General features: G+C 42.2%; 2 protein-coding genes across 2 annotated transcripts; both read right to left on the bottom strand.

Moving 5' to 3' along the window:
* Positions 1-44,779: 44,779 nt before the first annotated feature.
* On the bottom strand, positions 44,780-94,334 carry LOC124606289 (trypsin alpha-3-like). Its single transcript, XM_047138272.1, has 2 exons — positions 93,873-94,334; positions 44,780-45,139 (listed from the first exon to the last, which is right to left on the bottom strand). Exons 1-2 carry the CDS (start codon positions 94,332-94,334, stop codon positions 44,780-44,782), a joined length of 822 nt encoding a protein of 273 aa, XP_046994228.1.
* A 40,417-nt stretch (positions 94,335-134,751) lies between these two features.
* LOC124606981 (trypsin delta-like) lies at positions 134,752-143,931 on the bottom strand. Its single transcript, XM_047139120.1, has 2 exons — positions 143,517-143,931; positions 134,752-135,156 (listed from the first exon to the last, which is right to left on the bottom strand). Exons 1-2 carry the CDS (start codon positions 143,919-143,921, stop codon positions 134,794-134,796), a joined length of 768 nt encoding a protein of 255 aa, XP_046995076.1. The 5' UTR covers positions 143,922-143,931; the 3' UTR covers positions 134,752-134,793.
* Between the last annotated feature and the right edge of the window lie 248 nt (positions 143,932-144,179).

Below are 144,179 nucleotides of genomic sequence, written 5' to 3' on the forward strand. Positions count from 1 at the left end.
TGTTTGCGACGTTTACAGGAAGCGCATTGCTGGCCGTAGCTCTCCACAAACTCTGACCACACCGAGGATAGGGTTACTGCAATGCTAATATTCGCTTCTTCTGGAATTCGTAGTTTTCTTTTCTACAAATTTAAGTGGTACTTACTCGGAATATTAGTTGCTATGGTTGTTGGCATTGGAAATCTAGAAAATGTCCTTTAATGAGGGACAGCAATGACAATATTTATTGTGCTACGAAGTTTTCCCCACTCAACACTTTTAGACCACACATATAAATCTCAAGAGGCAGTTTCCAAACCTTGTAAGCAGTGGAGAAGCTAATGGATCTCTATATTTTTTATACATGGGACCAATGCTTTCTCCTTGGTAGCAAAATTATCAATAACGTTATCTATAAATTTCTGATCACTTGTAACCTGGTTTCACAAGCTGCGACATCGTCGCGAAAAAACACAGTGACGCGTATACGTAATAAATTGCTTTAATTTACGTCTATGGTCACAATCCTAATGTACTGGACTTTGTTTTTCTGAAACAGATCTGATGATGGTCATTAAAGACCGAAACCGGTAATCTGTTAATCAAAAAACGATTGTGATCATAGACGTAAATTAAACAACTTGTAACCTGTTTAACCAGGTTTTTTCTATGGCAATCGCGCAGAGACAACTTACTCCTATCTCTTTCACAAGAAGCTGTAGTGAGAGGGAATGTGTGAATCAATTTGATATGCTTCTGTATAAATGTGTTGAAGATCATTTCCCGTTATGAATTTAAGGTTTGCAGTTGGTAAATGTTTGTTTGTGTCAATAAAAATGTCCCCTAACACATTTTCCAATCCTTCTTTGTTGTGAGAAGGTCGTTCAGCTTAATTTTTAGAAAATCTAACTTATAATTTCCGAACTTAGTATTCTTATCAAGCAAGTCTATAAAAAGAATATTCTGAAGATCTCTAAAACGCAGTTCCATTTGCACTATCATTTTATCCAAGATCTCAGAAGATAGTATCTTAAGGGACTGGAAGTCACACTCAGTGACACTTATTTCACTGTCAAAATCCTATTACAGCTTTCATTCGAATTGGTCACAGTTTTCTGATCTCATATCCTTTAATAAACTGATGGCGTTCTTGATTTCAGAATTACACATACCAATATGACATGGTATTTTGTGTTCAAGAAGTGCATAAAAGTGTTAAAATTTTAATTTTTAAAATTTTGTTTTTGTGGGGGTCCTCAGATTCAATGTGTTTTGAGAATGAAAACATGATCCACATAGGCTGTGTCATCTTTATCATCTGTGCGATCAGCCGGTTTAAAGTGTGGCACAATTTCAAGCACGTACATTAAACTTTCAGCTTCATTTTACATTGTAATATGTCGCTGGCACATATGGACAAGAATACGTCTTACTTTTGTGACACATACGCACAAACGTAAGACATATACTTGTCCACATGTACCAGCAATGTATTACAATGTAAAACGAAGCTGGAAGATTAAAAATAGTGCTTGAAAATGACCGAAGGTTGAAACTGGCTGATCACACAGATAATAAAAGGAATACAGCCTACCTATACCACCTTTTCATGGACAGAGATGGTCAACAGACACAATTTAAAGCAGGATAAGGAATTCCATTTTATTAGGAATGCTAAGCAAACCAGAAGCGCGTTTGAACGACTCAGCATCCTAATCTGTATCATCTGTAGTGACATTTCGTAAAAGTCTTTCAACTCATGGTATTTAAGATATATTGTCTGAACAGCTCGTGAGCTGAAATTCCAGTGAACCATACATGTCTGAGGCAATCTGAATCCTTCATTTTCTAATAGGTGTGTTCTCTTTGAGGACTTGCTAAAATGAGTGGAATGATAAAAGATTGTAAATTAAAAATCTATCTACTTTTAGAACCATGTAACAGCACTATATTAAGTTCATGAGCATAGCAGTGCAAAAATATAGTGCGTGGAATTTTCGTTTGGCAAAATTTTGGCAACCTCTATGTTTAAATGCCATGACAGAGGCTCCATCATGTATTTGGATATTTGGCTCACTATTTTTTTTTAGTAACTCCCCAGACATCAAGTTCATTGAGTTCGATTTCTGATAAACCCTGAACAGTTTTGTCACTAGGAACACTGTGAAAACCAATAAATCTTTCTATGGGACTATCATGTGTACAAGAGCTGAGAATAATAATAATTTGTGACTTACAAGAAACATCCAGGGTTTCATCTGCTTGCATTTCAACAAACTCACATGACTGTAACTCTTATGTAATGCGATCTTTAATGATATAGTAACCGAATCAATGAATTCGTTTGAATTGTATTTGATGTTCCTTTGAACCCTAAGTGCTCTGCAAGTGATCACGAGTAAACTTTCCCTGCCGAAATAAGAGTTACAATAATTCAAGGTAATTTATTTTGTTGTTGGAACTTTCAAAAGCTCCCTCTGAATGCAAGCTCCTGCTTTCCCAAAAAACAGACAACATCAATAAGTCTGTCGAATATGAATCTCTTTTGTTTCTCAATCGCTTCATGTTTTATAGCTAGAAGTTTTCGCTTCGTCACAAATGGTATGTTCTATTCGTTCATAGCCCAACAAACAAACACTATCTTTATTATGAACGTGCTTTCTTGGATTATGGTGTGAGAGCTTTTCAGTCATAATTTTTGTTACATGTTCTCCGAATAAAGCTGACATCCAGCCTGTTGCAAGCTCTGAGGCATCAAACAAAATACATGTGTAACAAAGCAATTTATTTTTTTGCAGAGAAACCCATAAACCAACTATAATTTTTATGCCAAGAACATCGAAGTCTTCTGTTTTGTTTCGCTTCAGCTATTTTAATGACAACGTGTGTTGTGAATCGCTATTTCTATAAGCGCAGTTTGTTTCGTAAATCCAGCTTGAAAATGGTTTTTCATCTAAATTGGGAAGTAATGACACTTCATTCCCTCTGTACAAGCCATGATGTAATCAGATAATCAAATGCTCTTACAAGTTATACTGGTAAAACAAGTTATATTTGTGCAGGACTGAACAGGGTGTGAAATAACACACAGTTTCACAGCACTCGCCCTGCCGGCTGCGCTGCCACGTGGGAACAAGAGACTGTTTCTATAAACTTCCATGGCAACAGCCTTGTTGCAGTGGATACTCTGGTTCCCGTCAGATCACCGAAGTTAAAGGCTGTTGGGTGTGGCCGGCTCTTGGATGGGTGACCATCCGGGAAGCTGTGCGCTGTTGCCATTTTTCGAGGTGTACACAGCCTCGTGATGCCAATTGAGGAGCTACTCGACCGAATAGTAGTGGCTCCGGTGAAAGAAAACCGTCATAACAACTGGGAGAGCAGTGTGCTGACCACACGCCCCTCCTATCTCCATACTCATCAAAGGATGACACGGCGGTCGGATGGTCCTGATGGGCCACCTGTGGACTGAAGATGGAGTGCTTCTTCTAGAAGCTTCCAGTGAACAGTTCGACATAGCATGCATAACGCATGAACACTTATCTCATGGATGGGCTGAATGAAAATTTAGTAACATACAAAACAAACTTACACTGTTTTCAGCACATTGATATTTTAACTCTTAAGTTATCTTCACGTTGCTGGGTAGGTGAAATCTCAAAAGCTTCTGAAGTGCTTCGCCACTGCTTGAAAGTATTTGTCATTTTATAGTACGTGGGAGAAATAAAAGATAAAATTTCCTAAGGGCACTTCCTACCTTAAATTTTCAGAAATCTGCCTAGCACTTCTTGCTATAAATTTAGAAGACTTAGCTATAGTAAAGACTGGATAGTCTACTTAATGAAACTGTGGGTTAAATATGGACAAAATAAGGAAAATGCACCAAATATGGAAACGATGATCAACTAAATCGGGGAGTCCTAGGAGTGGTAGATGACCCATGCTCTCTAGTTCAAATGTTTCTACTGTAATCAAAGCAATTAACGAGTCAATTCCACAGTCAGATAAGAAGATCGTTTGAATGGATATTTCACTTGGTTCGTTTAATACTACTTGTGTTATCTCATAAATTTATTGTAATTACCTTAAGTATCTGGTCATTACAAATTAATAAGGGATTCTGTCAATCAAAAACCTCATTACAACACTTCATTCCGGTATTTTCATGAAAAATGCCAACATTGACATACATTAATACCTAACAAGACTGTTAGCCTTTGGACACGATTCTTCAAGAGGCTGCTCAGGGGTGTAAGACAACCATATTTTATAGCTACGTCTTGTAGGCAAGTGATAAATTAAAAATAAACCATATCATTTCAAGCAATTACACAATAATTAGGTAACTTCGTTATGTATTTAGAAATTTTTCGTACATCCTCATCCAAAGTCAGCTGCTTGAAAAATAAAACCAAATGGAAAACAGTTTTCCTTATATGTCTACTTTGGGAACAGAGAATACAACATCTTGTGATATTTCTGTGCACTGTAACAGCAGTAGGAGTACAGTCAAGATTGTCACAGAGTAACTGAACATGGAAAAGTTCTGTAACGTGTGTGAGAACCATACTACCGTGCGTATTTTAGTAGAATCTGTCTCATAGTTTACCGACTAACAAGTGAGAAGTTTCTGTATGAGCTGTAACTGATTATCGTCTGTGGACTACTTGATGGGAACTGATATGGGAAACGCAGTAAGTTAGAAAATGTAGTCATGGTCACCACATTGCCTGCTATTTAATGTACATGTGTGTATCGTCGTGTAGATCTTATACTGCGGTTTCCGTGTCTGACAGATATTTATAAAAATGAGCGACTGTTGACGTTGGTTCGATTTTTCTGATTAACTGAAAGGATATAAGATGGTACAGCGTGTCGCTTTTTTCTTATCAGCAGATAAATGCACTCTCAACCGCTAATCTTCTGTTCCCTGGATCATGGAGACACCAGCGTTCGTGTCGTACAATATCTTCTTCGATTGCCTGGGTTAATACCTTAACCTTTTAAGTGGGCATGACGGATATATCCGTCCATGCTCTGCTATTGCACAGTGGGTTCGACGGATATATCCGTCCACTGCGTTCTGTAGCTAGCAGCTACTGGGAATGACGAGTTATCGGCCTGCCGTTGACACTGTGGCATTAGTTGAGCTTCGTCCACTAGATGGCAGCTCTTGTCACGCAACACAGCGTGCTCTAGGCTAGTTATAATATTGTCCACCCGAGCGCGCGTCGAGAAAATGCGTCCTGTGAAGCAGCCGCAAAAACGCGCCTTTGTCGTCTGTGTTTACCGCAGCGTTAGTGAGTGATCTTTTGCAATGACGAAAAGAAGTCGTTTATCAGATTCGGAGATTGAGAAGCTGCTTTTAGAAAGTGACGATAATTTCAGTGACAGTTCTGAAAGTTTTCAAGATACAGATGTTGAGGCTAGTGAAAGTGATTTCGATTCAGAAACATCTGACGACGAGACACTACTGCAGCAGATGGTACCTAGTGAATTTGTGCGTGTTAGTTCAGTTCGTATTCAATATTTGTTCAGTGGTAACAGTGGTACAGTTGTGCCTCTAAAACAAAACTATATGATGAGTTGTTTTATGTGTTTAGTGGATGATGCTTTGTGCACAATAGACTTGGCCACTGTTTCTGTGTTTCGATACAGTGTATCGATACGTGGAACTGTTTCAGTGCTCCGGAACGGCTACGGTTCACTGTTTCGAAACAGTGGTGTTTCATTCCACCACTGTCTCGGATAACTGGACCAGATTCGGTCTCGAGCCAGACACAGAAACTGTATCATTGTTTCAAAATAAGGCTGTTTCAGTCCACCAGTGCTTGGAACCGACTAATTGTATCGAAACAGTGATGTTTCATTCCCCTCTGTGTCGGACGAGATTCGGGCTTGGCACAGGTACTGAAACACATTTAACATACCACTTCATGAAACACTTTCAAGAGTGTCAAAATCTTTTTGACAAGCAATAGCATGAAGCTTAAGATATCCGAAAATAAAGCTTCGTTTCTAGCTGACTGTCATTCCGAAATGGCGCAACATCTGCTTTACAAACACTAACCAAGCAATAAAACAACGCATACTATTCACATTCAAAATAATAAATATGTGAAAATCATTCAGTTAAATTACACTTTTTGATAACATACGCTTCTCTGTTCATGTACAGTAATTATATTAAGAAACGTAAGTAAGCCTACAACATTTTGAATAAAAAAAGGCGCAGAGTGACAGTTATTAGACATATACACAAATTTGATGTAGGTATAATTGCAAGCAATCTGTTTGACATATCACTGATAGTGTAATGGTGAACGGGAAGGACTAGGAAGCATGGTGAATTTATAGTAATGGTTCGAAACACCTTGAAAGACAAAATTTTTTTCTGTTATATTTTGTTATTTATTCGAATTATTTGGCGTTATTTGTGAGTCTATAGTCACTGTGCCTATTACCCACAATGATTCCCTTTGTGTGCATGGAAATTAGCAGGATGGGTATATTACCCATACTAACGGAATGTGGGAATCCCAGTAGCATATCCGTTGTTTCTGCAGTTTGCTCCCACCTACAGTTCCGTTCGTGGTGGTTCTTCTGTCTTCAGCTGTGGCTGTCCTCAGCCAATTGAAAAGTATGAAAGTCACACGACACGAAAGCAGCGCATTTGCTGCAGAAATACAAAACTGCCAAGACGCCTAAGTGATAATTTCATACTTTCTGCGATATGATTAGCGCTCTCGCAACTCATTTGTGTTTATGTGGACATAGTTATACAGTAGACAGTCAAGATGATAAAATGTGTAGGTTTATTAGATTACAAAACACAAACTGTTTCACTGTTTCGAAACAGCGTATCGAAACGTTACATTGTACTGTTTCATTTGTTTTGAAACAGTTACGTGTTTCAGTTTGCCCATCTCTAGTGCACAATGATAGCTGAACAGACGAACTTATATGCAGAACAGTTCATAGCTTCTCATCCCAATTTAGCACCACGCTCCAGGGTTCACAGTTGGCAGAATACTAAATGCGATGAAGTAAAAACACATATTCGAATGCTTGTACTTCAAGGAATTCTTCACAAACCAGACCACGAAATGTGTTTTTCAAAGAGAGAATCAGTTGACACACTTCTCTTCAGGAAAGTGATGAGTGAAAAGCGGTTTCATCTTCTATTGAAATTCCTCCACTTTGCTGACAATACCTCATATGATCCACTTGGCACTATCAGCAGAAAACTATTCAAAATTCACCCCATTATGGAGCATCTGCGGCGTAAATTCAGATCAGTGTACATGCCAGAAAGGAACATCACCGTTGACGAATCGTTGTTGGTCTGGAAAGGACAGCTTGGGTGGAAGCAATATATTCCATCAAAGCATAGCAGAATTGGCATCAAATTGTACGAACTCTGTGAAAGCAGTTCTGGGTATGTATAGGACTTTATTGTTTACACTGGAAAGGATACTAATTATGGTATCCACTATCCAGACAAAAAAATAACCTCTCGAATTGTTTTGGAGCTTGCACACAATCTACTCGGGAAAAGCCACTGTATTTATCTTGACAACTGGTACACCAGTACAGATTTGGTAGACAAACTAACCAGCAATAACACCGATGTTGTCGCCACAATGCGGCAAGACAAGAAGGAGTTCCCTGACTTCGTAAAAAAGGAAAAACTGAAGAAAGTGGAGTACATAACAGGGTACAAAGGCAAGCAGATGGTAATGAAATTGAAAGACTGAAGAGACATTGTTATAGTCAGCACCTTCCTTGACGATACATTTGTAAATGTAAACTCGAAGAAGGGAAGCGTTCAAAAGCCACAAGTTGTCATTGACTACAACAAGAATTTTGGGGGTGGGGTGGGGGGGGGGGGGGCGTGGATAGGAGCGATTCTCAGTTACAAAGCTACCAGATGGCCAGAAGCAGTCTGACAAAATACTATCAGAAGCTTTTCCGCCACTTGTTGAACATTGTATGCTACAATGCACACATTCTGTACAAGAAGCATGGTGGCAATTCCTGACTAGTCTTAGTGAACAGTTGACCAAACCTTCACCACATCAAGGGACATCAGTAGGACGCCCACCTCGACACCAAAAGCAACACGCCTTACGCCCAGGCATCTTCCAGACCTTCTGCCACCCACAACAAAGAAAAACCGCCGGCCGAAGTGGCCGTGTGGTTCTAGGCGCTGCAGTCTGTAACCGCGAGACCGCTACGGTCGCAGGTTCGAATCCTGCCTTGGGCATAGATGTGTGTGATGTCCTTACGTTAGTTAGGTTTAACTCGTTGTAAGTTCTAGGGGACTGATGACCTCAGAAGTTGAGTCCCATAGTGCTCAGAGCCATTTTGAACAAAGAAAAGACCAACAAGGTGGTGTGTGGTGTGTACTAGAAAAGGCATTCGCAAAGACACTTCATACTGGTGCACAGAATGCGAAGTTTCCCTGTGTGCAGCACCTTGTTTTAAAATGTTTCACACTGAAAACGATATGTAATATTGTGAAAATACAGTTTCGTTAACTTCTGCAATATGTTTTATTCATTTCTGCCCAATATCAATTGAAATTTAACATTGAAAACGTGAAGGAAAACGTGAGAACAGTGCGCAGCACCACAGCGCACAGGCATGCTGGCGTATATTACCCACTGTGAAAGAGTCGTGCGCGCGCGCAAACTACCCACTTAAGAGGTTAATTGAAGGAGACAGGAAGAAAACTGCAGAACAGTAACAGTCAGTTAACTGAAAATAAATCAAACATATTGACGGTAAAAAAATGATAAATTCGAGGCAATCTTGTCACAAAGATTGGAATTTAGCCGAACCACAATTCAGGGTTATACAGTGGCCTGCAGTCTTCCCGTAGGACAAGAAAAATACATGGAAAATCTTTGAGAAACGTATGAGACGTTACAGTGCTTCGTCTAGGTCCTAATGAGAGTGATAATCGAAAGGATACAGGACAGCACATCCAGAAGCTGTCACAGTGCTGTGACACTTTTTGCCTTAGTAAATCAGCATTGAACATCCGCCAAGGTTCACTGTCTTTTGACAGTGGTCAAACCGGGATGCACAAGACATACAATGATTACGTCCCTCTGTTTCCTAGATCAAAGGAGGGAAACCAGTTTGTGCCAGTGTGGGTAGACACGTGTACACATTTTCTCTGGCTACTCTACATGAGTAACGTTAACGCACGACCACAACGAAATCTGTCAAGAGTGTTTTGGGAATGGACTCTAGTGTCGGATACTGCAACTGGTTTGGCGCCAGTGTGTTTAGAAACTTCTGTGCTAAGATGGAAATGACACATACTGCTAGAACACGTTACTACAGGAATCCCTCAATTTCAGAGAGTATTTACCAAAATTTAACTACAGCACTCGTCTCTTTGCAACAATGTGCCCACACCAAGTGGAATACGTCTTTGTGGTGGTTGAACTACCGTTTTATCGCCACTGCCCATGAAGCACACAAGAATACCCCAGCCTGATGCTTCGTTTCAAACCTAATTAACACCTCTTCAACTATAATCCTTGAATGATTTACTTACCGTGAAAGTAGACTCTGTGTAAATCGGAGACATCTGGAAAAAATCATGAATGAATCATGAAAGAGCTTCTCAGTGCTACAACGTGGGAAGACGGCGCCCGTCATTGAAGACAGGGGATCAAATTTTTGTTAATAATTTTGGTGCGACGAATGAAGGTCACGGACAAGATTTTGCCACGTTTCAATAGTGTGGTCAAAATTGTATGGTTCATCACTCTAGTTACGTGACTGATATGCAGCACAAGGGAACAGTCTTATTGTTCCTAGACTAAGTCATGTATGAGGGAGACCATTTCCTAATGACACTAAGACGGAACCATATAATTAGTTTTGTACATTTACTTTTGCAAACATGTTCTACTATGACAGTGAATGTTTAATGGTACTGTTTTGTTAAGACCCTTAATGTGGCAGTTTGTCAGTTCTCTGTACTGTAAATCTTGTGTAAACCTTCATGTTATTAAATGGTGGTGGGAGTTTTCCAGTCTCATTCCTACACACGGTCCTTGAAGACTGAAGGGAAGAAGACGCTCCATCGCAAGACGTCTCTCTGACAATGCAGTTTGAAAAGCTGTGTGAGCATGGTTGTGGCTGTGGCATCGTGACTGCATGAGGCGGACTGGCAGCGAGAGCGCCACGACATTGGTGCTGGCGCGAGTCGGTGGGCGGCACCACATGGGCACCAGGGCGGCACTTAGCTGTATTTAAGTTTTTGAGAGTTAGAATTTTGCTTCTTGCACCAACCACTTTTGTTCCAACTAACAAAAAAGCAGTCTGTGAAAAGTTCCATCTCAGTTCAACAAGTTCTAGGCAACTCTCAAAGGCCTCAAAGATGAAACATAGCATTAGCAAGACCTGTTTCCGTTAAAGCACACTGTATTCGTCCTTACCTCCATGAACACGTCTTTCATGAGGGTGGTGTCTGTTACACATTCATGCAAACTCGGCAACTGTTTAAAATAATTTTTGACTCATTACTGAAAAGGTCATCCAAGGAACTCAAACAACAACACGAAGAATTTAAGGAATATTAAGTTTACTTTCTATAGCGCCCATATTTTCAGTTTGTAACTCTTATTTATTTACAATAATATTTTGTAACATTCCTTTCTCTAGAATCAAAAGATAATATGATCTAATGAACACTGAACATTACATATTCCCAAGAGAAGATTTTGCACAACAGTCTGTAAAACGAATTGTTTCTCAGTTTCGTCTTTTGTGAGAATGTTATTGTAGTCCTGAATGAGTCTCGACATCTCTATCTGCAACATCATTTACGACAACCATCTCTTCGACCTTCTGAATTGCACATTTGTAACCTCTTCATGTTGAAAATCCTTTGTGGAGAAAATCGATATTGATGGAAAACCTCCTGCAGAAGGTTTTTGTAACATATGTTACAAAAGATGAAAGTCAATATGCGTAAAAGCAGGAAGATAATTTCGGTGTACAATGTAACTTTCCACTTGGTTTCTTCCTTCTTCCTCTACATATTTCTTTAATTACAAGATAACTGTACCTATATTTGCTTTGACCTCTGTTGGAGCATTGTCATCAAACAAAGCTATAGCCACAGTTTGTGCAATTAAGTACCAAGAGTGATTGGAACATTTTTTGGATCCATATCCATATAATTTATGACTTGACTCATGAATAGAAAATTATGGTAACATAACTAAATTGCCTCCGTTGACTGAAACCAGGCTCTGACATACAGGCGTCGAAGAAAAATACATATTCTTGTTAATGAGTTCTTCTCCATATCGAATAAATGGAAATGATCTTGAGACATGTCTAACTTGAATGCATATACGCCCTTTACGATCCACCATGAATGACTTACAGTCCTTGTTATGCGAAACAATATCCCATTCTTTAAAATACCTCTGAGGAATCTCATTTCGCAGTTGTTTCTGCGAAGAAACTTGGTTACCTAGAAATTCGAGAACAAGAGAGGGTAAGTCATCAGATACTTAACTGCTACAGGTTATGTAAATGTTGTTGTTGACTTTCGACCAAGTTACTCTATATTTCTTAAAAGTGTTCATGTCTGGACCAGAAGTAACCTCCATCAGTAAATTGAAAAGAGTCCTCAAGAGCAATTGAAAGATGTCATGATGACAAGGGAGGTACACCAAGTGATGGCTGAACGATTTCGAGTTTGTAGAGTTGCCAATTACTCATCCTGTATGGCTTGCTGTCGTATCACAGCAAAGTACCTGAATTTTTTTCAGCTACGCCGCACATCCCTGATGTCTACTACACATGGTTTTATTAAATTCTCTGTGATAGCATGCGTTTCTCCTGCTTGTGCAGAGCAATAGCTGACCAAATACAATGCTTCTGGGGCTTTACATTCACACCTTAGATCTCAAATTTCACAGTTATTTCACAGCCTAATACTTGTCCTTTCTTACATCAAAAAGAAAAATTCTTCATTTTCATCTTTGCGATTAGGACGTATTGTATCTCAATGTCAGCACATCTTAGCCGGTACCACATAACTATTATAAAGTAGCTTCCTATGTAACATTCAGAGAGATGAGCCATTAGAATCAGCAAATCCGACATTGATACGAGACTCGTTATAACTGCTTCTTTTGTCACCTTTAGTGAATCGTCCGATATCTTACTGTTTGAAGGCATGAAAGCATTACACTTGAAGTCTTTACGTTACCTTCATGAATCTCACAGCTTAGACCAGTAATTTTTGAGGTTGTTGCCGCATCTTCCTGATGAACCCACCATTGTACTTTTAATGCAGGATTTTGTAGGAACACATTTAAGTCAGCGTTCCATTATTTTAAAATCAACAGATTAATTGTAGACTATGACAGAATAATATTGCCACAATACACTGAATTTCACAACGGTATTCAACGACAAACACAAATCGAATATACTGCGGCCCGAAAGTGCTGCGTCGATATGCACGTTGCAGTCGCAAACTCCAGAAGGGACTGTACCCTCTGATGTGCGGCCTATGTCTATGTAGCGCTTTGTGGTGAACCAGAGCTAGCGAGGCAACAAAATCCTTTGATCGGGTTCGAGGTTGTTCGTGGATAAGAGAGACATGGAGAGAGCATAGTGAACTGTTAGCAGTATGTCTACATGACGTAGTGTGCTGGGAAAGAGATAGAGAACGAGTGAGGCGGGGTAGGGAGGGGCAGAATTTTTATAGATTTATCATGCTGCTTGTTGCCTCATTTTCAGTTCTTACGCACTGAGAGAGAAGAGAAAACACTTATAGAAACAACGTTGATATGATATTTATAGGAGTTGTTTTTGTCAGTGTGTGACAAGACTTGATGTGCTTAATGCTTTCAGTTTGTATTGTTTCTGCAGAGCCCCGGCTTAGGCCTTCGGAACCCCAGCGCTTTGTGGAGCACACTCTGAGTATCGCTGTTATAGAGCAGTTAGCTCCTGGTGGTTCACGGGCTGGCGCAGCGTCTTGAGCTGTGTGTGTTTTGGTGTGCGTACATACGTTCTTAGCCTGTGCAAGGTGAACTATTTATTATTGTAATACATTACCCATAATTCTTGTTACTGTGATCATATCGGCCAGTTGTGTAGTAGTGCTCAGTGAATCACCGGGTTATGTTATTGCCCAATTTGCCAGAAGATGAAAGTACGTCTAGGCAAAGTAATCCCTTGGCATATGTTGGTATGTCCGATCTCGCATTGCTCTAATTACCAGTCGAGCTCATTTTGTAACGAGTGAGTTTAGAGCTTTGCATATTCTTGTTAATGTTGTAGCCCATAATGCAGGTTTTGAGTAGAAGACCTAACGCTAATTTGGGAAGATACTTGGAAATGTTAAAAGTACTGTTGTAATTCTGAACTGTAATGACATTTCTTATTCCTTGTTATATATTCTTATTACTCGTCACGGTGTTCTTTGCATAGATTGTCGCCACGATTTTTCAAAGCAAACATTTATATGTATGTTCTTACTGTAATAATAAGATTGTCTCTGATGCTCTAGCCCATGTGCAGCCAATTCGTTTTCGAATCTGGCATGTGCTTTTAAATTGTTCTCATTGCGTCGATTGCCCCAGTGTAATTTTATTAAGTTATTTATTTTTGATATAACGGTTAGAATTTTTGGGGCCTGTCGCTTGGTTTAGGATTTTAATGAGTTTAATGTTGGCGAAGAGTTTCTTCCATTCTGTCTTGATTTAGAGGACATTAACCTACAATTGAATATTTGTTGTTTTTCAGCCATTTGGTGTTCGACGCCAACTTATTGCTCTTGTAACTTTTTAAACATTGGTTGTAATATAAATCCTCGGCTATGTTGTTAAATAAAAGTTTTAAAAACTACGACTATTCACCGCTCAGCCTACTCCTACCACATCCTGTTACGTCAAACTAACTTTGTTTTCTTATCAGATACATAAAGTTATTGCGGCGAATGGTTTAAATTCTGCCAGCGACTCACCTTGGAAATGACGTAACATTATCAGTCAAAATATCGGTAGAAGGCTCTGCACTTGCTTTGTTTTATTCTTAGACACATATAGTTAGTGTGTCAAGTGGTTTAAATTCAGGAAACCACTCACCTTGAGGATAAATGTAAGGTTATCAATTGAAATATCGGAAACAGATTGCGCTTGCTTTGTATTACTCTTGATTTGCTTTACTTTATCTACAACTGACATTCTTGCTGCCGACATTGTTATCTCTGACGCACGGCCATTTACTCCCCGGTATTGTGTAAGTGGTTGAAATAACGTCAAGAGACTCAGCTTCAAGACGGCTGTAATATTATCGGGTGAAGTTTGGGAAGAACAAATAATTCTGTGCTGGATGCACGCCAGAAAGGTGATGGAATATTCTATCCGCTGGGAAAACTGAAAGAGACACATCGCGCACACATTAGAAGATAGTTTTACATATGCGAAGATTGAAACATGTTAAGGAATCTCAGACCGAGATTATTACATTCACCGGTTCTTTGACGGTTCTATACCTCAACTAGTGAAAACGGAACTCTTATAGAATCACTTTTTTGCCCGTCCATTTGTCTGTCTACCTGTCTGAGCCGTGGCTGGCTCGTGTTAGGCTTTGCATTAAACCTTGGTTGCTATTCTGTGATTAGTCTCCCGTGGTTATCGTGATTATGCTGTTATCCTCTCTCTCAGAGATTCGCAGCAGTAGCGTGTATCAATATTCGCATCCTTGTACTATCTTTGGCGTCGCGCTTATGGTTTCCGGCTGTGCCATGTGCGGGCAGTTGGTCGGTTGGAGCAGCGAGGAAGTTTCCGTGGCGCGTGTCTGGCCGGAGCCACTGGCGGCGTCCACACGAGGTCGGAGTGTGAGGGGCTGTTCCCATTGCGACGAGGTCCGTGGCTCACCGATCCCGGACACGAAAGTTGAGTCTTTACTTAATCTACCAGCCAGCCCCAACTGTTCACACTATGTCGTTTGAATTTCGTTGTGGGCTTTGTTGGGGCATTCCCGCGAGCAACAACGTGTGTTTTCAAGTTGGCGAAATTCTAGCCCTCCTATGGAGTTTAACTTAACTTGATCATTTGTGAATTGAAGTGCACAAGCGGAATCTTCTGCCTTGTGGCCGTTAACGTTCCGGGTACCTGCCCTGACCGTTGACGTAAATTCAGGCAGTGTACTTTCCTCGTCGTGTTGTGGTTGTCCAGCATGGCACGTAGTTTGACAGCTGAATGTGTACTTCGTCGTGGGCGCCGATACCTTCTGTACTGTTCCATTGAACTCCCTGTCGTGTACTGGTTGGGTGGAGCCGAAACTATCCTGACGCTTGGTCCGTTGACTGTCAGTTGGGTTGCCGTCGGATTGAGAATTGCTGGGCCGACTGCCTGTCTCACTTTAGCGAGTGTTGGTGTTTGAATTCCTGGCCAACCCTTGGAATCTTCTGAGCGCCGATTGATGTGCTGCCTTTTCTTATTTGTCCTTGTTTATTTATGGCTTCTAGCCGATTTTAAAGTTCTTTTGCCCTTAGGGCGTAAGATTGTTTGGGCCTTAAGCCTATTTTGGAGAAATGTTTAAGATAAGGCCTTATCCCATTAAAATTCAAATTTCTGTTTTGAGTCTTTAGTTACTGGCTTTCAGCCGATTTTAAATTAAAGTGGTTTTGCCCTTAAGGCATCAGATTGTTTAGGCCTTCAGCCTAGTTTAGAGAAATGTTTTAAAATGAGGCCTTCTGCCTTTTAAAATTCAAATTATTGTTTTTGAGTCTTAAGTGATTGGGCTTCAGCCGGTTTTAAATGAAAGTTGTTTTGCCCTTGAGGCGTGATATTGAATGGTGCATTTAGCCGGGATTTAGTTCTAAAATTAATGTTGGGCTTGCTGTGTTTTTAATTTTTTCTTTACTGTTGTAATGTTTGTCAAATGAATAAAGTAGTATGCGTGAGTGCAACTGTCAGCCACTCATTTTGGCCCCTTTCCACAAATTAAACTATCTGCACTGTTCCACGGGTATAGCAGGGGATCTCACTGTCTAACAGTTAAAATCCCTTTTTCTCAAGAATGAGTAAATGTATAAGTTGAAATTTGTCATGTATTTGGGTCTATAGTCCCTTGATGTTGAAATAAATATGAACTTCTAAGTCAATGCAGTGAAAAAACACGGCCATTTGTCTCACATAGTTTGATACTCGCAAAATCGCTCAACACCTATTGGGTACTTGCCGTTGACGTAAAATCACAAAATTTGCGAAAAACAAAGTATCGTAGTACAACTAAAACAAATCTGAAAATTACTAATTTTTAATGTCACAACGGTTTTTTTTTATAATTTGTTTTCCGACTGTCTGTCCATCTGTCACACTCATTCCTGTTAGAAGCAGTTGGACTGTGATGTTCAAACTCATGTCACATACTAAGGTGTACGATCACTTGGCACTGTAAGAAATTTAACCTAAGTTAACATAATCGAAAATGTGTCCATTTTTGTCACGTTTTTGGCACTCGCAGACCAACTCATCAAAACCTATATCGTACTTCCCATTGACCTAGAATCATGAAATTAGGCAAGAAGCAATGTTTCATAGCACAAGTATAAGAAAAATTCAGAAATTAATTCGTGATTATGTAACAAGAGAAAACTATTGTTTTAAAGTATTTGTTATCAGACTGCGTGTCTGTCAGACTGTTCCATCACTTTTTCTCTGGAAGGCTTAGAGCTATCAAGTTGAAATCAGTCTCAAACTAAGTTCTATGGTCCCTTGACGGTGTACAAAATTCAAGCTTATCAGTGAATACAATCAAAAGATATGACCATTTATATGACATTTTATACTTGCAAACTGACTGATCAGAACCAAAAGTTTATTTTCCGTTGACCAGGAGTCATGATATTTGAAAAGAAGCAACATTTCACAGTACATCCAAAGGAAAAATCCGAAAATCTGTTAGTAATATTTCCTGATTTTTTCTTTACCTGTACTGTGAAATCCTAAGCACTATGGGACTTAAAATTTGATGTCATCAGTCCCATAGACTTAGAACTACTTAAACCTAACCAACCTAAGGACATCACACACATCCATGCTCGAGGAAGGATTCGATATTGCGACCGTAGCAGCAGCGGGGTCCTGGACTGAAGCGACTATAGCCGCTCAGCCACAGCGGCCGGCTATACTTTAAAAAAACGTTTTACACTTATGGGTAGACGTATACCTTGCCTGTATCGACAAGAGGCAAAAATAGTCGACCTTTTCTATTCCTAGAATGGATGAATTATCTGCGTACGTAATTCAGTCTGTACAGAACTCTCGGTGATGGTCCTGCTCGCACGTATCGGGATTTTTTCTAAGATGTCGAAGCATTGACATTACACGCTTATCAGTCAACATGATTAGCCTACATGTCATTAAAGGTGCCGCTGCTAATAAGGTCACTTTTGAAGCAAGCTTGCCACTGGTGAAACAGAATTAGGTATACTTGTCGAAGTTTGGATATCGGAAGATCTGCGTGCTACTTATATTTCAAGAGAGCAGTTAATCTGCGTCCTCTTTCGTAGGAGCGGGCTGCGGGCGTCAACTGGCCAAAATAGGACTGGATCCATCAAAGTTCCACCCCATGGGAAGATCGACGGTCTGGATACTCTGCCACAGCAATAATATCTTTTCATGTTCTCTGTTTAATTTAAGAAATGAGAATTTTTGGGAAGGTGATCGAATTTCGCTCCTACACCGATGCCCGCACCATTAACAACTTTATTCGGAGGAATTGAAGAAGGTGTCAGATAAAAAACCTAATGACGCTGATGAAGAAATAACGCATGAAACCGAACACTAACAATAGCCCTTCTGTGAAAAAGTTACATATCCTCGTCGGAATGAGCAGCACTTCGTAACCTCCGTAACAATTTCCAAGCAGACAAAGGTAATGCCGCTATTTTAGTGCCGAGATACTTCTGCTTAGAAACGCTGCACGAATTATTTTAGGACACACCATATCATAATATTGACAAAGACACTACTTCCCGTGTTCAGACAAAAACTGCATCGCTTCTGAACTCCAGCTCTCTACCGAAGAAGGTTCTCTGCTCCTTCCACATTATACGGCCTTCCCAACGTCCACAAATACATTAAAAAATACGTGTTTCAGAAGAAAATGAGTCATATACGTTTCGTGCAGACACTTCAATCGTTAACATTTAGCCCTGTACTGAGTGACGTAGATGGCGCTGACTGTTGGTTGTCTAAATAAGTAGTCTCTTTGATGATACCTTGTGTAGGTAAATGTGAACATCAATTCTGTGACTCAGCAACATTTTGTTATTAGGTTGAAACTTTGAAACTTCAGTCCTGATTTGTTTAATGTCTTATTGATTACCAAAATATCTATTTGTCACACAGATTATCATCAAATTTGAGAAAAACATTAAAATTATTTAAGCGTGCTCTAACCTCCACTTACTTTTTATTTGATACACAGTAGTTTGATCGGATAATATACCGAAGATCTGTCGAATAAAAAACTGTGCCCCATGTATGCAATAAAGCACAAACCACTTCCATCTAGTAGAAGGGTAGCAGAAATGATCCACAAAATTACTGTCCAATATCCTCAACATCTGTGTTGCAGAATCTTAGAATATAGCCTGAGATCAATGTAGTGAAGTATGGGAAGAATGATCTCCTCCATGCCAACCAGCATCGATTCCGAAACTACCGATCAAGTGAAATCCAACTAGCGCTTTTCTCAAATGACATCCTGAAAACAATGGATCAAAGCAGTCGGATACATGCAGTGATTCTCGGCTTCCGAAAGGCATTAGACTCAGTACCACATATATGCTTATTGTCATATGGAGTAAGAAACTAGATATGTGACTGCGCTGAGGACATGTTGGTGGGGAGGACACAGCATGAAATCTTGGATGTAGAGTCATCTACAGACGTACAAGTCCTCGTAGCTTCATGTCTGCCCTGCTGAAGTGTGTTAGGACCCTCACTGTTCATGCTGCACATTACTAGCGTTGTAGACTATATCAATGATTCTCTCATACTTCAGTCAGATAATGCAGTTACCTATAATGAATTAACTACTGAAAAAAGCTGCATAGATATTCTATCGAATAGTGCAAAGATTAGCAACTAGCTTTAAAGGTTTTGAAATGTAAAATTGTGCGCTTCATAAAACGACAGGCGTAGTAGCACATGGCTACAACGTGAATGAATCACAGTTGAAATTGGCCAACTCATGCCGATACTATCTGCAGTGTCTGTGTTTTGACTGTGTACTATGGAACATCTTACTGATGTCCAGGTATGTTTTGAGAAACAGACACTGCTACAATTTATAACCACATGAAATGGCAGAAATGTTCCCGTAAGTGCAAATACGTTATACCTCAGATGCACACTTTATCAGCGACAAATGAAAATTTGTCTCGGATCAGGTCTCACTAACGATGTGTAGCTGCAGCCTAATCCTATTCGAAGCTGTATTTCTTCCATTTCATATAACTGTCGGTCGTAGCAGTGTGCTTAGTACACAAAAACACACACACTGCAGATAGTATTACATGCCTAGACACGTCGCAACAATAACAATAAAATTGCTCTCTGAGCGGGAATGAAGGCAATTGTGCAACAAGTGCAGGACGAGGGCATGGACTTTTGGATCAGTCCTAGAGCGTACTCGGATATCCAAAGTGAGTGACGTGACCGTTCACATAAAGCGGGAAATCCGGGTCAGAAATTTTCATTTCTCGCTGCAAAATTGTGCAGCACAGGCCTAGTCGTATACCCAACTCCGATTACATCCCTTTCATTTCATACAAATGCCTTGGAGTAACAATTTGCAGAAATATGAATTGGAACTATCACACAGTTTCACCCAAAGGTAAATCATGTGGAAGACTTCCGTTCATTGGTAAAATAAAAGTGAACTGCACTGAGACTACAAAGGAGATTACATACTAAACACTCGTGTGACCCATCCTGGAAAACTGCTAAAATGTGTGGTTCCGTACTAAACACGATTAACTATTACACGGATAAAAAGTGCAGCACGAATGGTCACAGGTTTGTTTGACCCACAGAAAAATGCCCAGAGGATGCTGAATGATCTGAACTGATGATAGACAGTAGTATAGGGGGCGTTTTCCACATCTTTTTCACTTACAATTTTAAACATTATGCGCAAAAGTGGTCGCCTCTTTGAACTCGCATCTTTTGGGCAAAAAGATGGCAGCCACTTTTTTACGAGGACCTCTTTGCGAAATTTCGGCGACTTTAAGCAAGGGCGGAGCTTCAGGTCAAACTCTCAACATTTTGGACAAAAGATGGCGATCACTCTATGGCAAGCGCTTTATAGCGACTTTATAGGAAAAGTTGTCGATTCCTTGAACCTCATCTCTTTGAGCAAAAGATGGCCTGCACTTTTTGGTGACCACTTTGCTGGGGCCACATTTTTGCGAGCACAAGTTTGAAATTTTATAGGCCTTGACCTATAAAATTATCTATGGCAGTACTTATGTCGCCTCTATTATTTGTTCGTTCATGAACGAAGTGGTAATTATTTCTATATTGTTATCGAGTATGAGCTCGTAGCAACAAGCAGAATCATCGATTTATTCTGCAATCACTGTTCCCATTTATATATAAAATAGTTTTTCTTTAATAACCTCACGGAAGTGTATCAATTATACCGTCTTTTTCCTCTAGAAGAGTACGTTAATCGTAGTTAAATTTAAACTCTTTTGCTATAAATTTATTCATCAGATTTTTCGTCGTCTTATGTCTCATAATCATGTTATTGCTTATGATAACCTTATCTTCGGAAGTCTGTATTAATTCGGCCATCACTTTCATGTTGAGTTTTACGGGATCTTCTTAATTTAGAGTGAAGCCTTTAATTTTGGTAGTCTGTTTACCTTTATATGTTCGATAAGCATAGCTTTTTGGACCTGTAGTTATCCATTCAATGCCAAAATCGTCTTTGCCAAATTCATCTTTCCATTCGCCGAGCATGTAACCTGTTTTCACTGTGTTTGTGCCATCATCAGTGTAAACAACAGAATCTGTGTCGTAGTATACAACTTAAATTTGGTTAAATCTCTATAAATTTGTTTAAATTTGATTCAATTTGCTTAAATTTATTACCTACCTAAAGCAATAGTTTCAAGTTACCGCCACAAGAGGCTGAGATGTAGGTGGTCCGTGTTTTAATAGCTGTATTAGATGCTCTCATTCAGCTCTGGACATAAATCTTTATTTAAGCAATTAGAACCACTAACACCATCAAGTGTGTTAACCATCCTCTTGGAAAACGTGCACGAATTTTGCTCTAATAGTTTACTCCTACAGCTGAGGGCAGTTAGTACTGTGTTGCCTCCACAAGACCCTGCTCATTCAGTTCGAATATAATTTGTTTAAATTTTTATAAATTTATTATCTACATCATCACTTTCATGTTACCACCACAAGAGGTTGAGATAACGATATCTGTATTACAGGCACTCATTCAACTGAGAGTTATGCTTGAACATATGAATAGGAAGAGTATGGTCCTGCAAATAAATGCTTTCCACAAGAGGCAACTGCCTCCGACCGAAGAACTGACCAAGTTCGCCGCTACTAAAGCGCTTCGCGATATGCTATATATGTGTCGCGCGCGTTATGTCCATTAATAATAAGAACGACATCCGATTAGCCTACTATCAGACCCACTGACGTCTGCCGGACACAAACATCAGTTTTTCTCTAAGAACACTCAGGTCCGCCTGTGCTAGCCTTCCGCGCGGCCGAAGTCCCACAAAGGGGTCTGCTACGCTTTCAACTACCCAGTTTCAACAACTTTTCAAAGTCATCCAACCACTCACTTCCACATTTCCTATATATATATATATATATATATATATATATATATATATATATATATATATATATATATATCATGGGACGTATGTCACCTAGTTTATTTATTACGCTGATACAAAACACTCACCCTGACGGTGGTCTGGAGGGGGGAAAATTGGTGTGGAAAATGATTCAGCCTGTTCTGGGCTGCTGGGGAGAGGAAGGAGTGTACTTAATTTATTTTTGAACAATTTATATAGCTACGGATTTCACCTAATGTATTTATTACATTGATGGAAAACACTCACCATAACATACTTGGAGTCAATTTACAGTTTACAGACCTCGAAACTACTCCTAAGTAATGCATTATGCTGATGTGCAGAGATGCAAACAACTCGTAAATTACGGGGTCTTGCGGTGGCTAGCACAGTGGACTTGCATTCAGGAGACCGACGGTTCAATCCCGCGTCCGGCCATCCTGATTTAGGTTTTCCGTGATTTCAATAATCGCTCCAGACAAATGCCTGGATGGTTCCTTTGAAAGGGCACAGCCCCGTCCTTCCCTAATCCGATGAGACTGATGACCTCACTGTCTAGTCTCCTACCCCAAGCAACCCAACTCCTAAATTACCGAAATAATCCAGTACACACCATGCAGACGTGCAAACTACTCGCAGATCACCGAAATAATAATGAAAACACGCTCACAACGCATAAACACCCAAAAATGATTCAATACACACACTCAAAGCAAGTAAAAAAAAACCAACTTATCAACCACTCGCACCCTGGTTGTACTGGATGAAAAGCCCAAGTGCACCTCCTAACACATGTAAACTCTCCAGATGTGGGAGAGGAAGGTGTGGTTAGTGTACTTTATTTATTTTTCTTGGGAAACTGACCCAAATATCCATCATAACTACATAATTAATCACAAAGATCGGTCCCAATTACACAACTATATGCACAGTCCTGCACAAGGACGGCTTAAAATAGCAAAAACTAACTATGACATACAACTCCTGTTTTTCTGCTGGGAGAATATTATACTACTCCAAACTTACGTAAATATCGATCCTAATCACAAAGATCGGTCCTAATTACACAACTATATGCATTGCACTGGACAAGAACGGTTTCAGATATAAAACAGACAACTGGTGTTATCCTATTGGGGGGGGGGGGGGGGGGGGGAAATTACACCACTCGAAACCAGCGACAGAAGCACTCATACTCTGCCCTACACCTACAAGCTAGGGGTGAAAAACGTTCAACTGACCACATGCCAGTGTTAGACAGACAGGAGTTAAAAAAGAAGTTTATTACCTGCAAGCATAGACGATCTTTCGCTGTTTGACGTCGGAGTTCACAACACACACATACTAAAAAAATCCTAACTGAAGCCAATACATGCTATCACAGCTGATGGAAATACAAAAAAATTCATCATACTACTGGGGAAATTTTTGTCCTAATACTGAGTTCTCATCCATCTACAGTCACAAACTATGGAATAGAGCTATTGCGCCATCACTTTCCCGACTCTTGCAGCCCCGTTCTGGCACCATGGTGATGGTTCCCAGCCGGCCGGAGTGGCCGTGCGGTTCTAGGCGCTACAGTCTGGAACCGCGTGCCCGCTACAGTCGCAGGTTAGAATCCTGTCTCGGGCACGGATGTGTGTGATGTCCTTAAGTTAGTTAGGTTTAAGTAGTTCTAAGTTCTAGGGGACTGATGACCACAGCAGTTAAGTCCCGTAGTGCTCAGAGCCATTTGAACAATTTTTGATAGTCCCCACTGGCTGCATCATGCACATTTATAGATATAACAGGACAGGCCTCCAATTCCTCTATTTATTAGACTCTGTTTCATGTCATGTAGGACGCTCCGGCAGCGATCTTGTATGGGTCTGGTCCACTCGATTTAACATCATCTAGACTGCTATAATAAAGCAAAATATTCCAGACCATAATAAATGTCGTCTTTCCATGATAAAAGACAATGTACAGTTTTATAAGCAAAATCGGTATAGTAGGCACAAGGCAAACCTATCGGACATCTCCTACTACTGAGTATAATGCATCATCAATAACTGATTGCCTGCAATACGAATACACTAACTCAGGTCTATTGTGGGTCCTGGGAGCCTTCTGTGAGGCATACATGTACACAGACATACAGAAAACAGAACAATCTTTCTCCAAATGTGGAAGTGACTGGATACAATCGAGTACAGTGCTATACTACACCTCCCGATCCGTGCATTTGGTGTAGTTGTTGGCAGCTGTACTACGTTTACAAGCAATTTTGGAACACGGAACGACAGGTTATGTCATGATAGCATAGGCAGAACTGACATTAAATCGATAGAACTGCGAAAAATGAAAAAGTATAAATTGAGCGAATATACACTAAAATGGGGGGGGGGGGGGGAGATTGAGGAAGTACTTGCGTATCTTCTGGTTGGCGCAGAACAATCTGTACATGGGAGCACATATGTGAAAGCAAGATGAATCTGAGAAAACTTCGACATGGAAGCGAAGGGAACCAGGGAAGCAGTTACTTTTTTCCATCGAGGCAGCATTATATTGTATGTCCATTGAGATACGAGTGATACACGTGAATTGCCTACTGTATTTGACACTTTTCAGGAAGACAGAGAACCATTGGCCTCTAAACTTACATGCATCTGCATTAAAGGATAACAGAGTGGACGGGGTGAACGATTGAGATGGAGCTGTAAGGAGGTATGATTTAAGGGTAGACTGATGATGCATTCTAGAGAGGGGGAAGTTGCTGCACGTCAATTTTTCCACTATTCTGTCAGAATGCATCAGTCGTATGACATGGCCTGCATTTTCCTCGTATACAGCCATGTATTCTGTATGTGATTTAAAGCATTGTCTACTTGCAACCGTTAACAGTAAACCTATCGGTCATCAGAGGACTTCCATCTCATGTGTGTGATCAATCGTGACACATTCCTCTAAACGAACTGTGATTTATGTGGTGTACTCCATCCCCGCCTATCGCATCTTGGGTGTAAAATCCAGACTTCTGCTTAATAACTACGTTAGTGGTAGGTATTTGTGAGGTAGTGCAATCCCTGTGTATACATTTGCCTGACATATGTGCTGTTTACAGAGTTAGTGGCGGAATGACTTGTAATTTTCACATGTTGGACGCTGCTGCTATGTGTTTATCTGTTTCCTTGTAATAGGTGTTACCTGTTACTAAGGATCATTTTTATAGGGCTGATGCAGGTATAGTATAATTTCTGAACCATTATCGGATGTGAACAGTGGACACTATCATCTCTGAAACACTATATTGTGCTGGTATCTCATAGTCAATGTTTTAAAGTAGCTTTTTCGTTTTACAGTTCGATAACACATTTTATCTTAAAGAAACTGGGAAGAAGAATGTATGCACCCGAAATATATTTCTGACATTGGAATATTAACAGCGCTTTGTTCCATATGACTATTAGGTCTGAAACTCAAGCGATCTAACATTATAGCCCGTTTTAAGTGCGGAACATTGTAGACTTAGGAGCGCGTGTGTTTATGTTCTGGAATAATACTTTAAAATTGAAAGCTTGGTTGATTTACGTAAAAATACTTCGAACTCCACCTGTCTCGACCTTCATCACAAGTAAAATCCGCCCGTTACTTGTTCTTCTTAACCGTCTGCTATTACATCACAACACTTTCTATACATCGATAAGGAGAGTTAGTCTCGACATGGGCGCATCTCGAGACTTCTTGTGCACTTGGATAGGCGAGGACTCAGTAAACTCCATCCATTCACGAAACTTGAAATTTAGCGGTCTACTTCTGGAAGGTTGCAGATAAAATAGGTAGCAGTGCTGCAGGGCGGGTTGGTCAATGATAGTGTGAGGGGGTCTTTCACTCTCTGATTTAACCTAAGGCTGCAGGCATTCTCTGACTCCCATCAGCCTGGAGATAGAGCGTAAATTAAGCACTATGCTCGAGGTGTTAGAAATGTGTAGAGCGCTGTCTGATATACTTTGATCATGTATGTGTTCAAGAATTAGCAATGAATGGACGTACTGCACAGTCATCTATCCACATTCGCAACGATACTCATAAAGTGGAGGAGGGGCGGTTTAGCTGTGATACTGAAATTGGGAAACAAGCTGTCACATCATTGATCTGTGTTGAATTACAGTAAAAATTGTACACACAGTCAACTGTAATGCTTATTATCTACATCTACATCTACATCTACATACACACTCCGCAATCCACCATACGGTGCGTAGCGGAAGGTACCTCGTAACACAACTAGCATCTTCTCTCCCTGTTCCACTCCCAAACAGAACGAGGGAAAAATGACTGCCTATATGCCTCTGTACGAGTCCTAATCTCTCTTATCTTATCGTTGTGGTCATTCCGCGAAATGTAAGTTGGTGGCAGTAAAATTGTACTGCAGTCAGCCTCAAATGCTGGTTCTCTAGATTTCCTCAGTAGCGATTTACGAAAAGAACGCCTCCTTTCCTCTAGAGACTCCCACCCGAATTCCTGAAGCATTTCCGTGCTGATTAAACCTACCAGTAACAAATCTAGCAGCCCGCCTCTGAATTGCTGAATTGCTGAATTGCTGAATTGCTTCTATGTCCTCCCTCAATCCGATCTGATAGGGATCCCAAACGCTCGTGCAGTACTCAAGAAATGGTCGTATGTGTTTTATAAGCGGTCTCCTTTACGGATGAAACACATCTTCCCAAAATTCTACCAATGAACCGAAGACGACTATCTGCCTTCCCCACAACTACCATTACATGCTTGTCCCACTTCATATCGCTCTGCAATGTTACGCCCAAATATTTAACCGACGTGACTGTGTCAAGCGCTACACTACTAATGGAGTATTCACACATTACAGGATTATTTTTCCCATTCATAAGCATTAATTTACATTTATCTATATTTAGAGCTAGCTGCCATTCTTTACACCAATCACAAATCCTGTCCAAGTCATCTTGTCTCCTCCTACAGTCACTCAACAACGACACCTTCCCGTACACCACAGCATCATCAGCAAACAGCCGCACATTGCTATCCACCCTATCCAAAAGATCATTTATGTAGATAGAAAACAACAGCGGACCTACCACACTTCCCTGGGGCACTCCAGATGATACCCTCACCTCCGATGAACACTCACCATCGAGGACAACGTACTGGGTTCTATTACTTAAGAAGTCTTCAAGCCACTCACATACTTGGGAACCAATCCCAAACGCTTTGCCGGACGGTGTGGCCGTGCAGTTCTAGGCACTTCAGTCTGGGACCGCGTGACCGCTACAGTTACAGGTTCGAATCCTGCCTCGGGCATCGATGTGTGTGATGTCCTTAGGTTAGTTAGGTTTAAGTAGTTCTAAGTTCTAGGGGACTGATGACCACAGATGTTAAGTACCATAGTGCTCAGAGCCATTTGAACCATTTGAACCCAAACTCTTTCCGGAAGTCAAGGAATATGGCATCTGTCTGATACCCTTCATCGCAAGGTGTCATGTGAAAAAAGGGCGAGTTGCGTTTCGCAGGAGCGATGCTTTCTAAAGCTGTGCTGATGCATGGACAGCAACTTCTCTGTCTCAAGGAAATTCATTATATTCGAACTGAGAATATGTTCGAGAATCCTACAACAAACCGATGTTAAGGATATTGGTCTGTAATTTTGAGGATCCATCCTCCTACCCTTCTTATATGCAGACGTATTATTGTTATTTACAGGCGTATTATTATTATTATTATTTCAGCATGGCAGCGGTGTCTTTTCCATCCCATCCGTCCTCTGGCATGTTGTTGGTTACCACATAATGATTGAATGACAACGCTTGTTTGAGTTGGACAAGGAGTTTTGTTGATAAGTGACACCTCTTGGGGGTGGCTAGCACCGAAACAGTGATAGTGTGCACGACTACAACATGAGGAATCAGTCGAAACAGAACGCAGAGCCATCAGCTATTCTGTCACTGCGACATATGAGTTTAAATGTAGAACTCGTGAATCATTATCGGATTGTAGTTTGGAAATCGACGCCAGCGCGAAAAAACTATTCCAATTTAATTGTGTTGTGAATGATTTTTATTTAAAATCATCGATTGTCTGTGGTATGTTATGGTAATAGCGGATACAACATGATATACACCTTGCTAAGTCTAGAGGTAGCCCAATTGACCTATCTTCTCATCAAAATTGAAACTTCCCGCCAGGGGGCCTTGGCAGGGGGAGGCGTGGCACTTTCTCACTATCTTGAATGACGTCAGTCACGTCATCAGCTGATGTAAGTCGCATCACTGTGCGACGTCTAGTTTTCTGTGAGACATCGTGGATCAGAACTTGTTAATGTCAGTTTAGAGCCTGACACAGACCTGGAAGTCATGGCAGAAATACAAAATGTTTTGTTGGGTACAAAGTGTGTTAGAGCAGAAAAAAAACAATGTTTCAAACAACGAGACAGGGTTACAGGGTGCGTCTCTTGCGACTTACAGTATACTCCTCGGGATACGATCATCCTCCTAGCGTACAGGTGATGAAACTTTAAACTGGTCTGCATAGATGATTAAAACCTCTATATTTAGTAGGATTGATTCCTGCACGCATGCGGTATTTGTTTTCGATATATGAGGAGGAGGAGGAGGAGAGAGATGTGGTAAAAACCTTATTGAGTTCTTTATCGTATGGAGGTAGTGGAGCTTTTATAGTTACTAATTTTTCTATATTGGATGGTGTAGAATGACAAAGATAGATGTGAATGGATGGGGATCTGTAGTACTTGGATGAAGTTTGGGAATGAACGACAGTGCATTAGCAAAAAATCCTTGTCTTATGGCAGTTTCCGTTTCCATCGAATGGTCAAAGCACAGTCCTCTCTCAGTAACCCAGCTTAGCCAGTTTCTACATGGGTTGCAGAAGGTCGTAGATATATTTTCCCCCAACTCCTACTCAGTTATCACTTAAATTGGAACGATCACATGCATAAAGCTGGAGAAATGACAGCAGTAGCACGATGCATGGAAGCTACGTAAAATGAGGTTCGAATTTTACCATCCTACATCCTTCTAAATTTGCTTAGTGTATTCATCTATTGGTCTCCCTCTACGACTTTTACCCTCCACGCTGCCCTCCAATACTAAACTGGTGATCCCTAGATGCCTCAGAACATGTCCTACCAACCGATCCCTTCTAATAGTTAAGTTGTGCCACAAATTTCTCTTCTTCCCAATTCTATTAAATACCTCCTCATTAGTCACGTGATCTACCCATCTAATCTTCAACCTTCTTCAGTAGCACCACATTTCGAAAGCTTCTCTTCTCTTCTATCGCGTAACAGTAAAGAAAGATAATTTTTTTACCCATCGTGAGTAAGACGGATGTCTTCACGTTGTAATACGCATAATGTTTTTGGCCATAGCGCCCTGAGAAAATTAAGCTGTGGGTTTTAATGAAGGTAAAAGAGATTTTCTTTAATCAAACATTTTCATTCCAAATTAACGGAACATTTTTTTCTCTCTTTTCACAAAAAAGTTAAGTTACGCGACACATGGACTCAACAAGTCGTTGGAAGTCACCTACAGTTGTTCTGAGCCATGCTGCCTCATTACGAAAGTGTTGACGATCAGAAATTTGTGCATGAAACGACCTCCCCACTATGTCCCACAAATTTTCGATAGGATTCACGTTGGGCGATATAGGTGGCCAAATCGTTGGTTCGAATTATCCAGAACGTGAATGACATGGCGCTTTGAGGAGGGATGCGAATTTTTTTATGTAGGTAGAAGGTGTGGGTGTGGTTGAGTAAGCGAAATTTGAAAGGCTAGATGGAGTGCATGGCGTCCGAGTATCTGTAGAGTGTGATAAAAGGAAAGAGGAGCAGAAGCCAATGCCACATCCGATCACATTGTTGCCCGCTGGCAAAGGAGATCACTGTTATTCTGCCAACAACCTTGTCAAAGAGGGCTGAGGAGCAAAGAAGAGGTTCAGGGCCCTCTCTTGCCTTTGGAGTTGGAGAGGTAGAAGAATCATAATGTTCAACGACATGAGGATGCAGAAGGCAGTGGAAACAACTGCATTAAAGCCACATAACGAGTATCCACAGGACATGTGGCCTCTAAGTGAAAAAGTGTCGTGATTATCTCCTGTTATCAAAAGAGTGAGTTACTGTGAACAGTTCAGTGATAGTGTTGTTCTCATCAGAATCGACAGTGAACCAACACTGACAACAACAGTCCAGGTCGCAAGCAGAAGATAAAGAGACAGAGAGAGTGCACTAAGATCGTGAATGGGAAATATAGTACTTAAAAAGAGATGAAAATCTAATAGTCATGGGGAACTTGAATGTCGTTGTAGGGGAAGGAGTGGATGAAAGTATTGTGGGAGAAAATGGACTTGGTAGTAGGAATGAGAAAGACTAACTGATCTCTGCAATAAATTCAGCTAGTAATAGCGAATATTACCTTGAAGAAACAGAAGAGGAGGAGGTTCTCTTGGAAAAGGTTGAGAGACTAGTCAGGAAGAATCAATGCGAGAATAAGTGAGCTACAGAAATACTAAGGAATGAAGAGAAACACTTGAAGTTCTCTGGGGCTATAGCCACTGCGATAATGAATAGCTCAGTAGGCAGTACAGTTGAAGAGGAACGGATATCTCCAAAGAGGACAGTCACAGAAGTTGTAAAGAGAACCGTAGGAGAAAAGAAGCAAACTTCAAAGAAATCATGGATAACAGATAAAATACTTCAACTGATCGATGAAAGGAGGAAATACAAAAATGTCCAGGGATATCCAGAAATGCAGAAATACAAATCAGTTGGGAAACAAATAAATAGGAAGTCCAGGGAAGCTAAGACAAAATGGTTCCATGAAAAATATTAGGAAATCGAAAAACAAATGTTTGTCGGAAAGACGGATTCGTCACATAGAAAAGTAATAACAACCTTCGGTGAAATTATAAACAAGGATGATAATATCAAGAGTTCAATGGGAATTCCACTGTTAAATGCAGAAGAGAGAGCAGATAGATGAAAAGAGTACGTCAAAGGCCTTTACAAAGGGGAAGGCTTGTTTGATAACGTGATAACAGAAAAAACAAGAATCGGTTGGGAAGGGATAGGGGATCCAGTATTATAATTAGAATTTAAAAGTTCTGTGAAAGACTTAATCAAATAAGACAGAAGAGATAGATAACATTCCATTGGGATTTCTAAAATCATAGGGGGAAGTGGCAACAAAGTGATTATTCAAGTTGGTCTGCAGAACGTATTCTATATTAATTCTATATCGTAACTTTGAAGCACTACCGCCCACCTTGTAAGTCTAGCATATAATAATTTACAGGACAATAGAAAGCTTATCATTGGTAGTCGATATACACTTTAATGTTTACCATAAATGAAATAATTGAACTTTTCCAATGACCATTTTACAGCCAGCACTTCCAGTTCTGTTACAGTACAACTGTGTTCGCTGGAGGATAAAACTCGACTCGCAATTCCAATTACTCTCACTTTATTTTCATCCCCTATTACCTGGAATAAACATGCATCTAACCCAGTTACAGATGCGTTAGTGGATAAACAAAAGTCTTCATTCATGTTAGGGTGGTACAAAATACAAGGGTTAGCCAAAACGTTTTTGATCAGTTCATATAATTCTGCAGAATTAGTTGACCAATACCAAGAAGTATTTTACCGTAACGAGTTTAATAAATGATCGTTATTCAGTTGATGGTTGGGTACGAATTTTCTAAAAAACGAGGCCAATCCTAGAAATGATTTTAATTGCCATTCATTTGTTGGACGTGGCATATTTCTTAATGTGTCCAGTTTCTTCAGATCTGGTTTGATACCCATAGGTGATATGTGACCTAAATATATAAAATGATTCTTACCAAAATTCGACTTTTTTAAATTATCTGTTACACCATAATTATTGAATTTCTTAAATACATTTTCTAAGACTTCGATATGTTCTTCTCAAGTTTCTGTAGCGACTAGAATATTGTCTACATATGGTATAAGTGTATCTAGTAATTCAGGTCCTAGCACTGTATTCAAGGCTGCTATGAACACTTCACCATTTATGTTTAGCCCAAAAAGTGTTACTTGAAACTGGTAGCTTATTCCAGAAAATATAGAAGCTGTATATTTTCTGGATTCTTGGTCAGCCTTTATCTGCCAGAACGATGATGTTGAGTCTATGGCTGTTAAACATTTTAAACCATAAAATTTTTGTAGCAATTCTTCTACGTTCTCTGGTCACGTTCTAACAGACACAATTATTTTATTTATATCTCGAGCATTGAACAAGAGTGTAATGCTACCATCTGGTTTGCTAACAACTGCCAAAGGACTGCTATAGGAGGAATTTGGAGGTTCTGTAATACTCTATTTCGACATCTTACTTCTTTCTTCTTTTTTAGACCAAGGTATTGAATATGATGACCTACAATAAGTTTAAGAGGAATATTTCTATATATGACAAACATAGCCTTTTATTACAGCTGGTTTACTATCAAAAAACTGATAAATGTTTAATAAGTGACTTAACTCAATCTGTTGGCTTTCCACAAAATGACAGCTACTTTTTCGTTAATAAGATCACTGAGCTCTAAGTCCATTGGATTTATGTATTGAGTATGCATTTCATCGTACCAGTCTACAGTTTTAGGTAGGATATTTCTTATATTTATACCATTGCCATACTTAAAAAGCTGATCCACATTGCTCACCAGATTTAATGTAATCACATTACCACAGTTATTTAATGTAATAGTACCTACGTCAACGTCTATCACCGCTTTCATTTTACATGAAAATCCCCATCCCCAGATACATGGTACTGATAACTTACTCACGACTAAGAAGTTGCACTATATTTCATTCTTCTGCACTTTAACATCGACCGTGATCTGGAACTTAATTAATTGAATCTGCCCCTCAAATGCATTGGTAACATTACATTTCTGAACAGGCAATTCGAATCTTTCTTAGCATATTCAGATGCTTGTGTAGCTTGTAATCTATCATGGATGTAGTGACACCATTAGCAACAGTAATGTCAACAGGTATATCATATACATAAGCTTTAACTACAGCTTGGATTATCTCATTATTAGATTTATCCTCAGCATACCCTTTACCTAATTCATCTCCAACCTTCTCGCCATGATTATATTTGAGCATTAGCAACATGTTTTGTGAATTGCCTCCTTCCTTCAGTGTGAGCAATCTGGAAGGCTAAGATTGGTCATTATAAGTTTTCTGACTTGTTTGTCCCATTATGTGGTTCATCAGTACTGTCTGTTATCCTAATACAATGATTTTGTCCCGATCACGCCTTTGATGTGCTAGGTTGGTCATATCTGGTTGAATCACCCTGATTATTAATGGGATTGGACATCTGCAGATGATGTTCACTATTAATAACTGTTGCAGAAGGCTGCCAAGCACCCTGGCTATTATTCTGCTAATTATTTGCGTTATTCTTTGGTTAATTTGGGATTGTCAGTTACCTTGAGAATTATTGTCAGATCCCTATTGGTTATTCTTATATTTTCTTTTACGCCTGCTATATCGTTATGTGGCACATCATTAGGTTGATGTTGATCTTTATCATTGTTCATGCTGTCAACAAAGTTTTCAGGATTAGTTGACTTGCTGGAATAACTATTACTCCTATTCCCATTACCATGATCGTTCCCATTTCTAATTCTTTTTGCTTTGTTGCCGTTAAATCCATGATAGGCATTCCCATTAGTATGATTCCCAATTCTATACTGATTCCCTTTTGAGCCATTACCATTCTCATTTTGGCTAAACTGTTTTATATCTAATAAATGAAAAGCACCAGTTTGCAGTTCTTCTACAATATTACTTCCATTGTTAACCGGTTTTCTGCTTTCAAGGCCATCTTCAGACCTTTGAAGATGGCCTTGTAAGCCGAAAACCGGTTAACGGCAATATTGTAGAACAAATGCAAACTGGGGATTTTTATGTATTATAATGTTGTTCTACCAAGAATCGACGGAAGATTCTGTTAATGTTTTATATCTTCCTGTATAACATCAATAGAATCTATTACAGGGAGAAAGTATTCCAAATAAGTATCTCGTATATAAATTAACTTATCTCTAACATCTATGGGTAATTTTGCTTTTAAAATATGAATGACCTCTCTAGGTGCTATGGGTTCATCCCAATATATAGTTTTAGTAACATATTCCTCAAAGTATGTTCTTGAATTAGTCTTTTTAGGATCATAGTATTCTTGATTATAAACTTCTTTCTGTAATTTCTCTCGTCTGCTAAACGACCAAAAGTTATTAATGAATTTACACTCAAATTCCTCATAAGAACTACAGAAATCAACAGTGTCATTTGACCACAAAGCTGCCTCTCCTACAATGTGAGAAATCACAAATTTAATTATGTGCCTTTCGTTCCATGTTCTTGGAAATATAGTCCTAAAGCTTTTAATAAAGACTACCGGGTGGGAAAAATCTTTTTGCGAAGAGTACGTTTGAAACTGTCGCTTCTTAATAATTCTTTGTTCTATTTTTAGAACAGATAATGCCGGACAACTATGTCTTGAATCATTTTCTGCTTAATGTCTGTTACTTTTCCCTTGAACTGATTCACGAGACTCCACTGAATCATTAACATTTTTCTTTCTATTTCTAAACCTAACACTTCTTTCACTTTTAATAGAAGCTTCGTTTACCAACGAGTCTAATTTTTGATTGATTTCCTTCTGCCACTTAAGTAGTTCTCAAATTACTTTGTCTTTAACCATATAAAATTCCTCTTTAAATTCATTGACGTTGTCTGAGGGTTTAGTACTGGACACTTTATTTACTGATTCTGAAACTATAGACTCTACTTTTTCCCTCGAACGAATGAGAAACCTCTTCTTCCCATTTCGTCAGTCATCTTTTTTTGTTCTGAAAGGCCAGTGTCGGTTGATCACAGCCAGTGAGCTCCCTGCCGCCGTTGGATAAGCAGCAGCCAGCAGCAAGTCGCACTCTTAGCTCAGTTATTTGTTTTATAGTTTAATTCTTAATTTCTTTGCGTGTTTTTGGGTACTTGCATAGTTTAATTCACGAATTTCGGGCGTATTATAGTATTTGAGAGTTGTAGCATCGCGTTTTAGTACCCGTATAGTGTAAATTCGCGTAGTCGTCAGTCATCTGTTTGTTTTGAACGGCTTGTAAGATAAGAGAGAGGAAAAAAAATTGTTAGGGCTGTATAGGGTCTGAGACTGTTGTGTACGGATTCAGGAGCAATTGGCCACCGTCTGTAAACAGCTGGAAGCTGTGTTGGGCGTTGTCGACAGGCTCCAGGCTGTTGCCCTGGGCCACGGTGACATTGGGACTCCCGAGGCGAGCGCTTTGGCGCCTCTGGAACCTGTAGCATCGCCTGGGATCTCTGATGCCACTTCGCCCTCGGATTCGGACGTATCTGCCGATCGACACTTGCCTGACGGTGATTGGCAAACCGTGGCAGCATCGCCAATCCCTGGGCGGAAGGCGAAAGTTGGTGCTGGCCGCAAGGCTGTACCGTTACACCTCCGTAACAGGTTTGAGGTACTACCCACTGCTAAAAGTACTTCTGCGTCAACAAGGGCGGCTTCGCCTATTGCGGCTGTGGCCGGTCTTCCTGAGAGGTCCGGACAAGCGCAGTGGGTGAGATTGCTTGTCATTGGGAGCTCCAATGTTAGGCGCGTGATGGAGCCCCTTAGGGATATGGTAGCTAAGGACGGGAAGAAAGCCAATGTGCACTCCGTGTGGATACCGGTGGGAGTCATCCAAGATGTGGAAAGGGTCCTTCCGGATGGCATGAAGGGTATAGGGTGCAGCCAACTCCAGGTGCTGGCTCATATCGGCACTAATGACATGTGTCGCTAAGGATCGGAAGAGATTCTCTCTGGTTTCCGGCGGCTGTCTGAGTTGGTGAAGTCTGCCAGTCTTGCTAGTGAGATGAAGGCAGAGCTCACCATCTGCAGCATCGTCGACAGAACCGATTACGGACCTTTCGTACAGAGCCGAGTGGAGGGTCTGAATCAGAGGCTCAGACGGTTCTGTGACCGTGTAGGCTGCAGATTCCTCGACTTGCGCCGTAGGGTGGTGGGGTTTCGGGTTCCGCTAAATAGGTCAGGTGTCTACTACACACAGGAGGCGCAGGGGCTGTGTGGCGTGGACTGGGCGGTTTTTTAGGTTAGACAGTCTCGGGAAAGATCAAAAAGGGCTCCAGTCTCAAAGGTTACAAGGCAAAGAAACGACGAGAATCGACCAAGCAACAGTCGGTATTCTAGTTGTAAATCGGCGTATCTGTGTTGGAAAAGTACCAGAGCCTCAAGCGCTGATAGAAAGCTCTGAAGCTGAAATCGTTATAGAAACAGAAAGCTGGCTAAAGCCGGAGATAAATTCTGCCGAAATTTTTACAGAGGCGCAAACCGTGTTCAGAAAGGATAGATTAAATAAAGTAGGTGGTAGTGTGTTTGTGTCTGTTGGTAGTAGTTTATCTTGTAGTGAAGTTGAAATAGATAGTTCCTGCGAATTACTATGGGTAGATGTTATAAACAGCCGTACCAAAATAATAATTGGCTCCTTCTACCGACCCCCCGCCTCAGACGATATAATAGCTGAACGGTTCAAAGAAAACTTGAATCTTATTACAAAAAATGGCTCTGAGCACTATGCGACTTAACTTCAGGCTCCTAGAACTTAGAACTAATTAAACCTAACTAACCTAAGGACATCACACACATCCATGCCCGAGGCAGGATTCGAAGCTGCGATCATAACGGGCGCTCGGTTCCAGACTGTAGCGCCTAGAACCGCACAGCCACTCCGGCCAGCTCTTATTACAAATAAGCACCCCACTCACACAGTCATAATTGGTGGAGAATTCAATATACCCTCGATTTCTTGGCGAAAATACATGTTCAAAGCCGGTGGTAGACAGAAAACATCTTCCGAAATTGTACTAAATGCCTTCTCTGGGTATTACTTTGAACAATTAGTTCATGAGCCAACACGAATTGTAAGTGGTTGCGAAAACACACTTGACCTCTTAACCACAAATAATCCTGATCTAATAGAGGGCGTCATGACGGACACAGGGATTAGTGAACACAAGGTCATTGTAGCGAGGCTCAAAATCATATCAACCAAAACCACTAAAAATAAACTCAAAATATATCTATTTAAAACAGCAGATAAAAATTCGCTTAGTGCCTTCCTAAGAGAGAGTCTCCATTCCTTCCAAGCTAATTATGTAAGTGTAGACCAGATATGGCTCAAATTCAAAGATACAGTATCGACAGCAATAGATAGATTCGTACCGCATAAGTTAATAAGAGACGGGACTGATCCACCATGATACACAAAACACGTCAGAACACTGTTGCAGAAGCAACGAAAAAAGCATGCCAAATTCAGAAGAACGCAAAATCCGAAGACTGACTAAGTTTCACAGAAGTTCGAAATTTAGTGCGGACGTCAATGCGAGATGCTTTTAATAGTTTCCACAGTGAAACATTGTCTCAAAATATGGTAGAAAACCCAAAGAGATTCTGGTCGTATGTAATGTACACCAGTGGAAAAAAAAAACAATCAATATCGTCAGGCGACTGATGACCTCAGCAGTTGAGTCGCATAGTGCTCAGAGCCATTTGAACCAATCAATATCGTCAGTGCGTGACAGCGATGGAAGTGTTACCGGTGATGGTACCACTAAAGCGGAGTTACTGAATACAGTATACCGTAATTCCTTCACGAAAGAAGACGAAGTAAATACTCCAGAATTCGAAACCAGAACAGCTGTTAGCATGAGTGACATAAAAGTAGATATCGTAAGTGTTGCGAAACAACTCAAATCACTTAAGAAAGGCAAGTCTTCCGGTCCCAGATGGTATACCAGTCAGGTTCCTTTCAGAGTATGCAGACACAACAGCGCCTTTCTTAGCAATCATATATAACCGCTAACTTGACGAAAGGTATGTTTCTAAAGACTGGAAAGTAGCACAGGTCACACGGATGTTCAAGACAAGAAAGTAACCCACTGAATTATAGACCCATATCACCGACCTCTATTTGCAGTAGGATTTTGGAGTATATATTGTACTCGAACATTAAGAATCACCTTGAAGAAAATGGGTTACTGATACATAGCCACACGGATTCAGAAAATATCGTTCTTGTGCAACGCAGCTAGCTTTTTATTTCCATAAAGTAATGAGTGCTGTCGACAAGGGATCTCAGATCGATTCCATATTCCTAGACTTCCAGAAGGCTTTTGATACTGTTTCTTACAAGCGACTATTAATCAAATTGTGAGCGTATGGAGTATCGTCTCAGTTGTGTGACTCGATTCGTGATTTCCTCTCAGAGAGGTCACAGTTTGTAGTGGTGGACGGTAAATCATCGAGTAGAACAGAAGTGATATCTGTAGTTCCGCAAGGTAGTGTCATAGGCCCTCTGCTGTTCCTGATTTACATAAATGATCGAGGTGATAATCTGAGCAGCGCCCTTAGATTGTTTGCAGTTGACGCTGTAATTTACCGTCTAGTAAAATCATCAGACGATCAATTCCAATTACAAAATGATCTAGAGACAATTTCTGTATGGTGCGAATAGTGGCAATTGGCACTTGACAAAGAAAAGTGCAAGGTCATCCACATGGGCACTAAAAGAAATCCGATAAATTTTGGGTATACGATAAATCGCACAAATCTAAGGGCTGTAAATTCGACTAAATACCTAGGAATTACAATTACGAGCAACTTAAATTGGAAAGACCACATAGATAATATTGTGGGGAAGGTGAAGCAAATACTGCGCTTTATTGGCAGAACACTTAGAAGATGCGACAAACCCACAAAAGAGACAGCCTACATTACACTTGTCCGTCCTCTGCTGGAATATTGCTGCGCGGTGTGGGATTCTTACCAGGTAGGATTGGCGGAGGACATCGAAAAAGTGGAAAGAAGGGCAGCTCGTTTCGTGTTATGGCGCAATAGGGGTGAGAGTGCCACTGATGTGACACGCGAGCTGTGGTGGCAGTCACTGAAACACCCACCTACGTAGGGAGAAATGATCATCATAATAAAATAAGAGAAATCAGAGTTCGAATGGAAAGATTTAGGTGTTCCTTTTCCCCACGCTCCATTCGAGAGTGGTATGAAAATTATTCGATAAATCCTCTGCCAGGAACTTAAGTGTGAACTGCAGAGTAACCATGTAGATGTAGATGTAGATGTTTGAGCTTGCTTAGTTAAGCACTGCGCATTCTGGCTCCAATTAGTTAACACTGTATTGTCGATTCTTTCCGTCAATGGCACTACAGTTTTACTTAGACTAGATTATTTCATTGTTACCTCGTCTACTGATATAGTTAGCTGAATTACTAGATTAGGCAAGTTTTCATATTTTTTTATTGACGTCATTTAACCTTTAGTTCACATGTGTGAGATAGTCAAAGATTTTCTTACCGCTCTCTTCCCTTTCCTTATCTTTCTGTTTTCTCCATTCTTCCTTCCTTTGTCCTTCTGTTTTCTCCGTTATCCCTTTTCTCATTCTTTCTGTCTTTCCCATTCTTTCCTTTCCTTATCTTTCTGTTTTCCATTCCCTGCTAACTTCATTAAACTTAATGTTAATGTATCAAGGTTAGTTTGATGATTACTGATAACCCCCGAATTATTTGCATTATCAGTTCATTTAGGAAACATATCATCACCTACACGAAAAAACCTGGCAATCAGCTACTTCAGAATTCATATTGGATTGTTCTAAACACATTTGATCATTAGTTAAATTATGCAGCTCAATATTATCTACAGGCATTGTTAAGGATGTCGGAATTTGTTTCCATTTCTGCCTCATTATTGTCAGGAATACTCCTAACTCAATCCATTTCAGCTGTCTTATCATCTATCACACTCTTACGTGTCTTAACCATGTCCTAAATAATCTCGCTATTCACAGTTACCGGGTAAAATCAATCGCCATACGTTATAGGTACACATACATTACTATTATGAGTTGGCAAATTACTGTCAATCTACAAAAAACCCTCGCCTTTTTTACACCAACTATGCTACAGATATGCTGATCCAATAAACATCAAGAGGAAAAAACAGTAATATGATGGCACATTTATCAGTAATTATCTTTTTGTTGATGGTAGATCATTTGTCATACGTTAACCATCAGCACGTGACGTGTATGGATAATCTTCTCACAGGCTTATTTACGTCACAAATTTTTATCAGCAAACATGGTAGGATCATGTATTATAACAGAACATAATATCAGTTATAGGTCACAGAATAGTCACACACATTGTAAATATTTCACAGTTAATAGTAAGTCTAACAACTGATAATTACCATTTATATTGTCTTCATTATGTAAAATCTCGTTTTGAAATTTGACTAATAGTTGATTTCTTAATAATTACTTAATCTTGATGTTTCTCTTGTCCTTTTAATCGTTATGTCTTAATTATCTTCGTGCCCCACGTTGGGCGCCAATTGTGCCTCCTCCGCCTTTTTGTAGTCTTTCGTGGCTGCTAAACTTTAGTTTATTATGTTGGCGGTTGGTGATGTCTTCGATCCCAGGGTTGTGTTCAGCTTAGTTTCATTGAAAGCTGAGAGGAAGAGTCACAAAATTCATTAAAATCTCATGAAACAGTAATAGCGGACGTAACGTAGCTTGACATCGTCGCAAATGTTTTATTCACAAGCCCTATTACTAAGAAAGCTCAGTCTAATTCGGTCAACAGCAACTATTTGTTTGTAATTAGAATTAATTTCAAGCTCTCAGAATTGAAAATAAATATCTTGACACCTTATGCTCGTTGAAATAAAGTATTCACGTCAGATTACACACTGAACGTCAGAGAGGTTGCTGGATTATAGTCGGTGAAATTCTTCAAATAAATGACAGCAGATCGCTTTGTGCTCCGATCGGAAGTTAACTTTTTCATGAAAATTGTTCAACTGCTGTTGAACTGAGACTAACTTCAGAATTATAATAAATGTGGTGTAGTATTATTAAAGCAGCCTCCGAACTTAACTCGTAACACTTCAATAACTGCAAATATTAAAATCCATAAATAACGAAGCTGAACTAGATAATACTTTTGATTCTGGTTTATTCGTAACTTGTACGAAACGGAACTTTCACAAATAACACTTTTCAGTAACAAACGTAAATGTAACGGAGATTCAAACTGTGAGAGAGCTAACAGAACAGAAGATATCGCTACCGTCTGAAACATTTACTACTAAAAACAAAACGTTGTACAATGTAACATCTACTTGTTATTCTGAAACCTTTAGCTTCCTCAAAAACCTAAATTATTTTGTTTTCTTAATAAACTTAGAAATTTCAAACAAAAATTGACATAATAACTCATCGAAAAACTGAAATTAAATAAAAATAAATATTTCAATTGCTATACTTCGAAAGAGTGGCTTCACAGGGTAATATTAAAGAACTGAAGGAAGAAATGAAGCAAATAAACGCCATGTACTGAAAAGCAAGAATAAAAGATGAGTAAGATAGATAAGGCCATGGTTTTTGTTCAGCAAAAGTACTAGTACTCCAAACTGAGGTTACAGAAATAAACAAATGGTTTCATACTGAGAAACAGAAAATAGAAGATTATATTGAACATGTGACTGAACCGAAAATTATGTGCAGGTGGGACTATGTGAAGTCATAAGGGAGGTATAGATTTGACATGCAAAATTGCGATATCAATTAATAGATAGCCATAATAGATAAGTAAGATTTTGCGTGGACTCTTACGTCCAGTCGTAAAAAGGATATAGATTTACGAGGGAAATTTGAATTTCCAGAGCATAGGTGGTCAGGAGAAGGTAATTCCGATGCTTTGCTCATTCCGAAATACCTCCAGATTGGCGCTTTGCTAGTAATTGTTAATTGTAATTACACTGATAAATATGTGGTCGGATTGCTACAACTCTGCCTGGCATCTGGGTGCTTGGGTTAGATAGCCGGTGATTGGAATGAAGGGACACTTCTGACTAACAGAGCGAGTCGTCTCTGAGCCTCCCAAACTGGACAGGTGGGGTAGGAGTGTTTAGTTGACCTAACCACGCCGCCCTCTAGGAGCGTGAATAATGAACTAATAGAATGTGTTGGGCAGAGTACACTGTTGCATGTGATCAGAGAATTCTCTGAATTTATGTGCAAATTTGAGAAGCAGTTGTAACAGTGTCTCCGGCCTCTCGGCATCTGGTATGGCTGGAGCACGGAAGTGCCAGCAGGGCTGATGCAGTGCTGGTCTATCTCGACTGGTGCACGAACGAAGACTCAACGTCCTGGGCGGTGTGGCTGTGGCTCTCTGACACTCAGCAGATTGTACGTGCTTCACAATTGCGATTGTGTGTGATACGAGGGTTTTTTTCCGCCAGATATGTCTAGTGCAAACGTATTGGTTAAGTAGGGTGCATGTGTTCTCAAACGTCGATGAGTACAAGACATTGGATATATTTAGCGCTACGATCTACTTATGGCGGAAGTTTAATTACTTGATTTGAATAATGTTTGTGTATGATTCTCACATTTAAAATGTATTTTATTATGGAGAAGGAACGTTGTAAGGTGAAGTGAGTGTTTTAAAGGATCTATTTGACTTCTGTAAATTATTAAACAATTAATTATATAATTCAAATCGATTATTTCCCCCCATTTTTATATCGCAATTGCGCGAACTCTGCCTTTGTTCCCTGCATCAGCCAATAGGAATACAGTAAGCTGAGGAGGGATGAAAACCTCCGTCTGCGTGTTTTGAGACGTTGGCTCCCACACAAACAGGAAGTAGCCACATGAGAGGCAGCGGAAGTGGTTTCACAGCTATCAGACATCGACGGACGCCGACTTCTGCTCTGCGGTAGCTGGACTGTCCAGATGGTGACGTTTGAGGCGTCCTCGGCGTGGGTGAATAACGACCTACTGCTCAGCATGCGTTTGGCAGCGTTCATGATCACATGGGTTATGGGCAATACATGTAGGAGTTCTCAAATACTCCTGCATAGAAGACCCGCGATATATGGCGAGCCTTTTTCCTGCAAGAATGTTTTTGGTATGTTGTAAGAGATGTGGTAAAATCTTAACATGTAGCGGTTAGTGTTACAACATGTGCATGGAAAATAAGGTTGGTTGCGGGGGGGGGGGGGGGGGGGGAGGTGTGATCAACCAATGTCTGCTCGTAAAATTGGTATAGATTCTCCGATCTTACATCGAGAAAAAAATGTAGCATCAAAGCCTCAATCTGAATGTCCAGTTGTCAGGGAACAAAAGATTTTACGTGGAAAAATATGTCCAGTCATAGGGTTACTGTAAATACTGATATTTCAATGTGAAATGTGAGATTCGTTCCATTATCACAGATCTCATGAGGAGGAAATATTTCCAGTACTTTGATCTTTGTCAAATGTTAGCTGTTGGCGCTGCAATTGCAATATCCTGAGAGAGCTTGGTCTGCTGATTTGAGATGGAAGTGCTGCTAACAGAAGTATCCACTTGACGTAGGAATTCCATAGAAAAAAAACGCAATCGCGAAGAAAGGGGATCTTGACTGTCAAACAGTCACAAAAAATGAAGCTTGCGTCCACTGCCACAGGAAGAGGACCTCTCTGTGCTCTCAGTATGCATCGTGTAATTTCAGTGTTGATCGACAGTCTCTGTACAACCAATGTGCTAAAACCAGGAGTTGTGCATTTACTTTCAGACTGCTAGCAGTCCCTCATTGGGTGGTGTCGTGAGCCTGGGTGCACCATAGATTCCGGTGGATGGTGTGTGGACGCCTCCTGGCTGCCTTGGAGCACTGCAGTGGACACCAGCATAAGGGCAGCCCAGCAGAGAGCGTGTGCGTATGTGTGAAGATGCGATCAAATTGTTTAAATATGCATTCAGAAGGGTGTGGGTAGTGACTGGAAAAACTGTCTGAATTTCGACATCGCAACTTGTACATTGAAGAGATTATTACGAAAGACTTAGATGGAAAAAGAGGAGCGTCTATTGGTGGAAACAGAATAGAATGTATATGATTTGTTAATGACACGACGCAGAAAGTAAACGAACTGCAAATGAAATGACACTTGTGTGTAATGTGGCATGATAATTAATATAGTAAAAACAAACATTATGGTGATTGAAAAACGAAGGAGATTGGCATATATTAAGATAGAGAAAGTTGTTTTAAGCCAAGTAAGAGAGTTTATTAAGATCTTGGAAGTATGATTACTGAATGCTTGAGATGCCATTATGGATTGGAACTCGCATTACTATAGCGGAAGAGGCATTCTGTAGAAAAAGGAGATTATTATGTGACCAACTAGATAAGGGTCTGAGGAAAATGCTTGGCAAGTGTTTCGCCAGAAACGTGGCGCTCTAGTGAGCAGAAACATGGAAACTGAGACGAAATGATGAGAAAGAGGCTAGAAGAAACTGAGATGTGTATGCGGAGGAGAGTGGGGAGGATAAGCTAGGTGGAAAGAGCAAGTAACGAAAGAATGTTGGAATGGGTTGGTGGCAGAAGAAGACTGCTGCAGGTTATAGTAGAAAGCAAGAAGAGCTGGATGGGACATTCGACGAGACGGGAGTGCCTGCAAACAGACGCTTTGGCAGGTTCAGTTCGTGACAGGAGATTGAGAGGAAGGAGGAGATGCAAGATGTTAGACGTCATAAAGGGATATGGAAATTATGTGAACCAGAAGAGGATAGCAGAAGACAGGAGGGCACGGAGAATTGCTTTGGGAAAAACTGCTTTTAGGTAGAACATTGGTCATGATGATTTAAGAACACGCTTATATCCATAATTCTTTATTGAAATTCGATGTTTTTGGGTATCCAAAATGACTCTGGACGAGGTGCACTTGACTATACACCCGTTTGATCCTGAATCCAGGAACGCAGAGCAGCGACGCTGGAGTAGACGCCAGGGTACCCCAGCAGACCACATCCCGCGCCCCAAGAGACGATACCATACTGGGTGGATCCCGCCCCCAGCGGCCCGCCGCTGTCTCCTTGGCACGAGTCCTTGCCGCCTTCCTCTACACCCGCGCAGATCATGCGCTCCGTGACTGTGCCGCCGTAGGTTTTGTTGCACGACGAGCGCTCCTGGATCTCGACGGTGACGTATTGAAGTCTGCTGGAGATTGACCCTGTGTCTGTAGTGCCCCAACCGGTGACATTCATGGAGGTGCCAGCTGCTGGTTCAGATGTTCCCAGATTGACCGTCTGCAAATTATAAGAATACCAATTGGAAAAACCTTTGTTGGGAGAGAACATCAACGCTGGCAGAAAATAACGGTATTAAGTTATGGACGTTGATTTCGTTGTTGGAATTTATGTGATTTGGTAATGAGGAGTTCCTGATATAATGCAGGCTCTAGCTTCAGGCAATCTCGCTAAATGGTTGATTTGGTCGTAATGCAAGACACAAATCTTCTTGTAGTTAACAAATCTTTTCATTTGAAGTTGTCTCAGACCATTATGTCTGCGGATTATATGCCACTCACCTTCATTTCTTCCGGAGAAAAAAAGACAAGTGCAGAAAAGAGTAGTGACAAGACATCAGATCAATTCTTTGGTGCAAGCTATAAAATTCGGTAGTTGTTAGCTCCAAAGTCAGTTAACTTTCTTGTATATTTAGTGCACGTTTCCTAAACTTACACAGAAATATGGACCTTCACATTCTCGAGGGCTGTTGGTTCTAACACTGTAATACATTTCTGTACACGAAAATTGTGTATGTGTGTGTGTGTGTGTGTGTGTGTGTGTGTGTGTGTGTGTGTGTGTGTGTGTGTCAACTACGAGGAGTCATTACAACCAAGTTTAGGAAACGTATGATTTGTTAGCGGGAGACTATTCACGTTTGGGCTGACAAACCTGTGGCTTTCATAGTTGTAGGGATCCGTTCAGAAAAAACGACACTTAAATATATCTCTGGAACTTCTGGTGCAGTTTCAGCCAAACCTGGTACAAACACTGGTGAGCCAATGCACTGTGACCGCTATCTACCACCAGACTGAGAGCCTTCTTCGTTATTAGAACGCGACGCGTTTTGGAAAGTGCACGGTTCAGTCACATTAATGTGACCACCACCTATGTTCGACGTCAATCTGCAATAACGACTCACAGACAGCATGTGGCCACACTACCAGTGGAGGGCACGTACACTGAGGTGAGAAAAGTTATGGGACACCCCGTAACACTGTGACCGACCTACTTTGGCCCAGTGTAGCGCAGCTACGCGACCTCCATGTAGCATGGACTAAACAAGTCGTTGGAAGTCCCTGTAGAAATACTGTGCCATGTTGCCTCTATAGCCGTCCATGATTGCTTAAGTGTTGCTGGTGATATATCCCATAAGAGTTCAATAGGGTTCACGTCGGGCCATTTCGTTGCCCATATCATTTTCTCGAACTGTCCAGAATGCTCTTCAAACCAATTGGTAACAATTGTGGCCTAGTGACATGGCGCAGCGTCAGCCATAAAAATTCCATCATTGTTTCGAATGTGAAGTCTATGAATGGCTGCAAAAGGTCTCCAAGTAGCCAAACACAATCATTTTATGTCATTGATTGGTTCAGTTAAACCAAACGATCCAGACCATTCGACGAAAACCCAGTACACATCATTAAGGAGCCACCACCAAAATGGTTCAAATGGCTCTAAGCACTATGGGACTTAACATCTCAGGTCATCAGTCCCCTGGACTTAGGACTACTTAAACCTAACTAACCTATGGACATCACACACATCCATGCCCAAGGCAGGATTCGAACCTGCAACCGGGAGCCACCACCAACTTACAGAGTACCTTGTTGAAAGCTTCAGTCCTTGGCTTGGGGGCGTGTGCCACACTCGAACGATACCATTAGCTCTTACCAACTCAAATTTGCACTCATCGGACCAAGCCACGGTTTTCCAGTCATCTAGGGTTTTGCCACGGATTTTTGCGATTCCCCTGACAGACGTTCGAGTCTTCCCTCGGGCATCAGTTTGTGTGTTGCCCTTAGCATAAGTTAGTTTAAGTTAGATTAAGTAGTTTGTAGTCTTAGGGACCAATGACCTCAGCAGTTTGGTCCCTTAAGACTGTACCACAAATTTCCGAATTTCCAATGGTGCTACATAAAACTGGTGTCGAGGCAGCTACCGTGCACCATGGGCCATAAATGACAGGGATGAACGACTACTATGGTGATGTGTATGGACGAATAAACGCGCAGCTGCTGAGGGAATTATGGAGAGAAACGTCAGAAAGAAAACACCCTGCAACAATCATCAGAGTGTTGTGTTCTGCAGAGTGTTTCGTGACATTCCTTGGATGGTCTCGTTATTCCGAAAGATACAATAGATCAACAGAAGTATGCATCTATCCCTGTTGACCATGCCCCCCTATCTTCTAGTTATTTTTCCTTGGTACAATGGCACCTTCCAACAGGGCAATGCAATGTATCACATTAGATGGCTAAAAGTGATTGATCCTGGTTCGAGGAGCACCAGGATGGGTTTATCGTACTTCTCTATCCATAGAAATCCCCAGTTGCAAACCCAATTGGGAATCTGTGCTCTCTATCGGTCTTTTCACCCCACAGATCCTCAACCGAGAACCGGCACCGGAATCGGCACATCTCCACATCCCTGTCGGTACTGTCCACAATCTCACTGACTTTCTTCCTGCACATCTCACTGTTACACAGGCTGCAAAAGACGTTTATTTAGGCTTTTGACTGATAGTTGCATTTATGTGACTGGACAGTGTATTTTAACTAACAGAGATGTATGCGGAAATAATTGAGTGACGATACTGTTTGCAAAAGGGAAAATCTACTGATGTCAGCGACCTTCACACACAGTACAATGTTGCGGCCCCGAACTTGAGAGGGATCATATCGCATACTCTGAGCACATGCAGAGAGTGGTTAAACAAAGGTGAAACCACGGGAAGCGACAAGGTTCGGGATGTCCATGCCTCTTTAAAGAACGTGAAGGACAGAGGTTTTTCCGCTCTATAAAGCGATCTGTGACAGATATGACAACAGACTACAATGCTTGTGCACCAATAATCGTTTCGCTGCACACTGTTCACCACATATTGTTGAACATGGGGCACCACACCAGGTGACCTTCAGTATCCACGAATTGACCCATCAATACAATCAATTACAATTGCAGTGCACATGAGTCCATCGAGATTGGAATCAAATTAAACGAGCACTCTGATTGACATTCATGTCCACACTCCATCGTCCAGGAGAACAGTTCGAAATATGTACCATGCCAGTATTGGAACAACATTTGTTCTACCTTAAAGTACTGTCATCGAATATGGCGGCGATGACAGCATCCAAGATGGCGGCAGTGACGTCATTCAAGATGGAGGCTTTTGGCGGGAAACTGCCACGCACCCCTCCCCTCCACTCACACAGAACAATGGCGGTAAGTTCAAATTCAAACAGGATAATGCATCGCACCTAAGAAAATGGTGGGAAAGAAAGGTCACTTGGGCTACCTCCACTAACCTGTCACCCGACCGCCACCTCATCCTATGAACTGGCACCAAGTTTGAATTTTCACTGTAAATAATTGTCAATTCGCATATCTCTACTAAGCTAAGAAAATGGGGCAAAAGAAAGGACACTTGGACTAACCTAAGTCACTTAACCCCCACCTCCTCCTAAGGATTCGTGGGAAAAGGACGCAACCAATGCTGGACATAAGTCTTTATTTTGCATGCACCAGTCCTTATTTAAACAATTTCATGCAGCACAGCCATCCAATGTGTTCACCATGATGTCCAGACTCCAACTGACCTAGTACACAGTACCACCACCAAAGGGCACTCTCATCTGTGATGTAATCCAAGATGGTGGTGGGAAATGGCTGGAAACAGTGATTTCATGACGAGGCCTGGAGTCAAACTGACCTAGTTTACAGTGCCACCACCAGAGGGCGCTGTAGTCCAAGATGGTGGCCATGATGTCAGGTGATGATGCGAGTACCATTATCTAATATGGCGGCAAACAGTGTGTTCACCATGAGGCCTAGAACATATTGTCACCACCAGACAGCGCAGCTGTGACGTCAGCTGATGATGCGAGTACCATTACACAAGATGGCGGCAAACAGTGTATTCACCACATGGTCTGGTACACAGTACTGGCACCAGAGGGCGCTGTCATCCATGACGTCACGCAAGATGTTGGCAAGCACTGTGTTCACCACGTGGTCTACGACACGACCAGAGTATGCACCCATTACATAATCCAAGATCGTCACTCACAGTACGCGAAACAAGTGTCACCCCTCGCCTCACCTGTAGTCAAGCGCTGAGAGAGATGTTGCAAAACTTTCTCTCTCATGTGTTTCTAACGGGGTATGCACCACGTGTATAGCCCGTGAGTGCACGAATGTTGACATCATGGCATCTAGCCCACACACTCATGCTGACCCCACAGATCGTATTCTAGAAATATACTAACGATTGTAATGGAACACATGTGGCACATAGTACTTAATTCCAATCCAGTTTTAATTATATCCGATAACTGAATGTCTCACTTGGAGATTCAATGATCAAATGAGAAGTTCGAGGTTTTCCCACTAGGAACGCAGTCATCATTCATTCATGACGTAGCACCCTCCATCCCTATAATGCTGCACTCCTATTGGCTACTGCATCAGTGACGTGATTCGACGTCATAAAAGCTATATAAGCCAAAGCACAACCAAACTCGCCCTCAGTCTGTTTCTGTAGTTCTACGAGTTTGTCACAGGTAAATCATTGTAATTTCACCATCATCAAGAAGTGTACCAGCAGCACCAGCAGCGACAGCAGCTGCACCTGCTGCAAAAGCCGTCGAGGAGATGAAGATCAATTACCTGGTAAGTACTTTTTCAGTGTCCAAATATCCGATTGAGTCACAGTCCACTGACTACTTCGCCCTTTAACAGATTCTGTGTCTGTGATGTGTTTTCTGTGTTTATCAAATATCTGTTTTGGGCGCAGTACATAGACTGGTACACCCTTTAACGGATTGTGTATTATATCTGTTTTGGACCACAGTCTACACAGACGGCAGTGTCCTTTAACGGATTGTGTGTGTTATATCTGTTTTGTACCGCAGTCTACCCAGACTGCTGCGCCCTTTAACGGATTATGTGTTTTATATCTTTTTCGACCACAGTCCACAGACTGCTGCGTCCTTTAACAGATTCTATCTCTGTGTTATGTGTTATATCTGTTTGGGCCACAGTCCACAGACTGCTGCGCCCTTTAAGATTTTGTGTGTCTGTGTGTGCATGCTGCAGAGATTTTTTTTCCATACTGGATATTATACTCAGTCTTTTCCGTCTTTCTAGAATTCATGCCTCGCATTTTAGCTGAGCTAGCCCATCAGCTAGAGGTCGAGAGGGCTGGGGCACAGTGTGAATGTAAGTACATTTGTAAAACGTAGTTCTTAGATGAAATAATTTTGTGTAATATGTATTGGTTTTCCAAGTGCCTAGATTGAGCTGTCTGAGACATACTCTTTTCATTTCTTTCTAGATGATTCAATGCATAGGGAGGGAGCCACTGAGAGTGTCATGCAAGCAGAGCAAGGCGGGGGTGAAATCCCTGATTGGGTTCATTAGATGGCGACCGCTGTGGATGAAGAAGAAGAGCTCATGGCCCTTAAAGATGAGGTAGTAGATATGCCTGAGTGGGTGGGAGACCTCACTGAATGTGCCGATGAGTTGCTCAAGTCATGAAGCCAGAGTGGAGAAGGTGAATATTTTTTGAACCTCATCATTACAGCAAATAATTACTCTTATTTAGTCTTATTATTTATTGTTTCAAATCTAGATCATTAAACTTAATTTTTTCTTATTTATGTTACAGGCACATCACATGAACAAATGATAATTAATTGAAACCCTCATCTGCCGACAGGTGTTGTGGATATACCTTGATAGGGACAGCTGAAAATGTGTGCCCCGACTGCGACGCGAACCCAGGATCTCCTGCTTACATGGCAGACGCTCTATCCATCTGAGCCACTGAGTACACAGATGAATAACGTGACTGCAGGGACTTATACCTTGCACGCTTCCCATGAGACACATTCCCAACTGTTCGCAATCTACATATGTAATGTTCCTAATAGATATTTGCTCATCCACTCATTACTCGCGCACACCAAGGTGACGATTCCGGTAAGAGTTCGGGCAACCTGTGCACATTCACACAGACAAAGGTCAATGGCTGGGTAGCCTTTTAACTATATATGAAGATAGTAACTGTTCTCAAAAGAACAGATACCATTGATGACCATGCAGCTTCTCTAGAGTAAATGATAATTAATTGAAAACCTCAGCTGCCGATAGGTGTTGTTGATACACCTTGATGGGGACATCTAAAATGTGAGATCCCGGGTTCGAGTCCTAGTTGGATCACACATTTTCAACTGTCCCCATCAAGGTATATCAACAACACCTGTCGACAGCTGAGGGTTTCAATTAATTATCATTTACTCTAGAGAAGCTGCGTGGTCATCAATGGTATATGTTCTTTCGAAAACAGTTACTATCTTCATGTATCACACGAAGTACATCGTGTATCTAGAGCAGTGCTTGCAGGGGCGGGAATTTGCCGACACAGAGACATGCTGCACTGAAAATATAGCGCCAATCACAGCTGCGCGAGAGGTGGCAGCAGCACCTGCCCTGTAGCCCCACAAGCCCTCTGGCACCTATGGGCAATTCAGCTGGCACAAGAAGACGAACAAGGGCATATGTCTCCCACCTCACCAGTCGGTAATGGAGACATCAGACCCTGCAGGCCATCGCCGCAGCCCGGTTGTTCCCACCGAGCAACACTGCCTCCACTTCCTCAGACAATTCGCCCCTACTGTCAATGAAAGGTGTGTGTAGCAAGACGCATACCCCTCCCTATAGCTGATGCACTCTCACCAGCATCATCATCGATGGGCTGAACTCCTAGTTGCAGTAGTAGTAGTACTAGTGATATTGATTAACATATGGCTACCCTTGGGCATGGGTGTGTGTGTTTGCCCTTAGGATAATTTAGGTTAAGTAGTGTTTAAGCTTAGGGACTGATGACCTTAGCAGTTAAGTCCCATAAGATTTCACACACATTTGAACGTATGGCTAGTGGTAGTGCTCTCCCCCATCCTATTGATAGTGAAGGGCATCAGAATAACCGTATAATGATCCCTCTAGAATACCCAGCTGTTGCTAGGGCTTTTGAGGGGTGCATCTCATTCACAATGATTGAGGATCCAGGAGGGTACCACAATCCTGTTGGATTTTAGAAGTGTGCCTCTCTGTCTTGGAGACTGAGCTCCTCAAAGTCCTAGAGTATCCGAGATTTAAAGCCATTAAATGCATTGCAGTACTATGCTGTGAGTTCAATCACCCATGTAAACATCCAGGTGATGCAGAGACTACAACTCTGCACTATATATGGGGCATTAATGGCGTTCTTTCTTTTACCACATCCATTGCTGAGTGGTATCATGAAACCACCTTGAGCGCTATTATGGCACGATTTTTCAAGATGTAAGTATGCGGGTCAGCTAAAGCGCTTAGCCATAAACCACAACTTGACATCCATATACGTGTCTATGATCTGGTATATGGAGAGTCCAGTTATATTAAGCTCCCTAAAGATACAGCTACCAAGAATGCATACATTAATGCCGAAAATCCATATGATAATGCTTGTTTTTCATGGTCAATCCTGGCTAGAGAGAGAAAGCACAATTAGAGAGGTCATCCTGAGTGAGCGAACAGTTACGAAGTCCATGATATTAAGACATCTTTTAACTTTGATGGTATAGAGTTCCCCATAACGATCCAGGACATACCTAAATTTGAGGCGCAGAATACCGGCATATCGGTTCACATTTATGGTCTGGAGAAGAATAACGACAAGTCAGATGAGCAAGACAAGCACACCATCGTCGGCCCCCTCCATTCCTCAAAATTTGCAGGTGAGCGAGAGCTGCATGTAAACATGCTGCTCTTCTCTGAAGGTGATAATTATCACTATGTTTGGATCAACGATATGTCCCGACTCCTTTCCTCAGAGAGTTTTTAGCTAGGTACATCTATTAGATTGTGCTTCCAAGGACCCAGTACGTGTTATTATTCCCACAGAGGAAAATAACGTCATTCAATTTCAAAATGTTCACCACCAGCAGCGATGTCCTTTTGTAGTGTACACCAACTTTGAATGCGTGCTGGCTCCTATTACTCATTGTGAAGGGAACCCCTTAGCCTCACATACAACCTTCACACAAAAACACGTACCTTATGCAGCAGCGTTCCAAGTTGCAGGTGGACATGATCCTAAACTTAACCGCTACCAGTCTTATGTCGGGGACGATCCTGCAGTTTGGCTTCTCACTGAGCTTGAAAAACTTCCATGGGAAGTTGATAAGCTCTACAGTACAAACATTTATATGACCAAATGGAAGGAAGATGATGAAGTGTATGAGAAGGCGGTTAATTGTCACATTTGTGGGTTACCATTAGATAGAAAAGCGGAAACTCCCCGTAGAGAGCATTGCCATCTTATGGGTAAGTTCTGTGGTGTAGCTCATAATGCCTGAAATTTGAAGTTTAAGTTACGACGGCACATACCTGTCTTTTTTTATAATTTGAGTGGGTATGACGCTAATTTTCAAGTTGAGCACTTCGTTAGTTTCGGTATGAAGAATGATCAGGTCAGTGTCCTCCGTGAAAGTGTTGAGAAGTACATTTATTTCTCAGAACGAATGACGCCAAAAATTACACTCCGCTTCCTTGACTCTTTATGCTTTATGCAGACTTCACTCCAGAAACTCGTTGAAACTTTACCTCGGAATGATAAGCAAATCACTCGATGTGCATTTCCTGATGAGGAAAAGTTCCAGCTTGCGACTAGGAAAGGAGTTCTCCCATACGAGTATGTAGATAGCATGGCAAAACTCAATGAAAGCAGGCTTCCCGCCATATCTGCATTTACCAGTACTCTCACAGGCGATGCCGTAACTGCAGCAGATTGTGAGCATGCAGTGAATGTCTGGCGGGAATTCAACATCCCCAGTTTGGTAGAATACGCAAGACTACACACTGACACAAATGTGCGTTTGCTTGCAGATGTATTCAAAAAGTTCCGGATTGTATGTATGGCCACGTACTCTCTGGACCCCACCTTTTAATACATGGCACCTGGGTTGTTCTGGGACGCTATGCTCAAAAAAAGGGGTGGAACTTCGAACATTTGACGGATGCTGCAATGCTTCTATTTTTTGAGCGTGGTATCCATGGGGGACTTTGTCAATGCGTTCACAGGCATGCGAAGGCAAATAACCCGCAGATGGGTGTCAGCTTTGATGCATCCCTTGATTCGAGTTACATTATGTTCTTAGATGTGAACAACTTATGCGGGTACGCCATGATGCAGCCACTGCCGGTTGGTGGGTTTCGATGGGTGCCCGAAAACCAATTGAAGGGATTAGGTGGAAAAATAATGGGTCTTGCAGCCGATTGTTTTGTAGGGTATGTGCTTGAGGCAGACATCACATATCCTAATAATTTGCATGGAGAGACAAGTGACTTGCCGTTATGTCCAGAGCAACAAATTCCGTGAGGGTGCACCATACCTAAACTGTTGGCTACTGTTGGAGGTAAGCAGAGGTATATTATCCATTATCATAACCTCCAGCAGTGCCTCAGCTTAGGAATGAAACACCCGAGCTATCTCCTTCAAGCAATCCTCCTGGTTGAAGGCGTGTATTGAACTAAATACCGAAAAGAGGGTGGTCGCGAGTAATGATTTTGAAAAACAATTCCATTTTCGGGAAAACTATGCAGAATGTAAGAAATTAAGGCGATATTTTGATTAGAACTGCATGGTAAGGGCATTATGGCGTGAGAAAGTGTATCGTCAGGCCAAATTTTAAGTGTGCCACCATCTTCAATGAAAACTTTGTTGCTGTGGAGATGTCGAAGACTGCAGTAGAATTTATGAAGCCTATTTATTTGAGGATGTGCAAACTGGATATCTCCATATTCTACATGTACCGCTTCCACTACGAGTTTGCGACGAAATCTCATTTCATGGAACCAAAGTTGCTTTATATGGATACAGACAGCTTTATCTACTGGATCAAGACTGTGATCCATATGAAGTAATTAGGTGCCACAGTAAGGAATTCGACATGTCTTGTTATGAGGTCGATAATCCTTATGGTGTTGTTCCTAAGAACAGGGAGCTTATCGGTCTCATGAAAGACGAGGCGAATGGTTTACTGATTGTAGAGTTTGTGGGACTGAGGTCCAAAATGTTTGCATATCGTACAATAGATGGGGGCACCCAGAGGTGGGCAAAGGGTGTTAGACATGTGGCACCTTGAGCTCTAAGAGTTGAAGACTATATGCAGTGCCTTTATGGTCACAGCGCTGAAGACACTCCTCCACACATAGTTCAGCAGATTAGTATTTGATTATGAGGTCACAAAGTGTACGCTTTACTACAATCTAAAGTTGGATTGTCTCCTCAAGACGATAAAAGTCATTTGTGAAGATGGGGTGCAAATCCTCCCATACTCACACTATTTACTTGAAGTGAAAGTAGGGGTGAGGGACTCTGATTGAGAGATAGAGAAAGAATGAGTGTGTGAATGGGGTGAGGGGGTTTATGCATCAAATAGTATGGCTCTTTTATGATAGTGTAATTATTGGTTGTGTGTGTGATGTGTGGTGTGAGTGTGTGTGCATATGTGGGGGTCTAAAAATATGTATGAAAGTGTATGTGTATGTGTAAAATATGTATGAATGTGTAAATACACACACACACACACACACATATATATATATACACCATGTGCCGGAAAATAAAAAAATTATTGCAACTTTATTTACATATAACCACAATGTGCGGAAAAATATTATAAATTTATCATTGAAATATTGAAATACTTTAATAACACACACACATAATACATATATATATATATATATATATATATATATATATATATATATATATATATATGTCTCAATAAGTTGGAGCCAATCAATTAATTAATTATTTCATGGAAAATGTCTACTTCAAAAGAAAACAAAATTTATAGCCATCTAGTTAAGTAGGAGAACGTTAATTCACATAGCAGCTCTGTTCAATAGTGTCTGTTGGGATGGAATTTCTTTAGTAATAGTATTTAGCATGTAAGTAAGTTAGTCAATACCTCTGCTTTAGTTTTAAGTGTGGCTCTATAACCGACATTCCCTTCAATGAATATCCAACATGTGTTGGATTCTAGCAATAATAATAAGTTAAGAATATCTCTGCATTGAACTGAAATGTATCTCGAGAACTATATATATATATATATATATATATATAGATATATATATATAGATATATATATATATATATTGCACATCACGAACTAAATTGTAAACTCAAGGACTGAATTGAGATGAATAAAGGGAAAAACATTCGTTACCCTACGTCACTGTTCTTATTTTAAAAAAACCTAATCACTATGTTTTTGTCAAAATATACATGTTTGAACACTCTGCAGTTACATCTGCATTGCACCACGCAGCTACATGACGTACTGCCTTGAATATACAAATTTTCAGAGACTTCCCTGCAGGCGAGGGGCGAGCAATGTGAAAGCGCACCTATTAACAGCACAGCTAGCGCTACTCCCTTGGTGACAGCGCACAAAGGTTGTGGTAAGTGAATCAGACAGTTCCAGTGTAATGCATGCATAGATGGAGACGGGAACAGTATCACCAATAAACTTACTTGCTAGGGACGTAGGTGTCAAAACAATAAAATGATGAGTCTAGGTGTCTCTAGAGGGCTGGAGGTTTTAATAGCCCATGTTTGTCTTTTCGCTGTCGGTAACACTGCGTACTCGAAAATCTGCCAGGAACAAAATGTCAGTGACAGAAATGTACCTGAATTCATGACTTCAAACGCTCCTCGTCTGATACACTGATGTGAGACATTTTACATATTATTTTGCTGATCATGAGCATATTCTCCTCTTGAGCTCCGTGAATGTATGAGTTATTGTCCGTCGCACTCCGTACCAGAATGAGTTCCTGTTTAGTTTCGTAATATTCTGTCTCATGTCCTCAAAGTCCCCATAAGCATTTTTAGAGGTATTCAGGCCATAAATCTCTTGTACTTTGCAACAGTTCTAATCTCTGCATCGTCTATGAACCATCCCGCATTTTCTAACCTGGGAAATCCGCTGGCGATGCCGAGATGTATGTTTTAAGGGTTGATGTTATGCTGACATTGTGTGTATGGTCGATCTCAGAACCGTTGCGTTCATAGCGTATCTCTTGGAATAGGAATGCTAAAGCGTTACGGGTCAGCTTGGCTCCCACTGTATCGCTGCCGTCAGTTTTCTCCCATGACCCCTCCAGATATATGAAACTCTTTCATGAAAGCGTGAGTGCGTCTTGGTGCTGGATGACAATCCTGATTTCATCGTTCCTTTTAAACGTGTTTGAAGTGTAAGGTTTATGAGAGAAGTATTCCTGACGTAATTCTCTCATCATACTCTACTGGACTGGTTATATTGAGTGAAGACGTCATCACACAGCTTCAGGCCAACTGATTTAAGAAACTCGTAGTTCGCACGTGTTATCACTTTGCTGTTCGGTAGAGAATTGTGATGCTGTGGATTGCGTGCACTTGTTTTATACCGTACACCCATCCCGCCTTAGATGTAATCGTACAATGATTTCCTCGCCACGAAAGCCGACAAGTTGATTATTCTGGTCCACAGTACGCAGTTCCAAATAGTCCAATGTCTGAGCTGTCACAGAAAGGTATATTGCATTGGCAGGGGTCTCAACAATCTTATACACCATTGCAACTGAGGGGAAGAATCCGCAAATAGTATGAATCAGACTATCGTTGAGATAGGAGTTCGTTGCAATGTTACACTCGACATGGATTGTGCTGACTGGAAGTATGTCCACTGTCTAATCTGACTTGTAAAATTTACTTGGATTCTTCTTCAAAATCTGCCCATTTGTGAAACCCAGCAGGCGCCCTATTGAACCTTTCTCGTTAAAGATAATCGTTGCATTTACAGTCCTTATTTCAGATTTAAGTGTATTAATGTTTGCACGTAGTTCAGTACCTTTTGCAGACTTTCAAGACTTCGTTCACATCGTAGATATCGTATGCACCCAGTTCTATTTCCACAATATGTTTTTCACTATTAATATCAAAAAAAGGTTCAAATTGCTCTGAGCACTATGGGACTTAACATCTGAGGTCATCAGTCCCCTAGAACTTCGAACTACTTAAACCTAACTAACTTAAGGACATCACACACATCCATGCCCGAGGCTGGATTCGAACCTGCAACCATAGCGGTCGCGCGATTCCAGATGAAGCACCTAGAACCGCTCGGCAACTGCGGCCGGCATTAATATCCAGATGCAGTTTATTGTTAGCCTCAGTGATATTTGGGATGCTGTTGTACATCTCCAGTCCACTCAATGCAATACTCCATTCACACACATCCATGCCCGAGGCTGGATTCGAGCCTGCGACCATAGCGGTCGCGCGATTCCAGATGAAGCACCTAGAACCGCTCGGCATCTGCGGCCGGCATTAATATCCAGATGCAGTTTATTGTTAGCCTCAGTGATATTTGGGATGCTGTTGTACATCTCCAGTCCAATCAATGCAATACTCCATTCACACACATCAATGCCCGAGGCTGGATTCGAACCTGCGACCATAGCGGTCGCGCGGTTCCAGATGAAGCACCTAGAACCGCTCGGCAACTGCGGCCGGCATTAATATCCATTCACCAACGCTCAAATCAACGGGCGGGAAGTAATTTGCACAGAATACAGATGATCGTTCTCTTAACGCCAAAGTTTACGACATTGCATGTGAACCTCAACTAATGAATGAATGTTTAAATATCCTCCTTATATAGCATGCTTCTTCTTCTACTTCTTCTTTGTGAACGTCAAGAGAAACATGATGCATAGATGTCCACAGAGGTGTGTATTAAAGTCCTGATAGCGACGATAATTGTGGAGCACACGTCTTCTGTGAGTGAAGTATCGTTGTAATTCTTCTGGTGGTTGCAGGTCTCCAAATGAGTCGAAATAGTAGACATTATTCTCATTATTCATAACATATCACACCCAGTGGGTCCCAGGGCCTCCAGCAACATCCAAATTCACAATACCACATTCACCAGTTTTCCACGTAGCCTTCGGTAATGTACCCCGCATAAACACACCACAGAATCCTGGTATCTTTAATTTGACTCTAACAAACTTAAGAAGATCTGTATTTGTGAGTGGTTGGTCTGGCAGGACCGTTAATGGGCTTTTTTTTATTTATGAATAGACCAAGCCCTTTCCTGTACAGTTTCAAGTATAGTCCTTTTGCGATGGCAGCGGCTTCCATTATGCGGTTATGTCCTCTTGCCTCTTATAACTGTGCTTGGGAGTTCTGCGCGTTCTTGACCGTTCGAGCAATAGCTGCAGCACCACCAGCGAGGGAATCTACCGCCGAGAGCGCGGAGAGTGCCGGGATGAGAAATGGAATAAACGCGCCAGATGTCTTGGGTAATGGTTGAACTCGAGGTGCTTTAACCGATGCTCTTCTTCTTCTTCATCTTCCCACATCGTTCTGCTTCAGTGCGTTTTTAGCTGCATACATCGTTGTCAGGATACAGTTCTTCAAACAGCCCTTCTTAAAATTCTTCTTGTTTAGTGCAAAACTTGCAGCATTCATAACTCGCTTGAATTTCGTCACTCCTAAACCCAACTTAATTTTTCCACGCATGGTTTTATTAACTGCAAATGCTGCCATGTGTTGACCTACACCAACATCCTTTCTTCTTCGCATAGTTTTAGCCTTATCCGCTAAAACCCTACCTGCAATGCGACGACTTGATAGATCTTTATTTGCAGCGTATGTGATGTCGTGTTCCATACACGCTTCGTCGAGCAAATTAACTCCCCCATCACCTCGCGCCAAGCGTTTCTGAAGCTTTGTCCCAGGTCCACACTAGTTATAACCAGGGATGTGTAATTCCACTGGCAATTTGTCTGGAATACCACCACCTCCGCTTATGCGTCTCCTAGCACGCATGTTACACTACTGTGATAGTTGTGGACTATGCACACTCATTATATAGCAAATCGCCGGCATCAAATGGTTCAAATGGCTCTGAGCACTATGGGACTTAACTTCTGAGGTCATCAGTCGCCTATAACTTAGAACTAATTAAACCTAACTAACCTAAGGACATCACACACATCCATGCCCGAGGCAGGATTCGAACCTGCGACCGTAGCGGTCGCTCGGCTCCAGACTGTAGCGCCTAGAACAGCACGGCCACTCCGGCCGGCCGCCGGCATCTGTCCAGCTGTTTTGTGTAGCAGGAAAACCAAGCCATTTGACTAGTGCTTTATTTCCCCGACGTCTTATGACTCTCTCCACGAGAAAAATATCCGGTTCTGAGCTTTTCTGCAACTCCTCGGTGCAGAAGCAGCCTGCAATTTCTTCACCTTTACTATCCTTCAATATATAAGTTCTAGGATTCGTTCGTTGCACCTTTGAAACTATAAATATCTCAGTTGACCGGTTCAATAAGTATGATTTCCCAAATGCCGTCTTGTGTTTTGAGATACGCAAAAAATCACCTACATTATATTTCGGTTTGCGTGGATCCAGCATTTTAATGCGATAGTACACCGCATGCATGAGTCCATTATCACGAACTTCGATTGGTCTCATTTTTGTTGTGATACGTTTGGTTCGGTTGTACTGAGCAGTTATTTCTGGGAGGACATCTGTCAATTTGCATGAGCCACGAAGGTTAAAATGCATCCACATTCGATCTTTCATTGCTCTGTTCAAACGTTCGACGATACTCGCCTTCAGGTGAGTGAATGTTGAGTAGTGATGTAATCCATACCACTGCACCACGGTCTTGAAATACCTATTGTAGAACTCCCCACCGTGATAGGTTTGGAGGTTCCCTCGGCATCGATTCGTTCCTGTCTGTAGCAAATGCTCAAAAACATCCGCGACGTTTCTATCCGTTTTTGTTTTGACAGGTAATGCCCAGGCAGATTTGGAGTATGTATCAATAACCATTAAAATATATTTGAATCCATTATTCTCATGTGAATATTCCCTCATATCTACAAGATCAGCTTGCCATAAGTCATCCAACCGTTTAATAATAACATGCGTGCGAGGGTATGTTTTGCGTGCTGGTTTAAGTAGTTCTCGAACTACTGTCTATAGCGTCCCCAGTGCCATATTACGAAAAGACTTTAAATTATTTATAAAGAAGACATTCATAATTTGTAAGAGATTTTTTTTCATGTAGCCGTAAAATAATAATTTCTCTGTCCAAGTTTCAAACGCAAAGAAATAATTTATGACAAAATGATCTAAAGAGGTGACAAGATACACTCTTTTGTTAATTTTTTAGTCGTCTTCACTTCCTCTTTTGTCTTGAATGTGTCTAGAGGGACATCTTGCGTGTGCTGACGAATGTAAGCATATTTGTATGAGTTAAGCATATAATATACTGATTTAATATTATTGTGCACTTTTAATTTGTAAGAGGTGATCCCGATTTCATGTCCGCCTTCCTTGAATTAACCTGCATTCAAGTAATTTACAGCTCAACAATCGCAGCGGCCGATGCAGCCAACGACGCCATTACGTGGCGATATTAACTTATGAAAATTTAACGGAAGCTGAAAACTCGCCCGCTATTAGCATAATATCAATTTTTCTCCACAGCCGTACGAAGTTGCAGAAATACTTAGCTTTAAGATTCTTATTTTCAGTGCCATAGCTGAGAGCCAGAGCCAGGACTCCGACTACAATACAATGGTCAACGGAGGTAAGAAAAATACTCTCGCGCGTGTGTGGGCCGCAATTTTAATTAATAACTAAAGATTTCTTGCTTTAAAGTGAACTGACTAGCCGAGGAAAGTAATATGAAAAGTTTATTACATTGTTCAACTTAAATATCATTTTTATTAAGGCCCACCACGTAAGTCGGCAACAATCAAAAAATAATAATAACAATAATAATATATACATTAAATTACGACGGCCGACGGACGCGAGATGTTATTATTATTTTTTGATTGTTGCCGACTTACGTGGTGGGCCTTAATAAAAATGATATTTAAGTTGAACAATGTAATAAACTTTTCATATTACTTTCCTCGGCTAGTCAGTTCACTTTAAAGCAAGAAATCTTTAGTTATTAATTAAAATTGCGGCCCACACACGCGCGAGAGTATTTTTCTTACCTCCGTTGACCATTGTATTGTAGTCGGAGTCCTGGCTCTGGCTCTCAGCTATGGTACTGAAAATAAGAATCTTAAAGCTAAGTATTTCTGCAACTTCGTGCGGCTGTGGAGAAAAATTGATATTATGCTAATAGCGGGCGAGTTTTCAGCTTCCGTTAAATTTTCATAAGTTAATATCGCCACGTAATGGCGTCATTGGCTGCATCGGCCGCTGCAATTGTTGAGCTGTAAATTACTTGAATGCAGGTTAATTCAAGGAAGGCGGACATGAAATCGGGATCACCTCTTACAAATTAAAAGTGGACAATAATATTAAATCAGTATATTATATGCTTAACTCATACAAATATGCTTACATTCGTCAGCACACGTAAGATGTCCCTCTAGACACATTCAAGACAAAAGAGGAAGTGAAGACGACTAAAAAATTAACAAAAGAGTGTATCTTGTCACCTCTTTAGATCATTTTGTCATAAATTATTTCTTTGCATTTGAAACTTGGACAGAGAAATTATTATTTTACGGCTACATGAAAAAAAAATCTCTTACAAATTATGAATGTCTTCTTTATAAATAATTTAAAGTCTTTTCGTAATATGGCACTGGGGACGCTATATGTCTCCATACTTATTGGATGATACCTCTCTCTCTAAGCTCTGAGATTATTGAAACAACCTCATTCCAATGAGCTGTATTACCTGCAGCCGCTGATGCCATGAGCAGCTGCAGTCGATCTATTAGTTCGCTGGGGTCATCATAATATATATATATATATATATATATATATATATATATATATATATATATATATATTCAAGGATTTGATTGATCACTGCTTTATGCTCAATGTCAATACCATCACCACTGCTGCTGTTGTTTTCAGCTTCAAATATTGGTTTTATAATGGTTTTATATTTCTTGTTGCTTAGGCTGTTCGTGATCTTGTGTAAACCAGTAATGTGCGGTATTTCATGGTATGTTTCCCTGTCATTAAGTGAATAATTTATAGGTTTTTGGCAGGTCTTAGGAAAATAAGATTTATTAAGCCGGGTTGTCTCTCAAACCATCTATCACCAATCTGTATTGTGTCATCAGTTACAGTTATAGGATGCGTACGGTCTTCCCCTGCTAACGCCGAATGTTCTATGTATCTGAGTGGGGGGTGGGGGTGACAAATAATGAATTCATCAATGGCAACACCCTCGTTATCGTGTGTTTTTGTTTTTACTGACAGCTGTTGGAGAGATTTAGTAACCGGCTTAAAGGTCTCTTTTAGTGTTTGCTGTCGATCCATATGCCCTCAGATCAGCAGACGTCATTTCTCACGAACTGCTTTAAGCGCCTGAATCACTTTCTGCTTCATCGACATCCCGGTGTATACTAATCAGACATCTCCACAGCATGAGGCTTTATATATCTGGTCATTTTCTTCCTCCTCTTACTATGATCCTGATCGCCCTTCTCAACAACAAGTAAGTTAACATCTATTTTCCTTTGAATAGCATCGACATTTTCAGTTAAGTCGGTTACTTTCTTACTGACTTGATTAACTAGCTCATTTAATGCATTCACCATGCTCACAAGAGTCCGGTAAGACGTCTCTAGGTCATACACATACCTACAACTTAATGCGCAATAGCCTTAATTTTCGCATTCATGTACAGGCGAATGTTCTGTCTGTGGACACCCATCCTCTCGGGTTGAGAGGTAGACATACGCACGAATTTGTCCATGCTGTAGCGAAGACTGATGTACTGACCTCTCTTACCGTGCTATATAGGGTGTTACCAAAAGGTACGGCCAAACTTTCAGGAAACATTCCTCACACACAAAGAAAGAAAATATGTTATGTGGACATGTGTCCGGAAACGCTTACTTTCCATGTTAGAGCTCATTTTATTACTTCTCTTCAATTCACATTAATCATGGAATGGAAACACACAGCAACAGAACGTACCAGCGTGACTTCAAATACTTTGTTACAGGAAACGTACAAAATGTCCTCCGTTAGCGAGGATACATGCATCCACCCTCCGTCGCATGGAATCCCTGATGCACTGGAGAATGGCGTATTGTATCACAGCCGTCCACAATACGAGCACGAAGAGTCGCTACATTTGGTACCGGGGTTGCGTAGACAAGAGCTTTCAAATGCCCCCATAAACGAAAGTCAAGAGGGCTGAGGTCAGGAGAGCGTGGAGGCCATGGAATTGGTCCGCCTCTACCAATCCATCAGTCACCGAATCTGTTGTTGAGAAGCGTACGAACACTTCGACTGAAATTTGCAGGAGCTCTATTGTGCATGAACCACATGTTGTGTCGTACTTGTAAAGGCACATGCTCTAGCAGCACACGTAGAGTATCCCGTATGAAATCATGACAACGTGCTCCATTGAGCGTAGGTGGAAGAACATGGGGCCCAATCAAGACATAACCAACAATGCCTGCCCAAACGTTCACAGAAAATCGGTGGCGATGACGTCATTGCACAATTGCGTGCGGATTCTCGTCAGCCCACACACGTTGATTGTGAAAATTTACAATCATGTTGGAATGAAGCCTCATCCGTAAAGAGAACATTTGCACTGAAATGAGTATTGACACATTGTTGAATAAACCATTCGCAGAAGTGTCCCCTTGAGGCCAATCAGCTGCTGATAGTGCTTGCACACGCTGTACATGATACGGAAACAACTGGTTCTCCCGTAGCACTCTCCATACAGTGACGTGGTCAACGTTACCTTGTACAGCAGCAACTTCTCTGACGCTGACATTAGGGTTATCGTCAACTGCACGAAGAATTGCCTCGTCCATTGCAGGTGTCCTCGTCGTTCTAAGTCTTCCCCAGTCACGAGTTATAGGCTGCAATGTTCCGTGCTCCCTAAGACGCCGATCAATTGGTTCGAACGTCTTCCTGTCGGGACACCTTCGTTCTGGAAATCTGTCTCGATACAAACGTACCGCGCCACGGCTATTGCCCCGTGCTAATCCATACATCAAATGGGCATCTGCCAACTCCACATTTGTAAATATTGCAATGACTGCAAAACCACGTTCGTGATGAACACTAACCTGTTGATGCTACGTACTGATGTGCTTGATGCTAGTACTGTAGAGCAACGAGTCGCTTGCCAACACAAGCACCGAAGTCAACATTACCTTCCTTCAATTGAGCCAACTGGCGGTGAATCGAGGAAGTACAGTACATACTGACGAAACTAAAATGAGCTCTACATGGAAATTAAGCGTTTCCGGACACATGTCCACATAACATCTTTTCTTTATTTGTGTGTGAGGAATGTTTCCTGAAAGTTTGGCCGTACCTTTTGTAACACCCTGTACATGCGAAAACTTTTGAAAGTTTCGTCGGTACCTACCTTTCCTCAGTTTTCTTGTTTTATCAATAACGAGAAACTTATACTGTGAATGATTCCAGCAATCTGCACATATCTTTACAAAATCATTGAACGACATGTCCGTTCCGACATGTGTTTTAAATTCAGGTTGCCTTGTTTGAAGGCTATAATGAGGTTTGCGTTATCCCTAACCAACTGTTTGGGAATTCTGGAATATGTCTGACTTAGATAAAATACATCAGCACCCATATGACGGCCGAAACAGAAGTATTTTCGAATTTGGTCTTGGTTTTCAATAACTCGTCTAGCATTGAAAAAAATTAATAATTGTATTACTGACTATAATGAGATATGTATGAAATAAAACGCAAACACGTTCTGACATATATATATATATATATATATATATATATATATATATGTAATTATTTATTTAAATATCGTACATATGGTGTAGTATTTCAGGAATATCATTACAATCTGTATGTATCTTCTTCTTCGCACCTGTACAGTATTTCCCAAACAAAGCTTTTTAAGATGCTATAAATTCAGCAAGTATCTCTCTCAAGCCAATAGGTGCCTCACAGAACTCAGGTTTTTCACACACATTTAATTTGTTTCTCTTTAGGTACAGCGTTCATGCGCAAACAGAGTTGCTGCTTAAGATCGTCAACGTGTCCACTATGCACACGTAGGGAGTTTACAACATCACGGTATGCAGAGTCTATGCTAGGCAACCAATGGTTCAGTCTGTCCAGTGCAAGACGTATGGGAGTGTCCAGATCGTATAACTTCATATCTGAAGCATGTCTTAGATAAACGCAGTTGTCATCCGATTTCACACATAATGCACAGTCATCATACCCTGTTGTAATAGAAAGTGTCACACCAGTAAACCGAATGTTTGGGGGAGAATGAGTTGGATAATACTCTGCAGTCATCTGCTGATTTATGTAGCGCTCTGTATGACATATTTCATTCCAGTCTAACTCGTATATTGGCACTTTAACACACTTGGCTACATTTTCAGTCTCCATTCTCGCATGCAACCCCTAGACAAGTTGTGCTTCTATAGCGATGTTCACACGTTTCGATCCACTGGGAGTTAAATTGTATGTGGAGGTGAAAAGCGAAGGTGTACTCGAAGCCTTCTTATCTACAGTATCTGCACTCTGTGGTTGCACTATCACAGGGGTGTTCTGCTGGGATGGGTCATACGTTGGTGACCAGTACTGACCTCCATCTTGTTGTTTAACACCACCAATGACAGCATTCCATGTGTCGGGGGCAGATCGCGTGTCCTCATCACGCAAATCGATGAGTGGGACGGAAAACAGATGCTCATTTGCCTGCTCCATCAAATGGGCTACGTGCGCTACTGGATCCCACGTGGCCGCTACTCATTCTGACGCACTGGAGGCTGTTGCTGCAGGTCTCAACAAGTTCAGAGCTGAGGTTGATACTGGTCCAGATGTGTCAGCAGAGCTTGGCATGTTGGTGCTCGAGCCTGTTGAACAAAGATGAGGAAGCATCAGATATAGACCAAGATGTGAAAAGTTTGAATAATAATAGTAATAAGGCTAGCCAGAGAGAAAGATGTAATATGGGATGCTTACTTTTCCGTTTAATTCTGTTGTGCATGACTGTGCTGGAGTGCAACTGCTGTTGATGCTTCGTTGTTCTTATTCTTCTGCTGCTGCTTCTGCTGCCTGACTGGACAAGACTGAGGTCCCAGAGCTACTGAGCCTCGCCTATATCTCCTACAGTGATGTCACGAGATACTACCACCCTATTGGCTGAAGTCGAGCACGTGACTGGATTAAGGGGTCCTTTTGGTTCCCGGCATTTCCCTCACCCCAGAACGTCATCTTGGATTACGTCACGTGGCAATATGTACTAGGCCTCATGGTGAACACACTGTTTGCCGCCACCTTGGATAATGATACTTGCGTCATCACCTGAAGTAATAGCCGCCATCTTGGACGACAGCGCCCTCTGATGGTGGCACTGTGTACTAGGTTAGTTTGAGTCTGGACCTCATGGCGAACACACTGCTTCCAGGCATTTACCCCCACCATCTTGGATTACATCACAAATGTGAGCGCCCTCTGGTGGTGATACAGTGTACTAGGTTAGTTGGAGTCTGGACCTAGTTGTCAACACACTGGATGGCTGTGCTGCATGAAATTGTTTAAATAAAGACTGGTGCAGGCAAAATAAAGACTTATGTCCAGCACTAGACGAGTCCTTTTCCCACGAGTCCTTAGGAGCAGGTGGTGGTCAGGTGACTTACATTAGTACAAGTGTCATTTCTTTTGCGCCATTTTCTTAGCTTAGTAGAGATACGCGAATTGACCTTTATTTACAGTCAAAATTCAAACTTGGCGCCAGTTCATAGGAAGAGGTGGCAGTCGGGTGACTTAGGTTAGTGGAGGTAGCCCAAGTGACCTTCCTTTCCCACCATTTTCTTAGGTGTGACGCATTATCCTTTTGGAACTTGAACTTCCCGCCATTTTTCTGGGGGAGGGGGCGTGGCACTTTCCCGCCAAAATCCGCCATATTGGATGACGTCATCGACCCCATCTTTGATAATGGTACTTTGGGGTAGAAGGAACATTGACCAAATACTCATGGCATCTACGAAGGCCAGTGGAGGGAGAATTGTGCTATGAAGAACATTCACCAGGGATTCCATGAGAGCTGTTCCAGTAATCGAAGGAGCCATGACTGCTGTGAATTACGTGATCACTGCTATGGACCATATACATCTCTTAATGCTTGATGTCTTCCTTGGCGTCAGTGGCATCTTCCATCAGCATAACTAACCATATCACAAAGTCAGTATCGTGCTACAGTTATTTGAGGAGCATGATAGTGATTTCACATGGAGTTAATGCTTTAAGTAACAGCATGTCCTTTCCAGAATAATTTACTTGAGCGACGAGCGAAATACACATACTACTGAAGAATGTTGCGTGAGAGTCACTCTTGAAACACGTTTGAACCAGCAGTCCAAACAAATGAAGGTAAGAGTGACACATGCACTGACCTTGACAGAACTGGGTAAGTTGTACAAAAATATAAGGAACGTCCGTATAACATTGGACTGCATGAGTAAATAGAAAGAGATCCTGACTCACATACAAAGAAGTATTTATTTTGTAACGTGTAAGAGATTCTCTGATATCTGAAACATGTCCTGCACTTCTTCTACTTAATATATTGCACATACTACATTTCTCGTCGACTATATGGAGAACTTCCCCATTTAGTGTCTTTTTAGACTACTTAGCAGCGCGGGATCAGCCGAGCGGTCTCAGGCGCTGCAGTCATGGACTGAGCAGCTGGTCCGGCGGAGGTTCGAGTCCTCCCTCGGGCATGGGTGTGTGTGTTTGTCCTTAGGATAATTTAGGTTAAGTAGTGTGTAAACTTAGGGACTGATGACCTTAGCAGTTAAATCCCATAAGATCTCACACACATTTGAACATTTTTTTTAGACTACTTAATTTTTAAAATCTTTATGTAACAGGAAACGTCAAACATCGACACATCCCTCACTTATGTGACACTGCAGGGAGGTTTGGAATTTAATCCGGAACATGGGAGCAAATTCTGGTAATTACAAATTTTACGGCACCCCTAGTGATGTTTCATCTAGTGGGCTCATAATCGGATGGTATGCTTCAATTTGGCACGTATCGTTCTTTGGTTAAAGGCTCCTGGGGAAACCTACAATTCTCGGTTTCCGCTCCTAGGCCGCAGGGAGAATAACATCTCCCTGGTGAAACAAGGTGACATGAGTGAATTTTTACCGACATGGTGATGCCATAAGGTAGACTTATGTTCTGGTACTGTTACAAGACTGTTAGAGTGGCAATGGCAAGGAAAGCGTTCCTAAAGAAGAGAAATTTGTTAACATCGAGTATAGATTTAAGTGTCAGGAAGTCATTTCTGAAAGTATCTGTATGGAGTGTAGCCATGTATGGAAGTGAAACATGGACGATAAATAGTTTGGACAAGAAGAGAACAGAAGCTTTCGAAATGTGGTGCTACAGAAGAATGCTAAAGATTAGATGGGTAGATCACATAACTAATGAGGAAGTATTGAATAGGATTGGGGAGAAGAGAAGTTTGTGACACAACTTGACCAGAAGAAGGGATCGGTTGGTAGGACATGTTCTGAGGCATCAAGGGATCACCAATTTAGTATTTGAGGGCACTGTGGAGGGTAAAAATCGTAGAGGGAGACCAAGAGATGAATACACTAAGCAGATTCAGAAGGATGTAGGTTGCAGTAGGTACTGGGAGATGAAGAAGCTTGCACAGGATAGAGTAGCATGGAGAGCTGCATCAAACCAGTCTCAGGACTGAAGACCACAACAACAACAACAACTGTTACAAGAGCCGCAGGGACGACGAATAAGCGAAGTTAACCGCTCTATGGTAAAGTTTGCTGCGATGTGCGGTACCGGGAGTACTTATAGAATCTTTGTGACTCCGGGAACTTCTAGACTATTAAAAAATACCTGATTTGGTAAGTTAGTTGCAAAGTACTGATATCTTTCTGTGAAGGAATATTTGAGGTTTCCGGGTGACAAATATATCGCGAAATTCACCTGTCAGGAATTAGTACTACAGTGGTGTTGAACGGAGCCTAATCATCAGAGAGAACTCGCTTTATGGTTCTTCAGGAGGCAGCCAATCAAGAGAGTAAGAAGCATAAAGGGTGTAGGGACATAGGAGTATATGAGGAGCGCTGGCGTACGTGTTAGGACGGTGTGCCGGCCCTAGTGTAGACGGAGAGTGCGGAATGCGTACACAGACTGTAGACGCAGTGCGTAAGCGGCAGGAAGAAAATAGGTGGCAGTAGCACCTAGGGCAGCGTAATAGTCTTCTCAGCATAAGGTAAAGTGGCGAAGGGAGTTCACTGTAGTTAGTTTACCGTTTGGAGGAAAGAATTCTGTTTGGTAGAAGACTGCAGGACCAGTGACTAGCAGTGTGGAAGGTACACTCCTCCATGTACCGTGTGTTGACTTGCGGAATACGAAATATTGGTTTTCTATGAGTCAGTAAGACGAGGGATTCGAGTTTTAAGGATGTTTCTGAAATGAACGTAAAAAATAAGACGTCTGGTAGAGAGAGTCATAACAAGCAACTCTCACATAGCAACACATGTCCGCGTCCCTCAGAGATCGGTGCTAGGAGTAATTTGACAACATCGCGCGCCTCTGGGGAGGTAGGGATACAACCCCCCCACGGGCGGGACAAAAGGAGATCTTCCGGTATTTACTCAGAAGGGAACACGTTGCTTTTGGAAGTGCAGATGCCTGTTTATACGATGCTGCACAAAGGGCACAAATTTGACAACGCCGCGCGCCACTGAGGAGGTAGGGAGGTAGGGATACAACCCTCCCCCACCCCCTCCGGGCGGGCCAACACCAAGGAGATCTTCCGGTATTTACTCGGAAGCGAACACGTTGCTTTTGGAAGTGCAGATGCCTGTTTATACGATGCTGCACAAAGGGCGGCACCTGTACACATTGTAGAGTCTGCTTCACCCTGTTGTGTGTCGATTTAAAGGAGACTCTTCTTTTTACAAAAGACCAATCACCAAACAGCCATATGATTCCAGAAGTTGCTATTTTATTTACACGACAAGTTTTTTATCGAAAGTAACTATTTTGACATAACAGAGTTATAACAGAACATGCAAAACATTACAAAAAAAATAAAAAAACATACGATAGGCCTTTAGAAAATCGAACGCACACTAAATCAAACCCTTCTAAAAATGAGAAAAACCAGGTGAGTAATACAACCAGTGTAGTAACTTGAGACTACATATGACAGTAATCTTGAGCCACATAGTAAAACTTGTGAACCACAGCAGTATCACTTGACATATTCAAACCTCACAGCTGTCATCAGGTGGACGTCAAAAAATTCGTGTATATGGTAAGAGCACCATCATAAAATTAACCATACAGTGTATGGCGAACTAAAGATCACAGAGCCACAGCTATATTAAACAAACCGAAACGCAGCTGATGAGATGCAGTCAAGAAAAAACGAATAGCCCACGTATGTCAGTTTGGGACCAAAAATGCACCAGGCTAAAAAAGGGATACAAATATATTACTTATAAGAAATCAGACCATAGGATAACAACAACCACCTCAGCATTACGAATCTCAAAGAGACATCAATATCATAAGGAAAGTCCCATCTTGGATGAGTATAAGTTTACAAATGACCAGAAAATGGTCAATATTAAAAACATGCAACGTACCGAGAGTATGAAGCGTTGTAAGCTTGTATTCATCTAATGTGGGTTTTTCCTTATGATAGCGATGTCTCTTTGAGATTTAGAACGATGAGGTGGTTTTAGTTACGCTATGATCCGATCTGTTGTATTAATTTGTTGGTGTGCCTTTCTTAGCCTGGTGTATCGTCACAAAGCGACCCGTCAAAGTTGTGTGTCTCCACTTTCTTAATTTCTTGATCTCTTGGGCAGAATTCCATGCTTTCAAGGATAATAAATCACAACATACCCAGACTTTTACAGATTGGTTTGTTTTATATTCTTAACTGTGGAACAATAAAATAAATCAACAGTTCCTAATCCAAATATACTTCTGCAATGGTTGTTTCACATCTCTCGCTATACAGTCGCCATTACATTATCATTTGTATATCATGTCAGATATCGAGAACGCACTATGTGAATGTAACAGTAACGCTGTTCCATGACTGGTGACAGAATCACTTCAAACATCTGTGATACTGACGAGAGTAAAATCAATAGATTTCTCACGGACTTCACAAAACTGCATGCATGTCAAAAGGATCTTTGCATTATAAACGGAATAAAAAGGCACTGCAATATCGTCTTTATCTGCTGATACCGGGCAAGCGACTTTCAAGTACAGCGACCGACCTGTACGGGAATATACATAATGGATGTACGAGTACAGATCGTAAACGCCTGGCTGACACATGTGGAAGTTTGCACGGATAGCCAAATGGTAAGGCGACCACTCGCGATAAGCAGGAAATCCGGGTTCGAGTCCCAGTCCGGCACAAAGTTTCGTTGTCGACATGCATGCATGTCCAAAGGAACTTTCCATCGCAATCCGAATAAACAGGCACTGCAATATCGTCTTTACGAAACGCTGTCTGGCTCACAAGCTTTACGTCAAATATTTAACACATATACTGATTTGTAAAATAATTAGCGGACTCAAGCGTTTTTAACATGAGGGTCCGATTCCTTAAAGAGTCGGGATTTTACTAATCAGTCCTTGAGTAATTTGGAACAGAATGTAGCCTCATGACGCTTACATACGACGCATCTGGTCCAACTGGCCACGTTCTGCTCTCCACAAAGGGCGCACTTTAGCCTGGGGACAAACAGCTGCGTTATTCACGAGCACATCTCATCCTCCGTTTGGGTATGGAGCAGTGCTTGGCAACATTTTCGTCTTTTGGAGACAGAAACACTTTGTCACACTGCGTTTGGCACTCAGTTGCTCGGTGGTTCCTCCTCGCGTCGCTGTTAGGCGCAACGGTCAGATGCAGGGGTCTCGTGACACGTCTATGGCGACCTCAGCCACATGACAGGGCGCATATCGAAGACCATCGCCTTCACTTCATTCATTAGTTTCGACTTGCAAAAGCTGTCATCCTGCGTTTTTCTTATTCTCCATTCTACACTTTGTGGGACGTTGAACACTAATTCCGTAAGTACCACGGTTATTTTTCCCGTACGAGAAGTTACTAATAGCTCTTCCTTTGTTAACCCTAACTGATGGATTAAATTGACAGAAGTAGCATCGCCTTTCAATAACGCTGTGGACCATAGGTCTCGAATATACTGGTTTGATACATTTTTGTGTCAATAACTGCGGAAGCTGAGAAAGGACTTCAGTTGTTTCGCGTTCCATGTGGGGAAAATTTCACTATGTCCAGATCACTTCTAATTCCATCTAATGATGTTACACGGCCCTATATCGTTGTTTCCTTACAAAGAAAAGAAGAGGGAAAGAGTGTGACGTAACACCTCTTTATTTAACAGTCCAAATGAAGACGCTCACGTTTACCTGCCTCCAAAATCACTCCACAATTCTGCTGATTGAAATTACTTAGGTTGCTAGCCTCACAACAAAAAGTTTATTCCGTGAGATAATAGTAATTTCCAAAATGCGAATCATCAGGTGCACCGACTACTCGTTCCTCTAAGACGCAGCATACATTCAAAGGAATGGCGCAGCGCATGGACATAAATGTTGGAAGCCTAACAACGAAAAATGTAATTCAATTAACACTTTTAATAACCAATAGAGAATGTTTAGTCTGCCATCTTCCGTTCTCTTGTATCTACCACAGGAATAAAGATTATGGTGCAGACTGGAACACAAGGACAACATACAGAAATGTGAAAGACTAACTATTAAGAAGGAGATTCCAACAGAAATTAAGAGTGAAGGACTTTCATAAATATATATTACGTCCTGACTTATAAGTGCACTAGCATTAACACGTGTTTCTAAAATGGATGATACAAACGAGAGGGCTGGTAAAGCGGGTCATAGCAAACATTTAAACTTAGTAAACATTGTCCACATCCCTTACCGCTCGACGCTTGGCGTCATTTAACAGCGTCGCGCGCCGCCGGGAAGGTAGGCACACAACGCGCCACCCGAGTCGACGTGGTAGCAGGTCTGCAGGGCAACGTTTATCATTTTCTTCATAACGTCAAAGTAATAGAGAGGAGGGGTTGTTTCACGATCTTTATTTCAAAGCAGTTACAGAAACTGCTTAAAATTACACACTCCTGCTTGAATGCACGCCGTGGAGCAACACCTATGTGGCGTCCTTTCAAGCAACCCTGGGAAAGTGGGGATTGCATCAGAGGCTACCATAACTCGCACTATTAGCTTTTCATCTCATTCGATAGTTATTTCGTAGACAACATATTTCAGGTGTCCCCAGACGAAAAAATCAAGAAGTGTCAAGAGCAGGCCATGCCACCGGTCCACTGCCCCTTATTTAGTCCTCAGCAAAGATCTCATCCAAATCATTTCCTACCACTTGAGCAAAGTGCGCAGATCCACCATCATGTTGGTACGGCATTAAAGTAGTGATGAACAAGCTGTAGGCAGGGAGGCCGGAAGACTACGCATTGGGGTGGGGGCGGTACGGTCAAAGTTTGGACAGATGTAACGCATGACTCCTTGGTGAAGCCAACCAACACTGAGAAATTCGTTCCACAAGTTGCGAAAGGAGAAGACAGAGTCGAAAGTAGACCTAAAATAAATGTGATCGGCGTTGGCAAGGTCCAGCAAGCAAACCATTCTTTCTCCTCAACCGCCGGGAGCGGACGGAACACAGAACGTCACGCGCTTAACAGTCTGGCCACCCCTACCAAGTGGCTCTCCAAGCCCAGGCATTGCCGCAGCCCATCGATGCAGCTGCAGAGTCATAGTAGAGCTCTTACAGTAAGAGCAGTTCACCCTCTGATGACCATGTGTCTCGTAATGTTCGTCAGATGCGTCTTCTTCCCGCCGAAATTCCCCGCCTCCTCGAGAAACTCGACGTGCATCTCGTATCTACAACTGTGCTCAAAGCGAACATATAACAGCTGATTCCCGCTGCAGTCACTTCAGCCTTGTTGTCGCCAGCAGATAAACAACAGAAGATAACTATGGCTGCACATTCGTTGGGAAGACAGCAGGTGTCTGGATTACTAATGGCACTCTTAACCCCTAGAATTTTGGCAGTTCCTTCGTAATGATGTTATGAACATGGGCTTAGTTATTGATCTGTTTTCTCAAGCCGAGTTTTAATGCGGTTTTTGGTTGGCACATGTGGGGCCAACTCGAAGCAGGGCGGCGGTCTTCTCCACACTTCTCTGAATCAACAGAGGTCATATGTACTAGCTCTGTCGGTGGCAGAACACACAGCAGTGGTTATTAGCTTATCTCGTAGAGAGATTACCTTGGTTACGGTCACAGACTCGACAGTTGATTGTTGGATACGGTAGATTTTGAGCTGATTCTGTTGATGGAATGATAGCTCTTTGTCGCAAGTGACTTAAACACGATGCAAGCTGCCTGGAATTCGTGTCACCTATACCTCTGGGAGGCAGCTGGATTGTACCGAAGAACGGCATGATGCTGTTGTCATGGGACAGTTTGATCCCACACCCGACCCAATGAGTGGGGAAGCGCAGATGTCCTGGTCATATCGATCATCGAAAGCATAACACGTCAAGTGGCTGCCAGTTCATGAAATGCGCCGTCACTGAATCACATTGCATCACCTTTGATTCGGTCGCCAAGAGTTTGCCACCAGCTTGCTCGTAATCCGCACGAAGGCGTCAACTGAGATGCATTCTGAGATGAGTTGTGGGCCGGCCGCGGTGGTCTCGCGGTTAAGGCGCTCAGTCCGGAACCGCGCGACTGCTACGGTCGCAGGTTCGAATCCTGCCTCGGGCATGGATGTGTGTGATGTCCTTAGGTTAGTTAGGTTTAAGTAGTTCTAAGTTCTAGGGGACTGATGACCACAGATGTTAAGTCCCATAGTGCTCAGAGCCATTTGAACCACCAGTTGTGGAAACAGACCGGACTCAAAGACAATTAGTGCAGAGGAATCTGTGCAATGCCACCAGCTGCGCTTTTGGCAGCAGTCGAAGCAATAGTGCTGCGACAGGTACAGGTCCCCGATCTCTCTTCGCAGCCCTCGGCTAACATTACCCCAATACCATTCTACACTATTGGCAATTAAAATTTCTACACCAAGAAGAAATGCAGATGATAAATGGATATTCATTGGACAAATATATTATACTAGGATTGACATGTGATTACATTTTCACGCAATTTGGGTGCATAGATCCCGAGAAATCAGTACCCAGAACAACCACCTCTGGCCGTAATAACAGCCTTGATACGCTTGGGCATTGAGTCAAACAGAGCTTGGATGGCGTGTAGAATGACAGCTGCCCATGCAGCTTCAACACGATACCACAGTTCAACAAGAGTAGTGACTGGTGTATTTTGAACAGCCAGTTGCTCGGCCACCATTGACCAGACGTTTTCAATTGATGAGAGATCTGGAGAATGTGCTGGCCAGGGCAGCAGTCGAACATTTTCTGTATCCAGAAAGGCCCGTACAGGACCTGCAACATGCAGTCATGCATTATCCTGCTGAAATGTAGGGTTTCGCAGGGATCAAATGAAGAGTGGAGCCACGGGTCGTGACACATCTGAAATGTAACGTCCACTGTTTAAAGTGCCGTCAATGCGAACAAGAGGTGACCGAGACGTGTAACCAATGGCAACCCATACCATCACGCTGCAAACGTCGTCGAACTGTTCGTGCAGATGATTGTTGTCTTGCAAACGTCCCCATCTGACTCAGGGATCGAGACGTGGCTGCACGATCCGTTACAGTCATGCGGTAATATGCCTGTCATCTCGACTGCTAGTGATAACGAGGCCGTTGGGATCCAGCACGGCGTTCCGTATTACACTCCTGAACATACCGATTCCATATTCTGCTAACAGTCATTGGATCTCGACTAACGCCAGCAGTAGTGTCGCGATACGATAAACCGCCATCGCGATAGGCTACAATCCGACCTTTATCAAAGTCGGAAACGTGATGGTACGAATTTCTCCTCCTTACACGAGGCATCACAACAACGTATCTCCAGGCAACGGCGATCAACTGCTGTTTGTGTATGAAAAATCGGTTGGAAACTTTCCTCATGTCAGCACGTTGTAGGTGCTAATCATTTGCATATATCAGCATCTTCTTCCTGTCGGTTAAATTTCGCGTCTGTAGCACGTCATCTCCGTGGTGTAGCTATTTTAATGGCCAGTAATGTAGTATCTCGAATGTAGTGATAACCTAGTGTGAAGCCAGTATTGGGTTGTCATTAATAACGCATTGCCTGCATGAGTTTGGAACAGCTGCGAGTTGGGCCTGGTGGTTTAGCAGTAAAGTGCATTTCTGGAAATCAAGAGGTCGTGGTATCGAATCGCAGTAGTACACGGATTTCCCAGTCTGCGTTTTAATCTAGCATTCCACTCTCAATGAAGTGAGGAGCCGCCAGAAACTACACGGGGTTCAGGTTCCACGTTAAACTTTTAGGTCCTCTTTCCCTAGTTGGATATCGGGGGTAGGTCAGGAACACAGAAGTCTTCGAAGCTACGTCCAGTTGACAGTCTTGCAACAGGCCATTGAGCTACAAAAACTTATTATCATGGACCAGCTGCATGCTTTTGGTTGCTGCTTGAAAAAGAAAACCCGCCGCTCAGTCACTTCCTCCGTCGGTAGGTTCGACCAGGACCGGCAGGCCCACCAGAAAGGCGTGCTCCGAATAGTCCACAACTTAAGTGTAGCACAAATACGAGATTTTTGAGGATAGCAAACTTCATTGTTTGCAACTCCGTTCCCCTGAGACTGGAAGTTGATGCTAGATATTTCTGCGTGGAAGGGAAACAGCATAAAATTAACAGGACCGCTGAATTGCACCTTGGACAGAGAAAGGTAATCACTGATAATGCCACAGAGAAGGGGCTACGCCTGGCCGTATAAAACGCCGTCTTCGTCAATCGGAGGAGGAAACCCGGCTGGCCGGCGTGGCCGAGCGGTTCCAGGCGCTACAGTCTGGAACGGCGCGACCGCTACGGTCGCAGGTTCGAATCCTGCCTCGGGCATGGATGTGTGTGATGTCCTTAGGTTTGTTAGATTTAAGTAGTTCTAAGTTCTAGGGGACTGACGACCTCAGCAGTTAAGTCCCATAGTGCTCAGAGCCATTTGAACCATTTGAGGAAACCGTAAGTTTTCCTTATTTAGAAGTCAAATTTGGGGAGAGGGGGACGAGACGACCCTGTGCTCTAATGAGACAAGATGTCTTCATTGTGTTGTTTAACGCGCAAGTAAAAGGTTGATGGTCTATTCTATAAACAAGTGTCTCGATACATCAGAGTCTATGAGCGGCGGGCAGTGCCAAAGATGGCATGTTATGAATGTGAGACTGTGAGAGGGTCACCAAAAGTCGGTTGGCGCGCAATATGTACTAAGCATGCACAAATGGCAATGAAGCGTCCGTTCTCTCCCCTGGACCTCAGAAATTGGATCTCAATCAGGTCACCTGCAAATCACCCTAGTGTAAAATCCATGGCGGGCATTCAACCACACATGTAGTTAACTTCATGAGATATTGTAATTTCAATTTATATGATATTTATAATGTGTCATCTGTATGGGAAAATGCTTCAACCAGTTAGATAAAACTGTGAAAACTAACCCAGCATTGTTTATTTCCATTGAGAAAACACATGTCGCCACCAGTACCACAATGTACCTTTGATTATTGTTTGAATGCAAGTATAGTCTTTTCAAGGAAGGATCAACATATTGATGCCTTAACTTAATCAGCACGCACTTGGCAACTGATTGGATGTACATGCACGCTTGATAATCCATTACCGGTACGAAAACTTCAGTTCGAATGCGAAGGGAAATCGCGTCCGTCGGCTGACGAGGAGTGCTGTCACTAGCCGTCTGCTTAACCAGCTGTTTAGCGACATTAATTCTACAATTGAGGGGCATAAATACTGGCAGTGGGCAGACACGATAGTAACTCTCCGTTTGGACAATGACTCAGCATGAAAATCTCAAAGGACATTCCGTGTCGCCCACAGGAGACAATGACGTACCTGAGCCGGCAGCCAAGCCAAACACCCTTAACTGACTTGTCTGCAATGACTTCCGCCCATATAGGCACCCCGGTGCTTCATAGATATGACCTAGCAGTTCCTAATATTCCTATCGGTACACGGTGAAGGAGGGGAGACCATAGATCCAAGTTCAGCAGACGAAGTGCAGGTGCAACTTCAGACGCTGAATACCAGAAAACCAGGTGACACTGGCCCGCTGGAAACCCGATAGTGTGGGAAATGCCAACTCCTCTCACTTAGCGTCTATTGGACGCTATGAGTACCATGATAAGTACTTTACGCTCCCATTCCATGTAGAAGTACTTTAAGGAGTTTCCCATACCCAAGACTAGTAAAGATCCTCATTCGTCGAAGAGTTACCAGCTTATCAGCCTGGTACCTGCAACGTGGAAAAATTTTATAGAGGTAGTTCCGAAAAGGGAAAAATGTAGTAATGTCAGCAACTTAGACGCAGGTACATCGCTATGGCCTGTCGCTTGGGAAGCATCATGTCGGAAACAGCTAAGTTGGTCAGTTGTTAGCGTTCTATTGCCGTGAGAGTCTACAGAATGTGCTTGAAGGAAGTTTCAACCATGAGTAGCGACGAGGTGTTGGACGTCCACGTCTCACTACAGTCCGTGAAGGCAAGAGGATTTCCCAGTCTGCAAAGCAGGACGGGCGCAGGTGTTCCGGAGCACGCCGTCCAGCGCACATTGCTGAACACGTGGCACCTCAACAAGGGTATTCAAGGGGTATTCAAGTTCGAGCATCTAGAACCTTCCACAAACCTTGGCCGAATTTTTTAAAAGTTATTTCTGACCAAAATTCCATAAATGGGCCATGATGTTCCGTCCGTACGAAGTGTCGTCCAGACTGAATGAAATGCCTAATATGTATAATATTATTGTGCCTATATCCTTGACTACATGGATTATAATTTTCAAACCCAAGACCGTCCGTCATTCTCCGGTTAATGACCTCTTCAGAAGTATTACATCTATGTCACCACTCTCAAGTATTTTCGAAAGCTGGAATGCTTAACTTCGGATATTGTTGATAGGCTCTGCTATTTCTAATTTTAATTGGAGAAGAAGTTCGTAAATGTGTACCTCCGCAGCAGCTCATTGTACGCAAGCGTAAACAAAACAAAAAACGGAATATTCGAAATGTTGTCCTATCGCAGCATGTTCGAAACTTCGTTATCAGGTAAAGTACGGAAAAAAGTGTTACAAGAACTGAAAAGGAAAGGTGAGGAGTAAAGTTTATACGTAATTTGAGATACTTTCTACTGCCGTATAATTGAGGCAGCCATACTTATTACAAAATACCAGCCTTTCGGCTAACCTAGGTGACCACTATTTGAGTCTAAGGATATATATACGTAATGCAAGTAATAACGTGTATTAAAATCATGCAGAGAAGCATTAATGGAAACAAAATTCACTGAAAATTGAAAACTGTGTGAGCACCTGAATTCGGATCCGGAGATTTGATCCGAGGACATCCAAAAAAATGGTTCAAATGGCTCTGAGCACTATGGGACTTAACTGCTGAGGTCATTAGTCCCCTAGAACTTAGAACTAGTTAAACCTAACTAACCTAAGGACATCACACACATCCATGCCCGAGGCAGGATTCGAACCTGCGACCGTAGCGGTCTCCCGGTTCCAGACTGCAGCGCCAGAACCGCGCGGCCACTTCGGCCGGCCGAGGACATCCCTTATCGTTCTTTTCAGCAGGGAGTAGTTGAAAGGTATCCAACAGAACATCTGTGGAGATTTTAAAGCAGCGTAGGCATACTGGTTACATGCTTTGATCCGTCTACTACATTCATATCAGCTTAGACTCCGCTGCGGGATGGAAGATTTATTGTGAACGTATTGCTGGTGCTTACTTGTTAAGTAGAAATTACTGTACATAGTAGCCGCCACTCGATACTAACTAGCACTAACTGGCCAGAAGTATCCAGACACCGACTACTGTCAAGACATCAGTCATATACTTTTTGCTGTTAAGATATACTTCGATCACAGGAAAAGCTTTTCAGCACCTTCAGATACACTGCTGACAGAATTAATTTCCACGCTTTTCGTTGAATTTAGCCGCAACTGACTTTCTTCAAACGACTATACAAAGTTCTTTTGCTGATGTTCAGCGCTATTACCTATCTGACACAGATTTGTGGAAAACAATGCACAACAGTCTTTAAGAAAGCTTTAATCTTAGTGTTCACTAAACAAAATAACATACTTTTCTCTGATTTCTTTGCTGGCCAAATCTGAGACTCAAAAGCTTTCATTAACTACCCCAGGAAAAAAATTGAAATTGTACTCCGCCTGACAAAAAAAGTGAAACACCCAGAAGAATAGGAGGAAACGAAATGAAACTTCACGCTTTGCGGGGGTACGTAATGCTGTTTGAGTAATTACAGGGTTGAACCAAATTTACGTAGAATTTGGCAGTACGGCGTTCACCCACCACCTCTCGCCCGGATGAGATTACGTCATAGCTGGTGAGAAGTAAAACGTGACGACGCAGAATGTCCGTGGCATACAGTTGGGCCGTCAGTGTTCCCTCAACGACTAAAACCTGCTCTAGCCTTGGTCATTAGAGCTATGTAGTGGATGGTCTATCACACAGGGGGTATAGGCCACGTTCATTTGCTGTACCTATTTCACTGGGATCAATCCCAGTGTCATGCGCCGTGTCAGTCTCCGTATCACTCTCGTCGTCATGTGCTGCATATCCATCTTCACTCTCCAGCCCAACATTGATTATTATGTTCCCTATTGCTTCTTCCACTAACTCATTTCTAAGCCAATATTCATTTTCTATTCCTTTTACATGTTCGAAAGCTTTTATCCAACCAGGTTGTTGTACACAGTTTAATTAATGGAAGAAACATTTTTTCTGCAATTTTTTGTTTCACTGTATTCCAGATTAGCTCTACAGGTTGAAATCACAGTGACATCGTAGGAGCCTCAGAGCAGTGTATTTCTTATGATTTAAAACTGCTTCTGCTTCAAAAACAGGCTTTGACATACTACAATGCACAATTTTTAACAGCACATTTCTTGTTAAGTTCGGTGCAAAACTAATTATGTTATGAATGAGGCATTTAGTAATGTGGTTTTCTTGTGATTTACGGGAATCGAAGCTTTAATTATCTAAACAGTATGATGCAGTGCGTTATCAGGAACAACAACATATCATCTGGTATGTTAGGAATCAGTTCCTCTTATATTTGTGATAATTATCCCCATTCGCATCACGATAATTATCTTGGGATGTAGATTTAGAATCACAAATTAACTTTGCTACATCTATGAAACCCATTGTGCCCGCATCGTGGAAAACAATACACTCCTGGAAATTGAAATAAGAACACCGTGAATTCATTATCCCAGGAAGGGGAAACTTTATTGACACATTCCTGGAGTCAGATACATCACATGATCACACTGACAGAACCACAGGCACATAGACACAGGCAACAGAGCATGCACAATGTCGGCACTAGTACAGTGTATATCCACCTTTCGCAGCAATGCAGGCTGCTATTCTCCCATGGAGACGATCGTAGAGATGCTGGATGTAGTCCTGTGGAACGGCTTGCCATGCCATTTCCACCTGGCGCCTCAGTTGGACCAGCGTTCGTGCTGGACGTGCAGACCGCGTGAGACGACGCTTCATCCAGTCCCAAACATGCTCAATGGGGGACAGATCCGGAGATCTTGCTGGCCAGGGTAGTTGGCTTACACCTTCTAGAGCACGTTGGGTGGCACGGGATACATGCGGACGTGCATTGTCTTGTTGGAACAGCAAGTTCCCTTGCCGGTCTAGGAATGGTAGAACGATGGGTTCGATGACGGTTTGGATGTACCGTGCACTATTCAGTGTCCCCTCGACGATCACCAGTGGTGTACGGCCAGTGTAGGAGATCGCTCCCCACACCATGATGCCGGGTGTTGGCCCTGTGTGCCTCGGTCGTATGCAGTCCTGATTGTGGCGCTCACCTGCACGGCGCCAAACACGCATACGACCATCATTGGCACCAAGGCAGAAGCGACTCTCATCGCTGAAGACGACACGTCTCCATTCGTCCCTCCATTCACGCCTGTCGCGACACCACTGGAGGCGGGCTGCACGATGTTGGGGCGTGAGCGGAAGACGGCCTAACGGTGTGCGGGACCGTAGCCCAGCTTCATGGAGACGGTTGCGAATGGTTCTCGCCGATACCCCAGGAGCAACAGTGTCCCTAATTTGCTGGGAAGTGGCGGTGCGGTCCCCTACGGCACTGCGTAGGATCCTACGGTCTTGGCGTGCATCCGTGCGTCGCTGCGGTCCGGTCCCAGGTCGACGGGCACGTGCACCTTCCGCCGACCACTGGCGACAACATCGATGTACTGTGGAGACCTCACGCCCCACGTGTTGAGCAATTCGGCGGTACGTCCACCCGGCCTCCCGCATGCCCACTATACGCCCTCGCTCAAAGTCCGTCATCTGCACATACGGTTCACGTCCACGCTGTCGCGGCATGCTACCAGTGTTAAAGACTGCGATGGAGCTCCGTATGCCACGGCAAACTGGCTGACACTGACGGCGGCGGTCCACAAATGCTGCGCAGCTAGCGCCATTCGACGGCCAACACCGCGGTTCCTGGTGTGTCCGCTGTGCCGTGCGTGTGATCATTGCTTGTACGGCCCTCTCGCAGTGTCCGGAGCAAGTATGGTGGGTCTGACACACCGGTGTCATGTGTTCTTTTTTCCATTTCCAGGAGTGTAGATCTTTCGTCCGCACTGCTTTTAGTCATTACACCCTGAACTTTTCCATGTTGCTAGCGCTTTTTCATGGTAAAATGCGTATGCTCCCACGAAATGTCCATGAATATCATTGCTTTGTTGGGGCCCTTTTCATTATTTTAGGTTACTCTCAGGTATACCCCATACTTTTTAATAATGTCGGAATATATTGTTAGAATACTTCTTTTATTTTTACATTTTTCAACGAAATCTCATCTCTCCAAATTTTCCGAAATGTTTCTCTACCTGCTCAAAATTTATCTCAGTTTTTGAAAATATAAGCTGTTTCCTCAACGTTGGAAGTTCCATCTTGTGCTGAAACTACCCCATTTTTTTCGAATAGGCTTGTTATCCAGTCATCCAGAGAAACTATCTTTCTAGACGGCTTTGTCTTACAGGAGTTTTAACTTCTCACGAGGTTTCTTCCGCTTTCTTTACGCGTTCAGAATGTATTTTGCTGTTCTTTCTTACTTCTTTCCCACTTTTCTGCCTACAACAGTGCATTCTGTAGATGTATCATTGCCTCGTGCTGTTTCCTTTATTTCTGAAAAATTTTACCCCTTTGACTGTAAGCTATTTTTCACCCGAATGTGTCCGTTTCTAGGAAGTCATCCCTTGTTTGCCACTCTCATAGCCACTCATCACTACGGATAACACCCTACTAGACTACTGACGATATTTTACGAGGTCACGCTGATCTCCTGGACAGTATATGCACGAATGACCTGAAAGCAGAGACAGTGTGATTCGTTTTCCCTAGTCACCTTTATTCGTTTTTGCTGTAACATGAATGTGTGTTCCCGATAAGGACCACGAGAGGCCAAGTCCAAAAATAACGTGGTTGTGTAGTAACCGAGTTGTGCTTCTCCAAAACATTGGGAGAACGGCAGCTCTCCCTAGGTTGCTGCCATACTCACGAAGTTGGTCATCCAGAGTTGTACAGAATCTCGATTAAACGCTGAAGTCAATGCGCCTCCATTTATCAACAGTCCATGTTTCCCAGTCGCGGTACCACTCCAAACGCACTATTTGAGCTAACAACAGCCTTGCAGGGGAATGCAATTCTCTAGTTTGGCCGTTGCTAGTCTTCAACCGAAGGCGCAGGGAGTCCATTGCTGCCTCACGGGATTAGCCGAGCGGTCGCAGGCGCTGCAGTCATGGACTGTGTGGCTGGTCCCGGCGGAGGTTCGAGTCCTCCCTCGGGCATGGGTGTGTGCGTTTGTCCTTAGGATAATTTAGGTTAAAGTAGTGTGTAAGCTTAGGGACTGATGACCTTAGCAGTTAAGTCCCATAAGATTTCACACACATTTATTTGAAGTCCATTACTCGTTCTCGGATGGTAGGAACAGATACGAAATGTTTATGTTACGCTCTGTGCACAATAGGAAGACCATCCCTTCTTGTGGTGAGACATGGCCGATCGGAATCTTCACGACGAGTAGCCGTCACCTTCCCATGCAGTCAAACAGCAGGACACTGCCACTTCAAAAAGTCCAATAAATCTGAATAATGCACCATAAGACCAATCGTCCTAATGGAGGCCCCCATGATGTCCCTTTAAAACTGTCGCAAACAAGAGTAAGTGGCATCTCCGTGTCCTTCATAGCAATCATCAGTACCTGTCGCTGTTCTCGCACCTTATGCGTGGTGTTACAAAGTCATATCGACAAACTTCGCGGCGTTGCAGAGGGTGTCGCGAGTAACAAATCGAAGAAAGGAACTCGTGTCCGGAAATGTCATCCAACGACTATACAGAGCGGCGAAGTACAGGCCATGTCACCCCTTTGGCAGTAAACATGGTTTTGTTCGCTGACGGACAACTGGCGATACGTCTCCCAGTGTTGTTTGTTATTCAGTAATTGTTACTGATTGCTACGACCGGCAGTGGAGAAGAGGGAGCTAGTTGCTGCATAAAGAGGCCTCGTTTCGTGTGAATGCGGTGTTATGTTGCCTTTTGGATGATGGTTTCGTGCACAGGTTTCCACTTTTCAGATGATTTTCCTCCTGGAACCCTCTAAAATCTCCTGTGTTTTTCAGTATAAAAGAGAAAAATAAACTGCAGATGGAAGCCCGTATCGGAAACCGTAATCTACTGAAGCAAAAGAGCATTGCATTTATAGGAGACAATGCTCGTCTACACAGCAGCTAGCTCCATCTTCTCCACTGGCGGTCTTGGCCATCAGTCGCTATTGCTGAACAACAAACAATATTGCGAGAAGTTCCGCCTACAGTCCATCAGTCTACAGACTCACGACTGCTGCCAGAGGGGTGGCCTAGCGTCAGGCGCTAGCTCCTATAACATCGCCGCTTTGTAGCGTCGTCAGATGACGCTTCCGTACACAGATCCCGATCCTCAATGTATTCCTCGCGACACCCTCCTCAACTCCTCGAAGTTTGTTGGTATTGTTTTGTAACGCCCTGTATATTGTCCCAGGCTGGTTAAACCAAACACGGAAATCACCAACGTACTTAATTGGTTGTTCCGTCTGTCACTCACACTTGCCAGTCCAAACTGTATATGCGCCTAAGGAAAGTAGCACCTCTGCATCCACTGAAAGGTCTCAGCAAAAAAGAGTAGAATGGAACATATCAGATGTTTCAGGGCAGCGTCTAAGACATTTTGCTTACTTTGTGTAAATCTCTAGTATTTTTGAGTATAAAGGAAAAAAAAATAAACTGCAGATTGAAAGCGCTACCCGAAACCGTCACCCACAGATGGAGAGCCAGGTTTCACTTGGGCCCTGTTCTCATACAAGAAGCTTGGAGAGGATAACCATACGACAGCGAAAATAATACATCGATAGCTTACCAACACATAGCCCTCACAAACTGCAGCCTCTTGATTCTTAATTTTGTTGGGTAAGTGAATTTAGGAACAGATTGGTTGAATTAAATACATATTTGTAGCAATTTTTTAACCATGACTGAATGATTGTATCAGAGTAACAAAAGCAAACCACTGACATATGAAATCAGCTTTTAGCTTAAATTGTAGTCACTTGAGCGACAAATGCAAAACATTGTAGGAGTTCGCCATATTTGGGTAGATAACCCAATCGTTCACAAAGCATCAATAAGGCTCATACATACTAATCTGATTAACAGCTACATTTTTACATTTTTTTACATCTTTCTATCGTTGTTGATGCTACAACAACTAAGTAATTAATAGGATTGGTACTTTTGTAATTACTTCTGAAACAAATTGTAGAAAATTAAAAAAAAACATAATTATTAGTTCCTCTTTTCTTAGAGTACCTGGGTGAAGAAAGTGGCGGGATACTTCCTAATATCGTGTCGGATTTGCTTTTGCCCAGCGTAGTGTAGCAACTGGACGCGGCATGGACTCACCAAACCGCTGGAAGTTCCCTGCCGAAATATTGAGCCATGCTGCCTGTACGGCCATCTATAATTGCGAAAGTGTTGCCAGTGCAGGATTTTGTACATTAACTGACCTCTCGATTATGTCCCATAAATGTCCGATGAGATTCATCTCTGGCGATCTGCGTGGCCAAACCATTCGCTCGAAATGTCTAGAATGTTTTTCAAATCAATTGCAAACAACTGTGACCTGGTCATTGGGAACTTGAAATGCATGAATGGCTGTAAATAGTTGCCAACTTGCCCAACATAAACTTTTCCAGTCAATGAGTGATTTAGTTGGACCGGAGAACCCAGTCCATTACATGTAAACACAGCCCACACAGTTATGCAGCCACCACCATCTTGCACAGTGCCTTGGTGGCAACCTGGCATCATGACCTCGTGTGGTCTGCGCCACACACGGACCTTATCATCAGCTCTTATCAGCTGAAATAGGCCACAGTTTTCCAGTCGTCTATGGTCCAACCGATCTGATCACGAGCCCAAGACAGGCGCTGAAGCCTATGTCGTGTTGTTAGCAAAGGCACTCAAGTCGATTGTCTGCCGCCATAGGTTATTAAAGTCAGGTTCCGCGGGACTCTGCCAACAGATACTTTCGTCGTACGTCCTACACTGATTTCTGCAGCTATTTCACGTAGTTTTTCTTGTATGTTAGCACCGACAACTGTACGCAGACGCCCTTGCTGTCGGTCGTTCAGTGAAGGCCATCGGCCACTCCATTGTCCGTGGTGAGAGGCTATATACGAAACTTTGTCATTCAGCTTGCGCTTGACACTGTTGTTCTCGGAATACTGAATTCAATAATGATGCCTGCCGGCAGACAACCATTCCGCCACTGTACTTTCCTCTGGGACTGTTTCTTCTATTAGCTGCTACTGATTTATATCCTTAAACTAATATTTTTAATAATCTACGATTTTTCTATCCCCTACACCGCGGAAACTATTAGTAAAAATTGTTCAAATGGCTCTGAGCACTATGGGACTTAAGTTCTGAGGTCATCAGTCCCCTAGAATTTAGAACTACTTAAACCTAACTAACCTAAGGACATCACACACATCCACACCCGAGGCAGGATTCGAACCTGCGACTGTAGCAGTCACGCGGTTCCAGACAGTAGCCCTTAGAACCGCTCGGCTACCCCGGCCGGCTAACTATTAGTCCTAGAGGAAAAATGAATAGAATATTTTTGTGGGATATCGGACACCGTTTAATTTTGGACTAGCAAACATTTTCGCTAGAAGCGCGGTTTTCGAGTTATTTAAGAACTGAGTACGGAATACGGGTCGAGAGTAAACCAAAGAAATACCGAAGTATTAAGAAACAACACGAATGAGATTAGTGACACACAGTGCATTAAAATTGGATACTACATAAAATTCTAACAAGGAGACCATTCATCAGGTGACTTCTTCCAATTTTTCTATTTGTAGTACATGAAGTTCAGAACTCAAATATTAATATCGCAAGCAGTTTGATACAACTCTCAAAAAATTCTCGAGAAAATCGACTTTAAAAGTTTTCCATGGACCTTTAAAGTACTCCGTATTCAGGCCACGAGTGGCCTACAGGGACCATCCGACCGCCGTGAATGCAGTGAAGGATGCGGATGGGAGGGGTGTGGGGTCAGCACACTACTCTCCTGGTCGTTATGATGGTATTCTTGACAGTAGCCGCTCCTATTCGGTCGAGTAGCTCCTCAATTGCCATCACGACTCTGAGTGCAGCCCGATAAATGGCAACAGCGTATGGCAGCCTGGATGGACATCCATCCTGCCGACCATGCCTGACAGCACTTAACCCTTTCGTGGTTGATGGGTCATATATGTCCCACTAACTTTGAGCGCCAGTTCGAGTGTCGGGATATATGTTACCCAGCTCTGCACGGTGCTGCCATCTAGGGACGACTGTACTGAACCTAAGAAAAAAATCGGGACTGCACTGCAAAGGCAATAGAGAAGCGGTTAGTACTTTTGTTGACTGGCGTGTATCTATGGGCGCTGCAACGCCACTTATTTGTGTCATTCTTCAGTTTCCATCTTTTCTCACTTCCCAGCGATGTCTGAAGTAAGTAATTCATCTTATTATTAGCTTAATAATCATTTTTAGTACAAATACAGTGTGGAATGTACTTCTCAGCGACTGTATTATCTAATAATCGAAATAAAATTAGTGGGACACATGTGTCCCAGCAGACATTATTTGTAAAGATTAGCAAGACAATTGATGAATGGGTATTCATCCAGGAAAAAGAGGGGATTAATGCCCACTTTCTTGCCAGCAAAGAGAGGAGTCTCTAGTGTGCCAGATCACGTCCGGCTCGTGAACGTAGGCAAACATGTACCGAAAGACAGTGGCACTAGGAAGCGATGCAGATTCTGCAGCACAAACTCTAAAGAGAAGAGAACAAAAGTTGCTTGCACTGCTTGTGGTGTACCACTCTGTGCCACACCATGTTTTTCCAAGTTTCATGGCACGTAAAGTTTTGTAAGTATTGATCATGTATTATGAAAACTGAAATGTAATGAATATTTTTTACACTGGCTCTACAAAAATAAAAAGATTACGTGCATGTATAATTTGTAGTTATTTAATTCTCTGCAACATCCTGTTTATGGCTAAAAAAAATAAAATTACAAAATCAGTCAGTCAGCAGAAAAAGTATCCTGCGTTGGTTCACGGGACATGTGTGTCCCACGTCCTGTTGTGAAAAATTGGAGAACTTAAAAAATATTTTGTTGGTGAAAATATAATAATGGGACTGAAAAGAAACTGTTATCACCTCAATATTTTAAAAATCTGTAAAAATGAATTTTATCCATGAAAGGATTAACTTCGGTGAACTCACGGGAACCGGTGTATCCACTGCGGCAAGGACGTTGCCATGGACCTTTAGCTTCTAAAATTAAGACGACAAAAAGATGGTTAGCAAAGTCTATTTAAATTAAAAGACATTAAAAATCTCTAAACAATATTTTAAAAATTATCGATAATTAAGAATTTATACATGCAATGAGAGTTGGCCTTTTTCTTGCAAAATGTAACGTGCAGGAATGGCAACCCATTGCTCGTCAGGAGCCTTAACCAGAAATGTAGTGATTTCGTACCCGGGTGTCTGAAGCGTAGTCGATGTTCTAACTCATCACAAAAGCTTCCCATTGGTTTCACATCGGACTCTGGGCACGTGAGTCCATTTTATAATGTTATCCAGAAACTATGGATTCGCAGATGCTGCCTTATCACAGGGTGAATTGATTTGATACAAATTATCATCTCTGAACTGATCCTCTACTGTTCACAGCATGCATGACTGTAAGATCATATCCTTCCGCATTCAGCATCTATACGGCATGATAGTAATGAATAAAATTTTCACTCTGCAGCGGAGTGTGCGCTGATATGAAACTTCCTCGCAGATTAAAACTGTGTGCCCGTCCGGGACTAGAACTCGGGACCTTTGCCTTTCGCGGGCAAGTGCTCTACCATTTGAGCTACCGAAGCACGACTCACACCCAGTCCTCACAGCTGTACTTCTGCCAGTATCTCGTCTCCTACCTTCCAAACTTTACAGAAGCTCTCCTGCAAACCTTGCAGAACTAGCACTCCTGGAAGAAAGGTCCCGAGTTCGAGTCTCGGTCCGGCACGCAGTTTTAATCTGCCAGGAAGTTTCATGATAGTAATGTCATTATTCTGAGATCAATATCTCAGTTGTAATGAAGGAATGCTGAATCAGTTTTTCGAGCGTATTGAGGAAAAAACACGAAGATGTTTGTGTGACATAGCTGCGAGTTTATTGTAGAGCTAGCTTTCCGAATAGAGTTAGTGCAATGCGCATAACAGCTTGTCCGAGGTCGAAGGGTCACCGGCGCATGTTCTTAGTTTGTGCAACGATGAAGTGTAAAGCAGTGTTTCATTTCATGGGTTATCCGGAGCAAATTCTGTGTAAATTGAAGGACATTGTACAGTACCGAATGAAACAGCGCAGTTATTAATACACTGACTTCATATTCAGGAGGATGAAGTTTATTCTTTCCGGATGTCCTGATTTCGGTTTTCAATGGATTTCCTAATTAATTTCAGGCACATCCTGGGATATCTGCTTCATCAAGGCCACGACTGACCATTTATCCTATCCTCATAAAAACATATTTATATATTCTTTGCGTAAGTATATTTTGCACTACACTACTGGCCATTAAAATTGCTACACCACGAAGATGACGTACTACAGACGCGAAATTTAACCCACAGGAAGAAGATACTGTGATATGCAAATGATTAGCTTTTCAGAGCATTCGCACAAGGTTGCCGCCGGTGGCGACACCTACAACGTGCTGACATGAGGAAAGTTTCCAACCGATTTCTCATACACAAACAGCAGTTGATCGGCGTTACCTGGTGAAACGTTGTTGTGATGCCTCGTGTAAGGAGGATAAATGCGCACCATCACGTTTCCCACTTTGATAAAGGTCGGATTGTAGCCTATCGCGATTACGGTTTTTCGTATCGCGACATTGGTGCTCGCGTTGGTCGAGATCCAATGACTGTTAGCAGAATATGGAATCGGTATGTTCAGGAGGGTAACACGGAACGCCGTGCTGGATCCCAACGGCCTCGTTATCACAAGCAGTCGAGATGACAGGCATCTTATCCGTATGGCTGCAGCGGATCGTGCAGCCACGTCTCGATCCCTTAGTCAGATGGTGACGTTTGCAAGACAACAATCATCTGCACGAACAGTTCGACGACGTTTGCAGAAGCATGGACTATCAGCTCGGAGACCATGGCTGCGGTTACCCTTGACGCTGCATCACAGACAGGAGCGCCTGCGATGGTGTATTCAACGACGAACCTAGATGCACGAATAGCAAAACGTCATTTTTTCGGATGAATCCAGGTTCTGTTTACAGCATCAGGATGGTCGCATCCGTGTTTAGCGACGTCGCGGTGAACGCACATTGGAAGCGTGTATTCGTCATCGCCATACTGGCCTATCACCCGGCGTGATGGTTTGGGGTGCCATTGGTTACACGTCTCGGTCACCTCTTGTTCGCATTGACGGCACTTTGAACAGTGGACGTTACATTTCAGATGTATTACGACCCGTGGCTCTACCCTTCATTCGATCCCTGCGAACCACTACATTTCAGCAGGATAATGCATGACCGCATGTTGCAGGTCCTGTGCGGGCCTTTCTGGATACAGAAAATATTAGACTGCTGCCCTGGCCAGCACATTCTCCGCATCTGTCACCAATTGAAAACGTCTGGTCAATGGTGGCCGAGCAACTGGCTCGTCACAATATGCTCGTCACTGTTCTTGATGAACTGTGGTATCGTGTTGAAGCTGCATGGGCAGCTGTACCTGTACACGCCAACCAAGTTGTGTTTGACTCAATGCCAAGGCGTATCAAGGCCGTTATTACGCCCAGTGGTTGTTCTGGGTACTGATTTCTCAGGGTCTATGCACCCAAATTGCGTGCAAATGTAATCACATGTCAGTTCTAGTATAATATATTTGTCCAATGAATACCCGTTTATCATTTGCATTTCTTCTTGGTGTAGCAATTTTAATGGCCAATAGTGTATTTACTTTCGTTGGATTAAGATGACAAACCCCTTATCACTGTATGATGATCCCAAATTGAGTAAATAAATAATCAAATTTTGAACTCTTTCTGAAATCTATTGCTCAGTGTGATGGTCTTGTTTGGTTTCACATCACCACATCTTACCCTTTCTCCGACGCTCCATGGAACCCAATTCATGAAATTCTCGTCATGAGTTGATTCTTGAAAATATTATAAGTTTAGCGGCTTACTCGTCATGCTAAATGTTTCAAATGGCTCTGAGCACTATGGGACTTAACATCTGAGGTCATCAGTCCCATAGAACTTAGAACTACTTAAACCTAACTAACCTAAGGACATCACTCACACATCCATGCCCGAGACAGGATTCGAACCTGCGACCGTAGCGGTCGCGCTGTTCCAGACTGAAGTACCTAGAACCGCTCGGCCACTCCGGCCGGCCTCTTCATGCTAGCCGTTCCACGCATGCATTCCGTGGATCTGCCATATTCTGACTACTAATAGGGTAAATAATTAATTACGATATCGAAACACAATCTGAAGAAGCTTTAACAACAACGTCCTCCAAATTCGATACTCCGCAAAACCCAGTCAAGCAATTTCGAACTGGCGTTAGCAACGTAGGTAGTTGATCGTACCACACAACATGAAACTGTTCCTTTTTTTTTTTTAATGCCGTAGAACATAGAGTGTGAATGAATTTCAATTTTCTGATCTCTACATTTTACTTAAGTGGTTCTGTGATAATTCTGCACGTCTTACCTTCACGTGGTCACCCATCGAAATGGTGCCCCTTATTTTGATGAGGGCGACGTCGTAATCCGTCGTCACTCTACTATAAAGGTTGTGAAGAATTAACTGAGCGGCCCTGTAGACAGTGCCACCTTGGTAGTATATGGAGCTACCGGCTCGGACTGTATATTGTCGCGCACTACCGTAGTCGACGCAGTGCGCTGCTGTCAGCACCCATCTGCTGCTGATGATGGAGCCGCCGCAGACGAGCTGGGCGTACCACAGCACCGAGACCTGCCACGGGAACTGCGAGATGTCCGCCGGTTCGCCGCCCACGATGCGCCCACCGCGCAGCTGCCACGCCCTGCGAGGGCCCGAGGAGGGCAGAGCGCCGGCCCACGCGGCCAGCAGGCACACAGAGACCACCGCCGGCGTCCACATCTCACTCACAACCCGTGTTCCCTGCTGCTCGCAACTTTTATTACTACTCATCTAGGCACTTATCTGCAGTCACTTTTACGGACGGGATGTAAATCACTCTCCGCTCTGAAAGACGTCGGTGTCGTTTCTGAAGGTATGTCCGATAACCCAGACGTTAACGCCTAACACGTCAGCAGTGACGTGACATTGATAGCTGCTTTTGCAAATTGATTTTCTAGTGAGTGTCTGCTACGTCGGTGGAAAAAATGTTGACAGATCTTCGCGAGACGCGTGGATCGTGTATTTTTGAAACATTTCTTTAAGCATGCAATTTTCTTCTCATGGTTAAACAAAATTTTCTTCCTTGAATACGGTACTTGAACTGCGTTCCATGACCAACATTATTCAAGGATCTCAAGTACAAGAAGTTCGAACACACACTCCGTTCATACAATCAAAAATAATAAGTACCTGACCCAAAAATTTAAGTAAACTTTTGCTACTTTAGAGCCCCCCCGTGAAAAACGAGTGACTGTAGATCAATGAAACTTAGTGGAAACTTTGGAAGGACATACCGAAGAGAAGTAACGAATAAACCATTGAAAGAAACCCATTTTAACTTCCACACCAGAGGGTAACTTTTGTTAACATCATGTTCAGGAGCGTTGCTACCATTAGGCAACACTAGGTTGCCGCCTAGAGCGACAAAATTTTAGGGGCAGAAAAGGAGAGAAAAAATTAATTTCAACTCAGGTAGAGGCAAAAATTGAAACATATAATTATTTTTCAAAAGCATATGGAACATTTAATTAATAATTAGGCCCGCATCTCGTGGTCGTGCGGTAGCGTTCTCGCTTCCCACGCCCGGGTTCCCGGGTTCGATTCCCGGCGGGGTCAGGGATTTTCTCTGCCTCGTGATGGCTGGGTGTTGTGTGCTGTCCTTAGGTTAGTTAGGTTTAAGTAGTTCTAAGTTCTCGGGGACTGATGACCATAGAAGTTAAGTCCCATAGTGCTCAGAGTCATTTGAGCCATTAATAATTATTTACTTACTTTGACGTAAGTGTATGCCGTAAAAGATGAGATTTATTCTTTATTCTAAAATATTTCGATTGAAACAGAAACGGAATAACATCACGATTATCCAGGTGACCTAGTCTGATGTTCCGGCATGTCTCCCATCAGTATATCGTAATTTATAAATTCAAGAAAAAATTCATTGGCACCAGAAAATAGTTCCCCACCTTTATTAGTCCATTTTCTTGTAGTTAAATAAAATAAGTTAGTGATGCCAGATTTGATTGTGCTGGTATACTAAGTTGAGTTCTAGTTTAAAATGATCAAAACATCCAGAATGTGATTTTCACTCTGCAGCGGAGTGTGCCTTGATATGAGACTTCCTGGCAGATTAAAACTGTGTGCCCGACCGAGACTCGAACTCGGGACCTTTGCCTTTCGTGGGCAAGTGCCCGCGAAAGGCTAAGGTCCCGAATTCGAGTCTCGGTCGGGCACACAGTTTTAATCTGCCAGGGAGTTTCTGATCATAACATTCTTCGTATTCCAACTAATTTGGAAAATTTCAAAAATAAAGGACAAAAAATAAGAAATTGGGACTTTTTTGGCTCCAATCAGTTTTAAAGAAAAGCGTGAATATGCGAGGACTGTTCCCAGAAAATGTGGGCAACTGATATCCTGGGATTAAAAGTAAAGTAAATTCGAAATATTTCGTGGAGGAGTAATGTTGTGGGGAATGTAAGTTTATTTGTGCAGTTTCTTTGTGTGTTGTGTTCAACCACACAGCACATGGCTGGCATCTCTTGGATTATATAGTGTCTATTGCGATCTCATTTTGATGTTAAGGACCCTGCAAACTTAATAATGAGAATAAGAGCTAAGTCAGAGAGATTTCTGTGACAATTTTAAGTGTTCTTATAGTGATTTCGTGCCTGCCGTATGACCACATGTCGTATTACTTACGTTACACAAAATTTGAAGTCCCCTTCTGTAATCCTATGAAAAGAATTGTAGTGTCGATCCATATTATTTGAGATACAATTATTTTAGCCAGAAAGCTAAGTAGTTTTAGAAATTGTTTAGAAATTAACCGAGTGTGTAGAAGCATTCCACCCACCTCATATCTTTCCTTAATTTTGTACTGATTTAATAATTTTCTGCATTAAAGTAATTTTTTATATCAGATCTTGCCCCGATTTTCGTCGTGAAGCCAGCAGTAATACATGTTGCATGGCCTAGATTTAGCTAGGTACTCAAATGTTGCACCAAAGTTAATAAATAAGTATTGTATTTTTCTCTTTATAAAGTAAACTCCGTATGAGTTGGGTTCAAATGGCTCTGAGCACTATGGGACGCAACTACTGTGGTCTTAAGTCCCCTAGAACTTAGAACTACTTAAACCTAACTAACCTAAGGACATCACACACATTCATGCCCGAGGCAGGATTCGAACCTGCGGCCGCAGCGGTCGCGCGGTTCCAGACTGTAGCGCCTTTAAACGCTCGGCCACTCCAGCCGGCCGTATGAGTTGCTTAATTAGAAGTTTCACTCTACTGCTAATGAACCAGACAATTAATTAACATGTGTACGCTCGATAGCGTTGCAGAAATTTGCTCACGATTGTCACGTAGATCTCGGTCGACGCCCTATGTTGATCTAACTGCATGTGCATGTAGTTGAATTGCTGTGTACTGTGTACTTGAGTAAATCCTTCCTTTTCCTTCCAATTATTTCCCAAAAGAAGGAATGTATGAGCATAACCATGTATTTAGTGAGGTTATTGATGGTAATTCTCCATTTGTATCGTCCAGGTAATTCAAAATGTACAGAATATGTCGCGTAGAAAGCACTATAAATTCTGCAGCTACTGTTTTGCCAGTTTTAGGATAAATAAATGCAAACTCTCAGAAAACTAAATTCCCCCAACTGCTCAGGCGTCCCCCCCCCCCCCCCTTGCTTAATCTTAATGAATCTAATTCACCCCAGAATTTAAACGATTGGCACAATTATTGAATTAATAGTTGCAACAGAGTTCAACGAATAACTTAATGAATGAACCTGTGCCAATCCCATAATATTACAAACTCCTGTTACATTTGTGATACGTGTTACTTCATGTTAACTCGCCTCGTTAATGTTATCTGTTGTACTGTAATTCATTTGTTTGCCAAATTTGGTAAAAGGTCGATGTTGACATGTGTTTATAATTGTTTCTTGGTTGAGGTAAAATGTCTAGCGAGATTATGAGCGATCCTACAAATAAAATATCATTGGGTCATTTACATAGAAGAACCAGGAGGTAATCTTACAAGTCGCAACTCTTCCAGGATCATTTTAGATCACAGGTTCTTATACGAAACAGTCATCCTAGGATATACTAATCCACTGTCTTATAGGAATATTTCTATTTTTGTACAACTCAATTTGTCTTGATTCTTTTGGAATTTTCATTGTTATATGCTTTGTGCTTGTGTATACATTAGTGTAAACAACATCTCAATTAGTAATTGTGATATTTGTGTCCAAGATGGCAACTCTTTAGTTAGTGTTTAGTGTCTCTATTGTAGAGCGCAGGGTGTAGGAAAGCTATGAGCACTAGCCTTACCAGGTCGCATGCAAAGAGTTTTGTTAACATGGAGAATTCAGGAGACACGGAAGCTAATGGTGTCGAGAGTGGTCAGGCATCGTCAGCTGTGGGCGGCTAGATGTCAGCGTGGGGCAGAGCCAAGGGCGCGAGGCTACGACCAGCCCAGAGCAGGTTGCGAACAAAAGCAGGATAACGGGAGACCGCTCCGGAATGTCGGAAGTGGGTGCAGGCTGTTCAAACAGCCAGAATGCGAGCGTAGAATGTGCACTGGAAGAACCTTAGGTTCAAGCAGCAGCAGAGCAATCAGATGGAGTAACCAGTCCAAGAGAAGACATTATTATGACATTCGTACGCAAAGTATCAAAAATGTTAGATAGGACGGCTGAAGAGCAGGATAATAATTTTTATGAAGAGCAAAATAAGAATAAAAAGCTACTGGAGGAACAAATTAGTGCAATCAGTCAAAGATTTGATTAACAAAACGCTAAATTTGAGCAGAAAAATGAAAGAATAGGTGAATTTGGAAGTCGAATTGAGACAGAGGCAAATGGGGATCAGTCGACTGCTAAATCAATTCAGAATCAAGTAGAAGTTTTGCGTCAAGAGGAATGTGATGTTAGTGAGCGTTTTGAGAACAGAATGGTAGGTAGCTCTCGAACATGATCTGTCTGGGCAGAATATCGCTACACCTGATGAAGCACATATCAAGGCAGCAAAACGATGTTTGTGCAACTTATAGCAAAATTGTTGATCACGTCTGTGAGCAGGTAGTAGAACAAGAAGATAAAATCGATGCACTTGCAGCTGCTGTAGAGCAGAATTCCGTACGTAACGAAGTTGCTTTTGATAGAACGCAATCAGTGTGATGAGGTACGCTCGCTACCCCGACTTAAAGAAATTTGTGGTGTCACCGCCAGACACCACACTTTCTAGGTGGTAGCCTTTAAATCGGTCGCGGTCCGTTAGTATACGTCGGACCCGCGTGTCGCCACTATCAGTGATTGCAGACCGAGCGCCGCCACACGGCAGGTCTAGAGAGACTTCATAGCACTCGCTCCAGTTGTACAACCGACTTTGCTAGCGATGGTTCACTGACAAAATACGCTCTCATTTGCCGAGACGATAGTTAGCATAGCCTTCAGCTACGTCATTTGCTACGACCTAGCAAGGCGCCATTACCAGTTACTATTGATACTGAATAATGTACCGTCAAGAGCGACGTTCACCATTAATGGATTAAAGTTAAGTCTTCCACCAGCTACGTCCGTTTTTTCTAAATTCTACTTTCCTTGTCCTGTTCCAGACCTCACGCCAGCCTGCGTGAGCTAAAACGCGTGCCTTTCGGCTTCCTCTAGTAACACGGTGTTGGCTCTCCTGCCTACCCACAACAAAATTCATACAGATCAACAAGAGAGCTAGAGAGATACTCACGCAGTTGTTTAACAAAGAGGTAGATCATGAGGGCGAGAAATCTGGAACTACTAGCAACGCAAGGGATATAGATCCCGCAAGCAGTAAACATAGGCGTTGTGAAGTAGATGGCTATAGAGATTTACAAGAAAGATTATGTAATCTACGGAGACTGGTCGACACAGCTAATACAAGCTGTAAAAGTATCTCTAATGACTTTGATGAGGAATAGTGCAGAAGACACTTCGTATCTGTACGGTCTTACTCTTTGTTCGCGTATGCACCCATGTAAGTGGGTTTCGCAATTTGATTTGTCATTACCCACTTCTTGGGGACATGTTCTGTGTCTGAAATTTGAATGTTGTCGTTTACACTGCAAAGCAGCAGCGAAAATGCAGATCGCAATGACAGACTGCACAACGTACGAAGAGTTCCGGTTGGCATTTCTAAATGAGTATTCGTCAAAGAGCGTTCAGAACAGAGTTAAATTAAATGTTTTAATGAAAGAAAATTACAATTTCCTAGGCTTCCGTGGGCAGAGTTAGTTGACATAAAAGTTTTCTGGATATTGTATAAAACTACTGCTGGAGGAAACCCAACGTTTCGGCCACGGTTGCAGCGACCTTCTTCTGGGTCTAATGGTGCGTTCTAGCTACGCAATGCCCCTTATATTTTGTTATTACTGTTCACTGCGCATACCATTACGTCGTAATTTTAAAAAGATAGTTCGTTTCATTGGTCACTTAAGACCATGAAGGTAGTTCGTTTCATTCGTCACTTACGGTAGAAGGAGACGGAACTTTATTTTAATAGGTTACTGCGGTGGATGGAGAGCGTAACCTCTGTTGTCTCTTGGCTGTTGTGTTATGTGCCATGACTGGTGGTCACCGGCAAACGAGAAGTTGGCTGCTGTTTACCAACTGCTGGACGTCGGCCGCGAGGCGGCAGTTACTCTCCGGTAGTGCTCGTGCCTCGTGTTGACAGTGTGGTCTGTTGGGTTCTGATTGCTGGCAGCCAAGATGGGGCAAGCCTGAGTCCATCCTCTCTATTCATGTTCTTAGAGTGTTTAAGTATTTCGATGGCCTCTCCGATTTTGCGTTTCGTCGTAACCGGCTGCTTGACCAATTCGCTGAATTTCATTTCTTTTCCGCAATCATGTTGATGTTCTGCCGCTGCAGATTTGTTGTGCTGCCCTAGACGAACGCAGCGCCCGTGTTCCAGAATGCGTGTTGCTATTGGCTTACCAGTCCCCCCGATGTGTGCCTCTCCACATTCGCATTCCACCTTGTACACGCCTGCAGTGTGTAATGCATCCACCTTGTCCTTAGTTGCGCCTAGCACGTCCTGGATCCTGCGACCAATATAGAAGACAGACTGCAACCCACCCCGTCGATGGTGTTTGCCAATTCGGTCAGTAACATTTTTCACATAAGGTAAGCTCACTGTTGGCTGCAATTTGTCTATTTCTTGCTACGGTCGCAGGTTCGAATCCTGCCTCGGGCATGGCTGTGTGATGTCCTTAGGTTAGTTACGTTTAAGTAGTTCTAAGTCCAGGGGACTGATGACCTCAGATGTTAAGTCCCATAGTGCTTAGAAGCATTTGAACCATTTGTCTATTTCTTACTTATCTTGCTTACTTGTACTTGTCGACAAGGCTGTGTGGATCGACTTAGGGCTGTAGCCATTTGCTAGAAACGTTGCGCATAGCCTTTTAAGCTTAGGTGTTATGTTTTGAGTATCACTCAGGCGCTACGCACGGATTGCCAAACAACGCATGACCGAGTTCTTCTGCGCTGGGTGGTGGTAGGATTGGGCCTGCAGATACCTGTCTGTATGTGTAGGCTTGCGATATACTCTGTGCCCCAGCGTGCCCTCCGTTGTCCTGTACGCTTCGACTCTAGAAATGGAATTGCACCATTCTTCTCTACTTCGAGAGTGAACTGTATCTTCCCGTGCATGTTGTTCAAATATTCGTGAAACTTGTGTAGCTCCGTTTCAGCATGAGGCCATATAGCGAACGTGTCGCCCACGTATCTGAACCGGCAACGTGGGCGTAAAGGAGCTGAACCAAGGGCCGCTGCTTTAAAGGCTTCCATGAATATGTCGGCTGCCCCCGGAGATAGGGGTGACCCCATTCCTTCGCCGTTTGTCTGCCCGTAGTATTTTCCTTGCCATTTGAAGTACACTGAAGTCAGGCACAACTCAACCGGGTCGCATATGTCTGACGGGACATGCTCCTGAAGGATCCGGATAGTTTAATCCACTGGCATGTCCGTAAATAGTGACTTTACATGATGTCCATAGGTAAAATTGTTTGTCCCTTTAAGCATTCTATAAAGTGTGTCGAGTTCTTCATGGTCTTAAGTGACCAATGAAACGAACTATCTTTTTAAAATCATGACGCAGTGCCATGCGCAGTGAACAGTAATAACAAAATATAAGGGGCACTGCATAGCTAGAACGCACCAGTAGATCCAGAAGAAGGCCGCTGCAACTGTGGCCGAAACGTTGTTTTTTCTCCAGCAGTAGTTTTATACAGTATGACGCGGTACCATACCCACAAAACTTTTATGTTGAAAGAAAATAATATTGATAGTACTCAGCGTCATCCTGTTGAAAATTTCAAGGAAATGATGGAGGCTAATCAATATTCAGATGAGCGTCAGTTTATTAGAATCTTCCTGGCCAAACTGCCGAATAAGCTACGCAGACCCGTCACAATTGCAGAACACAAATTATATATATATATATATATATATATATATATATATATATATGTGTGTGTGTGTGTGTGTGTGTGTGTGTGTGTGTGTGTGTGTGTTGTGTGTGTGTGTGTGTATGCGTGTGTTATATGTGCTCGGCTAATCCTGCGCGACTTTGAACTGTCACAGATGTCAAAAAACAATAGGCAACATGGTAACAAAACCATGATATTAGCATGTTGTTCATATGTGCATTCAGTCTCTGCTTATAATGCTCTGAGAAAATGTGATTTTATGTTTGTTTCACACCCTTTACCTTACAGAAGCTCATTTGTAATTACCAGCTAGTCAGTTCTTCACTTGAAAGTAGCGAGTACTTGAAAAATAGGATTCAGTGTTGTAACAACATGCTGTGACTCCTCTGTTCGGTCGATGGGACTGGGAAGTGCTGTACCATCCACAATACTCCCCGGACTTAAGTCCGTGTGACTTTGATTTGATTCCGAAGATGAAGTAACCATTTCGTGGCATTCGCTTCAGAACTGTTCCAGAGATCCGACAGGCAGTAGACCGCTCCAATCGCAACATCAACAGAACAGGCTCTGCTAAGGTATACTACGCCTTCCACATCGCTGGCAACAGGTTCTACACAACGCTGGTGACTACTTTCAAGGACAGTAAAAGGTGCAAACATGTAACTCTTTTGTATCGGTTTTGAATAAATAGTTGCCACTATTTAAGATCCAACCCTCAAATTTGCACCATTCCCTACCAGAAGATGTGCAAAAGACACTCTCCCGATAGAAGAGCTTGCCGCCAAAAGTTACTGACGCCAGCAGTTCATTTCGGGCGTCGCCAATTGATCTGCAATCATAGCACTTATTTTTTTGCACATGTGGGAAATCTCTTGGCATGGAAACCCAATTTTCCAAAAAATACACTGTCTGCATCGGCGACAGATTGCCGGACGTCCAGGAACATGGGAGTATCTCTGATTCATAGAAGAACGTTTCATTATTTCAGTGGATACACTTCTCTAAGAAAAGGGTTGCTGCCCATCTGGCCGTCACGTACCTGCAGGTTCCGAAAAAATTACTCCTTCGACCGGGAGAATTTCGAGGGCGCCTGCCCGTCGCGCCAGGCGGGTCGAAGGTCGTAACAGCAGTCAGGCTACCATCGGGAACAATACGCCAGGCTGTGTTAGTAGCAGGCCTCTGCTAGTTCCTTGGCGACTCCCCGTGGTGTCTCCCCCAAACTCCGAAAACGCGAGAGCAGCCATTATCCCCCGTGAAATCTTCGTAATTCTCCCTAAAGCTAGCCTCTCCACCTTCCCTTAATTCGACTCATTAATGCGGCCTTCTGATAGAACTCCAAACATCTTTTCTCTCCACGTAACGGCACGGCAGGACAGACAGACCACAAAATCTTAGTCAACAGAAGACAAGACCTGTCACTTCTTATTGCCCACTCCAACTAGATGCCAAGGCACACAGTACGCAGTCACTGTCATCCCATCTCACTAAACATCGTAACAATAATAAAAATGAAAGGAAGGCAACTCGACAGGACTTGCCATCTTTCACAGTGAGCAACCCATAGAGGAGGTGTAGAGGCATAGAGGAGGAGTTCAGTTGGGAAGAAAAGTTGTTGGTAACCAATGTACATTTTCGGAGTAAAATAAACTTGGATCTAACAAGCAGGCGTCATTCTTGACAACGCTCTAATGAACCACATGAAGCAGTGCTTCCCATGAGTGCCTGGGTCCCACCTTGTGGTGGAAAGATTCAAATATTGGGTAGTGTGGTCTGCGTATTCCTTGTACAATCAACATCTGTTACTATTGTGTTAGAGAAAAGCGAAGCACCATCACAATATGTAGCATATAAAAAAATCGATAATTTCCGAGAACTAGGGTTTGGTGATACAGTGGCGCTGGCTGTAAAAGTCTACCCCTTGTTTGTTAAGCTGATTAATTTTCATGTAAGAAGTATCGCCCTTTAATATAAGTGGACGCAGTGCTCCATGGTTCCCATTTCTACTGCTATGTATCTAATTCTTTCAATTAGGCCCGCTAGAAAAGATAGCATTCTAATTTAAAAATGAAGCAACGGATAACGCAACATCGGTGAATGGCCATGGAACAATACGTGCACATTAGGGACGGTAAAACTTTGCTTTTCTGATACTATGAATTGAGTTAGTCGCACGAAGTGCATAATGCATTCAATGGATATGCCTGAATGGAAAATTCATAGAATATAGTCATTATCTCAGTGGTATGGATGAAGGATACTAAATAACGCTAAGAGATAATTTCAATTATCATTCTCATTTATTTCGATAATATTTAAGAAAACTATTACTCTCTGTGACAAAACATTTAAGAAAACTATTTCTCTCTGTGACAAAACATTTAAGGAAACTATTACTCCTTGTGACAAAACATACATGAAATCTATTATATTTGAGAAAACTACCACTCTCAGTGACAAAACCTACATGAAGCACTCACTATCTCTTGCATCTCGTCATGCCGGAAACATAGACAACGCTCCGTCGCCAGTTCCATCTACTAATGATTAAAATGGGTAAAAATGAATGTTACTGAATGGTGGCCTCTTAACACCATTTAGTTATTGTCACAACTACTTAACGCGCGGAGTAGGGAAGGATATTACCTTTCACTCTCTCAACCATTACTTGTGTTACTACACATGCAGTACCATGCGGATACGTTCATGTTGAAACCGCGTATTATGCAACCGCAATGCAACGTGAGCAAACCAGCCCAGGCTTCATGACTCCACATTATGCATACTATGATTAACGAATGGCAAATCCAGTGACTACCGCTGTAAATGCTGGCAACACGTGGCCAAGTCCGACAACAAAGAAACGAGTAAAATAAACCGTTGAATCATGAAAAATTTATAGTGCTTGTATCCAGAACGAGACTATGCAACGAGTGAAACATTAATGAACCTATCCGCTATTGACCTAAGAACAAGAACCGTTGGTTCATGCTCTCGATCACCTCGCGCCTAAGTCCGCTAGTTGAAACACATTAATCTGAAAAATTTCTACAAATAAAATATCGCTAAACATTTCCTGGTATTGATTCACAACCAAACATGCTTCATAATCAATGTTACCCCAAAAAACCTACATTATCAATAACTTTTCTCACCATCAAAGTCGAGCACCGCACCCCTGAATCCGTCTCGTTCGATCGGCGGCCCCAGAGTGTCCTAATATGGCGCGTTCCAGGACAAACCGCCAACCGTTCAAAAAAACTGGTGGTGGGGATAGGACCTCAGTGAGAACCAACCTCACAAACTATGCCCTGCTCATCCCCACTATCTTTGGAATCACGAACTCTCTGCCGAATCTGCTCACGTTGTTATGTTGGTGCTAAACTACCCTACTGCTACCATCTTTGACTAACCCAGATTATTAAATATTCCATACATAATTACGTTTATCCATCCACATACATCATGGGATCAAAGGATGAGAGAGGAGGTGCGACACCAACAGAAGAAAAAATATACACTGAAGTATTCTTCAATCCAGAGGCTAATTAGCTAGACGAAACATTGAAAGGACGCTCTCGGCATAAAATGAATTATTAAACATGTAGAAATTAATCAGTCAGTTAAATGAAGCGTAAACCTGTGACGTATCAGCTGGATGATGTGAAGTGTTAATAGTGACGGTAAATCTACACAAATGAAACACAAAAGCGAATAACAGATCGACAGATGGCCTGCAGTGCAAGGGAGATATTGTCTCCAGCATTCACATGAGGGATTATTTATCGGTGGCACTATCTTGGCGATAGCAGCGCTTCATAGTTACTGCCACCGCCTAATGGCCTCTGAGTCCACTTCTTCCTACAGGCATTCAAATTTGCAGTCTGAAAATCAGAGTGACCTTCGTGGCATGCGCTGAAACGACCTGCAGGGTAAAGAGTCTGACAAAAGTCAGTAGTGAATGAACGGATCATATTTATCTGACTGGTATGCATTACACAAGTGATGCTAAGACAGATTTAAATTTCTTACCGTAACTTTGTCGAACACAGAAATCATGCAAAAACTTCAAGGAGGCCGTTGCCGTAATCACCCAAATCCCAATCACAATTACTTTGACGGATCAAATCAGAGGCTATAAATACAGTGTTCCTGTGACATGTGTGAAGGTACGAGCTCGAGCCAAAAATGTTTCACGGTGCCGTTTACGACGCAGTATGCTGCTTTTGGCACCGATTTGGCTACGATACCCACATGTGTCTCGTTATGCATATCCCTTCCCATTCGCGACTTTTACAACCAGTTGTGTCGTCACTTATCTGCAGAAGCTTTTACGCAGGAGATGTAAATCATTGTTCACTTTGAAATGTGTTACAGTATTTTCTAAAGCCATGTAAGATAACCTGAACATTGTTGCCTATCACTTCAGCAGGTCCTTGACAGCAGCACCGGCTTTCGCAAATGTGTGGTGGATAGGGGACAAAAACGATGTAAGACGCTCACGACCCAAGTACGAGTAGAAGGACACCATCGTACGTACTGTTCCACGGGTTCCTGAGGAATTGAAAGGAAGTTTGGTCTTCCCGTCGGTACTCGGGACAAAACAAGTACTTTGTTGCCTAAAGTGTGAACCTAAACTGCATTCCATTAAACGATATCAAGCAAATTCCTCAAAGTTAAAGCAAACATAGTCTACATGTGCTATGATTCCAGATGAATTATGAGGCCAAGTTGAACACACGGTGTATTTCAGGGTATCATGGTACCAGAGGTTCCAGTATTATTCACACACTTTGCTATATTCAAGGAGTAGCGACAACCGAATTTGGAGATGACATGTATCATTAAAAGTGAGGATGTGGAAATCCGTGATTTGGAATTGATTCGATTCACGAAAATGTACATCCACACGTTGCTGCCAGCATTTCCCAGACAATTTGGGATTTTCAGATGATATCTTATCGAACACTCTAACCATAGAGCCCAAATATCAAGTCCAAACACTGTGACCTTATCACCTTTCGCCATACAACTGGAAATAATTTGTTTCGTAGCATCTTGAAGCTCACGAACTGCTGAAAGCTTCAGATGTTGCCTGTCTCTTAACGCAGTTGATGACGTGATATCGGGAAAGGAAAATCGGTGAGAAGCTGCCTGCATTGCATTCATCTATAGTCTGATCTGTGCAGCAAGGGCTAACCAGGGGGCGAGAACTGCGGATAACAAAGCTTCGGTATGACCACTGTTCCTTCGACAACTAGCAGTTTAGAGGTAGAAATGGTACGGGTCCGAAATTCCCTCTACTTAATACAAGAGGTAAACTGAAGTGTGCTACACGACTAGCTTTCGGAACGAAGAAAATGAGAGCCTGACCTCCCGCTTCTGAACACCACTTTGTACAGGACGCAGGGTAGATTATGGTCAGAAAGAAGTAGGTGGTCTTAGAAGGGTGATTGCGACACCACCATACTACAAATAAAATAACTAGCACTCCTGAAAGAAAGGATATTGCGGAGACATGGCTGCAAGGTTCGCAGGAGAGCTTCTGTAAAGTTTGGAAGGTAGGAGACGAGGTACTGGCAGAAGTAAAGCTGTGAGGACGGGGCGTGAGTCGTGCTTGGGTAGCTCAGTTGGTAGAGCACTTGCCCGCGAAAGGCAAAAGTCCCGTGTTCGAGTCTCGGCCCGGCACACAGTTTTAATCTGCCAGGATGTTTCATATCAGCGCACACTCCGCTGCAGAGTGAAAATCTCATTCTGGAAAAGTCTGAGTTTATTACAGAAAGCAGTTTATACTGAGACCCTCCGGTAAACACGGAGCTGTGCTATCAAGCGTGGGCATCAGATGTGGGTGTCAAACGTTAAAGAAACACAGTGTTATTTACAGGGCTAATGTGGGATAACAGAAACAAAGTGCATGACCCAATGATGTATGCCTTCCAGTTGAAATGAAACACAATCTACAATACCAGAAGAATGCCTAAGCCATCTTCCCCGCGGTATATTAAAGTAAGAAAATGCGAGATTCACGAGGGTGTCGACGCAGACAAATGAAGGAAGCAGTCACATGAGTCTGTACAGCCCTTGCTAATTGGTTATTGAGAGGATACTGGACTACGCTGCATCGTTGTTCTGACTCTGTGGTGTCCTTGGACTCTGGTCCATTCAATCAGTAATGCATGTGTGGCTACAATGAAACACAGAATTGGGTACTGTACAGAACGTAAAATTAAACTAGAAGAGTAAAAATTATAAACACTATTAAATTTTAGAGGTCGATATTGTCATTGACATCTGGGGTTACAAATTCCGCACTGCTGGTCTCTGTACGGCAACTACACTTATTGTAAATGCCAGATCATTTAGCGAATAAAACTAAAAAGACAGAAAACAGTTAAGAAATTTTGAATTGGTCCTCGATCCAATTCACTTCGTTCGCTGATGCCAGTTACTGAAAACCAGTAGGTTGCTGACCAGGGTACCTTCAGAAACATTCACGTGCATTTTAATCATATATGTTAGTCTCTTCTAGTACTTAGCAAATATCCACAATTTGTTATTCCTGGAATTATCCATTTCGTTTTACCAAGATTCTTAAGCTCACCAGACCAAAAATTAATCACCCCTGGGCGCAGTTACAGATTAACCGATAAGCCTTTATAAGTGGCACAGCTACTGAGTCACGTGCTCAGCTGAAAGTGTACTGCCACTACTTGAGCACGAGGGAGTGGCGATTAGTGAGATATTTATGTTTCTTGCGAACATTGTACGTAAACGTGGGTAAATTTAAAGACGTTACAGGGTAGCTGAAGGGGCAAACGTGTTTGGAACACGAAGTCGGAATTGTCATCGCGAAAATGATCCTGACTGGGAGGGAACGTAGTCGCGTTCCACGGTTTGTGAACCAAAATCGCTTCCAAACCCGACGGGGATTTCTACAGGCAGTGAAGGAACATTGCGAAGGGAACTGCATGCAGTGAACATTTGAATCGGTCACCTCGCAAGATTGCACAGGCAGCAAAGTTCATCGGGTTGGAAGAATAATGTGATCCAGTGGCCAAACAGATACTATTCAAAAGTTATCAATGACATTGGCTGCATTTGGGCATCGAAATAAGTCGATGGCAACAGGTCAAAGTTTGTGCCTGATCAGTTCTCCAAACCGAATTTTCAACTTTATGCGAGCGGTTGTCTTAACCGATTCAGCCACCAAACCATATTTCCCAGCAGACCGAAATTCCCAGTCTGTTACACACAGCTAACCATGAACCCGTCACTTACCGTTTCGGATTACCAGTAGAGATCCGGCTTGGCGTTCGTCCGCAGTGCAGGAATAGATATTTGGTCTTGAAACCTTATAGTCGATGAAAATATTTGCGTGTTTGTCCTTTCGGCAATGTCCGAAAGGACACCGGTTATAATTTGTAAGGCATCATTACTATTATCAGTATTTTGTATGACTGTAATACTGATTGCATAAGTTACAAATGTTCAAGCATTTCCTTTAAAGTACTACAATTAGCTTGTGACATATGGAGGAGATTACAGCTTGTTAAAAAGAATGAATAAACAACATCTTTCTCATACTGTCCACCCAGTACACAAATACTAAGCACTTCGTGCTGTAGCGTTTTGAGTATGTGGGCAAGTGATTCGTCCACCAACGGCTGTAGCTGAGGAGAGCTGGGTTTGCTCGCTTGGGTGGGCGCGAATGGGCAGGTCAAGGACGTCACGCAGCCATCCCTGGCGAGCTCAGCTGCAGAGACAAGGAGTGCGTCGCCGTAAATGTGTTAATCCTGAAGCTGGGTATCTGAATGGCTGTTGCCCGCAGGGCCTTTGGATAGGACAGACAATGCTCTAAGAAATGGCGGAGCCTCAGACAGGCTAAAGATGGCATCTTACAGCTCTACATGAATCTATAATAATTCACTGTCAAGCATTGAAGCAAATCTGAATACATCGGCGATTTTAGAAAAATGAGGTGCATACAATGACAAAACAATATTTCAATATCTCTTAGACTACAGAAATTAATATTTTACGCGACTAAATATTTTCACGAAGAACCTCTGAATTAACAACCTTTAAACGCTTCATGTGGTTTCAACAAACGATATCTCAGCCGATAGCATTGCTTGATGGTTATCATCCCTTTGAGCTACTCATCTGTATATTGACTTACGACTTCCTTTATAACTTTTTTACTACGCAAATGTTTGTCAGAACAGCGTATCCTCCACAGTTAAACAGCAAAGCAACGTGGCAGGAATACCTCATATTTTGTATGCTTGTGTATTTATTTAATGAGCGGTTTACTATTTTGTCAGTAACATTACTCAAATGTTGGTTATAAGTGCTATTAAAAAAGTGTGTTACTTAAGAAATGGTCAATCGCATGGGTTAGCGGACACCACAATCGAAAAGAAAACCAAAAGACGCTCTGTCAAGCAGGCACAAATAGTTGTTTAAGCAAAATTCGGGAGGAAACCAGCGTCCGGCCATCCTGATTGAGGTTTTCCATGATTTACCTAAATGGCTTCAGGTAAGTACCGGGATGGAACCTTTGAAAGGCCGCGGCCGACTTCCTCCCCCACCCTTCCTTAATCCGATGGGACTGATGACCCCGCTGTCTGCTCCTCTCCTCCCCAAACCAACCAACCAACCAACCAACCAACGACAGTTATGCTGTCATTTACTATGGGAACACGTGAGCAATAATGCTGGCTTATTTATTTGTGAACCAACTATTACTTATATTTAATGTAAATGATCTTAGTGTAACAAAAAGCTTATGACATTTTATTTAAATATTGTTGCGACATGTTAGTTCAGCCCTGTAAGTCGTCATGTTGATTCAAATCATGTCTGTTGAGCTTAATAACGATGTACTTTTAGTGGGAATGGTCTTCAGCCAATGTAAAACCATACAGTAGCGGAACACTCTGGGAGTGAAGTGGAGACTTGGATTTAACGAGTGGTGAAGAGCTCAGGGGAAAGACTCTACACACTCGGATGTTTATTCTGGAAGAGGCCGACCTGCCCGTTGTAATTTTTGCTCTCCTATCTACGTAATTCTGCAGCTCTCAATTCGTTCGAGCAATCAATCATTCATGATAGGAAACACAGTCATAGCTCAGTCACTCAAAATGACTCTGAAATCAGGCGATGATTCTTCTTCTCTGCAGGCTCGTGCTTTGCGGCAGTCTGCTAATCTGTACAAATAAAATGCCTCGTAATTTTGGGAGCGTTGTATAATCAGTCGGGAAACCTCATATCAAGCGGATATTTGGCTTTGATGAAGTTTAACCTTCCGAAGAAGTAATGGAGCTCTTGGATTATTAAATGCAGGTTCGTATCCAGTCTTTCGGAAGTTCCCTTCTGATTAACAACTACGCAATATATCGATAAATATCATTAATTCTCAAATTTCCAATACACACCTTTTATTTGAAGGAGCAATCTATTTATATTTCCTTTTTAATCGTACAGTTTCGTCTCAGTTATCTTCTGTCATAAATCTCAATAATCAGATTACAGTTCTTCCAAACCAAGCTCAGGCTAATCGGCACGAAGACAATCTCGGAAACTCCCTTTCTTTTTTTTCTAACAACCACCAGAGAGAGTACTACATAGAATAGAATGCGATTTTCACTCTGCAGCGGAGTGTGCGCTGATATGAAACTTCCTGGCAGATTAAAACTGTGTGCCCGACCGAGACTCGAACTCGGGACCTTTGCCTTTCGCGGGCAAGTGCTCTACCATCTGAGCTACCCAAGCACAGATGGTAGTGCTTGGGTACCCAAGCACAGATGGTAGTGCTTGGGTAGCTCAGATGGTGGAGCACTTGCCCGCGAAAGGCAAAGGTCCCGAGTTCGAGTCTCGGTCGGGCACACAGTTTTAATCTGCCAGGAAGTTTCACTACATAGAATACTTATGCGCTCATGGCATAGCTATTGTATGAACTACTTTTCGCATGGATTCTGCGAGTATGAAGATAGAAAATTAGTAAACGTCATTCAAGGGTAGAATTGTATCTGAATAATTCATCGAATATATAGAGATATTACAATTGCCCCTCGCAGCGAGCAAAGTTAATGATAATACACTTTGCGAGCTAACAGAAAAAATTTGTTGGGTTGTTTATTCAAAAGAGGAATATTTTGAATTAGTAGAATTTTATTATAGAGAGTATGGGTAACATGTTAAGACAATAAGTTACGAGAATACCTAAGCTGTAGCTTTTACATGTACCGGGGTATACCCGCATCCCGAGTACATAACCAGGGAAGATGTAGATTGGTGTAATTACGAAAAAGGTATACCCATTTGGGAACTGGCCTTCACAGGGAAACCCTGGAAAACCCGGAAGAATAGACCCCAGCTCAGGTATTAAAGAAGATAGGAAAGCCTAAATCCAGTAATTTTGAAATATATAAAAGCTCTATAGATTAGATCGAAGGAAAAGTGCCTCACACCCAAAAAAAATTTTACAATATTGCTCAAAAAAAATTTTCAAAATTCTTCTTTCGACGATGTAGCCGGCGATCTCGTTGTGAAGTCGATGGAACAGGAACACTGGATACGGACACCGGGTAGGCGACGTACAGCGTTTGGTGGAGGCGGCACGGAGGACAGGCGATGGCTTATGGTACAGGATAGAAGCTGTTAACGTGCCGTAGAAACAGGACTATGATCTCAGGAACAGATGGTCAGGGACGTGAACATGAAACAGGTTTAAAGTGGAATAAGAAAAGGTTCTGACTGCATAAATCCCCGGAAGAGAGTGGATTAAGGCAACGAAGTCCATATTTCATCGTTGAACTCAAAATCGGAGTGGATTCTTATATTCTTCCATCTGTACTAGACTGGAACATCCATCAGTCCTGACAATCGCGAATTTTTTTTTTTTTTTTTGGTAGTCCTCAATACCAAAGTTGTTTTGCCTTACAACTGCTGATTGTCCAAAACATTGCCAAATAGACTGTGGGCATTTAAATTTTGTTGTAGCTCATATCGAATGTATTCCTCTCAAAAAAAATTTTTACTCTAATCTTCGTTTTGTTATAGTGCAGGTGGAAGTAGAGCATTGAATCTGTCTTTCAATTACGAAATTAAGGATAAAATTTAAGTTTACACCTGATGAAAAATTTTAAACATAGGCATATGACACTGACTCCACAAAAGGAATAATTTGAAAAATTTTCATTATTCTTATAATTAATTGATTTATAGATCCACTTGCAAATAAATATCATTAATGATGACGTATGTTCATTTAACAAATCATCCAATCGCAGAATCTTCTTCATCCTCTCATGAACATTTATGGAAATATATTTCAACAATTATGTCCATAATATGAAACACACAAACTGCTATTCTTAAAATGTTAGTTAAAATTCTTAAATTAATTCTCCTGGTAAAGAAGGCATAATGAAAAATCTAAAAATTATAATAATTTTCTCTCGCGCAACCAGTGACAGTGACATTATCGACTGTTGCTTCATTTCACAGTTCATTTGTTTTCTTGCGCGAACAGCGCACATCATACTCACAGCGTATTTACCTAAATATCCCACACTGTTCAAGTTTCACACGCAATTCTCAAATAAGTGCCGTGTCTTGAGGAAATATAGATGCACTTTCATTGTATACCACTGTGGCTTCTGCTCATAGTCCACACTTACAAACACTAGTAATTAACAAATTCTTCTACCTATCTTAAAATTTTTGTGCTAAACTATCACAGGAGTAATCTCACTGTCTCTTAACCTATCACAGGAGTAATCTCACTGTCTCTTAACCTATCACAGGAGTAATCTCACTGTCTCTTAACCTATGACAGGAGCAATCTCACTGTCTCTTAACCTCTCACAGGAGTAATCTCACTGTCTCTTAACGTATCACAGGAGCAATCTCACTGTCTCTTAACCTATCACAGGAGTAATTTCACTGTCTCTTAACCTCTAGACAACATAAACTTCTTGATATTTATATACACATTCGACTCATAGTCAAATTCCACTCTAAATTCTTCTCCATATTTGGTATCACAGATATACGATCCTTCAAAAAATTTCTTAATATCATTATGCGGGAATAATCCCTTTTTTCTTTTCGATTCGGGATAGGCCAACAAGTATGATCCAGGATTTGGTATATTTACAATAACATATGGTCCGGTATAAATAAGATTCCATTTCTTTATGTTCTTCATCAGTTTCGAGGAATGGATGTGTCGCCTCAATAAAACCTTTTCTCCAAGATGAAACGTCTGAATCCGGTGAATCCGTTTATCATATGTCAATTTCCGTTGTATTGCCTTTTTAGTTAAATTGACAAGTGCGAGTCGAATCTTTTCCTCCCATTTTAAATTCTGGTCTTCATACTTTTCTTATGTTGCCTCCAGGTTTTGGAACGACTTAGAGCGGAGAACAATATGGACTAGTTGATGGCTCAATCAAGTTCCATTCTAACATTCTATTTATCTCCCTTTGAACGGATTGTTTTAAACGCCAGGGGATCGGATAGTGCGTGTAACAGTAAGTCTGATGTGGCTTCACTTGTAGGTGACAAATATACCCTTTAATAATTCCTGATTTCTCATCAAAACTCTTCATATGCCTCTAACAAATAATGAAGCTGCTGCCTTTGTTCTCCGGTAAGCTGATTTGATTCACTAGCTTTTATCATTGTTGTTTGGTTAAAGTCTTCCTGTTGTATCAAATCCTTTGAAAGCTCCTTCCAACGACCGTTTGTAGTGTCAATTAATTGAATTATGGCACCTCGACAATATTTCTCATGCACAGTTTCCTTTCTATTTAAATCCAGTGCTATCTCTTCTCCATTTAATCTAAATTTAACTATTCCTTCCAAGAAATCAATCTGACAATCGTACTCCTGCATACTCCCAATACCAAGAATACAGTCCACTAATAACTTCTCCACTACAAGGAACGTGCATTTTATTGCTACATTTCCCATTTTCATCTCTAATTGTGTTTGTATTTTGACATTGGGAGAGCGTGCTCTAACAGCTCCGATGATTTTGCACTTCTGTACTGGCAAAATTGGTACCTTCTTCTTCCTAATAATCCTCCGAAAAAGAGCGCCTGAGATGACATTGGCGGAAGCGGCGGTGTCTAATACCACATTCGTTGGAACTTCCTCTATTTCAACAAATACTTCCGATACCGGAACACTCGATCTGTCATTATGACACGTTATTAAATCCTTTGTTAACTCTTCAGTCAACAGCTCACCATCATTATATCTTAACAATTGTAATTTTACTGTTTCGCCCCTAACAGATCCCCTGACCGCTCCTCCGGGGCACGATGCGGTCATGTTTAGTTTGACTGATTATTGGTCCGATTGGTATTTGTCTCTTCAGCTACTTCAGTGATTATCGGTTGTTGTGGTGAATTCTGTCTATGTTGTCTTGCTTGATTCGTGTAATTATTGTTGTTGTTCTGCTGGTGTTGGTAGAACTGTCCTGTGTTGCCATACATTGGATTATATCGATTAAAATTCCTACTGTTCCTAAAATAGCGCCTCGCTGCACCATTACTAAAGTTTCCATTATCGTAATAATAATTGTTTGCATTTTGTCCATTGCTAAGTCTCCTCCGAGAGTGTAGTTGGTTATGATTATTGTTACTGGTACCATTACTGCCATTCCAACTCGAGTTGCAGCTCGGATTCGCTTCTATTGCTCTTCTTTGATATGACATTTCTCTTGCCCTTTTATTGTCCTCCTCAGTTATATCAATACGATCAAGCGTAGTCATAAATGAGTCTATATCCTTATCATTTACATATAACAGCTGATTCCTTATACTGGTGGGTAGTCTGGACTTGAGTATTCTGAGTATATCCGACAAAGGAATCGGTAAATCCCAATTGTTGTTGTTGTTGTGGTCTTCAGTCCTGAGACTGGTTTGATGCAGCTCTCCATGCTACTCTATCCTGTGCAAGCTTCTTCGTCTCCCAGTACCTACTGCAACCTACATCCTTCTGAATCTGCTTAGTGTATTGATCTCTTGGTCTCCCTCTACGATTTTTACCCTCCACGCTGCCCTCCAATGCTAAATTTGTGATCCCTTGATGCCTCAAAATATGTCCTACCAACCGATCCCTTCTTCTAGTCAAGTTGTGCCACAGACTTCTCTTCTCCCCAATCCTATTCAATACCTCCTCATTAGTTACGTGATCTACCCACCTTATCTTCATCGTTCTTCTGTAGCACCACATTTCGAAAGCTTCTATTCTCTTCCTGTCCAAACTGGTTATCGTCCATGTTTCACTTCCATACATGGCTACACTCCATACAAAGATTTATTAATGTATTTCTCAAAATATGTCTTTAGAGATCCTCTAGAAAATGAGAAAGACTCAGGATATAATACTTCCTGCCAAAGTCTTTCTTGTATTGCAGCAGACCAATATTTTGCTAGAAAAGCCTGCTCAAATTCTTTGTAACATTTACAAGAAGATGTTTGTTCGGATGCCCACAATGCTCCTGTTCCTTATATATATCCAGATACAAAACTAATCTTTTGCCATTCTGTCCAAGATCGTGGAAATAGACCTCTGAAACTTCGAATAAAGACTACAGGATGAACATTCTTTTTGTCAGGGTTAAAGATTTGAAATTGTCTCTGTTTAATCATCTTTTCCTCAACGGTACTACGATTCCAAAAATCATCCTGTTCGTACTCTTCCCTGTGGCTATCCGTTATATCGAATCTAACTTGTGACGTACCAGTTCTGTCTACTTCGGATCTTGACGTGGACGGAATTTCACGCCCAGATTGAGAATGTTGTTTCCTACTTCTCGCTGTTTCTAAATCCTCCTGCGAGAGATTTAGTGATCTTTCGATATTTTCTTTCCAACGCGAGAAATCTTCGCCAAGTTGTTCTCGAACTTCCTTTAACCCTTTGTTAAAAAAATTATCCTCGGAACTCTCTGAAATTGACTGTAAAGCTACTTTCACAGTTTCTTCTATCGTTTCCGAAGGAGAATTTTGCCGCTCTAATGTTATTTCTGAAAACGTTCCCGCAAGTACATTCATTCTATGTTCCACTGTCTCCTGTTTTTCCTTCACTTCGTCAAACTGCTTCTTTAGATTATCTTGGGATTCTGTTATTTCTGGTATCATAGCTACGGAACACTGTATGTCCTTTTGAGCTTGTATTACTTGAGGAACCAGTTCTACTTGTTTTTGTATCGTGTCAATTTTGACGGATACATATTCGGTTAGCTCCGCTTTTAATTTACTATTGTTTTCTTGGCATTGTTGGCGGACCTGCTCAATTCGAGCAATAAGATTCTGTTCGGTCCTTTCTGCCTGTTCCTTTATTTCCTGTGTCTGGGTATTTAATCTCTGATCTAATTCGGTAAAGGTTGCTCTTAACTGATTTTGTAATTCTGTTTGATTTTCGGCTAATTGATTTTGGAGTTCATTTTGTATAACGGATAAGTCTCGTTTTACCTCCGCTTGGCCTTCGGCTAATAGAGACAACTGCTGCATAATAACAACTAATGTGTCAACAACAGTCTGATCAGCTGTTGTATGAATGTTATCTGAACCAGCGGGATTATTTATATTGCTACCGCTAGCCACAACAGTCTCAGAATTGCTATCCGTGGCCTCTGCTTCTGTGCAAACAGCTGAAGGCTGTTGCACGTCTCGTTGCTGATTCAATGAAATTTTAAATGCCGCTCTGGTCAATACCATTAAATAACTGTCAATATCAGGTTCTAGTCACTAAATACAGTTTCAAATTTACTGTCGTAGACCCACTTAACTTTAAAATTACTTCACAGATGGTATAAAGTTCAATGTACAGATACGAAAATCACACAATATACAGTTCTGCAATCTAACTACTATCTGGAAAAAAGTTCTTTCTAAATTGATTTCAAACTATATTAACTATAGGATAAAAAAATTAGATTTCTCTGGCCTTGTTCTGTAGTCTCGGTGTTCTCCAATAGTTGAAATCGTTTCTTGGTATCAGCAATCTTTTACTATGGGCACCGAATCTCTCTTCAAATTAGTTACCTCTCGTTCTCGTTGGTTTTCATGAAACAAAAAATACGTATATTATATAACAATCCAAGAGAGTCCTGTCACACTGGCGCCACTGTAATTTTTCCTCTCCTATCTACGTAATTCTGTAGCTCTCAATTCGTTCGAGCAATCAATCATTCATGATAGGAAACACAGTCATAGCTCAGTCATTCAAAATGACTCTGAAATCAGGCGATGATTCTTCTTCTCTGCAGGCTCGTGCTTTGCGGCAGTCTGCTAATCTGTACAAATAAAATGGCTCGTAATTTTGGGAGCGTTGTATAATCAGTCGAGAAACCTCATATCAAGCGGATATTTGGCTTTGATGAAGTTTAACCTTCCGAAGAAGTAATGGAGCTCTTGGATTATTAAATGCAGGTTCGTATCCAGTCTTTCGGAAGTTCCCTTCTGATTAACAACTACGCAATATATCGATAAATATCATTAATTCTCAAATTTCCAATACACACCTTTTATTTGAAGGAGCAATCTATATATATTTCCTTCGGCACGAAGACAGTCTCGGAAACTCCCTTTCTTTTTTGTCTAACAACCACCAGAGAGAGTACTTACATAGAATACTTGTGCGCTCATGGCATAGCTATTGTATGAGCTACTTTTCGCATGGATTCTGCGAGTATGAAGATAGAAAATTAGTAAACGTCATTCAAGGGTAGATTGTATCTGAATAATTCATCGAATATATAGAGATATTACACCGTGGTATCGTGTGGTTTTTGACGGAGTGGATGATAGATCCCGGGCGGTGAACGGCCGCTACCATAGTTTAACTTCTGAAGGGGCTATGTTTCGAGAGGTCTGCATGTGCTCCAGAGTAAGAATTTTTTCCGCTTGTTTCATGGAACTGAGGATAAACAGAGTATGAGTTACCATTTTTTGTATCACGTGTGATAATTTGTAAATCACTATGCCGAACTCTGAACTGTTTTTTGCTGGTGAATTTTTCGTGTGCTTTGATTACGAAATGGACTTAGTTTTCGCGTATCTTCGATCACAGTTTAGTTTGGGGATTTTGCTACAATTCTCGTAACGCTCTCAACGTAACTTCACTGCATTTCATAAGGTTATTTTCTGTCTGTATTTTAGCTGAATATCACAGGAGCACTCCCCGTTTATTTGAGACGTTCTTTCTTCAACAAGCACTATTCAATATAATTCTCTGTTGCCTACATCAACAACAAACGTTAGAATAAAACACTTGTTATTACATTATTCATTTAACTTTTATTCTGTACTGCTTTGTATTTTATGAACTTGCGATTCGTGCCACTGCGTAGACTATTTGACTGTAGAATCACAGCTACAGATTATTATTTGCAGCGAATTAGGGTGTGGGGCATAAAAGCAGACGTGTGCGGCTCGACCATATGTCTACATCGAACTAATCATATTAAACAGGGCCGTGAAAAGCTCAGGTACCTAAAGTACGAATAATCTCAGGTAAAGATGCAAGTAGTTTCCTCGTACGGTATGCTGTTTGGAAGAGAAGCTACACTAGCAGTAACCGTTAGGTACTGTCGCAGTACCATGCATTCATGACGGCAAAATGAGACAAATACATCAAATATGCTTAAATACGTTACGAAAATGCCTCCTCGGAGTTATAGGCTGTCCCCAAATAGAATAGAAATTGCCTCTTCGTTTACTACACAACAAGAACGAACTATCTGACAAAACTACAGCAACTATGAATTGGGAACAATGACTTATTTATAGTGTGCCATTACATAGGTAGGGTAATATTGTACTATCATATAGTCCGTTCTTGTTGCGAAGTGAGTAATGAACCAATTCTTAACATTTTTGGAACAGTGATTAATTCTTCTAAAATTTTTTGGTTTTAAAATCCCCTCTTAATCACACCACGTATGTTACAAGAACATAGGTGACCGGTTTCGGTCATATCACATGACCATCATCAGACCTTTAATTTAATTTAGAAAGTAATAGAAACCTTACTAGATTTACAATAGAGGGGACACTGACTATACATCGTCTGTACAATTATTTTAAAGCTTTTAATTGATATTTTATACAACATTTAAGTAATTCCATGGTTGTAAAGAGATATTATACGTAACTATTTTTATGTTATTATTGTACTTCGTTTTTTTTACGTTTTGACGATTATATGAACCCATTTTTATACTGATTGGTCGATGTGAGGTGGAGGGGGAAGAGGTAGGCGGAGCATCTTCGTACCTAAGCGTATGCTCGTCACTTTCTGGCAGCAGTTAACATCACAGCAGCTGAGAGGAGTGCTCCTCCTACCATCTTCGAAGGATGCCATGGGTATAACACGTCTTATTGTATTTTATCCTTACAAGCATTTTGTCTTATTTTATTGTAAATCTAGTAAGGTTTCTATTACTTTCTAAATTAAATTACAGGTCTGATGATGGTCATGTGATATGACCGAAACCGGTCACCTATGTTTTTGTAACATAGGTGGTGTGATTAAGACTGAATTTTAAAAGCAAAAAAATTTAGCCAATTCTTAGTCTATTTCGGGAGCAGTCTACAACGCAGAGGAGGCATTTTCGTGATATATTTAAGCTTATGTGATGTGTTTGTGGAAGATTTTAGTAGCACATTAATTTATTGACGTGTTACATTATTATCAGCCATGATACACAATACTTCCTATTCTGTACACAGGGTTTAGCATCCCTCCATATTTACCTCTTTACACTGATGAGCCAAAAAATTATGACCACTTACTTAAAACCGTGTTGATCCACTTCCGGAATACAATTCAGCAGTTATTCTGCGTGCCATGGATTCTACAAGTACTTGTTAGTTTTCCACACGTTTGTGGCAACAGATGCCTGCGCACAGGTCACACGCTTCACGTAATTTACGGGCTGCTGGTTCGTGGGCGCGGAGCTGGCGCCCAATAGCGTCCCAGTTGGGTTTCAACGAATTCAGATAAGCCGAATCTGATGGTCAAAACGCCAATGTGAGTTCACTATCATTCTACTAGAACCATCGCAGCACCATTCTGGCCTTGTAACACCGACAGTTATCCCGCTGGAAGATACCATCGTTGTTGAGCAAGACATCAAGCATAATGGGTTACAGTACACGTAGTCACAGTTCGATTACTACCGCATGTCCCATAGAAGCCATGTGACTGTACCCCATAACATAAAATTGCTCCCGCCAGCCTGCGTCCGTGGCAGGCCGCATGTTTCGAGCAGCCCTTTGCCTGGATGAATGTGACAATCAAGCTGGCTTAACAATAAACGGGATTGACCTGACCAGGCAACACGATTCCATTGATCAGTTGTCCAACCACTATAATCCCGTGCCCACTGTAATCATAACTGACGATATTGTTGTCAGCATGGGAACGCGTAGATGTCCTCTGCTGCGGAACACAACGTTCAACACCGTGCGCTGAAGGGTGTGCTCCAAAACACTTGTGCTTGCGTCAGCACTGTGCTCTGTCGTCAGATCTGCCACAGACCGCCGCCTATCCTGCTTTAAAGAGCGGGCAAGCCTCCGATTACTATCTTCTGTGATGAGGTATGGACATCCAACTTCTTGTCGCCTACTCGTGGTTTTAGAGTTCTTCAATAATTTTCCATAGGTGCTCACGACAGTAGCAAGCGAACAGCCGACCAGCTCCGCCGTTTCCGTGGTGCTCTCTCCCAGGCACTGGACCACGACAATCTGGCTTTTATCAAAGTCACTTAAGTCGGAGGATTTCTGTATTGTGCCACTTATTGCCGCTAGAATGATTCCCACTCGTCTCCGCTCCGCTCATATCTTTCCTTACCGCCGGCCGCGGTGGTCTCGCGGTTCTAGGCGCGCAGTCCGGAACCGAGCAACTGCTACGGTCGTAGGTTCGAATCCTGCCTCGGGCATGGATGTGTGTGATGTCCTTAGGTTAGTTAGGCTTAAGTAGTTCTAAGTTCTAGGGGACTGATGACCACAGCTGTTAAGTCCCTTAGTGCTCAGAGCCATTTGAACCATCTTTCCTTACCGCGTCTTGTTCCCTCAGCGCCACCAGGACAAGAATTGGGAATTTGTGGTAATGTGTTACGGGACCAAACTGCTGATGTCATCGGTCTCTAAGCTTACGCACTACTTAATCTAACTTTAACTAATCAGAAGGACAACACACACGCCCATGCCGGAGGGAGGACTCGAACCTCCGACGGGAGTAGCCGTGCGGACCGCGACAAGGCGTCTTTGACCACGCGGCTACCCCGGTCGGCGCCACCAGGAAGCACACAACCTCGCGGTGGGCAGCGGTCGTAATGTTTTGCCTCGTAAGTGTAACATAGCTTGTTCGTAAGTTTTTAAAAAGTTAACTTCCACTTTTATTGCCTGTCATTTTTCGTTTTAACTGATGAAACATTACCTGCTTTTATGATGTATAATACACACAATGTGATCAAAAGTATCCGGACACCTGTCTGAAAATGATTTACACGTTCGTGACGCCCTCCATCGGTAATGATAGAATTCAGCATGGTGTTGGCACACCCTTAGCCTTAATGAGAGCTTCTACTCTCGCAGGCATACGTTGTCAGGTGCTGGAAGGTTTCTTGGGGAATGGAAGCCCAATGCTGCACTGAGGAGAGGTATCGATGTCGGTCGGTGAGGCCTGGCACGAAGTCGGGGTTTCAAAACATCCCAAAGGTGTTCTATAGGATTCAAGTCAGGACTCTGTGCAGGGCAGTCCATTACAGGGATGTAATTGTCGTGTAACCACAGACCGTGCATTACGAACAACTGCTCGATCGTGTTGAAAGATGCAATCGCCTTCCCCGAATTGCTCTCCAGCAATCGGAAGTAAGAAGGTGCTTAAAATATCAATGTAGGCATGTGCTGTGATAGTGCCACGCAAAACAACAAGGGGTGCAAGCTCCTTCTATGAAAAACATGACCACACCATAACACCACCGCCTCAGAATAACACGCTGGCAGATGACGATCACGGGGCATTCACCACACCCTACACCCTGCCATCGCGTCACCACGTTGTGCACCGTGGCTGGTCGCTCCACACAACGTTTTTCCACTGTTCAATCGTCCAATGTTTACGCTCCTTACACCATGTGCTGCGTCGTTTGGCATTTACTGGCGTAATGTGTGCCTTATGAGCAGCGGCTCGACCATGAAATCCATGCTTTCTCACACCCCTCCTAATTGTCATAGTACTTGCAGTGGATCGTGAGGCAGTTCGGAATTCCTGTGTGATGGTCTTGATAGACGTCTGCCTATTACTCATTACGACCCTCTTCAACAGTCTTCGGTCTGTGTCAGTAAACAGACGAGGTAGGCCTGTACGCTTTTGTGCTGTACATGTCCCTTCATGTTTCCACTTCACTGTCACATAGGAAACAGTGGACCTAGGGATGTTTTGGAGTGTGGAAATCTCGCTTGCAGACGGATGACACAAGTGACACCCAATCACCTGACCACGTTCGAAGTCCGTGAGTTCCGCGGAGCGCCCCATTCTGCTCTCTCACAATGTTACTGAGGTCGCTGATATGGAGTAGCTGGAAGTAGGTGGCAGCACAGTGCACCTAATATGAATAACTTATGTTTTTGTCGGTGTCCGGATACTTTTGATCACATAGTGTATATTGCTATCATTTCCGCAGTTACAACCTGCACTTCGTTTTAATTTAAGTTTTATTTAATAATTCCTCTTTGCTTCATACTTTTTACAGTTAACATCCTGCTCGAAGTCCGATTATATTGTTAGTGCGCCGTCGTAAGACGTCACGCAGCCTCAGCTGTTTCATATCCGCGCCACTGGCACGGCAGTGATGACGGAGCAGCTCGGCGCCGCGATATAAGCGCCACTGCGAGGACGGCTGGAGAGAAGAAGAAGGGAGCGAGGAGTCTGGTGGTGGAATGGGAGCGGACAACAAGTAGACAGCCGTTGGATTTGGCTTCACGCCGTTGCTGCCAAGGTAGGACAGCGGCAACATGGAAGAACGAGTTGGGCGAATACTGACTCTACGGCGGGACTGGGGGCAGTTTGCTTCAGGGCTAGATGGCCGGTCATTCCAGCAAGCAGAACCTGGAGACAGCGAATTTTCCTCTTTGAGTGTGATGTAAGATAGGCCTGTTCTCCACTGGTTAGGTGTCTAATGATGTTATAATCAGTTGTCGGCTGCTGTATGTACTGAGCGTAACTCAGCCTGGTCATCACGTATTACCAGCATTCGCTGATCGATGTGTGTCTCTCGTCTTAACTGTCATGATGCATTATCCAAGTCTGTTAGTTGCCAGTTCGTTTGATCCCCTTTAGTCTGCTGTTATTTGAGATTTCACTCATTTTTTCTGTAACCAACCAGCTCTTTAACTGCCAGGCTTCAACTGAATTTTTTTGAAAGGTTCTCTAGCGCAGAGGATGTATTATGGTCACCGCTTGCGCATTTCTCCCGTGGTTCCATTTAACGAGTTCCTATCTGTGCAGTTGTTGTTTACCTAGATTATTGTGAACTTCCTTTTAAGATTATTGTGTATTTCATTTTAGAATTCTAAGCAGAATTTGTTGCTTCTACAGTTGTTTTCATGTCTGCTGAAAATTACTGACACATTTGTGAGCAAGTTGTTTCAGACTATTTAAATGTTCAGCTGTTTGTTAAGCTTGTGCTGTTGTATTGCTATGCTTTTGTAAATTCTTTGGGCAGAGAGATTCAATTTAGGCTCTTTTATCGTCTTTCGGAAATTATTTTGTCGAGCTCGAAATAAATTACTGGGGAATTGTTTACTGTGAAATTAATATTAATTGATGTTAATGGCAAAATACCATTGGTACTACATGAATCACCTGTTGCAAAGGTTTCGAACTATTTCTCTGGTATTTGGTGGTTTTGGTAGATTGTTGTATTGATCTGCTACGGAACTGACTTGTAATTTAATGGTGAAACAATTCTCTTTCTGGAAAGTGTAACTGCCTTAAAATTTACTTAAATTTACTGTATGTGTGGCAAGCAAATGTTTAAAGCTTGTTTAAATGAAATAAAATCTATTTGGCTAGGGGCAAAGACTTCTCACAGCCCAACTCTGTCCTACCATTCCCTCTAACGGCATCGTTACGTTTATTTATTTCTCAATTTGTACATGACATAATTTCCGCTTGTGAAGTGATATGCCTGCATCGTCCCTCCACAGTTTCCAATTTTATATAGTATGTAATCGATATATTCATTGTACGCTTTCCTACTGGTTACGATCTTTGTTAGCCAGTACTGTTTGTACGGTTTATGACACCATCTGCTGGCACAAATTCTTTTCTTTATCACTACGTTTCTAGTTGGATGGCCAGTTTGGCACCTGGGTCCACATATATGAGAGCTTTATTTTCAGTATTTCACTGTATGTGCCCACCCGTGTAGTTTGTTGTTGCTTTTCAGGGCGACTATTGATGAAACTTACGTCCACATGGATACGCTTTTTCCTGAGGCATCTTTTTGTATTACTGTGTTCTCCACAGCTATGTTTGATGATGATATATCGAAACGTCTCAATAAATTGATCTGCGGCCAACTCTGAATGGTCGCCTACCTCACAGATGGAAGCATTCCTCTGTTGTGGCTATACTCCTTTAGTCGAAGAAAAACTACTGCTTGTTTTGTAAGTATGTCTGGTTTCATTCTTTTAATGTGTCCATAGAATCTTAAACTGCGTTTTCTAATGTCTCTCTATATATTTGTGTATTGCTTGCTTTCCTGATTGCTTCTGTGTCAGTATTATTAGGTTAAAAGTTTCATAGGACCTTTTCGTTATTGTTTTCAGTGTCTGTTCAGAATTGCTGTTTCTGGTTAAAAGAGAAATTCTGGTTTCAATATTATTTCACAATTTATTAGTTCTGTGTGCCTGGAAGTAAATTTATCGTTACAGATATTTTGAGTAATTCGGTATATAGTTTCCATCTTTTGACATCCAAATTCTTTTTTCGATTAGCTTTTCCTGAATGATTCCACCAAGATGTTTAAATTGTGGAATTGCTTTAATTTTGCTGTATTTCGTCTACATGAATTTTGGTTCTTGTTTGTTGCAGGTCATGTGCTCTGTCTTACCAAAATCGATCGACTTTTTCTGCAATTTCTTTCAAGAGGTCAGTCTGATTTTTGACTGATGAAATGTCGGGAGTTAACATTGCTAAACTGTCTGCAAATACTATGCAAGCTATAGATAACTTCCCTCTGCCTAAAGTGATTGGTTGGACAGTTTTGAGTGCCGATTTTTATTTGCGCCATCCTTGTATCACTTTTTCAACAATTTTTTTTTGTCGTCAGTCTACTGACTGGTTTGATGCGGCCCGCCACGAATTCCTTTCCTGTGCTAACCTCTTCATCTCAGAGTAGCACTTGCAACCTACGTCCTCTGTTATTTGCTTGACGTATTCCAATCTCTGTCTTCCTCTACAGTTTTTGCCCTCTACAGCTCCCTCTAGTACCATGGAAGTCATTCCCTCATGTCTTAGCAGATGTCCTATCATCCTGTCCCTTCTCCTTATCAGTGTTTTCCACATATTCCTTTCCTCTGCGATTCTGCGCAGAACCTCCTCATTCCTTACCTTATCAGTCCACCTAATTTTCAACATTCGTCTATAGCACCAAATCTCAAATGCTTCGATTCTCTTCTGTTCCGGTTTTCCCACAGTCCATGTTTCACTACCATACAATGCTGTACTCCAGACGTACATCCTCAAAAATTTCTTCCTCAAATTAAGGCCGGTATTTGATATTAGTAGACTTCCCTTGGCCAGAAATGCCTTTTTTGCCATAGCGAGTCTACTTTTGATGTCCTCCTTGCTCCGTCCGTCATTGGTTATTTTACTGGCTAGGTAGCAGAATTCCTTAACTTCATTGACTTCGTGACCATCAATCCTGATGTTAAGTTTCTCGCTGTTCTCATTTCTACTACTTCTCATTACCTTCGTCTTTCTCCGATTTACTCTCAAACCATACTGTGTACTCATTAGACTGTTCATTCCGTTCAGCAGATCATTTAATTCTTCTTCACTTTCACTCAGGATAGCAATGTCATCAGCGAATCGTATCATTGATATCCTATCACCTTGTATTTTAATTCCACTCCTGAACCTTTCTTTTATTTCCGTCATTGCTTCCTCGATGTACAGATTGAAGAGTAGGGGCGAAAGGGTACAGCCTTGTCTTACACCCTTCTTAATACGAGCACTTCGTTCTTGATCGTCCACTCTTATTATTCCCTCTTGGTTGTTGTACATATTGTATATGACCCGTCTCTCCCTATAGTTTACCTCTACTTTTTTCAGAATCTCGAACAGCTTGAACCATTTTATATTGTCAAATGCTTTTTCCAGGTCGACAAATCCTATGAAAGTGTCTTGATTTTTCTTTAGCCTTGCTTCCATTATTACCCGTAACGTCAGAATTGCCTCTCTCGTCCCTTTACTTTTCCTAAAGCCAAACTGATCGTCACCTAGCGCATTCTCAATTTTCTTTTCCATTCTTCTGTATATTATTCTTGTAAGCAGCTTCGATGCGTGATCTGTTAAGCTGATTGTGCGATAATTCTCGCACTTGTCAGCTCATGCCGTCTTCGGAATTGTGTGGGTGATGCTTTTCCGAAAGTCAGATGGTATATCGCCAGAATCATATATTCTACACACCAACGTGAATAGTCGTTTTGTTGCCACGTTCCCCAATGATTTTAGAAATTCTGATGGAATGTTATCTATTCCTTCTGCCTTATTTGACCGTAAGTCCTCCAAAGCTCTTTTAATTTCCGATTCTAATACTGGATCCCCTATCTCTTCTAAATCGACTCCTGTTTCTTCTTCTATCACATCAGTCAAATCTTCACTCTCATAGAGGCTTTCAATGTATTCTTTCCACCTATCTGCTCTCTCCTCTGCATTTAACAGTGGAATTCCCGTTGCACTCTTAATGTTACCACCGTTGCTTTTAATGTCACCAAAGGTTGTTTTGACTTTCCTGTATGCTGAGTCTGTCCTTCCGACAATCATATCTTTCTCCATGTCTACACATTTTTCCTGCAGCCATTTCGTCTTAGCTTCCCTGCACTTCCTATTTAGTTCATTCCTCAGCGACTTGTATTTCTGTATTCCGGAACGTGTTTGTACTTCCTCCTTCTGTTACCCATGGTTTCTTTGCAGCTACCTTCTTTGTACCTATGTTTTCCTTCCCAACTTCTGTGATGGCCCTTTTTAGAGTTGTCCATTCCTCTTCAACTGTACTGCCTACTGCGCTATTCCTTATTGCTGTATCTATAGCGTTAGAGAATTTCAAACGTATCTCGTCATTCCTTAGTACTTCTGTATCCCACTTCTTTGCGTATTGACTCTTCCTGACTAATGTCTTGAACTTCAGCCTACTCTTCATCACTACTATATTGTGATCTGAGTCTATATCTGCTCCTGGGTACGCATTACAATCCAGTATCTGATTTCGGAATCTCTGTCTGACAATGGTGTAATTAATTGAAATCTTCCCGTATCTCCCGGCCTTTTCCAAGTACACCTCCTCCTCTTGTGATTCTTGAACAGGGTATTCGCTATTACTAGCTGAAACTTGTTACAGAACTCAATTAGTCTTTCTCCTCTTTCATTCCTTGTCCCAAGCCCATATTCTCCTGTAACCTTTTCTTCTACTCCTTCCCCTACAACTGCATTCCAGTCGCCCATGACTATTAGATTTTCGTCCCCCTTTACATACTGCATTACCCTTTCAATATCCTCGTACACTTTCTCTATATGTTCATCTTCAGCTTGCGACGTCGGCATATATACCTGAACTATCGTTGTCGGTGTTGGTCTGCTGTCGATTCTGATTAGAACAACCCGGTCACTGAACTGTTCACAGTAACACACCCTCTGCCCTACCTTCCTATTCATAACGAATCCTACACCTGTTATACCATTTTCTGCTGCTGTTGATATTACCCGATACTCATCTGACCAGAAATCCTTGTCTTCCTTCCACTTCCACTTCACGGACCCCTACTATATCTAGATTGAGCCTTTGCATTTCCCTTTTCAGATTTTCTAGTTTCCCTACCACGTTCAAGCTTCTGACATTCCACGCCCCGACTCGTAGAACTTTATCCTTTCGTTGATTATTCAATCTTTTTCTCATGGTAACCTCCCCCTTGGCAGTCCCCTCCCGGAGATCCGAATGGGGGACTATTCCGGAATATTTTTCCAATGGAGAGATCATCATGACACTTCTTCAATTACAGGCCACATGTCCTGTGGATACACGTTACGTGTCATTAATGCAGTGGTTTCCATTGCCTTCTGCATCCTCATGTCGTTGATCATTGCTGATTCTTCCGCCTTTAGGGGCAATTTCCCACCCCTAGGACAAGAGAGTGCCCTGAACCTATATCCGCTCCTCCGCCCTCTTTGACAAGGCCGTTGGCAGAATGAGGCTGACTTCTTGTGGCGGAAGTCTTCGGCCGCCAACGATACAAGTGGAAAATAATAGAGACAGGCGATCTGCTTGTTCTCCCATTTTCATTTCCAAAGAATCTGTCATTTCCCCACAATTTTAACCTTGGACTTTGCATCTGTCAGCGTCTGTTTTATGATTCCATTCTCACCCAACCTTGTTCTTTTAAAATTTGGAAGAGTGACTCTCAATTAACTAAGCCATAGGCTTCTTTGAAATCAACAAATGTATACACGAAATTTTTGCTACAAATTCTCTGATATCTTATTAGGATTAGGTTTAGCTTCAAAATTTTCTCTGGACTCGAACGGCCGGGTCGGAATTTTGCATGATAATTTCCAATTTCTGGTTGAAGTTATTTTGTTGTTATTGTTAATATTACTAGTAGAAATGGTAAGACAGAAAGCACTGACAGCCTGAAGTCTTCAAATTAGTGGCAGTTCAGAAGTATGGGGTCCAGCAATCAATTCTTACGAACAGTTAGCCTAAGTATGTGTAGGGACTGTGGTTGTTGTGAGCGGACGCAAGGAGAATTGGCCACTCTTCGGGGGCAGGTGGAGGCTTTGTCTGTTAGGCTCATCGAGCTCGAGGCGCAGGCGTCGGCTCGTAGTGGCGTTGGGGCAACTGTGGTGAGACCTATGCCTACTTCGGTGGCCTTGGAATCACATGGAACCCCTGATGTCGCTGCGTCTTCCGGCAGTGAGCATCTTACCGGTCAGCCATCACTCCAGGGTGAATGGCGGACAGTGGTGGGCTCGCGCGTGCCTGGCCGAAAGGCGAAGGTGGGATCTGCCTTACCCCTTTCCAACAGGTACGGGGTGCTTCCTAGTGGTGATGACATTGTTTCCGAGCCACCACAGGATGCCTCGCCTGTTGGGCCAGTGGCCGATTCTCCGGCAAGGTCCCGACAGTCACAGAGGGCGGGCCTATTAGTTATAGGGAGCTCCAACGTTAGGCGGGTTATGGAGCCCCTTAGGAAAATAGCGGGTAGGTCGGGGAAGAATGCCAGTGTGCACTCGGTGTGCTTGCCGGGGGGTCTCGTCCGTAATGTGGAGGAGGCCCTTCCGGCAGCTATTGAACGCACTGGGTGTGACCGGCTGCAGATAGTAGCACATGTCGGAACGAATGACGCCTGCCGCTTGGGTTCTGAGGCCATCCTTGGTTCCTTCCGGCGGCTGGCTGATTTGGTGAAGACAACCAGCATCGCACGCGGAGTGCAAGCTGAGCTTAATATCTGCAGCATAGTGCCCAGAGTCGATCGCGGTCCTCTGGTTTGGAGCCGTGTGGAGGGTCTAAACCAGAGGCTCAGACGACTCTGCGACTATAATGGTTGCAAATTCATCGACCTCCGTTATTGGGTGGAGAACTGTAGGGCCCCCCTAGACAGGTCAGGCGTGCACTACACACCGGAAGCAGCTACTAGGGTAGCAGAGTACGTGTGGCGTGCACACGGGGGTTTTTTAGGTTAGAGGGACCCCCCCTTGGGCGAAACGATAAAATACCTGACGGCTTACCAGAGAGGACATTATCATCGTTGATAAAGAACGTCCGTCCTCAGAGACCAAAAACAGGAAAAGTTAACGTAATATTGGTAAACTGCAGGAGTATCCAGGGCAAGGTTCCTGAATTAGTATCTCTTATTGAAGGAAATAGTGCGCATATAGTATTAGGAACGGAAAGTTGGTTAAAACCGGAAGTGAACAGTAACGAAATCCTAGACACAGAATGGAATATATACCGCAAGGATAGGATAAACGCCAATGGTGGAGGAGTATTTATAGCAGTAAAGAATTCAATAATATCCAGTGAAGTTATTAGCGAATGCGAATGTGAAATAATCTGGGTTAAGTTAAGTATCAAAGGTGGGTCAGATATGATAGTCGGATGCTTCTATAGACCACCTGCATCAGCAACCGTAGTAGTTGAGCGCCTCAGAGAGAACCTGCAGAACGTCGTGAAGAAGTTTCGTGATCATACTATTGTAATAGGGGGAGACTTCAATCTACCAGGTATAGAATGGGATAGTCACACAATCAGAACTGGAGCCAGGGACAGAGACTCTTGTGACATTATCCTGACTGCCTTGTCCGAGAATTACTTCGAGCAGATAGTTAGAGAACCAACTCGTGAAGCTAACGTTTTAGACCTCATAGCAACAAATAGACCGGAACTTTTCGACTCCGTGAATGTAGAAGAGGGTATCAGTGATCATAAGTCAGTGGTTGCATCAATGACTACAAGTGTAATAAGAAATGCCAAGAAAGGAAGGAAAATATATTTGCTTAACAAGAGTGATAGGGCACAAATCGCAGAATATCTGAGTGACCACCATTAAACGTTCATTTCTGAGGAAGAGGATGTGGAACAAAAATGGAAAAAATTCAGAAACATCGTCCAGTACGCCTTAGATAAGTTCGTACCGACTAAGGTCCAAAGCGAGGGGAAAGATCCACCGTGGTATAACAATCATGTACGAAAGGTACTACGGAAACAAAGAAAGCTTCATCATAGGTTTAAGAGTAGTCGAGTCATAGCTGATAAGGAAAAGCTGAACGAAGCGAAAAAGAGCGTAAAGAGAGCAATGAGAGAAGCATTCAACGAATTCGAACATAAAACATTGGCAAACAATCTAAACAAGAACCCTAAAAAGTTTTGGTCATATGTAAAATCGGTAAGCGGATCTAAATCCCCTATTCAGTCACTCGTTGACCACGATGGCACCGAAACAGAGGACGACCGAAGAAAGGCAGAAATACTGAATTCAGTGTTCCGAAACTGTTTCACTGCGGAAAATCGTAACACGGTCCCTGACTTCAGCCGTCGCACGGACGCCAAAATGGAAAATATTGAAATAAACGATATCGGAATTGAAAAACAACTGCTATCACTTAGTAGCGGAAAAGCATCCGGACCAGACGAGATACCCTTAAGATTCTACAGTGATTATGCTAAAGAACTTGCCCCCTTTCTATCAGCAATTTATCGTAGATCGCTGGAAGAACGTAAAGTACCTAGCGACTGGAAGAAAGCGCAGGTCGTTCCCATTTTCAAGAAGGGTCATAAATCAGATGCGAATAATTATAGGCCTATTTCGCTTACGTCAATCTGTTGTAGAATAATGGAACATGTTTTGTGTTCTCGTATTATGACGTTCTTAGATAATACAAATCTCCTTCATCATAACCAACATGGATTCCGCAAACAGAGATCATGTGAAACTCAGCTCGCCCTATTTGCCCAAGAAATTCACAGTGCCGTAGACACTGGCGAGCAGATTGATGCCGTATTCCTGGACTTCAGGAAGGCATTTGATACGGTTCCGCACTTACGTTTAGTGAAAAAAATACGAGCTTACGGAATATCGGACCAGGTTTGTGATTGGATTCAGGATTTCCTAGAAGAAAGAACACAACATGTCATTCTTAACGGTTCAAAATCTGCAGATGTAGAGGTAATTTCGGGAGTACCGCAGGGAAGCGTGATAGGACCTTTATTGTTTACAATATACATAAATGACTTAGTTGACAACATCGGTAGCTCCGTGAGGCTATTTGCAGATGACACGGTTGTCTACAAGAAAGTAGCAACATCAGAAGACTCGTACGTACTCCAGGAGGACCTGCAGAGGATTAATGCATGGTGCGACAGCTGGCAGCTTTCCCTAAACGTAGATAAATGTAATATAATGCGCATACATAGGGGCAGAAATCCATTCCAGTACGATTATGCCATAGGTGGTAAATCATTGGAAGCGGTAACGACCGTAAAATACTTAGGAGTTACTATCCGGAGCGATCTGAAGTGGAATGATCACATAAAACAAATAGTGGGAAAAGCAGGCGCCAGGTTGAGATTCATAGGAAGAATTCTAAGAAAATGTGACTCATCGACGAAAGAAGTAGCTTACAAAACGCTTGTTCGTCCGATTCTTGAGTATTGCTCATCAGTATGGGACCCTTACCAGGTTGGATTAATAGAAGAGATAGACATGATCCAGCGAAAAGCAGCGCGATTCGTCATGGGGACATTTAGTCAGCGCGAGAGCGTTACGGAGATGCTGAACAAGCTCCAGTGGCGGACACTTCAAGAAAGGCGTTACGCAATACGGAGAGGTTTATTATCGAAATTACGAGAGAGCACATTCCGGGAAGAGATGGGCAACATATTACTACCGCCCACATATATCTCGCGTAATGATCACAACGAAAAGATCCGAGAAATTAGAGCAAATACGGAGACTTACAAGCAGTCGTTCTTCCCACGCACAATTCGTGAATGGAACAGGGAAGGGGGGATCAGATAGTGGTACAATAAGTACCCTCCGCCACACACCGTAAGGTGGCTCGCGGAGTATAGATGTAGATGTAGATGTAGAAGTATATTGCACAGATTTTAACGTAGTTGATATTAAATGGGATGCAGGGTGTGGCTGGAGCGAGTGTGGCTAGGGAGTAAATTTTGTAACAAGTTTTTATCCTCAATGTAGATCATTGCTTTATCTTCTCAGATGTAGTTTTAGCTAGTGCTCATGGTGCACAGAAAATTATGTCAGTATTCTATAGAAAATGATTTCTAGAAATAAGCAGTATCAATTGTCCAGCTGACTCATTAGTTTGTGATCTAATAAAACAACAAGAAAAACTAAATAATTAATCTTTCGTTGTTTTAAAGATGTTAGTTTTCAAAAAAAATATTTTTAATCCTAAAGTTTACTTCCGTGCTAATGTTTATTACGGTGGGGAAGGGAAACGGTTTCAGAAAGGTGGGCACCGCTGCTCTGCGCGGTCTAAATCTTCGGTACGGTGTCTCCAGAAACACCTCAGCAACCTTGATAATGGACGCAGCCACGATACGAGCACCAGCAATCGTCGCACTTTTGGATTCTCTTAGCTCCGACATAACGCACTCACAGCTACACAGTTCTCACTACGAGTGACGCTTGCGACGTATTTTGCAGAGGTTCCGTTCGTAGTCAAATACAACAGCACAATTTGCAGGCTTCGCTCACATGTGCATTACGTTCAGGCATGCATTTCTCGTGGTTTTTGCATAAATTCGCATAATTTAAAACTAAAAGAATGGTGGCGAAGAGGAAAGAAAGACGAATACTATCTTTATTGTGAAACATATATATGTCCTTAGGGCAGAACACTAGATGCGATGAAAGTAATTTAACGGGCTTCTTCATGCATACAACATTTTTATTGACTGCGGTTAAGATACATTCACGATCACTCTGGAATATCACACCACTGTGACTTGACTAGACGCCAGATGCGGCTCTAATCCACGACCGCAGGGAGGCGACGCTGGAGTAGACGCCCGGGTAGGTGGCGTTGGCGCAGCCGAAGCCCCAGGAGACGATGCCGTGCTGCGTGTTGCCGGCCACCAGGGGCCCGCCGCTGTCGCCCTGGCACGCGTCCTTGCCGCCCTCGGGGTCGCCGGCGCAGACCATCCGCTCCGTGATGAGTCCGCCGTAGCTGGCGTTGCAGGCAGACCGCGCGACGATGGACGTCGTGACCGCCTGCAGCTGCTCGGAATACTCCCCTTCGGGCTGCAGGCTGCCCCAGCCTGTGACGGTCACCACGGCGCCGGCTTCGGGTTCGGTGCTACTGAGGTCTACCACCTGTAGAGTAAGCCGGCATTTACCGACAACAACCAGCGACCTGTGTACGTGTTCTACCATATCCCAAATTTGAAAACACACTACATCTTCATCTACATTTACACTCCGCAAGCCACCCAACGGTGTGTGGCGGAGGGCACTTTACGTGCCACTGTCATTACCTCCCTTTTCTGTTCCAGTCGGGTATGTTTCACGGGAAGAACGACTGCCGGAAAGACTCCGTGCGCGCTCGAATCTCTCTAATTTTACATTCGTGATCTCCTCGGGAGGTATATGTAGGGGGAAGCAATATATTCGATACCTCATCCAGAAACGCACCCTCTCGAAAACTGGACAGCAAGCTACACCGCGATGCAGAGCGCCTATCTTGCAGAGTCTGCCACTTGAGTTTGCTAAACATCTCCGTAACGCTAACACGCTTACCAAATAACCCTGTGACGAAACGCGTCGCTCTTCTTTGGACCTTCTCTGTCTCCTCTGTCAACCCGATCTGGTACGAATCCCACACTGATGAGAAATACTGAACTACAGGTCGAAGCAGCGTTTTGTAAGCCACCTCCTTTGTTGATGGACTGCATTTTCTAAGGACTCTCCCAATGAATCTCAACCTGGCACCCGCCTTACCAACAATTAATTTTATATGATTATTCCACTTCAAATCGTTCCGCACGCATACAGAAGTAACTGCTACCAGTGTTTGTTCCACCATCATATAATCATACAATAAAGGATACTTCTTTCTATGTATTCGTAATACATTACATTTGTCTATGTTAAGGGTCAGTTGCCACTCCCTGCACCAAGTGCGTATCCGCTGCAGATCTTCCTGGATTTCACTGCAACTCTTCTTGAAAACTGGGACTACCTGTGCTCTTTTTCAATCATTTGGAACCTTCCGTTCCTCTAGAGACTTGCGGTACACGGCTGTTAGAAGGGGGGCAAGTTCTTTCGCGTACTCTGTGTAGAATCGAATTGGTATCCCGTCAGGTCCAGTGGATTTTCCTCTGTTGAGTGATTTCAGTTGCTTTACTATTCCATGGATACTTATTTCGACGTCAGCCATTTTTTCGTTCGTGCGGTGATTTAGAGAAGGAACAGCTTTGCAAAAAGGTATTTAGTATTTCAGCTTTACACGTGTCATCCTCTGTTTCAATGCCATCATCATCCTCCAGTGTCTGGATATGCTGTTTCGATCCTCTTACTGATTTAACGTAAGACCAGAACTTCCTAAGGTTTTCTGTCGAGTCGGTACATAGAATTTTACTTTCGAATTCACTGAACGCTTCACGCATAGCCCTCCTTACGCTAACTTTGACATCGTTTAGCTTATGTTTGTCTGAGAGGTTTTGGCTGCGTTTAAACTTGCAGTGAAGCTCTCTTTGCTTTCGCAGTAGCTTCCTAACTTTGTTGCTGAACCACGGTGGGTTTTTCCCGTCACTCACAGTTTTACTCGGCACGTACCTGTCTAAAACGCATTTTACGATAGCCTTCAACTTTTTCCATAAACACTCAACATTGTCTGTGTCGGAACAGAAATTTTCGTTTTGATCTGTTAGGTATTCTGAAATCTGCCTCCTGTTACTCTTGCTAAACAGATAAACCTTCCTCCCTTTCTTTATAATCCTATTTACTTCCATATTCAGGGAGGCTGCAACGGCCTTATGATCACTGATTCCCTGTTCTGCGCTTACAGAGTCGAAAAGTTCGGGTCTGTTTGTTATCAGTAGGTCCAAGATGTTATCTCCACGAGTCGGTTATGCAGTACCGGGTAATTTCTTAGCACTATTTAGGTATCTCAAGACTTGCTTGTATAGCGTAAGGCACAGCGCACTAGATTGTGAGACATAGAGGTGAGCCAAACTCAGATCGAATCCGGATTAAAGACGGTGGCCTGGCCATCATGAGTGTGGTTTTCAGACGATTTCCCGCGCTGATTTAGGTAAGTTATGTTATGTTATGAGATTTGGGTGGGTACCAAATCATTGTTAGTAAATTGTTTATTTCATTTACGTGTGTACGAAATTGCACTGCAATATCAAATAAGTCGACAGCGTGTATTGCACGTAGCTGGTAACACTGTCATTACGCGCTTACGTTCAATATGAAACGATGTTTCGTTAAGAAGAATATTTATTTTGCGGTGTACAGGTGGTCACTAACTTATTTTTAATAAATTGTTTAGTTCAGCGAATGTATCTCATATGCCGGCCGGAGTGGCCGAGCGGTTAAAGGCGCTACAGTCTGGAACCACACGACCGCTACAGTCGCAGGTTCGAATCCTGCTTCGGGCATGGATGTGTGTGATGTCCTTAGGTTAGTTAGGTTTAAGTAGTTCTAAGTTCTAGGGGACTTATGACCACAGCAGTTAAGTCCCATAGTGCTCAGAGCCATTTTTTGTATCTCATATGACATAATTTAGAACAGTGTAGGTGGAGACAGTTGTCCGACAGGATGCATTTTACCTCTAAGAAGCACACAGCCACGTACAGGAAAAGAGAGGCCACATCTTCCTTCTAACATTTACACATTTAACACAGTAGTTGTTTTTTGCAGCTTGTAAGACCTCGTTATTTTTGTAGAATAAACTACTTATTTCTCTGTTCCAGTTAGTGTAAATACGGGAGGATATACAAACATGAAATACTTTTTCTAAGCCCTTTTTGATACGCTAGATTCTAGCTTATATCGTATTTCCATATAAAACATTCGTAGGTGAGCCTGCATGAAAGTCGTAAGTTAGTTCAAGGGAAAATAAAGCTTTATTCCCGTAGCGAGGCTTACCTTACGGTATACAACTACGCAGCCTGGTCCGAGACACCTGCTTGGCAATGTTACACTTCAGATGCCGTTTCCGGCCATCGTGCTCCCATGTTCTAGTATATTTCTCGAATTTTTTTACGTCAAGCTTTAATGTCAACATTAACAAACGCTATATCACTGTAATTGTCGTCTCACGAGCTACCGAATACAATTATAAAAAGTATACGGTCCCCTTTTTAAAAAAAAAGTACTTGCTTTAATGTCTCCGTTGGTACCACCACTAAGCACAGTAATCAAACGAGAAATAAAAATAAAAAATATTCCCTTCGACACTCTAACTTTAACCGAAAACCGCTCATCGATAAGTGTAACCGTTCAGGTAATAAAACGAGAGTTACGTCTTATGTGACTCGCCCGATGTATATTTGTGTGTGTGTGTGTGTGTGTGTGTGTGTGTGTGTGTGTGTGTCTGTTGTTCCTACTGATGTATTTCAGTGCCCAGTAGCAGTTAATGCTCTTATTTCTTTGATCAATGTTCATATATTGCTGCGGGATCAAAAATTGTCTGTTCTTACACACATATCCGATAAAGTAGACACCACATATCGCTAACTAGGACGAGACAGCCCAACGATCCCTTCAGTGCAGATGCCCAAACACACTCGAAGTGTTAAGAGAATCAACCAAATCCTGCGGTTAATGAGGTTAATGGGCAAGGGCATTACGTCAGTAACATAAGGATAAGTGGGAAATTTGAGTCGGTCAGGGATCGTGTCCGTATGGCCGAGATGGTCAAGGCGACTGTTCGCGAGAAACGGAAAAATCCGGGTTTGAGTCCCTGTCTGGTACAGATTCTCAACTTTGCCCGTTGATGTATTTCAGTGACCAAAAACAGCTAATGCCTTTATTGCTCTGATTAAAAAGCGTAGTGTTTTTTAAATAGACCTCTCAAAACTCAAAATTTTTAGTACGAGATGTTTTTTTGTATTTTACGCCGAATAGATTATAACCGCACTGTCTTTCAGGTTTTCGCATGTTAAACAACGCTTTAGGGAAGAATTAAAGTGTTTCAATAGAATGAGCTTGCTTAAAAATTGCTTTTTATGTCCTGTTCCAAAAAAAAATTACAAATTCCAGTATTTAAAAAGTCCTGGTTCTTAATTGGGAATCTGTGACAAAGATAAAACATTTTTCTACATTACTTATTTGTACATTTACTTATTTGCCTGTAGATGTGCTTCTTTTCTCTGGTCGATGGATCATAAGAGGGATTTCGTTATTTGTTGTGGAGAGTAACCAACCGTGTGCTACAAAGAGAGATGAACTGAAAGATCAAATTCTAAGACTATACTGGTCGCTGACAGCTGTGGCAATGCTTTTGGGTACGTAAAACACAGGAAACGGTGCAAAAATGTTCACATAACTATGCAGGATGGATTAATCTTACAGTGAACTTATATATTAAAATACGCAAAAGGGCAACTAATAGTAGGTATATACCAGAAAGAAGGCGAAGAAATCAGCTAGACAATATCGTGGTTCCACAAAATTTCAGCCAACAGGTACTCGGAAATTATTTATACTCAGTTAAAGATGCATACTTCGATTATAACCTTGTAACGGCGAACAACTGGATGATATGCAAGAGAACATATATCAAGAACGAATATAGCCGGCCGCGGTGGTCTAGCGGTTCTAGGCGCTCAGTCCGGAACTGCGCGACTGCTACGGTCGCAGGTTCGAATCCTGCCTCGGGCATGGATGTGTGTGATGTCCTTAGGTTAGTTAGGTTTAAGTTGTTCTACGTTCTAGGGGACTGATGACCACAGATGTTAAGTCCCATAGTGCTCAGAGCCATTTGAATTTGAAGAACGAATATACAAAACAGCAGAGCAGAGACAAATTAAGAACAAGCGAGATGAATTGGAAATTTTCTAGGCAGAACCAGCAGACTAAACAAAGTATGTAAGTAGTTTAATAGCAAAGAAATTTACTATAAAAATATATTACGAAAAAGGAAGGATTAAAGCTCGGATGTATGAAGAAGCTATATATACCACAAAATATTGCAGCTGTTCGATTAATCCACTTATTACCATAAAAATGAAGTAAAGATTATATATATAAAAGAATAAAACATGGTAATCGGTAACTGGCGATGCATAGAAGAAAAACGTATATCCGAGTAAGTGAAAATTCAAGATGTTACCAAATTTTTTGCAATTTAGTTTAAAAAGAATAGGACGTTACTGTGGAAGACACTGGTGGAGAGAGTATTTTTTTTAAAAAGGTCAATAGATAACAGGACGTTTTAGGAAGAACTTATTAACTTTGAGGGTGTACAGAAGCTTTTATCAGTGATAGAAACCAACCTGCATGAAGAACGCAGTCAACAATACAGAAAGCTGATGATCCGTCAATGGAATCCGTATAAAATAGAAATTGTTCTTAAAAACATACAAACCGGTGAAACGTTATATCTTTGACTCTGATGCCATGCTGAGGTTAGTAAAAATAAACGGAAACCGAAAAAAGAAATATCTGGGTTTCAAATATCTTCGTTGAAATTTAGAGTATCGTAAAATTCCACAGATGTAGAAAGTGTGAAACACGCGCAACGTTCTCAAGAAAGCATAGTAAGCTATTTGCAGCAATTACATGAGAACCATATCTTTCAATTCTGTCATTAAAATTTATACATCATACTGCAACTTAAAAGTAAATATACTTCTAGATCTCCATTATGAAATTGGAGAACGTCAAATAAGAGATGGGCGATCGTTACACTGCAGTTTTCACAGTTAAGCAGATATTAGAAAAGCACAGAGAAAATAGCTTGCCTGAGCAAATGTTACATTTTGATTACCAGAAACCATATGACTTAGTCAGAGAATAAAAATTCCAGAGCTTATTAGACAAATATAATTACCAAATAATGTCATCATTTATTTCAAATCCCAGTACCCACAAAAGAATCAGTGTTCACAGTCAGTATCAATCTCCTGCAGTAAATCAGGGTCACACGATACCATCTTCACATCTGACTTATACGTAGTAGAATTCTACAAGAATGAAAACACAGGAATTAGAAAGATAAACATATAGGGAATCATTTATACTTACTACGTTCATCTATTTCGCAGACTATCATGTGCTAATAAAGAATGCAGAAGACAATCTGCAAAGGAATAATCAATAGCTGGGTATTTTTCTAGGCGTTATAAAATGAAAATATTCACCAACAAATCAGAAACACTGCTTCCTCGAGAAAAAATATTCAAAAAAGCTTAAAACATTCAGAAGGTAATAGCGACAAATAGAGCTAACTTGGTGGGTGCGTCAACAAACACTTTGGGAAACGTACAAAAACTGCCTTCGAGCTAGAAAACGTAAGACAATCTTAATACTTACACTGTTTTGTTGTGGCGAAGCCTAGACATTAACGCAGCGGAGAAGAATAGAAGCACTGGAGATGAGTTTTTTATGGTACATTATCTAGATTAAAAATAACACCAGCGGTATTCCATCGGAACTGTAAACTACATGTTGTAGAAAACATAGAGATTTACCATCTAATCAACTACATTTGCGTCGCTGGATTTGCATGAGACTGGACATGCATACTCTCCAACATCGTAACACTATGCTAGGGGCGCCGTTTTCAGGCTTTGTGGTCAAGAACCCCACATGCTACCGAAGATCTTCCGTTTCTGAGTTCCATCTTCACTTTCGTATTCTCACAATGCTGCTTGTACGTCATAAAGCGATGCAGAGTGACTCCCAGATATTTTGGATGGTGCTTATTTACTAACTGTAAAAAAATAAATGTTCAAGTGTGTGTGAATTCCTAAGGGAGCAAACTGCTGAGGTCATCGGTCTCTAGACTTACACACTACTTAAACTAACTTAAACTATCGTATGCTAAGAATAACAAACGCACCCATGCCCGAGGGACGACTCGAACCTCCCGCGGGAGGGGCCGCGCAATCCGTGACATGGCGCCTGAAAGCGCGCGGCCACTCCGCGCGGTTACTAATTGTATCCTTCGCTATGTGGTAAGCATACGATGCGCTTGAGTGTGCTTAAGATGAAACGCACACAAAACAGAAAAGAGGTGGAGCTACGATGTGCAAGAGACGAGAGGTGAAAGACAAAATGGCTCTGAGCACTATGCGACTTAACTTCTGAGGTCATCAGTCGCCTAGAACCTAACTAACCTAAGGACATCACACACATCCATGCCCGAGGCAGGATTCGAACCTGCGACCGTAGCGGTCGCTCGGTTCCAGACTGTAGTGCCTAGAACCGCACGGCCACTCCGGCCGGCGCTGAAAGACAAATACAGTGCTGCAACAGGTGGATGACAACCATGGCACGAGCAAGAACAGTAGAGATTGTGGTGTTCGGTGAGGTTCTTACTGATCAGAATATATTGCATAGTTCCGAGTTAAATTGTCTCAAAATATTAGAGTTACGGAACTATTTTCTGCCAGAGAGACAATCACTGCAGCTTACTCTCAGTAACACGCCCATACGAAAAATAGTTACACAAATCAAATACACAAACTTTAATTTTTGTCTGAGACAACGAGTGACATCGTTCCAGAAATAAAATTGTTCCAATCCCCCAGTTACTAGCAAAGTTTTGTGAAGGTTTCCCTTGATTATAATGTTAATGCTGTCATTGTAAATCCGCACCCAAATATTCCCAACTATGGCTGCCTCTGTCCCACTACCACCTCGCCAGACGTTTGGCTTAAATGGCCTCAGAAAGACTGAAAACTCGAGCAGTCCACTGTACCTACATGGACAGAGAATGTAAAATATAAAAATAATTCAAATGTGTGTGAATTCCTAACGGAGCAAAATGCTGAGGTCATCGGTAACTAGACTTACACGCTACTTAAACTAACTTATACTAAGAACAACACACACACACACACACACACACACACACACACACACACACACACACACACACATGCCCGAGGGAGGACTCGAACCTCCGGCAGGAGTGGCCGCACGATCAGTGACATGACGCCTCTAACCGCGCGGACACTCTGCGCGGCATAAAAATAATTACTCAAAGAAAGTTAACTGAACGTGGTTCTGCAAAATGTGTCGCAAAAAATAGTGTCTAAAATGGTGAGTCAACGGATTTTAACTAACCAGAACCTCTTGTCTTTATCCTACAACTGCAGTCAGTTTTAAATACTTTTTTAAGTTATTATGACTGGAAACTATGATACTAAAAGGCAAAAACTGTGTCACTGATTGCAAAGCTACACTTTTAATACAATTAAACAGTTCAAGCAAAGCCGGCCGATGTGGCCGAGCGGTTCTAGGCGCTTCAGTCTGGAACCGCGCGACCGCTATGGTCGCAGGTTCGAATCCTGCCTCGGGCATGGATGTGTGTGATGTCCTTAGCTTAGTTAGGTTTACGTAGTTCTAAGTCTAGGGGGCTGATGACCTCAGATGTTAAATCCCATAGTGCATGGAGCCATTTGAACCATTTTGAGTTCAAACAGAGCTGTACGAAAATTTAAAAATTAAGTGTCTTCTGGAGTGTGGTTCTTTTACGTGCACAGTCTGAACATTACCTGAACGTCCGCACCTACGGTGAAGGATCCTACAATCAAGAGGACACCCACGTCGTAGTCCATTGTAGTAAAGGTGAACACGTCGTGGTAACTTGCATTAGCGACGCTGTAAACAACGCCGCCGCTCTCGCGTGTTGACGTACCAGCTCGCACCGACAGGTAACTTTCAGCAACGCCGATGAGGCAGTGCGCCGCAGTCAGCACCCACGAAGGACTGATGACGGAGCCGCCGCAGTAGTGGAGGCCGCCGTTCTGTACTGAGACCTGCCACGGGCACTGCGAGATGTCCACCGGCTCACCACCCACTATGCGACCGTCGAGGCGGCGCATCAGCGCCTGAGAGGCCGTGTATGGTGCGGCGCTGCAGGCTGCGACGAATAGGAACAGCACTGGGGCTGGCTTCATCTTTCCGTCTCTAGCGCTCGACTACGGAGTCTCCGCCTCAGCGGCCTATCTTATCGTTTCCTCTCTACTGAATAATGAATGACCTTGACTCAGTCAGATAAATGGAGCTGCTTGGTTATCTCTGCTGATCTAACCATTTTTAGATGTCTATGAAACGTCGTGATTCTACGAGAAGCTATTTACATGAGTTTACCGTGCAGTTCCTTCATCTTTATCGAAGACAACGAAGATGACGTTGTCTTGTGATTTGTGGGATAA

The sequence above is a fragment of the Schistocerca americana genome, chromosome 3 (genome assembly GCF_021461395.2).
Source record: "Schistocerca americana isolate TAMUIC-IGC-003095 chromosome 3, iqSchAmer2.1, whole genome shotgun sequence".
Taxonomy (NCBI): domain Eukaryota; kingdom Metazoa; phylum Arthropoda; class Insecta; order Orthoptera; family Acrididae; genus Schistocerca; species Schistocerca americana.

Coding starts and splice junctions, on each gene's coding strand:
- LOC124606289 (XM_047138272.1), bottom strand. CDS start 94,334: ATGAGTAGTAATAAAAGTTGCGAGCAGCAGGGAACACGGGTTGTGAGT. Junction 45,140..93,872: donor CGATGGGTGACCACGTGAAG/GTAAGACGTGCA, acceptor TATAATTTGCAG/ACGGTCAATCTGGGAACATC.
- LOC124606981 (XM_047139120.1), bottom strand. CDS start 143,921: ATGAAGCCAGCCCCAGTGCTGTTCCTATTCGTCGCAGCCTGCAGCGCC. Junction 135,157..143,516: donor CCGTAGGTGCGGACGTTCAG/GTAATGTTCAGA, acceptor CTTACTCTACAG/GTGGTAGACCTCAGTAGCAC.